Source organism: Convolutriloba macropyga, chromosome 1 (genome assembly GCF_964194025.1).
Source record: "Convolutriloba macropyga chromosome 1, txConMacr16.3, whole genome shotgun sequence".
NCBI lineage: Eukaryota > Metazoa > Xenacoelomorpha > Acoela > Convolutidae > Convolutriloba > Convolutriloba macropyga.
The window spans coordinates 380,136-524,314 of NC_134468.1; the positions used below are offsets into that span (position 1 = coordinate 380,136).

The window sequence follows — 144,179 nt, forward strand, 5'->3', positions numbered from 1 at the left end:
TTCAACCTGTTAGGTTGATACATGTTAGGTTAATGCCAGCGAGAATTTAGGTTAATACCTAAAACGATTTTCCAAGCCGAAAAAATAAACAACGAAAGCATGATATTTCAACTCGTTTTGAAATCAGATCTCCGATGGTTATGTCTTTTCAAGTAATATCTTTATAATTGTAACCTGGGAGACCTCTATTTAATTTTGGTTAGTTTTTGCGATGAAAAAAATGAACTACAATGAAAACATAGAGGACAGGTTTTGAATTGGGCAAGTTTAGCTTGCAACAGCTTGTTCAGTTAAGAAATTTTATATACGTACATATACGCAAAGTTGAAAAAAACAGAAAAATTTGCCGAAAAATCTCCCTTTTCTTTGAACATTATTGGCGTTTAGTAATGAAATCTATTTACAGCTGGTTGAAATATTTGAAACTACGCTTCTTTGAAAAGCCGGAGTTTGTGTTAATAAAACACGTAATCATATATTGAAATCGACAAAATCAACAAAACTGTTCGAAACGAACAGGTCTTTCAGTCAATAAAACTGAAACCACTCAATGAACAGGCTGATCAGGTTTGTTATGATTGGAACTAAAAGACAAGTCGACAAAAATCAATAAGTTAGAGCAAATCTGAGTTTTTTAAGAAAAGACAGCTAAAAAATAAATCTACTAAACATTTCCACGTTTGCTTCTCCTCTTAAAGAAATTAAAAAACGGGTCGACAAAAACATCAATGAGGAGCAAAGTTAATCCAAAGATCTAATATTTTTGAAAAGAAATAGTTTAAGTCAAGAAAATCGTTAGATATTACAGGCAGACACTTAAAAGTTTCACTTCTGCCTCCTAGAAAGGATCCTTGGCAATAATGAAATAAAGGGCATCAAAACCATAAATACGATTAGCTATCAACTGAAAACAAAATATAGTTAATTTATTACTCTTTTTTATGAAGGCCTTGGTGCCTATGACGGCTCTCATCATTGAGAATAATTTACAAGAAAACGAAAGTAACAACATGCGGGAGGAAATTTTATTTTTTACACAAACGGTGTAGAAGTCAATCATTAGCTATGAGCGCACAATTAGTAGCATATGAGACCTGTCCTTAAGCAGACTAGTTGTTCACACTAGGGAAAATCAGCAATTTTAGTAAAAATGACTAAAATATTAAGAAAAGAAAAAATTTCAAAAGTAAAAAAGCACAACTCACATCTAACATAAATATTTGGTCTTAACAAAAATAACTGTAAATTTACAATGTAGAGTATTTCTATCCATTGCCATTCCTATCCAATCCAACCATTTCTATTCAATCTAGCCATTTCAATTGCCATTCCAATTTGAAATGGCAATTGTAAAACTTAAAATTTGATGTTTCAAATTAACCACTCAATGGTTTTGCACCTTGACAAGTTCACCAGGAGAGAGAGAAAGAGAGAGACATGTCTTAATTTATGTACGCAAAGTAACAATATAGGAATTATAGCAAATGATGTTTCTTTCTGTCCAAATAGTCAAATTCTGCTTTCAATTTTAGAGAGCAAAAGCTTTTTAATTTGACCAAAATTTACTTATTTTTTGCTCGTCATTTGAAATATTTGACAGATAGGTTATTAAAGACGAAGGGTAAAGTTATGTAAAATTTTGACAAAGTGCTCTTGGTTTGTCTGTTTATGATTATTGTTATTAACTGCAGCTGTGCAACAATTTCTAAGTTACGACTCTGCGCTCATATTTGTGCTAGTTTTTCTAGGGAAACTATGGGAAACACTTCGCATTTAATAATTTTGATTGTCAAAACCGAATATTCAAAAAGGTTAAACAAAACACTCCGTAAAAGTTTGAAATGTTTTGTGAAAGGCTTCACTTGGAAAATAGCATTTTGCAATGAACCATCACTTCCTGGTGTAGACAACAAAAGGTTTATCAACGTTTTCGTAGATTGTTTTTTATTATCTAATTTTACGAGTGTGCAATCATCTTCTAATGCCTGATCAAGTTCTCATAGAGCAAGATGTCTTAATCAATGCTTCTTCCAGGTGGCTAAGGTTTTTTCGAATCCAATTATCGGAATTCATTACTCATTTTTTCCTGTTTTATTTTAAATAGAAATAAATGTTAGAATTGGTTTTTTCTATTTGCATAATTTTCAATAGGAGGGGAGTTGAATTTTTGTTTTATGTACTCAAAACGAGTAACTCCAAAACAAAGTTTTTGATTTGGACACCGTGTGAATTTTCGTTTTTATGTTGTTTGACTTTTTCGTTATTTAACCTATTCTCCCACTATAAATATGGAAAATGTATTTTCAACTATCTTAATCTACCATAAGGAGTTTGAATCATTAATTTGTTCCTTTTCGTTGTGATTATTTTCAAATAGTTATAGAATAGTTAAGTTTTTCGTTAAAGTCTTCGTTGTTCAACTATTGCTGTCAATTAGAATTACAGATTGTTTCGATATCGAGTGTCAAAAACAATCAAATTTTTATTTACAAATGACGGCTTCGAATCACTTTGTATTTAATCATTCACATTTTCTTTTTCGCATGTAATTTATAAAGTGTGCACACCAATTTTAAGGATCGAGGTCTGGAGAGAGACATATGTTTACGCATTTAAAGAAGCGGCTATTTCGCAGATTTCTTTTACAAGTGAAGAAATCTCGAATTTTTGAAAATTTCATTCATATGGTAGAAGCGAAATTTTTGTTGTAAATGGGTTCAAAGGGATAGCAAGGTCTATCATTGGCCTTCTCTTGGTCTTTTCGTTATTTCGTCTTCAAGATTTCAGCTGCAATCTTTGCTGTATTTTCAAATCTGCTTCTTTATTCATTGGGTTTCAGCTATTTTTTGTGACTTCATTCTCAATGGAGCGAGTTTTTTATTCATTGGTGTGATTGAGTTATTGGTCACACGTGACATACTGACTCCCAAAAATGAGTTTTTCTCTTTTTGAAAGTTAATTTTTCCACCTTAATTAAAGGCCATAAGGTCAAGTGATTGTATGTAACTGTAATCGGAGGATTTTCGACATCAGCTAATTGAAGCAGCAATTAGTTGTATAGATTTTTGATCAACACATCATTTCAGCAATTGATAAAAAGACGGTAGATTTCTTTTTCGTTTGTTTTTAATTTGTTTGTTGCTTGACTTTGTTGTTATTTAATCTATTCTCCTACTATAAATAGGGAAAATAAATGTATTTTCAACTCTCTTATTCTACCATAAGGTGTTTGAATCATTAATTGCTTCCTTTTCGTTGTGATTGTTTCCAAATAGTTATAGAATAGTTAAAATTTTCGTTAAAGTTTCTTCGTTGTTCAACTATTGCTGTCAAATAGAATTACAGATTGTTTCGATATCGAGTGTCAAAAACAATCAAATTTTTATTTACAAATGACGGCTGAGAACGACTTTGTATTTAATCATTCACATTTTCTTTTTCGCATGTAATTTAAAAAGTGTGCACACCAATTTTAAGGATCGAGGTCTGGAGAGAGACATATGTTGACGCATTTAAAGAAGCGGCTATTTCGCAGATTTATTTTACAAGTGAAGGAATCTCGAATTTTTGAAATTTTCATTCATATGGTGGAAGCGTAATTTTTGTTTTAAATAGGCACAAAGGCATAGCAAGGTCTATCATTGGCCCTCTCTTGGTCGTTTCGTTATTTCGTCTTCAAGATTTCAGCTGCAATCTTATATTCGCTGTATTTTCAAATCTGCTTCTTTCAAAAGTATATAGAGCAACTTAAAGGATCGAGTCCTGATGGGGGCATATGTTTATGGCATGTTGAAGAGCCTTTATTTCGGAGACTTTTTTGCAAGTGAAAAAATCTCTGTTATGTCAAAATTGTATGTTCGTTAATTATAGAAGCGCAGCGATAGATGGAGCTATTATTGGCGTTCTCTTGTTTTTTTTTGTTATTTCTTCAAGAGTTTGGTTGCGATCATAAGACCTCATGATCACTACATCTCTGCTTTTTGTTAATGTTTTCATGCAATTTTGTCTGAATTGCGCGCGTGACGTCCTTTTGCGGTCTTCTTGGAGCAAATTTTTCAGTCTTTCGCTTGATTAAAAATTGGGTAAAATGGTTGATATTTGTCACCCCTGGCTACGTAATTAAATTGTGTTTTTATATTAGAAATTTCTCTGTGCTGTGGTGATCTTCGCTTTTTATTTGATAAACTCTCGTTGCGGTAACATGCGCTGCTTGACTTCTCGATGAAATAACTTGTTAACGCACGAATACTACAATTTTCTGGAATAGAAAATATAGCCTGATGTGCTAAATGGTGGTGTGTTATGCGGTGTTGTAATCGCAACGAGAGTTGATTAAAACATTTCACACGTCTTTTTATCGCTCTCTCGATGTGATTCAACAGCTGGTCTTCGTCTCGGAGTTTGTTAAGGTCTTGATGTTCATAACAACTGTGTGGTCATAATCATTATTTGTTCCAATACTTGATGTAGGTCATTTTTTCTCATCCGAACTTTCAGAAACTTTTTACATAGAGCTCTAAGATAGCTATTTGAACGCACTGATATTTGAGCTGCCTAATTCAGCCTTGCGAACATATTATTTTTTTTTTCCGAAAGGTGGTTATCTTAATTGGATAGTTATGCTGGTCACAGTTCAGTTTATTTGAAAATGGAATCTCCAATATCCAAATTGGATGAAATTTTGCACTGGGCCTGCCACCCTCTCAAGCCCTAGATTTCTTGATTCTATGGTGCTCATAGAACTTTTATTAGCGAGACAACAATGACCTCTTATGTAATACTTAGCGTAGTTTTCGGCGAACGCTAAGCAATCCCAACCTTTTTTAAAACATAACCAGGGCTTCTCCATATCCCCGGGTCTCAAATATAACATTGACGTAACAAAACGTTGAGATAAAAATCTATATGTATTAATTATGTTGTTTTTTAATATGGAAACATCCGAAATAGCGATTATAAGCTGCTACGCAGAGTATGCTGCTATTGTGCGTGTTCGTATGAGCAGCCACAGAGTTGTGTACAACTCAATTTCTACCTAATTCAGATTGTTAAATGAAAACAGAAGCCAGAAGTGCTTCGGGTCAACCGCTTGTAAGTTCTCCCAGCTCTCGAATTGTACCTGCCCAGTTCCGAGAAAACCAAAAGGCACTTTGCTATGAGCCTGACAAGCGCAAACTGCATGCCATCTACGAGTGTCGGATCGAGAAAGTGCAGCATGTAGAAAACTCTCGAAGACGAATGGTGCCTCAGTACTATGTTAAGTTCTTGGACGTGGCAGAGAAGTATTCTCAATGGGTTGATGAAGATTACCTTTTAGCTGACAATTCAGACAATCGCAATTTGATGTTAAAGGTTGGATTTCTGGAAACAAAAAAAAGCACATTGAGTTCCCATTAAGTTATTAACAGCAAAATAACTAAATGGGCAATGTAGATCAGAGTATGAATTTAATAAATTAAATATATTACGGTTTAAATTGAGACAGTGGTACTAGAAAACTTAAAACTTTTCCATGATGCCTTGCCGTACGACGCATTATTCGAGTTTTGTTTAAATAAATGAAAGAAAAACATTTTAAGATGTTTCTTTAGAACTATTGGTCTTGCTTCAATTGTTTTTTTAAAAAAATTCACGTTAAGAAATTTATTATGAAGGATTGAGCCGATATTCAGGATAGTTTTCCAGTGCAGATGATTTTATTTTGTGATTGAAGCAGTATTTTTTGGTTCGTTGGCTGTAGCGTAGATTTGATGTTGGTAAATGTAGTTTTTCGAAAATCGGAAGCTGGTTACTGGTAAGTTTCATAAAACAACTTAGTACTTTGTATTCCAAGAAAAATTTTATTGGCAGAATTTGCTAATAGCAGTTTTAGTTTTAGATCAGAACTGTCGTATTTCTTGCGATTGAAGCACATCTTTACAGCCCAGCTTAATTGTTTCTCCAAAGTAATACAGCAATTGTTTTTTAGCTGGCCAGTAAAAGGCCTGAGTAGTGTACATCATTAAGTCGTTCAGAAGTAGTCTTGTCTTTTCAGGGAACGGGCGTGAAATAGGTTTTAATGTTTTTATCCCTGTAGCCATTTTGCGTAATACGTGTTTTAATTCTTCTTGAAAAATTAATATGCAATCAAGATATATACGGAGGTATTTACCGCAATTGACGTTTGGTATTTTGTAATTACCAATTAACAGATTGGTTCTTTTGGTTTCTTCTATTTTGGATTTTTTGAGAATGTAATAAATTCAGTTTTTGAGTGATTGAGCATTGGACAATGTTTTTCGTAATATTCAGATATATCTTTAAGGATTGTTCAAGATTATATGATGCTAAATTTTGGTCCGTATTGTATGTAAGAATGATAGTATCATCGGCGTACTGATTTATTTTTGTATTAGCAGGTATTTGTTTGTTCAAGTCATTAATGTACAGGTTAAAATGAAGGGGAACCAAAATTGTTCCCTGTGTGACACCTTGATATAACCCAATCCAATTGGATTCCACATGATTCACTTTGGTTTTTTGTAGCCTGTTTGATAAATAACTTTCTATTAGGTTTAACGCATTTTTGGAAAATCCTAAGTCATGCAGTTTATGAAGAAGGATCTTGTGATTTATCGAATCGAAAGCTTTAGGCAGATCTAGTAGAGCTGCAGTGATAAAAATATTTTTATTTACATGGTAGCTTATAGTTTCAGTACAGTAAACGAGGGCGTCAATCGTTGAGACTTTGTTACGAAATCCAAATTGAGTATTGGGAAAGCAGCCAAATTGGGAAAGCAGCCCAAAATTTTCAAGATATTCTTAAGTTTGCTCACGAAGCAAACGCTCAAAAGCTTTTGCTAGTGAGCTTGTAATTGATATTGGTCTGTAGTTCTCAGGCAAAGAGTTTTCTCTTTTTTTGAAATTTGGAGTAATAACAGCCTTTCTAAGATCTTCAGGAAATTTTCCTTCGGCTAAAAATTGGTTGAAGAGCAATTTAATTGGATCAGCTAAAAAGAAAACCCATCTTTAAAAGCCCATGATGGGATATCAGAAGGACCTGGTGGCTTGTTTGAGTTCAAATTTTTTAGAATCGGTAAGACTTCTTTTGTGGTTACGAATCTAAAATCAAAATTGTTTTGCTGTCCTATGGTTGGTGGGGAAAAAAGTTACAAGCGCTTCCAATGTAATCACCTAATTTAGAAAATTTATAATTAAATTGATCAATTGGGCCATTTTGTAGTTATCAGTAATAACATCATCAAGACAGTTTTTGAGGTAAAAGATATTTTGGGAGAACTTAGTAGAGTTTCTTGAGTCATTTATAATATTCCACTATGTGTTTTTCCGAATCTGCTTTTTTAAAGATGCTCTTTATGAAATCATTGCTCTCTAGTTTATATTTGGATTTTTCAGTCCGTATATAGACAGTTTTTAGAGGGACGTGATAGCGGATCACTTTAGTTAAAATTTTCTTAAAGATACGATACATGTCTTCAGCGTCAGATGCCGTGTAACGAACATCCCAATCAATTTGTTTCAGGTCTTGTAGGTATAAATTTTTACAATATTTTGATTTGTCGAAGATTAATTTTCTTCTTGGAGGCTGCTTTTTCTTTATGGTTACATTCGTTATCATTGCAATAGCTTTGTGGTCCGATGTAATGGGCGATTCAAAGGTAAAAACATTAGAATGAGGCAGCTCATCATCATTGATTACAAAATCAATCACATTTTTCCCATTGTAGGTGTTTTGTTGACCACTGATAGACCATAAGGTACAAGAATTGTGTCCATTTTATATCTTTCGTTGGGGTTAAGGTAATTTATATTGAAATCGCCAAGTAATAAAATTGTTTGCTTTTTTGTTATTCCATAATCTATTTACAATGCTAATTCTTTGAGAAAGATGTCAGTTCTAGATTTTACAGGACTATATGAAACATTCACAATTAGTGAAGGAATTTTTTTTGTAGGGCAGAGTGAGCTCAACCCAGAGTGTTTCGAAGTCTTTGCTCGTTTTTGGAAAATCGGGGATTAGCAGCATTACGTCACCCCCTTTGACTTTTCAGATATTCGGTTACATCTGAAGCAAGAATAGTAATTGCTGTCTATGCACCATAGATTAATATCATCTTCATTAATCAACCATGTTTTCGTAAGAGCAAATACAGTATTGTTTGAGCATTCTCTCAACATCTTTTTCAATTGTTCTCTTTTATTGACTAAACTCCGGCAATTTAATTGAAAGAAGCGTAATGGATCTTTAAGTTTTTTATTTTTGGAGAGGAAATTTTCGTAGGTTAGTGGTGGCCCAGGATTACGTTCAACATCACCACAATTTAACACGTAAATAAATAATCCAAATAGAACATAATTACTTAAAAATTTCTTAAACATAATCAAAGCGCTACCTCGTAGAGTAAGGCATTTAATTTTTAGTGAATAGAAAAACTTTTTACAATTTAGATATGCCGAAAGTGGTCACCCCACTGCTGATAGAGACGCGGGACGGAGAAAGGCCTCAAACAGCAGCAGCAAGGAAACCAAAATGAACAAATATTATTTATTGTTGATCATAAGGAGGGTTTCTCGTTTTTGTACTCATTTCTGACCTCAACATAGCTCACGTTAGTAAGGTGATTATCTATAGAAAGCATTGTTGTTGTATGGATATGCATATGAGGTGTTAGAGTACTGTCTGTTTACAGGAGGGTTTCCCAACGACATTTTTTTGTAGCATGAAGTGTTACGAGATTAAAGTGTGTCGTATTGGCATAAGTAGGATGTTTCTCTCGGTTTTTCGAGATCAGACCATCGGAGGTGTCCAATAGAATTAGCATTAGATGGTTTTTTAGAAAAGGAATCCCACTTCGATAATTTAGATGAACATTGTCGTGATACAGTTTATTGTACTCGCTGTTCTCGTTGTCCTTTAATTCAATTTCGCGACCAATATCTGTTTTTGCCCCTATCTCTTTCATCAATTTGTTGAAATCCAAAATATTGGTATCACGATCATTTTCGTAGTAAGTTTTAAGTCATTGAACTCATCATACATCCTATTTTTTGCTGAATTCGCGCTTGTATTTTTCATCGGGATTACTGTCATCAGGTAAAATTTGTCTGGATTGAATTTTTCCTGACATAATTTGACCAGCTGTTTGTATTGTTCAAATACATCTCTGGGTTTGCGTTCGAATTTGAGAAAACTGTTTGTCCCATCTTGCAATATTACTGTTTTCATTTTTGTCTCTGGGTACTTTTTCAGTAATTCCAATTTTTCTTTTGTCGTCGAGCACCTATATGCATGAACTGTTATATCGGTTGGAATAGTTTTGTCGGTTTCTAATTTTCCGATAATGCTACCCCCCAAAACAATATTTTTTGCCTCCGGGGGGTTTCTCTTGTTGGAAACGTTCTTACCATTTGTTCCTCTTTTGATACTTGCCTGGTGCTACTAGAGCTTGCCTCGTTACTCCCGAGGCTGGATAATTTTTGGTGGACAGAAGTAATGTAATCTTCAATTAACTTTTCTTTGTTCTAATTTTTCATAGACTTGCTTGTATAAATCATCCATTTGCTCTCGATTGAGCTTCATGAAGGCTTCTTGAGGGAGTTTCATTTTTGATGGGATTTGAATTTGATTATGGATAGAACAAAACGATGGTAGAATTTGAGAAATAAAATCAGAGAGAATAAATCAAATTGAGAATAAATCAGAGAGAAGCTATTTTTTAATCAGAGTATGAAAGTAGAAAAACAATGAAATTAGAAGGTCATTTTAGCTGTGAAGAGATCAACTGTTCAGTAGAAAAGCGCCACTGTCTGTGAACCTTTCCTGTGCAAACTTAAAATGGCTTCAAAATAGATATAATGAGTATTTCTTTTCCGGAATCTGATGTTCCTTGTCAGTTTTAAGAAAAGATGGAACTTGCTGAAAGCGTTATGGCTACATGTCTGAATAAAAGATAGATAAATGTGTCACTGACAGGACCGATATGAGGCCAAGCCGATTAAATTAGTTGAAGCCTAAATGGACCACCCAGATTTGACCCAAGGAATTGATTTCTCGATCAACCGGTTTTTGCAGTGACTTCACAATCAGCTATTTGAAAAAATTGTTTTCGGTGATCAAAGCTGTTGTTCAGATTAGCTTAGTGTTTGAGATGTCAGACTGACATCCTGGAGGTCCGGGTTTCTAACCCTTGTAGAGGGTTTCTTGAATTCCCAACATTCCTAAGCTGCGCCACATAAAAATTAAATTGCCCTTCCTATCTTTCGAGATTCATTCATATGGCGTTAGTCGGCTTGTTTGTTTATACCGAAAAATTGAAAACATTTTTTGGTCGAACGGATTTCGGGTAACTGTTGTCAGAGAACATTTCAAATATATTTTTAATGTCTTCAAAAATCATTGCAACGGATTGAAAATTACGCTGTTCGGTAATGATATGAAACTTTTTAAATTAATTCTTTTAGAACTATTAAGAATGAGCATGTAACTTTTTTCGGTAATCAGCTATCTTTAGTTTTTTGGCCTTCATTCTGCTGTGGTTGCCAAGCCAATCCTTCAAAATCAGTCTGGACAAGATGTAGCTCTGTATCTCAGCAAAAAAAAAATAGAGAAATATTGGAAAATTTTCTTTATCGTTTGTGTACAGTAATCATTGGTAAGATTTATTTAACCAGTACCAGAACGAGATATTACAGGTGTGAGTGGGCAAATCGAGTAAGAAAACTTGACTTCAATAGTTTCGATTTACTTTTTTTCTCTTTCCATAATTTTGTCGATAGTTGAAATTTTCTTAAGAGCAAATACAGTATTGTTTGAGCATTCTCTCAACATCTTTTTCAGTTGTTCTCTTTTATTGACTAAACTCCGGCAATTTAATTGAAAGAAGCGTAATGGATCTTTAAGTTTTTTATTTTTGGAGAGGAAATTTTCGTAGGTTAGCGGTGGCCTAGGATTACGTTCAACATCACCACAATTTAACACGTAAATAAATAATCCAAATATAACATAATTACTTAAAAATTTCTTAAACATAATCAAAGCGCTACCTCGTAGAGTAACGCATTTAATTTTTGGTGAATAGAAAATTTTTTTACAATTTAGATATGCCGAAAGTGGTCACCCCACTGCTGATAGAGACGCGGGACGGAGAAAGGCCTCAAACAGCAGCAGCAAGGAAACCAAAATGAACAAATATTATTTATTGTTGATCATAAGGAGGGTTTCTCGTTTTTGTACTCATTTCTGACCTCAACATAGCTCACGTTAGTAAGGTGATTATCTATAGAAAGCATTGTTGTTGTATGGATATGCATATGAGGTGTTAGAGTACTGTCTGTTTACAGGAGGGTTTCCCAACGACATTTTTTTGTAGCATGAAGTGTTACGAGATTAAAGTGTGTCGTATTGGCATAAGTAGGATGTTTCTCTCGGTTTTTCGAGATCAGACCATCGGAGGTGTCCAATAGAATTAGCATTAGATGGTTTTTTAGAAAAGGAATCCCACTTCGATAATTTAGATGAACATTGTCGTGATACAGTTTATTGTACTCGCTGTTCTCGTTGTCCTTTAATTCAATTTCGCGACCAATATCTGTTTTTGCCCCTATCTCTTTCATCAATTTGTTGAAATCCAAAATATTGGTATCACGATCATTTTCGTAGTAAGTTTTAAGTCATTGAACTCATCATACATCCTATTTTTTGCTGAATTCGCGCTTGTATTTTTCATCGGGATTACTGTCATCAGGTAAAATTTGTCTGGATTGAATTTTTCCTGACATAATTTGACCAGCTGTTTGTATTGTTCAAATACATCTCTGGGTTTGCGTTCGAATTTGAGAAAACTGTTTGTCCCATCTTGCAATATTACTGTTTTCATTTTTGTCTCTGGGTACTTTTTCAGTAATTCCAATTTTTCTTTTGTCGTCGAGCACCTATATGCATGAACTGTTATATCGGTTGGAATAGTTTTGTCGGTTTCTAATTTTCCGATAATGCTACCCCCCAAAACAATATTTTTTGCCTCCGGGGGGTTTCTCTTGTTGGAAACGTTCTTACCATTTGTTCCTCTTTTGATACTTGCCTGGTGCTACTAGAGCTTGCCTCGTTACTCCCGAGGCTGGATAATTTTTGGTGGACAGAAGTAATGTAATCTTCAATTAACTTTTCTTTGTTCTAATTTTTCATAGACTTGCTTGTATAAATCATCCATTTGCTCTCGATTGAGCTTCATTAAGGCTTCTTGAGGGAGTTTCATTTTTGATTGGATTTGAATTTGTTTATGGATAGAACAAAAGGATGGTAGAATTTGAGAAATAAAATCAGAGAGAATAAATCAAATTGAGAATAAATCAGAGAGAAGCTATTTTTTAATCAGAGTATGAAAGTAGAAAAAACAATGAAATTAGAAGGTCATTTTAGCTGTGAAGAGATCAACTGTTCAGTAGAAAAGCGCCACTGTCTGTGAACCTTTCCTGTGCAAACTTAAAATGGCTTCAAAATAGATATAATGAGTATTTCTTTTCCGGAATCTGATGTTCCTTGTCAGTTTTAAGAAAAGATGGAACTTGCTGAAAGCGTTATGGCTACATGTCTGAATAAAAGATAGATAAATGTGTCACTGACAGGACCGATATGAGGCCAAGCCGATTAAATTAGTGGAAGCCTAAATGGACCACCCAGATTTGACCCAAGGAATTGATTTCTCGATCAACCGGTTTTTGCAGTGACTTCACAATCAGCTATTTGAAAAAATTGTTTTCGGTGATCAAAGCTGTTGTTCAGATTAGCTTAGTGTTTGAGATGTCAGACTGACATCCTGGAGGTCCGGGTTTCTAACCCTTGTAGAGGGTTTCTTGAATTCCCAACATTCCTAAGCTGCGCCACATAAAAATTAAATTGCCCTTCCTATCTTTCGAGATTCATTCATATGGCGTTAGTCGGCTTGTTTGTTTATACCGAAAAATTGAAAACATTTTTTGGTCGAACGGATTTCGGGTAACTGTTGTCAGAGCACATTTCAAATATATTTTTAATGTCTTCAAAAATCATTGCAACGGATTGAAAATTACGCTGTTCGGAAACTTTTTAAATTAATTCTTTTAGAACTATTAAGAATGAGCATGTAACTTTTTTCGGTAATCAGCTATCTTTAGTTTTTTGGCCTTCATTCTGCTGTGGTTGCCAAGCCAATCCTTCAAAATCAGTCTGGACAAGATGTAGCTCTGTATCTCAGCAGAAAAAATAGAGAAATATAGGAAAATTTTCTTTATCGTTTGTGTACAGTAATCATTAGTAAGATTTATTTAACCAGTACCAGAACGAGATATTACAGGTGTGAGTGGGCAAATCGAGTAAGAAAACTTGACTTCAATAGTTTCGATTTACTTTTTTTCTCTTTCCATATTTTTGTCGATAGTTGAAATTTGACTCAATCAAAATTTTGCTTTTCTAGCCTAAAGTTAGTACCGATTTATCTATGTCTCTGTTAACCTTTGTAATAACATTTCCTTTAAACCAGTGTTCTGTTCAATTTTTTTGCTTATTCGGTATCACATTGTATTTAGGTGAACTCGAAAACAATCGCGTCGTCCCGTCTGGCCAAAACATCAAAGCTGTTATACGATCTTACTCCCAAAACTAAGAGGTCCAATATCATTGCAAGTGAACCAGTCATTCCTGATTTGGCCAATGAAGATTCTGGAAGCACAAGTACGGCAGTTGAAAACCAAAACGAATACTTGGAAGAATCGGATACAGAGCGTGGGTTGTATTCCGAAGTGTCTTTGATGGTCGGAGAATCAGATTCGAGAAGTTTTTCGTTGCGTCTACCTGACCGCGTTATGAGTTTCTTGGAGTGGGATTGCTATATGGTGACTGTGCAGAATAAATCTTACAAGTTGCCTCAAAAATTAACTGTGGCTAGGATTCTACAGGACTACTTAGTGTGGTTTGTGAAGAATGTGGCATTTAAGAAGAAATGCGACAATACCTACACCCTGCATACTGGCGAGGTCGTGGAGGTCTTCGATCCTCTGACGTCTGTTAGGTACTTTTAGTTTAGCTTTGTAGGTTTAGGGGTTAACTGCATGCAGCAGATCTACACACTCGTTGGAGCAATGAACAAAGCATAATTCGAACTTTTTTATGATGCTTCGTTATTCACTTGAATTGTATGCTCCCGCGTGAGGCTAGCCTCCCTTTGATTACGCTAGATACAAACAAAACCAACCCCTAGTCTTCTGTTCAAGAGCAATTTAACTGACAGTAGTTGGTTATGTTTTCAAAAAATTGATGTGCGATTCGTTATGTTTTTAATAGCCGCGCAGCGATAGCTGGGGCTATTATCGGCCTTCTCTTGGTTTTTTTTACAATTCAAAGAATTTGAATTGTATTGGGGCGCTGTCTTTTTTTAAGATCTGTTCACACATTTTCATATTTTTTGAAGTCAAATTGGAGTTGTGATTTTGGTCACGCCGAAACAGGAAGTGGAGCGAAAAAGCGAGTGGTTTTGCGGCGTGAAATTTTTCCACTCTAATTTTAAAGTAGAGTGAGAAAACGGTGTTTGAACGAAAATTCGCTTTCTCGCTAGTAGTTTTTTGTTCACATGCGGCAATTTCACTTTTATTTTTTTTTTCACTGTTTTTTTTTATTTTTGGGATCCGATTTTTTTAAAATGGTTTTCCTATTCCATTCATAGCTCATTTTAGGCCTGATTTTTTGTTTCAACCAAATTTCTTTTCCTCGCTAGTGGTTTTTTGTCCACATGCGGCATTTTGACATTGATTTTCTGTTTTTTTTTTTTGAATTTTTTGATCTGATTTTTTAAGAAATGGTTTTCCCAATTCACTCATAGTCAGTTCTAGATCTAGTTTTCTGTTTAGTCAATGAAAATTATTTGAATTGTACTTCAGCACTTGCAGGACTTGTCCTGCTATGGTTTTTTTATTTCGTCGTCGCGATTTTGTTTGACCATATGACGTCACAACCACTTCAAATCTGCTTTTTGTTCATGCGTTCTTGCAATTTCAACTGAAGTGCGTACGTGACGTCATTTTTCGCTCTTAGTGGAGCGAGTTTGTTTGCTCATTTGCGTGAGTAAAGTTTTGGTTACACTTGACTTACCTCACTCACAAAAATGACTTCCTCTTTTTGAAATTGACTTTTATTTACTGTAATTCGAAGAGATAAGATCAAATGGGTGTGTGTCACTCTAATTGAAGGTTATTAGAGAGCAGCTAATAGAGGCAGCAAAAACTTATACAGATTTTTAATCAAAATATAACATATCAGCCTTTTCAATGAAATGACGATTTGTTTATCTCTTTTTTTACTTTTTTTTGAGACTGCAGATCTACGAAGCTATTGCGGCTATCTTCTGGCAATCTGCCAGCTATGTTAAGAAATTTGTTTTTTTTTATTAATAGTGTTTTGTTGGTTAAATAGTACTCAAAAGCTGAATTAGTCGCCCTATGGTCATATTGATTTTTGGACCGTGAGCTAAAATGAGACACGCTCTAATGTTGATGTCACTTTTTTCATCTGACCTTCTGGTGCCTGGAATCTTTGAATAAGATCTAACGAACAAAAATTTGGCCCGAAGTTGATATTGGCCCATGTGATAAACTTTAAGATGTGCATCACAGTCAAATGTATCTTCAATTTTGTGCGTTGAATATAAACAACATTATTTTCGGAATTGTTTCCTCTTTGAAGCTCAAAAATAGAAGTCGAAGTTATAAGTGACAGATGTTGGTTGTGATTCTGTCGTTTTGTTCCCGACCCACTTTAGCGGAGGAGCAACTAGTAATGTGTATATGGTGACCTCCGCACCTTAGAGCCGAGCTACAGTCACCATATACACATTACTCTATTTCCCTTTGTTTTTTCCACTATATTTCCATTTTTCCGCACAAATAAAAATCTATCATTTTTTTGACAAAATTTACTTAATTTGCTAATATTTTGCGAATCACTCTTTAAGAGCGATTCACTCTTATTCGGAGTGATCCCCCAGTAGAAAGATCGCTCTTTTTCGCTCTTAAAGAGCGATTCCCTCTTGATATATTTTTTAATTTTTAAATACTTTTTATTTCAAATTATCTATACTCTTCAATAAATTTATATTTTTTTTACTTTTTCTATATTTATTCCGTTATTAATAAGAAATGATACAAAATTAAAGTTATTACATGAACAACTTTCCTCTGTTTGGACAATAACTAAAGGACTTACAGTTCTAGGATTAATTGTTTTCTCAGTTAAAATTCTACTAAATCCTCTAGTTAATTCTACATCTGGATGTTGTTTCTTTACATGAGCCCGTATCCCATCATATCTCACAACAGAAGTACAATAGGGACAATTAACTTTAGCTGAAGTACAACTTCTACATGTATATTTACTCTCATCAAAATCAGTTAGTGGTTTTACATAATTACTTTTATTACAACTTCTAATTAAGACTTCTGGGTTAAAGTTAAGGTTAAGGTTAGGGTTAATGTTAGGGTTAAGGTTAGGATCTGAGTTAGAGTCATAGATAGAACCAGAACTAGAACCAGAACCAGAACTAGAGCTAGAACTAGAACCAGAACTAGAGCTAGAACTAGAACCAGAACTAGAGCTAGAGCTAGAACTAGAACTATATTCATTTTTTAAAGAACAACCCCATGGAGAAAAATTATTAGCACAAATACCACTTGATATTATATTACCACACATACATTTATCAGTTTTATCTTTATGACATGATTCGTAATGATATTTTAAAACAGCAATGTTTCCATATTTATAGTTACACTCTAAACATTTTAAAAGCATTTATAGTAGGGCAAACTTTAATATTTACCTAATCATAGGACTTTGTCCATCAGTGGAACCGCTTCGCGGGGTAATATTTAACCATGATTTCAATTAAATCTTTAGTATTATCTTTAGATGTGATACACTCCGCTAAATATTTATTTCCTAACGTATTGAGTGTATTAGTTTTACATCTCTTATCTAAGATCAATTCAAGGTCTAATTCTTTTTTATCTCTAACAAAATTTATAATCTCTTCTCTAAATTCTTCATTATTTCCATATAGTCTGGTTAAAAACTTTCCTCCCTTTCTATTTAAAGTCCCATCCTCGTCGTTTATATATTCTTCTAGTATTGCATTTCGTAGATTAGTGAACGAGCTTTGCTCGTGGTTGGTGTAACAAGGCTTGCCTTTCTCCAACGAACTTTGTTCGTGGTTTACCAAACTGCTTCGCAGATCATTATCCAACTCTTCTCCATATCCAACGTTAACTAATGTATTTACTCTACTCAACATTGTGCTTGCTCCCATTGCTACACTCCCAGCATTTCTTGATATTATATCGGGATAAATTAACTAAATATAATTAAACATGAGCTTATAATTCCACCAATAGTTGATAAACTTTTTATACCCTTTCCCATAATCATTTCGTTAAAACATCATTCTGAATTTTAATATTATTTAATTTAAGAAGTTTATTAAAATAGAATATATAGTTATCGTGATTAATAACATTTCTATCTGTTGCATTTATCATGAGTAGTTTCATATATGCTGTAAGTTTATTTATATCTTCTCTTTCGAATTCATCTTTTAAACTAAGAGCCTTTAAATCAAGGAAACCAACTCTTGAATCATATATCATTGTTCTATTACTATTAATAATAATAAAAGTATTTTTCTTCTTATTATATTTAATTATACCATAACGAAGTTCATCTGACATTCCATCTGTACGATTATAATGGTTACTATTTAACTCACTAATTATTTTACTAAAGTCATGTTCACTTTTATATATCTCATTAAAGTTTTTAAATAGATCAGGTCCATTATAAGTTGTTAAATAAATAATATCACAACTCATTCTTGCTGTATTAATTATTTGAGCTGGTTTATGACACATTACAATCATTTGAATATTATAATGTCTACCTTCAGTAAAATAATAAGCTATATCCTTATTTAACCTATCACCCATATCATCAAGTACTATTACACAATTTTGAAATTTATGCATGTTATTTTTTGTGATCATATTTATATCACATTTATCAAACCCAGTATAAAACTTATTAGACTCAGGATCTATCCAGTCTCTGTCACCTTTACACACTATAACTATATTTTTAGCTTGATCAGTGAACGAGCTTTGCTCGTGGTTTACCAAACTGCTTCGCAGATCTTGGTTTTGGTCCTGGTTTTGGTTTTCGTCTTGGTCTTGGACTGAGTATAATTTTAAGTATTGTCTAATAAAATATGTTTTCCCTGTGTCAGTTCCACCATAAACAATAGTATGTAATGGTGACTTTTCATGTTCAAATCTAACTAGATTCCTGTTCATAAATCCGCCAAAGCTTTCTTCTAGTTTTGTATATTTACTTGGTATTGAATCATATAATAAATAACAAATTCCAATTATAATAATAAGAAAAAAAGTATACCGCCTTTATCAATTTTTATATATAAAAATTATATAAAAATGCTTATCCTAACTTTTGAGGAATTCAATAATAAATTTAATATTGATAATAGTGCTTTGCTAGAGAATATTGCTATGAGTGATATCAGAATAAATGATATAGGTAAAGATATAAGTCTAACACCAATTGAAATAGTAATGAGAGATGAAACTCCAGATCCACGAAGTGGTTACACCAATAACACAAGTGAACCTAACGTCAACATTATTGTCAATCTACATCCAACTGATGGTACACATTGGGTTTTAGTTATAAGAAGAGAAGGTGGTCCTGTGTATTACTTTGATTGTTTTGGTGTAGAAACCTCACCATTCTTTTTACAAGAATATGTTGATCTAGGCTCTAATGAGAGAATACAACAATATGATGAATCTTATTGTGGGGCTTATTGTTTATACATGATCTATTTTATTGATAGAGGATTTAGAATTAAAACTGCTTTGAATATTCCAGTTAATCAATGTAAATATCCGGGAATATATAATGAGTGTTTTTGTTTAGTTTGTAATGTTAATGATAATGTTAATCAGGGAACCTGCTTCGCAGATGATAAATATATTGTTAATGTTAATAATAATGATAATGAGCTACGAAGTAGCTTTACTAATAATGATAATGACAATGATAATGATAATGGTAATGATAATGATAATGACATTGATAATTACAATGATAATGATAATGTTGTTAATGATAATTGTTGTGTTCGAATCGCTCAACAATGAAAAGAGCAAGAGTTGATCTTGAATTTGACAACTATTCTCTGAACGTGTTAAGGCAGAACTGCAATCGAGTGCGTTCGCACTTGTTCGTCAAGACACAATACCAGTTGTATTGTGTGGTTAACAGTTAACAGAAATGTCAATCACAATCATCAATCTATGTACAATGAGTTGTCACCAATTGGTGAAGTGTTAGCATGTAGATAAGTACGCATGACAGCAAATGAGTTTGTTCTCCGGATGGAGATTATACCATAAGATAAATATGTATATAGTTTAAGAGTGTTTATATTAATACTTGATATACTTGGTTGCGATTTGTGGATTCCTCCACCACACTCCCCCTTCGTCGGATCTTTGGCTGACTAGTCAAAGAGTTTGTCAAGGGCGGCGATATCCTCTGTGTTGAGGGATGAGATGGAGCTTGATGCTAGGCTTTCGCCATTGTCCTCCTCCATGTGGATTAAATCAATAGGTTCGTTGGCGTTTTCTCTTTCCTCTGGTATGTCTGGTTGTGCTTCGATGTTGTGATGTTTTGTGTGTTTGATTGTTTTCTCGATTTGTTTTTGTTTCGGATGATCGTTTTGGGATCTTGTGTCGAGGTTGGTATCGGCTGTCCAAGTAGTATTTACCAGTTGGTTACTGTTTTTGTTCTCGCAAATGGTGGTTGTGGGTGCGTTGGTTTTTACCAATTGGTAATCATTTGTGCTGGTCCTCGCGGTATTCTGAGTTGTTGTCATTGCTTTGGTTATTGGGTCTACAGGGGTGGACTGGTGTGAAGGAGTAATTAGTGTTATGTCTTGGGTTAGTCCTGTGTGGTTAGTTGGGGTAATTGAGATTGGATTTTCGTCGTTGTTTTGTTGTTTCTTTGGTGAGTGGGTGATGCGGTGGATGATTTTATCTATCTTTTTGTTTACTTGTTCTTGGGACTTTTTCCTCGCTGGTGTTGACATGAAGGCTGTTGGGTCATCTGAGGTAAATATCTTTATCGGGCTGCCTTGTGAGGAGTCCGAGATTAGGTTAATAACTTCTATAGATTTGTTTTGTTCTAACTTTGAAGTATCCAGTTGGATTCTTGGAGAGTTGGAAATTCTTCGCTGGTGCTCCTTTGCCTTGTTTAATTTCGATTGAGCTATAGCCGCTTCTTTTGATTTTCTGTCAAAATCGCTTTTGGGTTTTGTTGATCTTTTTTGGGGCTGTTGTTTTTTTCGTTGAGATGGGTTTCGGTTGTTTGGTCCGGCGGTGTCGAAATGGTAGGATGGTCCAGGTTGCGAGTAGGATGGACCAGGTTGTGAGTAGAAGTGGGCTTCGTTTGTGTTGGTTTGTTCTTCTGGTCTGTCCAGTTGGTTTTTCTGCTTGGACTGTTTGAGTTGTTTCTTTTCTGTTAACAAAAATTGTTTTATTTTTTCCTGATTTCTATTATAGTCTCGTACTGTTTTACACGCTACGAAGTGCATTAGTCTTGGTTTTGTTTCGTTTATGATTGCCAAGTCATTTTTTCTGATTACTGTATTCTTTCTGGTGTTCGTGTCTAGAGTTATTGTTGTTGGTGAGTAGTTAGTGATAGTACCATCTGGTATTATGTTCCAAAGTGGTTTTAGTGTGCCGCGTGGTTCAGGTGCTTTGCGTGCTAATGTTTTTCGTGCTATTTGTTTTCGTGTGTTAGTTATTGATGTTGTTTTATCACCGAATGTTATCATTAGTTTGTCAGGTGTAATCTTAATTGGAGAAGTGTTCTTACGTTTGATGGCTTTCTTTTTAATGTTCTGTAGCGTAGATTGGTCCGAGGAGTCATCTCCCTCCATTGTTGGTTGGAATTGTATGTCCAGATGTGGTTCAGAATCTGACTCGAGATTCCATATTGTGTCGGCTTTCAGCATCGGTTGTTTTAGTCCTCTTCGTTTATCTAAATGGAATTTTGTTATTTCATTGTATGATAGATTTTTTGGTGATGTCCTGGATGTGATGTTTGATATTGGTGTGTTTGGTTTTCTGCCGAAATGAGCTGTGAATGGTGCGATTTTTGTAGTTGTGTTAGGTATGAGTTTTATTTCTTGTATTATTTCTGTGATTTTATCTGCAAGTGTGATTTTTGACCATTTGGGGTCGTTATTTAGGACTGAGAGTCGGCGTTTTATTGTTTGTATTAGACGTTCTATCATTCCGTTAGCTCTGTGGTCTTCAGCTGGAGCTAGTATTAGTTTCATATTGTGATTTGAATGCTTGGGCTTGGTCGCATCTTATATTTCTAGGTATTCCGTGAAATTTTGTGTATTTTTCTAAATATTTTATTGCTGTTTCAGTGTCGCAGTTGTGGTATACTTTTGCGTGTGGGTATCTTGAGAATCTATCTACCGATGCTAATATATATGAATCATTATTTTGTTCGTCTAGTATGGGGCCGGCAAAATCCATTTGGATTTCTTCGTTTGGTTCGTGTAGCGGTGGTAGGTTTGCTAATTGTGATTTTGGTATTATTGGTTTTAGGTTCTTACCTATTTTGATGCACGGTTGGCAATTCTGTGTGAGGGTTACTATCTCTCTGTGGATTCTTGGGAACCATATCATGTTTGCTAAGTGCATCATTCCTGATTGGCCTGGGTGATTGCGGTGGATGGAGTTCATGATTAGTTTACGCAGTTGTGTAGGTATATACATTTTTCCGTCATAGAGTATGCAGCCAGCTGGTGTTGTGCTCAGATCTCGTTTTAGGGAGTGCCAGTATCTGCTGAAGTGTTTGAGTAAGTCCCAGTTTTTATCTATGATTTGTAGTAAATTTTTGCTATGTGGGTCGTTTCGTGTAGCTTCGGCGATGAAATTTTCTCCGAATACTCGGTGTAGTTGTTTTAGGTAGTTGGGAGTGTTTTGGTAGTCTAGTTCTGGGATTGGATTGAATTCCTCTTTTTCTTCTAGTGGTTGGCGTCCTAGTCCGATGTTAGATGTTTCGTCTGTCTGTGTGGCAATTGTATTTGTCTCCAGTTGGTTTGTCATCATTTTTGTTTTCGTTGTGTTTGGTGCTCGGTATCGTTTTTTGATTGGGACCTGGAACGTTTCTACTTGTGGGTTGTTTCTTGTCGTGACGTGTATTTTGTTTCTAAATAAATGATTAATTGAATTGTAAGATCTACGAGATAAATGTGTTGATAAAGGGTCTGTAATAGGATTTGTAAACGGAATTGTACTGGGTCTACTAGGTAAAGGTGTTGGTAAAGGATTTGTAATAGGGTGAATATAAGATTTATATAAATAATTTCTGATGATTCGATTTGTATTTGTAGAGATTTGTGTTAATTTTGAATTATTTGAATTGTTTAACGTGTTAGGAGGCAACTGATTTAAAGCGTGTAAATGGCAAAAAGCGTTCTGCTTTTGTTTGCTTGGATTGCACTGGTGTGTGACGTCATTTAGTTCATTCTGTTTTCTAGCAATCTGATTGGTTAATTTTCTTTGTGTTGTCTGTAGCGTATAATGTATTGCCTCTATGGTGTTTATTATATGATTTTCGTCTAGGTTTTCACCAGTTGGTTGTGTTGTTGGATGGCGGCTTGAGTAGTCCGCGAATCCCATGTTTTTCCCCGCGATGTGTTCGACTTTAAAGTGGAATGGTAATAATCGGTCTACCCATCTAGTTAATCTGCTTTGGTATGTTTTGTTGCCTCTATTGTTTTTTAGCGCGGAGAGTAGGGCTTGGTGGTCCGTTTGGAGAGTGAAGTGTGCTCCATATAGATAGTACTTAAAGTGTTCGAGTGACCAAACTACGGCCAGTAGTTTTAGTTCGTTTATGCTATATCTTTGTTCATTTTTGTTGAGAAATCTGCTGGCGTATGCTATTGGTTGCCATATGTTGTTTTGTCTTTGTTCGAGGCACGCGCCTAAGCCTTCTTTGCTGGCATCGCATTTTATTCGTGATTGGCAGTTGATGTCGAAGTGTTTTTGTTCGACGATTGTTTTAATTGCTTGTTTTATTTTGTTAAATGCATTGGTATGTATTTCTTCCCATTCTAGTTTTTTGGGTGTTTTGTTTGTTGGTTTTGTTAGTAGTGGTCTTAGCGGTGCGCTTAATGTTGCTAGATTTGGTATGAATTTTACCAAGTGGTGTATGCTGCCCATAAATGATCTTAGTTGTTTCAGCGTTTTTGGGTTCTCCAGTTGGATGATTGCGTCTGTTTTTCTTTTCGTTGGGGTAATGCCTTCCGAATTTATTTTGTATCCTAGCCAGGTAATCTCTGTTAGGCCGAATTCGCATTTGTGAAGGCTTATTGCAAGATTTTCTTGGTCTAGTCTTTTTAGTGTTTTGTCTATTTCGTTTTCGTGTTTTTCTATTGTTCCTTTTGTTATTATTATTATGTCATCAAGGAATGAATTAGTTGAGTCTAATCCGTTTAGTGTCGTATCCATCATTTTCTGGAATGTTGCTTGTAGGTCTGTTAGGCCGGAGAAGCCATTTAGGAATCTGTAGGTTCCCGTAGCGTTGCCACCTAGTATATTGAAATTGCAGTGTTTTTGTGTTTCGGGGTGAAGGGGGAGTTGGCTATAAGCATATTTGAGATCTATTTTGCTAAAGTGTAGCGTCCCCTCTGTCGTTTTTAGTTCAGAAATTTTCATAGCTATTTTATCCAGTAGGTGGTCTATGCTTTGCATTTGATATTTGTTTTTGTGTATTGCGTCGTTGAGTATTTTTGAGTCTAGTGCGATTTTGATGGAGTGATCTGCTTTGACAGTTATTACTACTGGGCTTATGAAATATTCGTCTGAGCATGATGTTAGTTTTTTGATCTGTTTGTCTTCAATTAATTTTTTGAGTTCGTTTTTTACTTTTTCTACTAGGTGTAGTGGGATTCGTCTACCCTTGTGTTGTGTTGGCTTAATTTCGCTTTTGAATGTTGATTTTGCTACATGATTTTGTGATTTACCTAGTCTTGTGCAGAGGTGTGGGTACTTTTGGAATATCCATTTGGATATTCTTAAATGGGTGTTTGTTATGTTGAGTAATTTTCTCTCACCTTCTTTTTGTTGTGTTCCCATTGTGAGTCGGAGGCCTAGTTTGTTCATGATGTCTCTCCCCATGATATTTATTGTATTGGTGTCTACCAAAAGGATTGTGCAGTTTCTTGCAGTTGATGTTCCTGACGTTATGTCCACGTGGATTGTGCCGAGTATGTTTATTTTGTTGTTGTTGAAACATCTGAATTCGCCCAGTGATTTATCCGGATGTTGGATCTTTGTCTTGTTATCTACTAGTAGGTTTTTTGCCGTCTGGATGTTCATGAAACTCCTGGGGCTTCCTGTGTCGGCTAACCAGTAGGTTTGTCTTTTGTTTGTGTATGTTTTTAGCCAGAATTCCCCTCTTCTAGTCTTGTTGATGTCGCTGACTTTTTCATTTGTAAATTTAACTGAATGGATGAAGTTTGTTGTGTTTTGCCAGTCTTCCATCATTTCCCGAATGTAACAAGTTGCTTCTGGGTCGATTGTTTCCTCGGTTGAATTGTGTATGTCCTCCTGTTCTTCTTCGTTTATATTTCTCATTTTTTGTGATGTTTTTCTTTGAACCAATTGGTTATTCTTTTGTTGTTGTTGGTAGCCCGAGTATGTTTGTTGTCCCGTATAGTTTTGTTGTCTGCGTTGTTGTGGGTTGTATTGTGGACGTGGTGGCATCTCTGATTTGCATTGTTTTGCGAAGTGGCCTATTTTCCTACATATTCTGCAGATTTCGTTTTTTGCGGGGCAAACGTTTAAATGGCCAGGGAGAAATTTGTTGCCACAGCGTCGGCAGTCTTGGACTTGTCCTGATTGAGGGGTTGGGAGAATTGGGACTCTGTTTTGTCGTTTTATGTACTGAATTTTTTCGAACCATGGGTTTGCTTGTAATGTATTTGTATAGGTGTTTCTCATTTTCTGTTGACTTTCTTGTCCTCTTTCTCGTGCCAGTGCATATTGTAGTGTCTCTGCTGGTGTTCGTTCCTCTGATAGTAAATCCATTTGGATTTGCTGGTTGTTCATGCCTTGTATGAAGATGCTCTTGACAAGGTTTTCCTCCATGTGTTCCCAGTTGCAGACTGATGCGTGTTTTTTGATTCGTGAGTGGAATACTTCTAGAGATTCGCCTTCTTTTTGTCGGCATCGGAAGAATTGATATCTGTCAAATGTTTCGTTCCTGGTTTGCATGAATGATTCTCTGAGTTGTTCTACTAGTGCATCCGTGGTGCATTTTTGAATGTCTGTGTGAGGGAATCTTTGGTGGAAAATGTTTGTTGCTTGTGTTCCTAGTGAGAGGTATATGTGGCTTTTTGTTTTGTTATCTGCTTCTTCCCATGGTGTGTTATCTACTTGTGGTCCCCTATCTTCTATGTCTTTGCATGAGTTTTGCCAATCGGTACGTCTTTTGACGTTTCTTTGTTCCCTTTGCCTTCTTTCGGCAGTTGTTTCATCGGGTAGTGCTGGTTCGTAGTGTGGCTCTGTTGGATAATCAAGGTCTTCATTTTCTGGTCTTGGTTGTAGTAGCTTGTCAACTTGTATATTTTCTTTTACCATGATTGCTAGTTTTACTGTAGCTAGCCATTTTTCCCATTCTATTTCGGGTTGGTGACCTTTGTCCCAAAAGAAATTTACTCCTAATGGAGAGCGAGCCATAGTTGACTGCGCCATGTTGTGTTCGAATCGCTCAACAATGAAAAGAGCAAGAGTTAATCTTGAATTTGACAACTATTCTCTGAACGCGTTAAGGCAGAACTGCAATCGAGTGCGTTCGCACTTGTTGGTCAAGACACAATACCAGTTGTACTGTGTGGTTAACAGTTAACAGAAATGTCAATCACAATCATCAATCTATGTACAATGAGTTGTCACCAATTGGTGAAGTGTTAGCATGTAGATAATTACGTATGACAGCAAATGAGTTTGTTCTCCGGATGGAGATTATACCATAAGATAAATATGTATATAGTTTAAGAGTGTTTATATTAATACTTGATATACTTGGTTGCGATTTGTGGATTCCTCCACCACAATAATGATAATGATAATTTTAATAATAATGATAATGTTAAAGATAATGTGATATATCAATTTGGTGAAAAACATCAATAGGGTAAACCTAATAACATTAGTCCTACTAACACTATCCGTGAAGCGGTTCAACAGAGTTGTTTTGCAAATTCACCGATCTCTGTAAGTATAAATGAAGATCTACAATCATGGCTAAGTGATGATGATATAATTTTTGAAGCCACATTCCCAGATAACTTTAGATGTATAATATCTGGTCCTAGTGAATGTGGTAAGACAATCTTATTAAAAAAACTAATTCTGGCTAGTATATATTTTGATAAGCTATACATCATTGGACCTACTGGTGATCAATACAATGGATTAGAAAGAATAAACCCAAAAGCAATTATAGAATTTATTAAAGATATAAAAGATTTACCATCTCCTGATAAACTACCCAAAGACTTAAAGAAACTAATGATATTCGATGATGTTAGAGCCAAAGAACCAGTTATTAATGAATACTTTTGTAGAGGTAGACATAATAATTGCAATATGATATATCTTAATCAAAACCTATTCTCTCTGGATAGACAGAGTGTTAGAGAGAATTGTAATCTATTTATTTTATTTGAACAAAGAGGTAAAGTCCTTATATCTATATATCAAGATTTCTTTAATAATGTTGAACTTAGTTATAATGATTTTGCTAATATATGTAATAAGGTATGGAAAGAGCCTTATAATTATATTGTCATTGATATAAATAAAAATAAAAATATTAATGGTAAACTAAGAATTAATTGGGATCGGAGAGTTTTGTAGTTTAGTTTAAGTTTAAGTTTATATCTACACCAGATGGGGCTTCGCCCAGCTAGTTACACTAGATCAACGAAGTTGCTAACTATGTCAGATCAACGAAGTTACACCAGATGCAAAGTAAAACTTAATACATCACCATTAAAGTCTATAGGTCTTCCATGCTCATATGAAACTCTATATATTCTATTCTATCTTTAGTTACATTTTGATACAAGGTATTAGTTGGTATAACATTTATCAAGTAACCTGGTGGTTCTGTTAGAGTAAAAGTATATAGTATGTCTTGTGTTATTCCCATTATCTTTAACACCAGACATCACATTACAATGAATGTTAATAGTACTAAAACCCATAATATCAACAATTTTCTGAGATGTATATTTACCTTGTTCATATACTATTTTTCTAAAGCCCAGTAATGGGGCTATTGAATTTTCTATGTCAAAGTTAATTGCACCTTGTTTTACTTCCATTAAGCTTTTCATTGTATTCTTATCAGATTCTACTATAACATTACCATTAGTTTCTTCTTTTATTAATTCTGCTATTTCAAATAATTCATATGCTCCTGGTATGATAGCTAAAATACGGGTATCTGACCATGTTTCACCCTTGATATCATATATGAATTGATTGTTCCTTCTTATATGAATTGAGTTAAGTATAGGTTCACTAAAGTTGAACTTTTCTGTTGGCTTTATCATTCTAAAGTTAAGTGTATGCTCTTCTTTAGTTTTAGTTAAAGCTTCTAGTATATTTTGTAGTTCCCTTAAGATCAACGGAGTTGCACCTCCGGTGATTAAATTGTCTGTCATTTTTTATCTAATAAAAATGGATTTTAATTTGGACACAACTTATGGTTACAATAATGATATACACAAAAGTAAGATTATAAAATATAAACCAAATAATCTGGCAACAATGAATACAATCAATACCAATATTAATATCATTCTCAATAGAGAAGAGAATCATTTAAATTTGCATGATTCATATCTAGAGATAGAGTTTGTTGTATCAGATGATGCTGGTGGTGTATTTGCTAATGATGCTAATATCAGATTAGTTAATTATGGTATGATGGCCTTGTTTAGTTCAATTAAGCTTGAAACTATTGGTGGTAGGACTATTGAATATATAGATCATTGTCATCCTAATCTATTGATGTATAAGTTATTAACTAGTACTGATGATGAATATGAGAGTGGTTTTGTTAGAAATCAAGGCAATAGAGATAGTCAATTTAAAGGTGACAATATCGCTGCACAACGAGGTCATATGTATATGATGATTAAGATGAGTGATCTATTTGGTTTTGTAAATGATTTAGAAAAGATTATATATGGTTTAGGATTTAAACTAATATTAAAAAGAAATATTAATAATAGACCTCTATATAGAGTTAATGCTAATCATGGTGCAGTTGCTAATGATGGTAATACAGAAATTAGAGATGTATCATGGTGTGTACCTAGCATTGATCCTAGTAATGATAATAGAATTATTGTGCAAAAGGGTTAAAGTAAAAAGAATAATGTAGACTTTAGTTATTATGAAAAAAAGACATTTTATAAGAATGTACCCAATGCTACTAACTTCTTGTTTGATCTAGGTATGGAAAGTGGGATGGAAAGACCACAATATATAATAGTTGGTTTTAAAAATAATGTTAATGAACAAGCTCATGATGCAAGTACATTTGATGTAATGAATGTTACTGAATGTTATTGTAAGATTGGTAGTGAGTTTTATCCTGAGGATAGAATGAATATAAATTATGGTACCAATATTTAAATTGAGGCTTTTAAAGAGATTGTTAATTTTAATTAAGATTATAATGGATTACCTCATAATATTAATCCGTATATAAATCATAGAACATTCAAAAGTAGTTATAGAATATATTTATTTGATACTAGATATCAAAGTGATCATATAGGTCCACAACCAATACAACTTAATTTTAAATTTAGTGCTGCAGTTGCAGATGTTATATGTCATGCATTAGTATTAACTAGAAAGGTTATTAGTGTGAATAGTGATGGTAATAAGATGGTTGATATAGTGTCGTAGACACTAATAGCCGGGGGCTTATAATCTCATAGACATAGTCTTAGTTATAATTAAGTCAGTTATAATTATAACTATAGTCCTTGTCAATATTTCCTACTAGTCTTAACAAAACCCTTAGCATAAATAATATCTAATTTCTTTTTATTCTCTAGAGATAGACCCTTAGCTTCAAGCTTAATCTTAGACTTGGGCGTAACCTTGGGCTTGGGCTTAGGCTTAATAACAACAAAAGGATTATACTTTTTAACTTCCATTATTTTTTATATATAGAAATGAGTCTTTTAAATAAGTTCAAAACTAATTCATATTGTGTTGGAGGTAGACATTATAGTGGTACTAATAATATTCATGGGTTTATCTCAGCTAAAAGAACTAAGATGTTAAAGGGTAATTGTGTTAAGTGTAGAAGGAATAAATCAATGACAGTATCTGATGCAACAATAGAAGCAGAGGGATTGAAAGATTTCTTTAAAAGTGTTGGTAGGGCTACGGTTAACTTTGGAAAGAAAGTTGCTAATAATCCAGTAAGAGCATTAGAAATAGCAAGTGAAATAGGAAGTGCAGCTGCATCTAGAAACCCTAGAGCTGCTTTATCAGCCACACCTGATTTAATTAAATTTGCAACTACTGGTGAAGGTATAAAGGTAGTACAAAAAGGAAGAGGGTTATACTTAGGTACTAAGAAGAGATAATTAATTGATTATAATCAGGATTAAATTTATGATTATATTATATTTTTGATTATGATTATGATTATATTTATATTATGTTTATGATTATCGATAAATATTAATACTAATATTATTATTACTAAATACATTTTTATAACTAAACACTAACAACTTTAGTTTAAAAAAAACACTCAGCTTGTTTTGTTCTTATAATCCTCATATGCCTCAACTAATTCATTATACTCATCATTATCTATTTTATTATCATTCATTGATTTAGTATATAGTCTATTAAACTTGTCGCTTAACTGTTTACTTAAAATATGCATTTGTGAATACTTTATAATTTTGTTTCTTAATTTATATTTAATTAATTTTATATATTTAATTTTATATTTAATTAATTTTAGTATTAATTGTTTTTGATAATGAACCACAAACAGTTGCTGTAGCAAAAGCTGTTGGTATAGAATAAGGTAATCCTATACCTGTTAATGCAACTGATGTTGATGTTGCAGTTGTTGCTATAGATGATAATACTATTTCTGTTATCTCGGCTACGTTAATATAGTTTTTATATCTACTTAACTTCTTATTATAGTTATTAGTTTCAGTTTCATAATTTCTAATATCTTTTACAATGTTAATATTGTTTTTAAAATTATTATTAGCTTGAATCTTTTCGTCTATTAATCGCTCTGATTCTGAAGACAGATCTGGATATAGTAATCTCTCACTCGGTGCTGTTGGTTGACTCATTTTCAGGAGTAAAATAACTCTCAATATCTTTCATTATATCTTCTTGCTTAAAATCATAATGCATCTCTAGTCTTGCTCGCTCTTTATTATCAACTAACGTACTTCGTAAAAGTATAGCAATTATATATTGTACTATTGTCCTTTCATTCTTTAAAAGGGCTTCATCTATAATAGAATTAGTCTTTTTATTAACTTCTTTAAATTCTTTAAGCCCAGTAGTAAACATTTCATCTAGTTGTATGTTAGTGATATTCTGATTAAAATTATTATTATCAAGTTCTTGTTTTAATTGATTATATTTAGAGATAGTATCAGCAGCAACTTTCACAAAACTTAACAGTATTTGTGACTTCATTTGCTAATTCAATAAACGCATTAATTTGTTCATCATTAACTTGTGTTTCATTTAGTTGTAATGTTTTAGTTGTAACTTTATCAAATTCACCCTTTCTTAGCTCAGTTATGTTTCTACGTAAAATGTCTATTTTATTATTAGAAGATAATAAGTCATTGTCACAATACTCTTTATTAACAACATCTTTTTCATCTATTGGAGGATGAACATTTGTAATTTTATAGGTATCTTTCATATCAATTTTATCATTATTTTCTAGGAATAACCCACGAGCCTTACTTAGTGTTAAGTTGTTGGTTGATGTTGATGTTGATCCGAGAAGCGGGTTCCCCGATTTATGTTTCGCTTGGTTAAATCTATTTCTTGTCATCTTTGTATTTACATATAGTTAGAATAATAATTAGTCTTGTAATTAGACTTATAATTAGTCTTACAATTAGACTTAGAATTATAATTAGACTTAGGACCGCAGGTCAATCTGCGGAGCAGGTTCCCTGATATTTAATGATTCCAAACCTTATTATTAGATTCAAAGTCAAACTCGGATTTTAATAATTCCTGTTCGTAATATTTACTTTCTATTATCTCACCATTAATATCCTCTATTTTATATGTTGGTGGTTATGTTTTTAGAACTTCATTAGCTTTAAACAATTCTCTATTCCAATTAGAAGTGTAACCTTTAGAGAAGATATTACGTTTATCTGCATTTCTAACATAATCACCAACTTTAAGTTTAGGTTGGGCGTAGCCAGGTGTACCCTTAATATTCTTAAAACTAAAAGTGTATTTAACTTTATCAGGATTATTAGAAGCGTCAACTGGTGTCATATTAATTGATGAATGTTATTGTTATATGTTATGACTGCATCATTTAATATATTTCCCAATTACCATCGCCATTGATGAACATAGGTTTATTTATTATGTGTAATAATGTTCTATTAAATCTCTATGAATACAGCCTTTAAATCACTATAAGTAGAATATAGCTCTATCCCTGAAGCGACTTTGCCGGTTCCATATTCTTTAAGTAAAGATTTAAATGTTTTAATGTGAAACTCACTACCTCTATCTACCCATAACTTTTCTGGTTTTCTAGGTTCAGAGCCACCTTGTGGATGTTCACTTAATACTATTTTAAAACCATTAGTTATAGATAAACCAGATTTATTCTTCAATGGAATAGCCCATGCATATTTTATGAATATATCTATAACATTTAATATAAACTTATAATTATTATTGTATTTACTTAGAGATGATTTGTCTATCAAATCAGCTGACCATGTTTCATCTTTATATAATGGTATTATTCTTTCTCTTCTAAACTTTGTTATTTGAGGGCTAAATACTTCTTTAGCTAGTTGTTGTTGTTGTTGTTTTTCCATCATTATCTATTTACCATAGTTAAAAACAAAATTATCGAGTTGCCCTTGATTAATAATATTCATAGATAATAGTTGCTTAGATATATCTAGCATTTCATCATATAATCCATCATGACCAGCTTTTGTTTCTAGTATTAATAATTCTAGTCTTTCAACTAAATTATTTGGATCTGCAAAGCAGGTTCCCTGATCCACGTAGTGGTGGCAACTTAGTTGGTTAGGGTTGCTATTTAAACCCCTGCCAAATACATCATCTTTTACCCCCATTATACGTTCTATTGTTCTATATCTAGCGCTTTTCTTATCCCCTTTTCCTAAATCAAATCTAATATCCTTTAAAAACTTTTTAATTTTGTTTTCATCTTCCTCAATATTATCATCATATGTTACATTTGATTTAGTAAGAAAGTTAATAATTCCATCTGAAAATTCATATAAATTATCTTTAACTAGAAATGCACCCTGTTCTAGGGTTATATCAACATCATTCATTTTATATCTTCTAGTTGGCAAATCTACAAGATTTAATTTCAATTGAGGATTAGTTTGAGCCCCCATGTCATGAAGAAGTTTGGCTGTTTTTGTATCAACATAAACTGGTGCTATATCTTGAGTTTCCTCCACGGCTTCATTGGACAAATCGGGCTTCATTAATGCCCTGTTTCTAGTTTGCTCTATCATTTTAGTTTGTTTATCTAACTCTTGATTTTGCCAATCAATTGCTCTTAATGTTTGTTCACTTAATGCTAGGTTGTTCATTGTTTGCATTTAGTGTTTTAGTTAAAGGATCAAATAACTCTTCTATTTCACCATAATATTCTTGTTGTTTTAATTATCTTCTAATCTATTCTTTCTGTTTTGTTTTTCTAGATTGTTTAATTCTATGAGTGTTTCAAGTTTAGTCATTTTATGAAAATAATTATCACAATTCATTATATAATTTAATAGCGGCTTCAATAAATTTTCTATCATCATTAATTGTTAATTCTTTAATAAACTTATAATTAGTTATAGCTTTACTTCAATCTGGGAACCAGCTTCGCTGATTGGTGAAAGCACTTCGTGGATATTATATTTCTTTGCATGTTCTAAGAATCTTTCTTTTGTATGATGAAACCTATATCTATGGAGATATATGCATAACCTACAATAGAAATGTTTAAATCTATACTGAGAGATGTGTTTATTTACTTTACACATTCTGCATACTAAATATTGATTGGGATTATTAAAGTGCACTTGCAAATGATTATGTCTGTCTCTATATGTTATAATCTTATTACATAGAAAACATTGGAATGGTTTACTTTGACACTCATCACAACTCCAACACCAGGTCTTATTTTTTACATTTATCACATTTGGTACTAATCATTTTTATAGTATTGAAAAGCTATATAAATAATATTATTTCAAAATTTTGCATATAAAAATGAATCAACAAGATTATACCGGTTACATTCTTTCCATGAGTGAACAAGCTCAATCTCATGGACAAGTCCAATCTGGAAGTGAGCGAGCTCAATCTCATGGACAAGTCCAATCTGGAAGTGAGCGATCTCAATTTGGAAGTGGACAAGTCCAATCTGGAAGTGAGAAAGCTCAATCTAATTCTAGTAGCATGGCGGTCCAAATGTTAAAAAATAAAAACAAACCAAGGGAAGAAATCAAACCATTAGATAAGGAAAGACAAATGATAGAATTGGAAAAATCAGAAGGTTTAATCGTGTAAATGAAGAAATAAAGGAGTCGTATGATAAACAGGATGCAGAATTAAAACAAAGAGAAGAAGATTTGCGTGAGTCATTGCGAAAGGCAGAAGGAAAATACTTTACAGATTTAGATCTGCGAAGCAGTTTCACTGATCAATCTAAAGCCTCAGATCAATCTAAAAACTTAGATCAATCTAATGACTTAGATCAATCTAAAGATTCAGATTTAGACTCAGATAGAGAATCATCTTCATCTGATGATTTTGTCTGTCCAAAAGCCTAAAACAAATAAGATTAAATGTGAAGAATGTGATGAAGAAATAACTCGAAAGAATTATAACAGACACATTCAATCACTGAAACATAAAAAGAATGGGCGATTATATAATAGAAGTAAAATTATTGAGAGTGCTAATGAGGATGGAATAAAATTTACTAATGAAGATATAGAACAAAAGTTGGATGAGCAGTATACACGAAGTGGTTACACCAATCCTGAACTAGATGGATTAAAGTTCTGTGATAGTTGTGATATGTATCTCGATAATAATACTGCTTATAATAAACATGTAACAACATTAAAACATAGGAACAATGTAAGACTAGTTAATGGGGAAATAATAAAGGGGAGAAAGTTTGACTGTGTAATATGTAAGACTACTGTGAGTCAATACAGTGTGGATCAACATTTAAAAACAAAGATGCATCTGGATAATGTTAATCCGCGAAGTGGTTTCACCGATGGTAAAGATAAGGATATAGATAAGGATATAACTAAGGGTCTGCAAACCAGTTTCACTGATAAAATAACTGAAGGATATTGCAATATATGTAATACTAGATATAACAATAAAAATGAACACAGTGGATCAGATGAACATAAAGAAAATGTTAAACAGAGAAAACTTGTTGATAAGAAGTGGAGAGATAAAGTTAGTGAGTTAGGATTATATCATAACATGAAGCATAATCAAATAATAATAAGTAGTAGTAATTATGAAGATCCTAAATTCTTGAATATACTGGAGTCATTGCGTAACATACATCCCCATATTAAGTTTAACACCTTCGATGTAGTTAAGTATACAAAACTACGGATGATAAGTTGGAAGAAAACGAATTCACCTTAAGGTTAATGACTAGGCAATATAATGGTGCACATGACTTGGATTTATTGAATGGGGAACTAGAGACAAGAATGCAGGAACAGGAAATGAATCAAATTGGATGGAGTATGCAAAGATTTATCAAAAGAGCAATGTATATACATAGGTTTTATCCTAGTGGTGAATGTGATACTGAGTTACCTTTCACATCTAGATATATACTTAATATACATAATAATGATAATAAATGTTTACTATGGTGTCTAATTGCTTATCTACATCCTGCGCCACATAATACCAGTAGAGTTAGTAATTATAATAAACCAGAATATATTAATGAGATAAAATTACCAATAGGAGTTACACCCCCCATATGATTATTATCACTTAAAGAAAATACAAGAACTAAATAAAGATAGAGTATTATTTAATGTATTCAATCTGAATAAAAATAAAACTATTAATCCTGTATTAATTAATCATAATGACCCAGTTGGGTGCAATATATTATATTGGGATAATCATTACTTCCTATGTAAAAATGTATCATTCCTATTATGAACATCAGCTAAACATAAATGTTATCCATGTCTAAAATGTTGTGTATCATTTAGAACAGAAGATGCATTAGATAAACATTTGGATTTATGTAATACACAGAAACATGTAGGAAGAAGAACATTCCATAAAGATGATTACCTAAAGTTTGATAAGTTCCATTATAAGAATAGAGTACCATTTGCTATATATTCTGATTTTGAATGTATAATAAAAGATGGTAAACACTTACCTATTGCATGTGGTTTATATATAAAAAGTGACTATCCTGATATATTAGAAGATAAGAATGAATGAAACTGTGGTGATAAAGTAGTTGATTGGTTTGTGGATAGAGTAGATCATTATAATAAATTATTTAAAGATATATTTAGTATAAATATTCCATTGAAAGAAGAGACTATTACTCCGTTATTTAGTAGATGTTATTATTGTAATGAGAACTTGGGTGAAGACATCGTTAGAGACCATGATCATCTAAATGGTAAGTTTAGAGGATATGCTCACAATAAATATAACCTCCAAGCTAAGAATACATTCGTACCAATATATGCATTAAATTCTTCTAGTTTTGATAATCAGCTATTTATAACTAAACTAGCAAAGAAGATGGGTGAGAAACACCATGGACAGAGTCCCATTAGACTTAAAGTATTAAATAAAACTGATGAGAATTATATTAGTATTGATATGGGTTATGCTAAAGCATTAGATATGTTTAGGTTCTTCCATCCACTTAGCTTAGATGCTATAAGTAAGGCATTGAGTAATGAAGATTGTATAACATTAAATAAATGTGGCTTAGAAAGACTTAAATGTATATTCCCAAATGAATGGTTTGATAGTATAGATAAACTACATGAAACAACATTACCACCTAAGGAAGCATTCTATTCTAAGTTGAAACAAAGTGGTATTACAGATAAAGAATATAAGCAAGCAATTGATTGTTGGAAAGATACTAAATGTGAGACAATAAAGGATTATATGATGTTGTATCTTAAAACAGATGTATTGTTATCAGTTGATGTATTTGAGAAATTTAGAGCTATGTGTTTAGAATACTATGAAATAGATCCATGTTACACATATTCTACTCCTGGGTTAACCTGGTTGTGTGGGTTGAAATATACTAATGCTAGACTTAATTATTATAAAGAAAATACAGTTAAGATTTATGATACAATACAACATGGTATTAGAGGTGGGTTAGCTTCAGTATTAGGTGATTGTCATGTAAAATGTATGAATAAAGGTATAGATCCTGAGTATACTGGGAAAGAGAATTATCTAAAATATTTAGACTTCAACTCATTATATGCTTCTGCTATGGTTCAAGCTTTACCTACTGGTGAGATTAAAGTATGTGATCTGGTATATACTAGCTCTAGCTCTACTAAGGGTTATATCTACACTATTGATATAAAGTATAATGATGACTTGAAACAGAAAACAAACAAGTATCCATTCTTTCCTGAAAAGACTAGGGCAAACATTGGACAGTTTACAGATTATCAAAGTGTAAATAAAAAGAAAGGATATAAACCTAATGAGAAGTTAATGTTAAAGTTAACGGATAAGGTAGATTATGTAATTGATGGTGAGATGTTAGATTGGTATTTAGCTAGTGGTTTGAAGTTGGAAGATATTACAATTAAGCAAAAGTTAGTAAGAGTGAGTGGTTAAAGCCTTATATTGAGTTTAATATTAAGAAAAGAAAGGAGGCTAAAGCTAAGGGTGATAAATTTGGGGATGTTTTCTTTAAGTTAATGAATAATGCCTTCTATGGAAAAACAATAGAGAATGTATATAATAGACAAGATGTAGAGTTAGTTAATGATGTAGATAGATATATTAAATTAGTAGAAAATATTGGTTTTAAATATTCTGTAGAGTTTGATGATGATCTAGTAGCCGTACATAAAACAAGAGGTTATGTTAAATTAGATAAGTTTAATTATATTGGATTTGTTATATTAGAAAAAGCTAAACTATTCATGTATAAAGCTATATATGATTACTTTGAGAAAGAGTTAGATTGTAGTTATCATTACACAGATACAGATAGTATATTTATAAACATAAATATTCCTTTAGATAGTAATATAGAAACTGAAATGAATAAGATAAAAGATATTTTACATAATAATGAGTTGGGTAAGATGAAGGATGAATTACCCAATGATACTATTATAGAAGCCTGCTTCCTTAAAGCTAAAGCATTTTGTTATAATACAGTTAAAGGAGAAGATGAGAAAAAGTTAAAAGGTATAACTAAAGCTACTATTAAAAACCAAATTATTTTGGAAGATTATACTAGTGTTATATATGAAAGTAAAAGTAAATGTAACTAATTATACTATTGATAGCAATAGACATCATTTAGAAACTAAGGAACAATTTAAAATAGCTATTGATCCATTTGATGATAAAGGTATTAGAGATAGTAATGGTGAATTTAGGTTTTACAATTAATAATAGCAAATTTAGTAAATTTAGTAAAAAAAATGATAGATTTTTATTTGTGCGGAAAAATGGAAATATAGTGGAAAAAACAAAGGGAAATAGAGTAATGTGTATATGGTGACTGTAGCTCGGCTCTAAGGTGCGGAGGTCACCATATACACATTACTAGTTGCTCCTCCGCTAAAGTGGGTCGGGAACAAAACGACAGGATCACAACCAACATCTGTCACTTTCAACTTCGACTTCTATTTTTGAGCTTCAAAGAGGAAACAATTCCGAAAATAATGTTGTTTATATTCAACGCACAAAATTGAAGATACATTTGACTGTGATGCACATCTTAAAGTTTATCACATGGGCCAATATCAACTTCGGGCCAAATTTTTGTTCGTTAGATCTTATTCAAAGATTCCAGGCACCAGAAGGTCAGATGAAAAAAGTGACATCAACATTAGAGCGTGTCTCATTTTAGCTCACGGTCCAAAAATCAATATGACCATAGGGCGACTAATTCAGCTTTTGAGTACTATTTAACCAACAAAACACTATTAATAAAAAAAAACAAATTTCTTAACATAGCTGGCAGATTGCCAGAAGATAGCCGCAATAGCTTCGTAGATCTGCATTCTCAAAAAAAAGTAAAAAAAGAGATAAACAAATCGTCATTTCATTGAAAAGGCTGATATGTTATATTTTGATTAAAAATCTGTATAAGTTTTTGCTGCCTCTATTAGCTGCTCTCTAATAACCTTCAATTAGAGTGACACACACCAATTTGGGGCGCTGTCTTTCTTTTACGACTCGAAAAGGAGTATTGGTTTTCTTGAAGTTTTTTTTACCGGAAGTACTATTCGTTCAGATGCTGTTTTGACCTAAAAACGAAAGTGAGAAAAATTGCCATGTGACCTAATTTTTTCTGAGCGAGTAAAGTTTTCTGGTCATGCGCTGCGTTTAGTGAATGACTTTGACTGTGAAAAGTAGTTTTTGACTAAATGGCACATATAGATAACCGTTTTGTTGTCTAAGTGGCCCAGTTTTCTTGCTTGTAATTTGGTTTTTTTGTAGAAATGACTTATTTGATTCTATATTGAACTGTAAACCTCGGAAATTGATACCACAGTGTTTTGCAGAGCCTGAAAATGCGTTTCATGTTTTAAATTGGCAAAAATTCCTTGATTTTTTTTGTTAATTTTTGGCTTTTTTTCTATTTATTTCTTAGTTTTTGGATCAATCAGCCGTTTTGTCAAAAATCAGTTAATATGTCAACTTCCCTTTCATAATTGATATACACAACGCCCCTTTCTACCTCGATGTAATTTTGTTTTAATAAAATTTTAGTAGTATAAGACTTCATTTACCTTCTGAGGGTATAAACAAGGATGATGATAAAAATGGTAGCACAAAGATAAAAATTGATATAATTTATGTAACAGCTAGAAAAAAATAATTATTAATTGAACAGAAAGTCATGCTATACAGAAACTACATCTACACCTAAGGTACCACGTGCAAGATAAGTCAAAATCAAATTCATCATTTCTCATTGCCATTAGTAGATTTCAAGTTGCAGTTTTGGATATGCAAGTATCCTTGAAAAAACTGATGCTGACAATAAGTATATCCGCGGCGTCATTTATAATACGTACATATGCTAATCCGATTTCGGTACCTTTTTTCCTATTTTTCTCAGTTTTTTTGTTTAATTTTGCTTTTATTTACTAGAAAGTCTTTTTGTGCAACATGAGCTACTTTATTTTCGTTTTAAAAAATCAATCATTTGTTGGCGTTAAATTTTTTAAAAAAAGTTACAATTTTTTTCATAAATGCTGTCTTTAAAATTGGAACAGCATTCCAATTGAGTTCTGCTTTTTCTTTTTTGTTCTGCTCAGGAGGATGGATCATTGTCTCGGTTGACACGTTGTCTTCTATATCTCGAATGCTGAACAATGAAATGTATTTGTTTTTCTTGATTTTTTCAATTTAATTTTTAGCTTTCAAAAATCAAGAATTAGTCTTTGTTACGGCGTTCCTTACATTGTGTCCACAGTCTTGACATTCTAGTTTATATCAGTCTAGATTTGTCCCGGCACCTCTTTTTATACTGGTTATATTGATTTTTTCAGTTGTTAAAAAATCGAATGATTTCAGCTTTTCCTCATTTCTTTGGTTTGCTATTAATTTCATTCAAAATAAGGCAGTACCAAAAGTTTGCTAGAAATCCTTAGCAAAATTTCCACCTATTTCTATTTTTTATATTTTTTGCGGCCTTGGAAATGTTTTTAAACTAAGTACCTTTGAATATTATTCTGCTGCTTATGACTTTTCTTTGATTATTTTAATTTTTGAATAAGTATGAAATCATGATGTCTAGCATATATACATTTAGGAAGAAGTGTATGATATGTTCTTCTCAATTGCAGTGATTAGAAATCTAATTGTAGTGGTTTTCTGATTCTTAAATTTGAGCATTCCTTTTGTGAAAAATTTAACTTAGTTAAGTTGTTATTATTGTTTTCCGTTTGCTTTCGCGATCATTGAGATTAGAATCACAAATTATTTGAGGGCAATTGATAGCCCTGTCAGATCTTTCAGCCTATCAGTATTTTGACCATCTCAATTATTTCGGACTCTCTTATTTTTAGCAAACGTTTTCAATAATTTAAAATTTTGCATTTTGATTCTCTTGGTGACTGGTTCAAATTTCACCAATTTTTAGATCAGACCCCGGGGAGGTAATAATTTATGGTTGAATACAAAAGGTAATGGCCCCAGCTGCAATTACGGTTTTTTTGTGAAGTTTTGACGCTTCGAGTTGCTTCCGGAATTCTTCCGGCTATGGTTTCAAGATCTGATCACACATTTTCCTGTCATTTTTGAAGTCAAATTGGAGTAGCGATTTTGGTCACGCCGAAACAGGAAATGGAGCGAAACAGCGAGTGGTTTTGCAGTGTGATTTTTTTCGCTCTAATTTTAATGTAGAGTGAGAAAACGGTGTTTGAACGAAAATTCGCTTTCTCGCTAGTAGTTTGTTCACATGCGGCAATTTCACTTTTATTTTTACTGTTTTTTTTCGATTTTTGGGATCCGATTTTTTTAAAATGGTTTTCCTATTCCATTCATAGCTCATTTTAGGCCTGGTTTTTTGTTTCAAACAAATTTCTTTTCCTCGCTAGTGGTTTTTTGTCCACATGCGGCATTTTGACATTGATTTTCTGGTTTTTTTTTAAAATTTTTTGATCTGATTTTTTAAGAAATGTTTTCCCAATTCACTCATAGTCAGTTCTAGATCTAGTTTTCGGTTTAGTCAATTTTTTGAGTAGAGTGAGAAGACGGTGTTTCGGTTTCTCGCTAGTGGTTTTTTTTCGTAATCGGCATTTGACGTGGATTTTCTGTTTTTTTTTTATCTGATTTTTTATATTTAGAAGTGGTTTTATGAATTCACTCAGTCCGTTTTTGGTCTGGTTTTTACGTCAGGACTTGTCCTGCTATGTTTTTTACTTCGTCTAACAGATTTTTATTTTGTCCTAACGTGACGTCATTTCTGCTTTTAGATCAATTGCGTGACCTACCTCACTAAAAAAAAATGATTTGTGAACTCACTTGTGGAACTTAGTGAAAGAATAGTGTGCATCTCAGTGGTGCCAAACTTTGATGCCCTAATTCTTGAGTATTAGTCTTGCGTTTTTGATTTCCAATATCATTTTTGAGAAAGCTCTTTTAGGGCTTTTTCCTCATTGACCGTATGTGTCATAAAATTGACAGTACGTATCTAACCCAAAAAATCAACTGGTCTACTAAAGGACTTTTGGTCAATCTGCCTATCTTGTTTCTTTAGTTGTTTCATTTCATGGAAGGCCACAAGCGTCTATCGCGGCTATTTTCCGGCAATCTGCCGGCCTTTTTCATAGACAATTGTTGATGAATTTTTCTAAATAAAAATTGCAATTGAAACGATCGTAAGACAAAAGAAACGATCGAAGTTTTTATAACAAGTATTTCATATAAAAAGTTCAATGTTTATTGGGAGCAAAACAAATATTGTATCCGAACTTGTGTTGTGGCTCTGTCCAAATCATTGACTATTCATGAAATGCTGAAAAGTTTAGTTGCTCCAAAAAATTTTTCTAGCCTATGCAAGGAAGTTCTGGATGGCTTGCGAGTATACTTTGATATTGCTTTATCAAACAACCTTCTCTACAAAAATGAAGCCCAAGCTTATTTGGATGCTCAGGTGACTCTTTCTGCCAATCGTCTGCTTCAAAGGGGCAGAGACAGGAGATCAAAATCACCCGCAACGCAGAAACCTAGAAAGCGCTCTGCGACTTTTGAAGACTTGGAACACAAACAAAGCCTTAGTCGTAAACTAAGTGCTGGTTCGAACAATGCCAAAGTCCGATCTGTGTCGTTGAGAAGTACAAGAGGTTTGCAAACGCGAAGAAGCGAGCCGTCGGCTTCAAGAGGTGTGCAATCGGACCAGGAATCATCGGGAATTGTTGAAGATTCGCCTTCTAAACGTATAAGACTTTTAAATCAAATCAAACACATGCGAAGTTGCATAAATGCAGTTCCTCCTGTGTCTGACACTGTTGATATGAAACCTACTTCTTCAAACTCTAGAAAAGTAGTCTCAAATAGTGATTCGGAATGTAGTAGAAAAATCAACGAAGTGTCCGGGGAGTTGCAGCGAGCATTAAATGATGCTCAATGTTGGCAAGCTGTTCCTGTTTCAGAACTGAATGAAAGTGACCCAATTCCGCCCTGTTTGATTTTTGGTGCTCCTTTTTTGTTCAGATTTCTTGTCAAATTTCCACAGATGATAACAGAGAGCGAAGTTCCTGACAGTAGAGTTAAGATTATCTTGAAACATGTTAGTTTGTTTTTGGACAAATATGTCAGCAGTCGAAATGATTTGTTTAATGTTAATGTTTTCTTATGATGCGTTTTTTGTCCCAATAGTTTTAATTCAAATAGTTATCTGTCTTCATGCTTTGTTAATCACTCTCAAAGGGAGTCCAATTTGTGATATTTCCAACTTTCCAGTCCTCGTGTGCGTGCCTGTTCCCCTTTAAAGTATTTCCCAGTATATTCAAAGTAGTTACGCTTGAGTTCTTGGTTGCAGCGGAAAATAAATTTGAGAAGTCACACATGAGGAGTCAGGTGTTTCTCATTCAGAGTTAGGTAATTCTCAAGACTTATTCTGAATGTACGAATTGATTAGTTGAGACGAGGCAATGTCGAGGCATTATGAGTTATTAATTGCTCTAAAGCGAATTTTATAGCAGTTATATTAGTCCTGTTGGTCTCTTTTTTTATGCGATTTTTTTGCATGACCGATTTTTCGTCTGACCCATTTGACCTTTCGTCCTTAAAAACGGGATAAACAGGTAGCGCCCAGTAGGCATTAAGTTTCATTAGAGGCTCCTGGCTGCGTTTAGTAGTCTTTCAAGTGCTAAGTGTGATGAAGCTACCAGGAAGGCCGTAGTTAAAGGTTAAAAGGTCCTTTTTAGGAGTTTTTGAGCCCAAAATGTTGCAATTTTTCGTGTTTTTTTCGTCATTTTTTGAATTTTCTGTTGGACCAGTCTAAAGTTGAGGCCGGTTAAAGTCTTTTGCTTTTTTATGACCATTTTAAGAGCTATATGTTTTGGTAATCCAAACAAAAACACGCAAATTTATGCTAATTTTCACAACTTTTGAAGCTTTTTGAAAATTTTTGTCATTTTTGAGTTTTATCAGCCCTAGCTGTCAAGCAACCTCCTCTAATAGATTACTGTGCAGTTTCTAGTGGTAGTGGAATGGTTTTCAACATTTAACATTACGAATTTTAGCGTTTTTTGAAAACTTGCAATTTTTTCATTTTTTTGACATTTATTGACATTATTCAAGTTGTTCCGGACCCAGGGGCCATAACACCTCCTTATGGGTTTGATAATTAATTTCTGAAAAATTTTTGTTGGCCGTGAAACGGTTTTCAACTTTAATATCCCAATTTTAGCATTATTTTGACAAAACTTGCAATTTTTTTGTGACATTTATTGTCATTATTCAGTTTCCTTAGCCTTGGGGTCAGAGAACTTCCGTTATGGTTTCATAATAACTTACTGGAAAATCTTTTTTGGCCAAGGAAAAGTTTTCAACTATTCAATATCACAAATGTTAGCAATTTTTTTAAATAAATTTTGCAACTTTTTTCAAGTTTTTTAAAAAAAAATTGTCATTTTTCATGTTTCTCGAGCCAAAAAGCCAAGGAATCTCCTCTTGAATTTAATAATAATTTACTGCATGGTTTCTAGATGTAATAGAATGTTTTTCAATATTTCAATTTCACAAACGTTTGCAATTTTTTACAGTTTTGAATATTTTTGATTTTTTTTCAGCACCAGGGACCTCCTCCGAGGTTTGACAATAAGCTGATGTATAGTTTCGAGAGTTAATGGAATGGTTATCAATATTTTAATTACTCGAGTTTTCGAAATATTTTGATAAAATTTAAGTTTTTTCAATTTTTCGAAAAATTATTATGTTCCAAGTTTAATGAACCAGTGAATCTATTAAAGGCTTGAAATTGGGATACTGGATAGTCTCCTGAGATGATGAAATGGTTCTGAAGATTTAAATATCACGAATTTTGCTAGATTTTAAAGTTTGCAATTGATTTTAAAATTTTTGATGATTTTTGTCATTTTCTGAGTTTAACGATCATTACTTGCCCACAAAACTTGCAGATGGGTTACACGACAGAACTCCAGAGACAAAAAATGGTTTTGAATTTTTTTTCACTGCGAAATGTGGAATCTTTTCATTTAAATTTTGCTCTTTCAGTTTTTCTTTATGATTTCATTTCTAACAAGGCTCGAAAACTAAAGTTACAGAGTCGAATCTCATTATGGAAAATATTCCTGGCTCTGTCTCTCTCTATCTCTTTCTCTCTCTCTCTATCTCTGTGTGTGTGTGTTTCGGTTGGTTGGTTGTTGAGGTTTCTTTCCTTCTCTTTCTCGTTGACGTTTTATCTCGCACACTATCTCTCTCTCCTTTACTCTTTTGTTAATGCCGCACTTCAGCTGCTGTTTTGTGATGTCATTGTCTTTTACCCTCACCTCACGGCACGTCAATTAGGCTAAAACCAGCTTCACTAAACCGTGGCTAGCTACTGACGAAGCCAACCGTTCGCCGGTCGTTTGAGAGCATTTCACCCGACGTTAGTCGGTTATGTTTAAAACCCTGATCAATGAAGCATTAAAAGTAGGCCTCAGTTTTGTAGACCACCTATCTATATAATCAAAACGAAGTGAATCCTGAAAAAATTCCATTTTATGGTAACTTCTGAGACAAACAATTGAACAAAACTGCTCTACTAAAACTGCAAAGACGTTCAAATTTTTCATTGCAAGACGGCAAACAAAGCATTGCAGAATCCCTACTTTCATCAGAGGAGATGAATTGGAGGATGGCCACGTTACAATCAATTCACCAAACTGAAAAAGCAACTAAGTTTGATCACTACAAAATTTTTTACAGTCTGCTTGTTAACAGCATCATTAAAATATTACAATATTGTCTCAAAAGTAAAGGAGTTACAATTCTCTGAAATAACACTTAAATTAGGCTTTGTTTGATTAAAAAATGGAGCCATCTAAATCTCAAAAAAAATTTCGATTTTGTCATGTACTACTGTACTATTTCAAAAATCTGCGGTGAATAGAAATGTTTTTGTGTGCTAAACTTAGTGTGGAGCTCCACAAAAGACTCAAAACTTGCTTTTGCTTTTTGAAGTTTCTTGAAAATCTTGAAATTTGCGACTTAAGTTTGCAACAAAAGTAAATTTATGGAAATGTTCAGTCATCACAGAATTATGCAGATCTACTTCGATTTGGATCTGTCCAGGAGTTAGAGTTTGGAAGCTCAATTGCTGTGAAAAGATAAATTAATTTACGCAGTCAATTTCCTGATGCTAGAAATTTGCAAATTAGTCAGAATTTTTTTTTCAGTAACCGAGCTTTGATATGAAAATGTTCTATCTTTTCTGTACGCTTCTTAGAGGGCGACAAAGTCATTAGAGTACAATTTTGTCTATGTACTGTTAAATTGCTCTCAAACGAAGTTTGAAATTATTGTGAACGTGTGTTTTATGCGCAAAATTTTTGCTTGACCGTTCTGTTCTAGATTTCTTCGATTTCACTTCCCGAATGACCTGTACGCTTGACTTCTTGATTTTTGCGTGACATAACTTGCACTTATTCAGAAATTAATTCTAGGTACGAGAAAGCGACTGCAAGATTAGCTAGCTAGCATAAGGAACTGATTGCCTAAAGCGTATTGATCTAGTCTATTACGCTGGAGGGCGGGGTATGGAGCCTCTCCCTGGATTGCATTGCAACCATCTGGGCTACAGCCCACTCTGAATTATTTTGCCCTGCTTGTCGTTCTTGAGCTATTTTATGTTTTGTTAGTGTACTGATGATCCATGTACACAGGTGGTCTAAATTAATCTAGTTCATAATTTCTAAGCAGACATGGGCTCTCGTAAGTATTTCTTTGTTAATAGCCCCACAGCGATAGCTGGGGCCTTTATTGGCCTCTTGTTTTTTACGACTCGAAAGGGAGTATTGGTTTTCTTAAGGTTTTTTTACCGGAAGTACTTTGATTAGATAGCGTTTTGACTTAAAAGCGAAAGAGAGTAAAATTACCGTGTGAACTATTTTTTTCTGAATGAGAGAAGGTTTCTGATCATGCGCTTGGAACAATGAATGACTTTTCAACTTTGAAAAGTGTTTTTTTACAGAATGCCGCAATTAGATAACCTTTTTAAGCCGTTTTTTTGTACAATTGGCCCAATTGTTTTGCTTGTAATTTATTTTTAAATTTTTATGTGAACCTGTATTATTATGTTAACCTCTGAAATTGATACCACAGTGTTTCTAAGAGTCTGATAATCCGTTTCAAATTCTAAATGAGCACATTTTTCCCAATTTTTAATTTGATATTTCATGCATTGAATGCATCTTTATAACGTGAAGTATTTTTGTCTGCCCGATTTTGTCAGTTTTTTTTCCAATTTTTCTCAATTTTTTTCTGTTTTTTGATTGTTTTTTGTTTACTAGAAAAACTCTCGGTGTACACTGTCAGTGATCCTAATTTTGTTTTACTTTATAATCGCATAATTTTGTGGCATTTAGTATTTGAAATTCTGCAAGATTTTTTTCATAAGTGCTATATTGAAAAATTTTTTTTACAATTTTAATGCAAAATAATTTATTGTTCCCAATCTTTGAACTCTGTTTCTACATTTTGATCTATACAGGAGTATGGCTGCATAATTTTTTTTTAATTAAGGAACCATAACTGTTTTTCTCCTTCAAATTTTTTTTTTCAATTTGATTTTTCGCTTTCAAAAATAAAGAACAGGTCTTTTTAGTTTTTGTTTCTTTCATTATTCTGCGCATTCTAGCGTGTATCAGTCTATCATTTTCGCGAAACCTCTATTTCTAATCAGCTCTGATTTTATCAGTTGTTAAAAAAGTGAGGATTTTAGACTTTCTTAGATTTTTGTTGTTTGCAATTCATTTCATTTGACATAAGGCGGCACTGAGAATTTGCTTGAGATGCCGTTTAAAAATTTTGACTGGCATTTACTTACTACGAATAATAGGGTCTTAGTTTTTGTTTTCAACGTTATTCGGCCTGTATATCCTGTTTTTTTTTTGTCTTTTTGGTTATTAATTTGTAAATTTTTCAACTACTTTGCTGATTTTGAAGTATTTTCGCGGCGCTTTTGGACCATTATCGTTTTATTGAATTTATTGTCATTTGAATTAAAGCCTGATGACTGTTGGCCTTTTTTACTACAAAGGATGGATAACTTGTTCTCATAGCTTTAAACAACGGTTTTCTTTTGTATGAGTACTTGTACTACATAATAAATACTAAATTTTGTTTACCTATTTTGCCGAAATTTTCTTTCGTTGCTTGACTCGGGATTGCTCTTTTCTCTGCATTGATGCTTTCTGTATAGAGACATTAGCTCTCTGAAAAAGCAGTTCTTGCGGTGGATACGGCTTTGTGTCGTTTCCGGAATTCTTCCGACTATGTTTTTTATTTCGTCGTCAAGATTTTTGTTACGACCATATGACGTCACATGCACTTCTAATCTGCTTTTTGTTCATTCGTTCATGCAATTTCAACTGAAGTGCGTGCGTAACGTCATTGCTCATTCTTATTGGAGCGAGTTTTTTGTTTTTTGCTTGATTACGTTTTTAGTCACTCGTGACTTACCTCACTCTCAAAAATGACTTCCTCAATTTGACATTGACTTTTCTTTACTTTAATTCAAAGAGATAAGGTTGAGTGAAAAAGTGTCACTCTAAATTAAGCTTATTTGAGAGCAGCTAATAGAGGCAGTAAGAAGTTATACAGATTCTTAATCAAAATATATCATCTCATCCTTCAATGAAAAGTAATTTTTTTGGTCTGTTTTTTTAAATGTTTTTTTAGACGGCAGATCTATGGAGCTATTGCGGCTATTTTCTGTCAATCTGCCAGCTATGTTTCAAATTTATTCGCATATATGTTCTAACGGCTTGCTTTTTTCACCAATTGTATATGACTAAATAATCAAAATGGTCTTTTAGCGGAAGAGAAAACTAATTTAGCATATAAAAGGACGATGATGGTGATCGATTATACCCTTAAAAATTGTAACCAATGTTTCAGAGTGAAATGTGATGTCAAAGTTTTCGACGAAGGGCAATTTTTGGCACACTATTGGTATTTAAATAAATTCGCGACTGTTTGTGAAGAAAGGTGAATGTAAATGCAAACACGGCCAGAATGTCAATAAAAATGAGCAATTGTCCTCATGTAGTATCAATTGATCTGAGCAATCTTGCGGAGATATTTACAACAGATCAGTCAAGTGCGAGAGGTGGGAATGGTGGCAGAAGTAACCACCGTTTTACACACTGTTTAGAGTGTGGGAAGCAGACTGTGAATCTGTGGAAGTGTCTTCAAACGGGATGTGAGTTTGTAGGATGTGGAGAAAAGTACAAGGATCACAGTCAGTCCCATGCACAGGTGTGTTAAAACAATTTAAATTTTGTATGATATGGCTCATCTGAAGAAAGATATAAACAATATAGTGCAAAATACCCAATGCTTCAATAAGCAAAGTTGAAAATCCAATTAAAATTAAAAACAATGATTAAAATATAGAAACGTTCAACACTTTCAAATTGTTTTTTTTGAAACATGTAAATTACTCGGAATATAACCCTAGGTTTATATATCTTTAAAATGTTTGATAAATTAATCAGTATTGTTATTAATATAGTAATCTTAAAATTGTTGTTGTTCGTTCTCATAAGTATAAAAAGGATTTAAAGGCTCCTATTTGTCTATTAGCGGGTACTTTTTTGTGCTGATCGAGCCAAAACTCGGTTAAATCATTTGTAAATCAAGTTTTACTGTTAAAAGTTCTATTGAAGAGGGCAATTTGTTCCATTTTTGAACGTTTTTCAAGATCAAAGATTTGTTACTCCACTTCCCTTTCGTTCTCTTTTTTATAATAATTTGATTTGTTCTCTTGTTCTGTCGAGCGTTATGGCGACTAGTAAACAGTTTAAAATTTTCGGATGTTTCCCAGTTTCATATCTGTTTGTAGCTTCATTAGGCTAACTTTAGAGATAAACAATTCGACTGACAGGATACCATCATTAATGAGAAGATCAATGGAGTGGTCAGACTTTTGTCGAAAATAACAAACGTTTATTCCCCAGTTAATTTGTTTGTTTATGCGGTTTATGTTTTTAGCTGTAAGAGTTTAAAGGAGTACTGCACTGAAAGAAAGATGAGTACAACTGACTTGAAAACATCAATTCTTATTTTCAAAGGAATTTGATTTCTTACAAGATACAAAGAACGAATTCCATCAGTCATTTTGCTTAACACTGAGTTCAGGTGATTTTCAAAAGTTGGGTTTGAATCAATTTGTACTCCCATATAACGACAAACATGAGCTGGTTTGATAACTTCACCTTTGAAAGTAAACTCTGGATCCGAATTAGTATGATTTGTAAAGAATAAAATCTGTTTTATCGGCATTTAAAGTGAATTGATTATCTGTCTATTTGTCTGTTTGTTCTTATATCTTTTAAATTTTTAGTGGAAGATTTTCATCACTTTCAAATTTGCATATAAAACTAGTGTCATCCGCAAATTGAACAACATCATTTTCACCTTCCAGTTTTTCAGAAAAATCGTTGACATATAAAAAAAAAAGAAATCCTAACACAATTCCTTGTGGAACACCATAATTAATAGATATTTTATCTGATAAGTTAGTACCCAATTTTACGCATTGTGTTCGATTTGCTAGAAAAGATTTGAGAAGTAAAATTGTTGGAGAGGGATTGAAATTTTCAGCTTCCTTGAGAAAGATCGCATGTGAATTTGAATTGAAAGCTTTTACAGGATCTAAGAACACAGCTCCTGTGTAGTTGTTATCTTCCAAATTTTCTACCATTTTTTCAATAAAGTAAAGCACAGCATCAGTGGACGACTTTTTAGATTGGAAACTGAATTGTTTTTTTTTTTTCAAAGCGCATATTTTTCAAGATATTCTAACTGATTAAGTAAGTCTTTCAAAATTTTTTGCAAAAGTTAGTGTTGCGGAAATTGGACGATAATTTTTTAAAACAGAAATATGTCTTTTTTTGAATATTGGTGTGATGTGTGCATCCTTATGAATTGTTGGCAAATTTTCCCTTGAATACAATTGTAAAATATAATCTGAAGATGTGTTCCAATAGCATTTTTTCCGGATTTCAATGCCCAAGCATTGATGTATCCCAGCCCTGGTGCTTTGTTGTTGTCTAGATTGTCAATAACTTTATAGATTTCCCTCAAAGTAAAAGGTTAAACTCTTGACATTTCCGCTCTTTTTGTTGACGTTCAATGGAACAATCTGCCATCTGTAGATGCCCATTTCTCTAAAAACTCTGTTAGAAGCGTTACAGATTTATTTTTTGTCTTTCATTTTTTGACCTTTTTCATGAAGTTCAGTGATGTTTGGACTGTTATTTTTCTTTCCAATTTTTCCAATGAATTGCCATTTCTCTTTTGCGGTTTAAATTTTCTTAAAAAATCCTTCTTAAAAAATAGCTCCGAAGTTATGACGAATCTAAGCAATTTCTTAAAATAAATATTTTAAATGAATTTTTGTTGTTTTTGTAGCTGGAGGGACCAATGCGGCCTTTTTGAAAGATTTTTTGTGTTTTAATGGGTGTATATCCGTGGTATAAGTTTGGTTTTCATGACTTGAGTTTCTGCAAATTATCAGAAATTTTGTCTGATTTCAAAGTTTGAACCTCTTTTCTGCCTCTGATTAACCAGCGTTTATCTAATATGCCAGGGTTTTTGTTCCTGCTGTTTTACATTTTAAAATTTTAATGATGGAGCACTTTGGTATTGAATACGTTCATCCTGAAATATTTGTAGTATTATCTTAGTGTGTTTTGATGAGAATTGTTAGTTGTTCTGCTGGTCCCGCAATTTTAAATTTGCACTCATTGAATTACGCAATGTAGTGAATACGGTCAAGGTCAAAAGAACAAAATCTAAAGAAACGGGATAATGGCCTGGCACCAAGACTTAACGGTTAAGGACTTAGTAGATGAAGCTAAAGTTACGAAATGTAGTGAATGTGGTTAAGGGCAAGAAACCACATAGACCGATAAGGACTGATCGTTAATTAATAGTGTGTTTGGTTATCAGTGTTCATTACAGCAATTCGGAGCTCGCATTAGTGTTTAGCATAACAGCCCTCAGTAGATAAGCCGATTAAAAGTAAACTTATGTGAACTAATTTAAACTGCTCGCCGAATGGGACTATTTTCCAATAATCTGCCTGTCTGGCTATGTGTAATTAAATCATTTGTTTTAGGGAAGTGGGCACCCTCTGATGATTAATCTAGGAACTCGTCGCTGCTGGTGTATCTTCTGTCAGACGGAAGTACACTTGCGAAATAACAATCCTCCAATTCCCCTTCCAAGACCAGCGAGTGCAACAGATGGGATCATCGGTGATGCTGCGGGTTCTGCCAAAGGTACCGCCTCTATGGCTGCCTCCACTCAGACGCTCAATGCCAGCATGACATCTTTGAGTTCTCTAGCGAGAGAAAATGTGAATTCATTCGCCCAAAGTAAGGAAAAATAAATAGTAGTGGCTTAAAACTTGGAAGTTGATTGTCAGATATATTGAGGTTAACTTTTTACGCGAATTTTTTGTTGGTGGAAATGAAATTATCTATAGAAAAGAGGTTGCCAATGTCAAGAAATTATTAGTTGCGCTTGTTATCTTGGATGTTAAAATAAATTTGCAGGTCGGATTAAATGTGTTTAATAGCCGCCCTCATCTTAGCCGGCTATTATAGCTCTCCTATTTTTTTACGACTTGAAGAGGAGTATTGGATTTCTCTCGGTTTTTTACGACTCGAAGAGGAGTATTGGTTTTCTCTCGGTTTTTTTTACAGGAAGTAGATTTGTTCACGCAGCATTTTGACCTAAAAGCAAAAGTGGAAAAGCTGTCTTGGTGAACAGATTTTCGCTAAGCGAGAGAATTTTTTTGATCATGCGCTGCGCTTCGTTTAGTGAATGCCTTTTTGACTTTGAAAAGTAGTTTTTGACTGAATGGCACATATAGATAACCGTTTTTAGCTGTTTTTTGAACTAAGTTGCCCAATTTTTTTTGCTTTTAATTTGGTTTCTTCGAAATAAAGTTTATTCGATACTATATTGAAATGTCAACCTCGGAAATTGATTCCACAGTGTTTTGCAGAGCCTGAAAATGCGTTTCAAGTTGAAAATTGGCATATTTCTTGATTTTTTAGTTAATTCTTGGCTTTTTCTATTAATTTCTTCGTTTTTGGATATTTTAACCGTCTTTTTGTCAAAAATCAGTTAATATCGCAACTTATCTTCGATAATTCATATACTCAACGCCTCTTTCTACCTCGATGTAATTTTGTTTTATAAAATTTACATATACTAATCCGATTTTGGTAGTTTTTTTTCAATTTTCGTCAGTTTTTTTGTTTGTAAATTGGTTGTAATTGCTAGAAATAACCTTTTTGTGCAACATGAGGGACTTTAATTTCTTTTCAATAAAAATTGAATGATTTTTTGGCGTTAGGTTTTTGGAAAACAGTTAAAACTTTTTTCATAAATGCAGTCTTAAAAATTTTTTGACCATTTTTTTTGCAAAATGTCTCAATTTTTCGTACTCATGAATTCTGCTTTTTCCTATTTTTGTTCTCTTCAAGAGAATAGACCTTTGTATCGGATGATTAGTTATCTTTTATATGTCTTGAATGCTGAACTATGAAATGTATTCGTTTTTCTTGAATTTTTTATTGATTTTTAACTTGTGTTTTTGTTACGGTGTTCCTTATATTATGCCCATATTCTTCACATTCTAGTTAGTATCATTCTATTTTTGTCCTGGCACCTACATTTATTTTCGGTATATTGATTTTTTCAGTTGTTAAAAATGAATGATTTCAGCTTTTTCTCAGATTTTCGTCATTTCTTTGGTTTGCATTCGATTTCATTCAACATAAGGCAGTACTGAGAGCTTGATAGCAAGCCTTTTCCACAAATTTCACTTAAGACTTTACTGCAACTTTCTTCCGGCCTTGGTATTAATTTAAACGATTTTTTGCCTTTGAATATTCTTCTGCTTATGTCTTTTCTATGATCAATTTAATTTTTGAATTAGTATGCAATCATGTTGTCTAGCATATGTACAGCAAGGAACAAGTGTGTGTTGTTTTTTGTCTTAATTGCAATGATTAGAAGTGTAATTATAGGTGTTTTCTGATTCTTAAATTTGAGCTTTGTTTTGAAAAGATTTAACTTAGTTTCTAAGATTATTATCTGCCGTTTGCGTTCGCGATTCTTTCAGATAGGAATCATGAATTATTTGAGGGCAATTGATAAAAATGCAGCAAAAACTATTACCGAAAACATTTTGCTTCATTTTGTTTCTCTTGGTTACAGTGGTTTGAATTTCACCAATTTTTAGATCAGACCCGGGGAGGTAATAAGTTATGGTTTAATACAAAAAGTAATGGCTTCAGCTGCTTTTGCACATCAGTTGCTCAGCAAAGCAATTCAAAATGAACAGAGTCAGTATAAAAAATTGAAGTCAGGAATAGAAACGAGATGAACCCATAAAGCCCAATTTTAGATGCCAGCTATTTGAACGTCGTTCCTAGAAGTATTAGTTACCATCTCTAATGCTTATTGGTTTTGATAGTAGCCCATGTAGCCTCTCTCTGAGAAACAGAAGTATGTTCAACTACGAAATGCCATCAATATAAATCAGACTTAAAAAATGTTTTTGTACAAAAATCTTTTTTTCAATATCTTCTATGCTTTCAATCCCAATCATGCTTATTGGAATCAACGGCGGCTATTTTCCGACCATCTGCCGGGTATGTTTATTTGTTGGGTGAGACAAAAGTTAATTGACGTTTCAAAGTAAGTTAAAGGTACTGGTGTAAGTAATCGGCGGCATTGATAGAAGACACGATTAATATAATGAATTCTCTGTGCAAAATTTCAGACGTGAGTGGCATGGACGAGGAGTCAGCAGGATCTGCAGATGACAATTCGAGTGACACAAGCAGTACATATAAGAGTTTCCCCATTTCCAATCCAGTGGGACTGGTCGGACTGAAGAATTTGGGAAACACGTGCTACCTCAACTCTGCTGTTCAAGTTGGTAGCTTCAATCTAGTTCTTAAATTTAGAGCTGCTTTTACCGACATTAGTCGTCGCAACTTAATCGGCTCTATTTACTCGATAGAAGTGTACAAATTTTTTCTCTGAGTTGGAATTGGTTTTCTGCTGTTTTTTTAACGTGATTTTATTTTTCACGCGGTGCTTCGACATAAAATCGAAATGCGTTTTGGGTTTTCTCCGAAAAAGAGTGCATGAGGAACCATTTTTTCTGAATGTTTCCAGCTGATTTTTGGTTTGAAACTGGAAGAATAAAAGTTACGGATATCCCTTGGATGTAATTCGGCAGTACAAATGATAATTTTCAATTGCTCTCAAACGAAGTTTATTTCATTTATATTACTCCCGGGGATAACGACCTCCAACCCTCCCACTCCTTCTCCCTCTAATGCATGCCCTAATTGTTGAATGGATTTCAAATTCTTTCACTCATTGATTAACGCAATGTAGTGAATGCAGTCAAGGTCAAAAGAGCAACATCAAATGAACCGGGATAAACCGATAAAGCCCGGTCATTAGGTCTTAGAGCATTAAGTTGTCAATGTTCAATAGAACAATTGCTAGCTTGCATTATTATTGAGCTTAATAGCCTTCAGTTTAGAAGCTAAATCATTTAAATTTTTGAATCTAACTATAACCGCACAAAAAAAATTAGAACACTTTCTGAAACATTATCTGACATTTTTCTCTCTTTTTTGTTTCAATCAAGATGATCGTCTATTTTGGGAAATTTGTCGGCTATATTTTATTTTAAGTTTGTTTTTGTTTAATAGCCGCCCTCATCTTCTCAGCCGGCTATTATAGCGCTCCTATTTTTTTACTTCGTCGAACTTTTTTTCGCTTTACCCATTTTGCCGCTTTTTCGACATTTTGCGTGAAATCTTTGTTTTTTCTAGGCTAGTTTCACTCTTCTGTCATTCTGCTCAAAGTCCTTTTAAACAGCAGCTGCTCAGCAAAGCAATTCAAAATGAAGAGAGTCAGTATAAAAAATCAAAGTCAGAAATAGAAACGGGATAAACCCATAAAGCCCATTTTTAGATGCGCGGTACTTGAAATTTGTTCTCATAAGTTTTATTTGCTATCTATAATGCTTATTGGTATTGATACTAGAGCCTGTAGCGTCTCACTGAGAGACAGGAGTATGTTCAATCACAAAATGACATCAATATAAATCGCACTTAAAAATGTTTTTATGCAAAAATTAATTTTTGTTGATATTTTCTTTTCTTTCAATCACAATAGAGTTATGGGAATCAACGGCGGCTATTTTCCGGCAATCTGCCGGGTATGTTTAACTTTTTTTGTTATTTGCTTCAGATTTATTGTAGTGATCTTGTGTTGTTCTAGTATTTGCGTTATTCCGATGGGTGGTTTTTGGAGGAAGGAGACTTCTTATCGTTTCCAGAATTCTTCCAGCTCTTTTTTACAATTTAATGAGTTTGATTTGTATTGGTGCGCTATCTTTTAAAGATCTGTTCACACTATTTTCTGCCCTTTTCTTTTCAATGTTAAGTCAAATTTGAGAAGTGCTTTTAGTCACGCTGGAGTATTAAGAGAAAAGGCAAAAATTTTTAAAGCGTGACATTTTCAGAATTCTCTTTCGAGTGTGTTGAGAAAATGGTAGTTAAACAGATTTTTTGTTTCCGATAGTACTTTTTTCACGTGCACCAATTTGATCGCTGTTTTCGCTGTCTTTTTTTCATTTTCAGTACAAATAATTTTAAAAGTACGTATGTTACAAAAAAGCATAGTTGCTTTTAAACCCGTCAAAAGGCAACGAATAGTTGCCAAAGACTTTGACGCTATTTGTTTTCATGAAATAGGTAATTTTTTGGATTTAAAAGTTTACGATTGATTAACGATTTTAACAACTTTGCAATTAACTGTTTCCGGAGCGATTTACTGGATTTTTTTATGTTTTGTAATTCCTTTTTCTGTTCTGTTACTTAATCTCAATATGGTTTGCTCTAATTGGCTCTCTTTTGAGGCACATGTTGATCAACACAAAGGGTTGATAAACATGTGTTCATATGAAAGTTTAGTTATTTTGACACCACTTGCTTTCAAAAAATATTGTTTTTGTTTAAAAGCCGCCTCATCATCTCATCCGGCTATTATAGCGCTCCTAATTTTTTTACAATTCAAAGATCTGTTCGCACATTTTCATGATTTTTGAAGGCAAATTGGAGTAGTGATTTTGGTCACGCCGAAGCAGGAAGTGGAGCGAAAAAGCGAGTGGTTTTGCGGCGTTAATTTTTTTCGCTCTAATTTTAATGTAGAGTGAGAAAACGGTGTTTGAACAAAAATTCGGTTTCTCGGTAGCGGTTTTTTGTTCACATGCGGCAATTTCACTCTGATTTTTACTGTTTTTTTTAACTTTTTGGATCGGATTTTTTCTAAATGGTTTTCCCAATCCATTCACAGCTCATTCTAGGCCTAGTTTTTTTGTTTGAAATAAAATTTCATTTCTCGCTAGTGGTTTTTTTGTTCACATGTGGCATTTTGACATTGATTTTCTGTTTTTTTCTTGTTTTTTTGATCTGATTTTTTTAAAATTTTTTATTCAATTCACTCATAGTCCAATCTAGGTTGGACTATGAGTGAATGAAAATTCTTTGAATTGTACGTCAGGACTTGACCTGCTATGTTTTTTATTTCGTCGAACAAAATTTTTTTGCTTTACCTTAGTTCACAGCTTGTTCAACATTTTCCGTGAAATCTTTTTCACTTCTCTAGGCTAGTTTCTTTCTTCTCTCATTCTGCTTAAAGTGTTTTTAGACAGCAGTTGCTCAGCAAAGCAATTCAAAATGAACAGAGTCAGTATCAAAAAACAAAATCAGAGATAGAAACGGGATAAACCCATAAAGCCCAATTTTAGATGCCCGTTACTCGAACTTTGTTCTTAGTTACTATCTCTAATGCTTATTGGTATTGATACTAGCCCCTGTGTGGTCTCACTAGGAAACAGGAGTACGTTCAGCTCTAAAATAGTTCGCACTTTTGTTTGTACAAAAATCGTTTTCTCACTAGTTTTTTGTCTTCTTTCAATCACAATCTTAGTTATGGGAATCAATGGGGGCTATTTTCCGGCAACCTATCAGGTATTTTTGATAGGTTACGAAAGAAATATGAAACTGCTTTGATATTTATCGCTTGATTTTTCTTGCAGTATCGTTCTATATAACCTTAGACTAGGGCAATGTATAAAGCTATGTTTTTGTTACAGGCGTTGTCAGCATGTGTTCCCCTTACTAACTACTTTCTGAGTGCATATGCGAAGACGGGAGATGAGAAGCCCCCTATATCCAAGTACTACAACCAACTGCTGAGAGATATTTGGAGTGAACAAAAGTTAGTGTACAGTTCCTTGGCCCAGCATTTCAGAGCTTTTCTCAAACGAAGCAGACCAGAAAGTTGTTTGTGAATATATTTAACGAGTGAGTTGATAGCTTGGTAAGAGCCTTAGTACATAAATGATTGACAAGGTTTTTGTTAATTGAACTTTGTTGGTCTTGTTTCAGGCCGAGCTTTGTGATACCCAGTACATTTGTGCAAGGATTCAAGACGGTGAATCCAGCATTCAGAGGCTATAACCAGCAAGACACCCAGGAGTTCCTCAGATGTTTCATGGATAGACTACACGAGGAGCTCAAAAAACCAATCACATACCCGGTAAGTCATTTTTAACTTATTTATTTAAGATATTTATTGTTCGCAAGTAGGGAACTGTTTCCTTTTGGTTGAATATGACCATACTTAATTTATAAAACAATGGTTTATTCCGGCTTCTAATAGACTGTACAAGTTGTGATCAGTTCAATACTTGTTATAGTTTACACGAGCTATGAAAACATTGTTTTATTCACGCTGGGAAAGGAAAAAGTTCCCCGAATTGTGGCGTGAAAATTTTGAATTTTGCAATTAGTGATGATTATTTAACAGCCGCGAAGAGATAGCGAGGCTATTACTGATCTCATCCTAGTTTCGTAACGGATCAAAGAGGAAGTATGGTGATCTTCTGTTTTTAACCTGTTAATTTTCACTGAAATGGGATGTAAAAGTCGCACATGCAAACAAGTCTTTGGGAACAATCTGCTGCATAAACGTAAAAAGAAAAGACAACAAGACTGGTTTTTATTCAAATCATTCCCGGGTTGACAAAAAGTTTTTTTCAAAGAACTTTCATATTATGGACCATTGACTTCATAAATCAAAAAAGTTTTAAAAGATTGGTAAAACTATAACTTTCCCATAAATGAAAGTTCTATGACTAAAACTTTTCCATAAATGGAAGTTTCATGACTACAACTTCTCCATAATATGGAAGTTCTATGGATACTACTTCTCCATAACAACAGAAAGGAGGTATTTAAAGAGTCTTGGTTTTTTCGTGAGTCCTCATGAGCTTCTTAAACTACAAGGGAAAACAGTTTTGACTGTTTTTCTTGGAGAATAAGCAAAAATAGAGGCTCTTTTTTTCCAAGACATGATATATAGCTCAACTCTAAAATCCCGGATAAACCAGGAACATTATAGCACATCATAGAAGAAAGAAACAATGCACAATTAAAATACAGCACATGGGATAAGGTGCCTGTAAAGGCACAAAGGGATGGACATTTAACAAAAAATCGACTTTTTTTTTTTAAAAAAAAAGCATTTTACCCCCCCCCCCCCCCCCAAAAAAAAGTTAAACCAAGACATCAAACCAAAAAAACCTGGTGCCTTACAGTCCTTATGGATAGAAGGCACTGCCAAAACAGTATGGGAAACATTGAACAACTAATTGACGCAGAAGGTCTTATTACATTTTTTAAATACGATTGACTTTTTGAGAAACATTTGACGAAATCACTTTTTACATAAAAAACGTTAGAAAAATTAGCGTTTCCGACCTTCACCTGTTTTATGTAACAATTTTTGAAGTTTTGACCCAAAAGAGAAATCTTGGGTAGCTATAACATCTCTATGGATAGGAGAAACTACCAAAACAGTATGGGTAACATTGAACAACTAATTGACCCAGAAGTTCCTATTACATTTTTTTAAATACGATTGACTTTTTGAGAAACATTTGACGAAATCGCAAAACTTGACTCTATATATAAATAATGCAAAATTTTCCTGATTCATGACCAACGTTAGCCTAACGGACGCTTGTTATATCAATTTGAATAGCCTAGACTCAGTAGTAAAGAAATTAGACTACTTTTTACATAAAAAACGTTAGAAAAATTAGCGTCTCCGACCTTCACCTGTTTTATGTAACAATTTTGAACTATTGACCCAAAAGAATAATCTCGGGTAACTATAACATCTCTATGGATAGGAGGAACTACCAAAACAGTATGGGTAACTTTGAACAACTAATTGACCCAGAAGTTCCTATTACATTTTTTGAATACGATTGACTTTTTGAGAAACATTTGACGAAATCGCAAAACGACTTTATATATCAATTATCAAAATTTTCGTAATTAATGGCCTACGATAACCTAACGCACGCTTGTTATATCAATTTGAATAGCCTAGACTCAGTAGTAAAGAAATGAGACTAATTTTTACATAAAATATGTTAGAAAAATTAGCATTTCCGACCTTCCCCTTTTTTATGTAACAATTTTTGAAGTATTGACCCAAAAGAAAAATCTCGGGTAGTTATAACATCTCTATAGATAGGAGGAACTACTAAAACAGTATGGGTAACATTGAACAACTAATTGACCCAGAAGCTCCTATTACGTTTTTTAAATACGATTGGCTTTTTGAGAAACATTTGACGAAATCGCAAAACTTGACTTTATATATCAATTATGCAAAATTTTCTTGATTCATGGCCAAAGTTAGCCTAACGCACGCTTGTTATATCAATATGAATAGCCTAGACTCAGTAGTAAAGAAATGAGACTACTTTTTACATAAAAAACGTTAGAAAAATTAGCGTCTCCGACCTTCACCTGTTTTATGTAACAATTTTTGAACTATTGACCCAAAAGAATAATCTCGGGTAACTATAACATCTCTATGGATAGGAGGAACTACCAAAACAGTATGGGTAACTTTGAACAACTCCTTGACCAAGGAGCCCCTATTACTTTTTTTAAATACGATTGGCTTTTTGAGAAACTTGACGAAATCACAAAACTTGACTTTTTATATCACTCATGCAAAATTTTCTTAATCCATGGCCAACGTTATACTAACGCACGCTTGCTTTATCAATTTGAACAACCTACACTTAGTGGTAAAGAAATGAGACTTATTTTTACATGAAAAACAATAGAAAATTTAGCGTTTCTGACCTACACCTGTTTTATGTAACAACTTTTTAAGCATTCAGCCACAAGAAAAATTTCGGGTTGTAATACCATCCTCATGGAAAGGATGCGTTACCAAAACAATATGGGTAACATTGCAAAACTCCTTGACACAGAAGGTCTTATAACATTTTTGAAATACGATTAACTTTTTGAGAAATATTTGACGAAACCACAAAACGACGTTATATATCCCTCATGGGAATTTTTGTATTAATGGCCAACATTATCCTAACGCACGCTAGTCATATCCCTTTGACCAGCTTAGACACAGTAGTAAAGAAGGAGTCGCATTTTTACATAAAAAACAATCGAAAAATTAGCGTATCAGACCTATAACTTTTTTTTAATCTTTTTTACCTGTGTTAACATTTTTTATGCATTGAGCCAACAGAAAAATCTCTTGTTGTTATACCAAGCCATCCTTATGGATAGGATGCAGTGCCAAAATAGTGTGGCTCACATTGCACAACAACTTGACGTAGAAGCTCCTATTATATTTTTTAAATACGGTTGACTTTTAGAGAAGAATCTGACGAAAACGCAAAATTTGACGTTATATATCTCTTATGGAAAAATTCCCCCTCTTCATGGCCAACTTTAGCTTAACGCAAGCTTGTTATACAAGTTTGGCAAGCATAGACTTAGAAGTGAAGAAATGAGACTAATTTTTACTTTAAAACTAAATAAATTCGCGTTTCCGATCTTTACCTGTATTATAAAACAATTTTAAAAGCATTGAACCTATAAATTTTCGCGGTTTTTGCCATCCTTTTCGATAGAACGCACTACCATAGGTTGAGTCGCTTTGAACAATAAATTGATCAGAAAGCCCATATTTTTTTAAAAAATAATTGACTTTTGAGAAACAATTGACGAAATTGCAAAACCTGACGTCATTTATCATTTATGGGGAAAATTAATATTCTATAGCCAACGTTAGCCTAAAACGCGCTTTATTAATCACTTTAAGCAGCCTAGACCTATCAGTAAAAAAAGAATAACTTTTACATAAAAGACTGGCAAAAAAAGTAATGGATAAGAGATAATAAAAAACCAGAATGTGTTACATTCAACAATTCCCTCAGCCAGAGGGCCACATCAGATTTTATATACGATACAAATTTGAGAAAAATTTTTAGGAAATTGCAAAACATGACGTTATATATCACTTTTTGTAATTTTTTTCTATCATAACCAACTTTAGCCTAACGTACGTTTGTGTTATCGCTTTAAACCGCCTAGACTCAATGATAAATAAATGAGAAGGGCTTCTAGACAAAATTTGCGTTTCCGAACTACACTGTTCTCATTTACCTTTTAAGAGTAGTGACCCCAAATCAAAACTTTCCGGTGTTTTAACAAAAATTGTGGATATTAGAAACTACGAAAACAGTGTGGGTAACAATAAACAACTCCTTCAACCAGAGGGTCACATTTTATTTTTCAAATACGACACGAATTTTGAGGAACATTTGTTGAAATTGCAAAGTTAGACGTTACGTATCCAATTCTTTCTGTTATAGCCCACGATAACCTAAAGCACGCTTCCTTTATCACTTTGACCCGCCTAAACTCAATAATACAGAAATGAGAAACGCTTCTACATACAAAACCGACGAAAAGTTTGCGTTTCTGACATACACTTTTTCTCATTTACCACTTTCAAGTATTGACCTCAAAGCAAAAATTTTCAGTGATTTGCAAATCATATGGATAGAAGGTACTACTAAAACAGCAGGGTCAACATTGAACAACTTTGTTCTGCATCAACCAATACTGAATACAAAAAAATGATATTTTTTGCGTTTACTAACAAAAAAGCGCACAACTAGCTATAATATAGCCTCAATTATTCTAGACTGAAAACTCAGGGGAAAATTTTTCTTTAGAATAATCAATTTCTGAAATTTCATCACAGAAAATTTTAGTTATTCGCCACAGTCACAAAAAAGTTGTCAATCACTCATGACTTCTACCAAATCTTCGCAATCACAACACAATGACTTTTCACCTCTGATGAAAAACTTGCGGACATGACTTCGACATACAGAACACATTGCGAAAACGTTAACTGACAACATTTCGTCATTATTCTGACGGCAAATAGGGCATGACGGTGTCTGATTGAACAGAAACTGAGTGAAATTTTCGAGCCACTCCTTTATACATCTCTTGCAGGCAGCATGCTCAATAAGAATATCTTTGTGTAGAGAAAAAAGCTCAGCTCCAAGTTCATCCAAACAGAAATGGCAGTGGGTGTTACTTGGTGGCATTCTGTTTTTCATTGGAGCATATGATAGTTTCAGTAGTCTGAAAAAATGTGAACGCTGTTTTCACTAGCGTTTAGGATTTTTTGCATTTTTTTTCGAGACAGTAGTAGAGTAGTGGTTCTAAGATAACAGATCTTCCATAAACACTTTGTAGATAATGAACAAGTCTTGAAGTAATCATGAAAGCCCTTTGCCTTCTCAAATCTCAAGAAAAACGGTTTGCACAGCTGTGTAACAGGACATGAGAGAAAAATTTATCATACTTTACAAGGAGAACAATTCCTTTTAAAAAGTTCTAAATTTTACAAATTCCGAATTTTTTCAATATCTCAAAAATTCAACTGAAGGGTTCCAATGTCCATTGTAAGACCTCATGCCACGCCAAACAGACTGCGATTTGAGTACGCAGAGCACATCAAGAATCTCTAACATTGACGAAAGCACATACTACAACAGCTGCTTTTTGAAAAATTGCACTTTATCCAAAAGAAGAATGAGCTCATAGGTATTTTAATTGTAGATATCTCAAAGTACATTAAACAAAGATAACACCTATAGCTTGAATATATTTAATCAACTGAACATAGAGAACACCAATTTGCAGTATTTTCGTTTATACATTCGTCGCATAGTAGTTCACAACAACGGTTGCAGAACGAAAAACCCATATCTCTCGAATGCGGGTAGCGCAATTTCCACAAGCCACTGTGAGACAGGGTTTTGGGGCATTAGAATTTGCTGCCAGAAAATGAGGTATAAACCATTTCTTTTTAATTAATCCGAGCCACCAATCATTCCCAGCAGCTTTGTTCTCTCTCCAAGATTCAGGCATTAGTATTCCGGACTTTACAGCAACTGTGCGCAGCTTCTCTGACTTCTCGAGAAGTTTTCGCGTACAGAACAGCAGCAATTATCACCTTGTTTAGTAGGCCGGCAGACAGCACGCACGGTTTCCCCTGTTCTACGTCTGACAAAACATGACGTCTTAAAGTGGATCATGGAACCCCATACTTTTTAAATGCCCGTTATATTGCAACGTTCTTGCATCTTACGTCGCGGACAGCCAATTTTGAATCCTTGCATGAATATTTTGCGTGTGTCTTACGAAGGTAATCTCGCGGCATTCGAAACTGAAAAAATGACTGTTTGACAAATTATATACTAGTCCTATATTCTATGAACCAGAGAAACATTATTATGAAGACTAAGAAAATAAAATCTCAACAGGAAATTTTTTGGCTATAACAGAATCACTATTTCAATTAATCACAAGCACACTAGTCGTGTTCGAAGATAGTCAAAAGAGGTACAAAGAAAAGTTTTTCATCTAATTGAATCGGAAGAATTTTTTCAGACACAGTCTTGCGGAATATTTAAGATATTCCTTGATTTCTTGACTTCATAAAAGCTGCATTGAGGAGGTTTAAAACTCTTTATCACATCGAAGACATACAGAAACAAAATACTGCTTATCGAGTGAATAGAACACGCGAACTTGACCGAAGCATTTTTTTCTATTGGAGATAAAAGAAAAAAAGGAGTTCTTAGAGGAGACGCAGTACGCGGAGTCAACTGTGAAAAATTCAAACTTTTGGCTTGAGCAAAACTCTGCAGGAACATTTGAAGATCTGTCGGAACTTCATGTACTGGGACTTTGCGTTGCTTGAACGTTTTTTTTTTCGAAATTGTCGACAGAGGTCATATAACCTGTCTCTTTGAGGGCTCATTTGAGATGAGTTTTTACTTCTGATATCGAACATGATAGCCGACGTACACCGTAATGGACCATAGCATTTGACTTGCCTAGCTAAATGATTAAGAGAGTGAATGTTGGCAGAAAATACCTTATGTGTAGGCCTCACATGTAGGAAAATGGAACTGTTTTATCAACTCATCAGCCAAATTGCAATTTTCCGAGGACAGCAACAGCAAACGAGTGGCATAACTCAATAGTTGAAACCTTTTAAACAAATTTTCTTCAATGCTTGCATAAAGAACAACTGGTCCAACGTATAAAAGTCAAACGTTTAACTCATTAGCTTTGAAAAACTCCAAATCGTCTAGACTGCGAAGCGCTCGTTTGAAATCCAAAGTCAACTGAATTGACGAAACGAAATCGCGGACTTCAACTAGTCCCGATCTGCATGTGTTGTTCGTTACAACCAACAAGGGAGCACGGGTAACACCAAGCAAAATGTGGTGCATATAATCAATTGGGGCCGTTAGGGGTATATCTTCCAACAGATCTGATACTGCACAAGGTCCTTTTATTCCTCTAAATGATTCTAGCCCATCTTCTTCTATCAAATCCAAATAAGATTTATATTGTGAAGACGTACGCATTTTAATTCGTATAATAACGCCCCTTTTTGCCGTCTCCGATTTGTTTAGTCCCTATCAAACATAAAGTACAGCCAAAGTACGCATTGAATTGGTTCATGTTTAGTATCGTCGCTTTTGCGGGCAAGTCGACAACTAGAAGCTTGATCTCAAAATTAACCTGCCAAAAACAATTATTCCATTCAAATGTTGAGGTTTTACAGAAACTTTCCTTGATTTGACCAAAAAAATCTCCCAATTAGGTTTTCATCGTCCTAGCCACAATTTTGCCAAAACGATATTCACTAATTTGCAGCGCAAAATCGGTGGTAGATTGAGAACACTGAACCAGAGCGGCCATAGCGAACGCTTTTGGGAGTTTATTATTCTCACGCCGTCTGCATTCATTGCTAAAGCTATTGTAATGACATTGCTTTCACCAAAAGTGGGTGCAATCTTTATGTCTTTGTGAGGATTTCGGGTATTGGGGTATTCTATAATTGCACTCATATTGTTTTTGAGGACCGCTAACAAATCTGATACATAATCCAACGTTAAGACCTCGCCTTCCCCACATGAAGCAGCCGTTTTAAAAATAGGTGCTACCTTATTAGTTGTCTCTTGTTTGATCGATTTAAATGAGGGAAGTTTGTATTCTGGAAACGCTTTTTGCATAAACTTAAGCCAGTGTGCAAAAGCTGCATCTGACTCGCCATGTTGAGCAGCTATTTCATTGACGCAGATAACAAAATTATCGTGTGACAAAGTGCAGCTTGCTGCAGCAGGAGCATCCAAGTTTTGTTCCGACGACGAATCATCAACACGATCAGCAATTGTGCTCTGACAGAAACACGGAGGTACGTGATTCAGCTCCCGAACGGGAGAAAACACCAGATTTGGCTCTTGAATATCTTCCGAAAAGCCTGTTTCTCCTGAACTACTGGCATCATCTGAGGTGTTATCTCCAGAGCTGCTATTGGCAGCAAAGCTACGCATCTCAATGTTGCGCTTTGGTGAATTCTTTCTTCGCTTTACTCGGAGAAACGACTGCCGCCTTCGGCGAAAACTTGAAAAATTCAAAATAATTCGTTGTCTGAAAACCTCAGTTGGACGCGAAGAGTAAACGTTAATTTGGTGACTATCTACATGCAAACAAAGGCAATCCTGGTTACCTTCACCGAAGAAGTGAGACCCATAGCTTACAGTTATCTCATCATTTTTGTTGATAGGTTCTAGTATTTCCAACTGAATGCAACGTCGTGAATTAATTTCTTTCACAGAATACCGACAGTTAGGACGACAGCAATGATTTGCCGAGTGAGTGGGGCCCAGCATAACACGATCAAACTTGCAAGCGTCCGTTTTCTTAAATATTGAGATATCTTTGAAGCTTGACGTTGCATCAGGTGGTATTTTTTCGACAAACCCAACCACTGATGGAAGAAATTTTATTGGATGACATATCCGAGCATTAATTTTCTCCCACGTAAAAAAAAGACCATAACCAACGAATAAATCGCGTTTTACTTCAAATTTGTTTTCAATGGCAACGCGATATGATTCCCGTAACAGAGAATCGAACTCCATAAGACAAGAGTCAGTCGATATTGCATCGCAATATTCAGCAGAGGGTAACATTTCCACCACAGGCTCAACAGGATAGCCATCGATTTCAATAATTTCCTTTGTAACTTTTGCATCGGCTTGGGCCAGACTAAAGCATTTCAACATTTCTAAAAAAAATGATATGAGTAAAGCAACTGCTCTAAAACAAAAATAACCATTTTTTGTCCCACTGACTAGGGCAAAGCACTACACATTTTCAAACATCGCGAATACATCATCATCCATAAACAGATGTGACAACACTTAAAACCAATGAACGTTTTTAACCAAAACGGACACCTTCCATCACTGACGCATCATTATTTGGAAAGAAAAATCAGCATAAGACTGAATTGCATGAAAACAGAGTCGCCATTGTTCAGATAAACCCAAATCCAAATTTATTGAACAAATTGTATAACTTTAAGCTATAGTTAATAAAAAAGATTGAGGGCGTATCGACCAAATAATAGCAAAGTTGTCACTGCATCGCATTTCCCTTCAAAACTTTCAGCTTTATATCAGGGCGCATCTGATTCGCAGCATGCCGTGCATCTTTGTACGCAGCTTCCTGGAATTTAGGGTACTTCCGCCGAACTACCAACTCAAATTTAGCTCTCTCCTCTTCGGGAACTGGATTCCGGGTATGCTTACGCCGACGATGCGAACCAATCAACAAATTTTGCAGCATGCACTGGTCGCCTTTCCCATACATAGCGCAACCAAGATGTCGCCCAAATTTAGCCGCACTGTGTCCTGCAGGTATCTGCATCAGATTGATTCCCTCGTGAATTACGGGCAGATAAACTGTGGTGTTGTCAGCAGAAGACAGCTCCCCTGTCTTCTGATAAGTAACCAGAGCAAAGAACTCCTCGTTGTTCGCTCTCTCCTCTTGTCTTAACTTGTTCAGGCTTGACTTATGTTCAGCGACCATTCCTGACAACTTCTCTTCAAAGGCTTCAAAGCAACTCTTTCCCAAATGGCGTGCCGTCTGAACAGATGAACTTGATGAAGAAGGCACAAGAATGCATTCAGCTTCGCAGCTTGGATCTGACTCAACTTCCGGTTCTGTCTCACTATCGGAGGGCCAATTGTTAAATTTTTGCAGACAACTTCCTCGTCACCATCCGAGGAAGAAAGACTCGTATTAGCAGACATTGCTTACATGAAAAACGCCAATTACGAATAGAAATAGGATTTTGAGAAAACAAATCACAAACTAAGGTCTTGCTGCTCAAACTCGTGCGTGCTAAATTCGCAAAGAAGAACAATTTGAGCGCTAGGTACAATTAGTATTCAACTTAAGACATCAAAACGCTCACGGATGAAACGCAGAAGTAATTATTAGAACACAAAGAGATGCATTAGGATAAGAAGCACAAAATTTAAGAGCTGAAGCACAGAAGGGAAATTCTGTTTTGTAAGAAAACAATATTGAACAATGGCATTAGAAGAAACAGAATAAGTGAACGCAACATTAAAATAGCAACTTCAAGTGTCTGACAAGGAATAGATTTAACACTAAAGGAGACAGCATATGGAAAACAGCAAGTTCAAACAGCCTCAGGAAAATGCTTTTGTTTCATTTCAGTGCCAAACTGGTTGGCCCCAGCTATCGCTCGACCCAAAGCTTCGAAAATCTCTGCAGCTATGGTCCTTCCGAAAACAGATGGTCCTTCATCCGTCGGTATGAAACGCATCAAATCCTTCCCATCAAACATAAGTGGTTCGGGGTCCGCGAGATTCGCCTTTATGGCTTTCTTCAATTTTTTCAATGAACCTCCAGCAGCCCTTTTCTCAACATCGTATTTTCTTTCATTATTTTCCGCATATTTTCCTCTTGAGCGTCCATAACGTCCGTTATCGTGTAGGTCTCAATGCCTTTGTTCTCATTGGCTGTTCCGATAACATTGCGCGGTGTTGAGCATCTTGATTTTGCGAGGTCGATATGCGGGCTTTGGTAGTCATCTCCGGCCTCCTCGATGTCATTGGCGAACTGGATCTTCCTCTTTGCAGCCTTCTGACCTACCCGTTGTTTGGTGTGGGCAGTTGGGTCCTCGTTCTCTTTGTCCCTGATAAACAATCGTCATCGAAACCGATGCAATTTTGTCAGTTTATTTTAAATTTTAGCAAACAAATTTTGAATACACATGTGCAAAAAAGACTCAGAACGATTTCAAAACCTGCATTTATTGTTTTTTAAAAAAATATATATTTAACAACTCACGCAGCAGATTTGGATGCCAACTTTGGCGCATGTTGAACGTCTCCGAGTTCCACGTTGTTAGAGCTTGTTTCACTAAAGAGAAAACAGACCTGCTGCAATTCAGTTAAGGACCGTTAAACATTTGAAGCCCTCCCTAAGATTGACATTAAATACTGATTAGTTGGTTTCCACTTGGAAGCAAATTAAAGGTACAAACAGGCAATCAGACAATAACTTCAGCCCTAATGCTACAGCCTATTTTTTGCTTCGTAATAGATAAGTTGGGAGCAAATTAAAGGTAGAAACAGCCAGTTGGACAATAAGTTTATCCCTAATGCTACAGATCAATTTGGAAAATTTGGACTAACACTATTGAGCTAATGTCTGACAGGCTCTTGTTTGAATTCGCGATTTTCAAAGAGACATCTGCAACAAACTGTTGAACTTCTGCTGTGGGAAACATCTTGACGAAGGAAGCCCTGAACATTCCTGTGTCAGTCGATTTGAAATTAATTTTATGGCCTTTGATCATCGACAGCTTATCGGCAATAGAAATCTCTCTCAAAGGAGAGTATGAACTATTATGAGCGAGCAAGAAGGGATTCGGGTCATCTTTGTGATAGAAAATCCACCGCAGACGCTGTGCTTTCTTTAAAGCACTCGGCGATTCTATAAAATTTCTGATGGGCCTGCAGCCTTCTGTGGAGCGCGGTCCCTCAACAATTAGATTGGCGTTGGTCTTAGAAAGAGACATTATTCCTCTAAAAACGAAAATTGATGAAGCAAGAGGTACATCTGGTTGAAAATCTGACTATCGAGACTATCTACAATTTATCTACTTTCAGATGATACTTTTTCATGTTAGTTTTACCTGTCAGTAGAGACAGATGCCAACTCTAAAAACACAAATGCTGTCACTTTGACGAACGATTAACCCTTCAACTACATCACTTTTTTATTTATTTCTCAACTCAGACCAACAACTGTTTATCAAAAAAACTTTCAACACTTTGAATATCAATCAGATAAGACTAACCCGAGGAATCAAATCGAAATAGCCAACAACCGTTTAGCCAAAGTTCTAAGTCGGTTGAATAACAATCGGATAAGATTTCCCCGAAGAGTCAAATTGAAATCGCTTGCAATTAATTAGAAAACACTGCTATGGATTATAGAGTCGAACTAGTGATTTGAACCCCCAACTATCGGATGGAACAAATAAAGAATTAATTATAACCTTTGGATAATTTTAAATTGGTGTCATTTCGAAAGGTATATTATACGGACGGAGCGATACAAGTTTTTGTTTGTTTATACTTCTCTCCAGCTATCGGATGAGACATTATTACTAAGTATTTGAACCTCCAACTATCGGATGGAACAAATAGAGTGCTAAACTTAACCTTTGAGAGAATTTTAAATCGGAGTGTTATTTCTAAAGTCAGTCGCAATATTATCTATGAACGGAGCCATACAAGTTTTTGCTTGCTTATACTTCTCTCCAGCTATCGGATGGGACAGTATTACTAATGATTTGAACCTCCAACTATCGGATGGAACAAATAAAGAATTAAACTTAACCTTCGGATAATTTTAAATTGGTGTCATTTCTAAAGTTAGTCGCAATGTTTTTCATGGACGGAGCGATACACGTTTTTGTTTGTTTATACTTCTCTCCAGCTATCGGATGAGACAGTATTACTAATGATTTGAGCCTCCAACTATCGGATGGAACAAATAAAGAATTAAACTTAACCTTCGGATAATTTTAAATTGGTGTCATTTCTAAAGTTAGTCGCAATATTTTCCATGGACGGAGCGATACACGTTTTTGTTTGTTTATACTTCTCTCCCGCTATCAGATGAGACAGTATTACTAATTATTTGAACCTCCAACTATCGGATGGAACAAATAGAGTGTTAAACTTAACCTTTGGAGAATTTTAAATCGGATAGTCATTTCTAAAATCCTGTCGGAACATTATCTATGAATGGAGCAATACAAGCTTTTGTTTGTACATACGGCTCTCCGGCTATCCAATGAGACAGTATTTCTACTGATTTTAACCAAAAAAAGGGATGGAACAAATAAAGAATTAAATTTAAACTTTCGATAATTTTAATTTAGAGAACCCTTTCTAAAAGCCAAATTTTCAATGAACGCAGCGAAACATGAGTTTTTTGCACAAACGTCTCATCAAATACCGAAAGAGACCATTAGTTGACTGATATAAACTACTTGTTAAAGGAAACATCTTGATTGAAAACAGTAAATAAGAATACATCAAAATGAATTAACTTCAATCATAGGAGTAAAATTAAGTAACATTTTGCAAATCATATTTAACCAGATCAGGTCTAGCAAATGGAGAAGTATCGTAATTATTTACAAGGTCGTTTGAAGCTTCTTGGTACCACCATTCTTTCATATGCACACCATCACTAATAAAATCTTCACTATAAGAGAATGTCCGAAAATGCAGTTTGAGTTTATTGTCAGCAAGACGTTTGTTTAGAGCTCGGATAACATCGAAACCAGCATCTATTGAGGCAACACGGTTAATCACTTGCCAGATAATTAGGCGTATGGAATGCTGGTTACAGAAATTCCTCAACTGTGTAAGCTGGCCTAAGACATTTTTGATCTCCTCCTTTTACGCAATGGGGTCACCAGGCTTGGGCAACAGATTGTTCCCCCCAACATTACCATGAAGATGTTTAAGTTTTTGAGCTCCTCTTTTCTTTCAGTCCACAATCGCACATGCGCGCCACCTTGCGCCAGAATAGTGAAGTTTTGGGGAAATACGAAAACGTCCTCCATTCGGCTTAGGTGTGAATCTCCAATAACAATCACTTTCGACATCTTAAAGAAAAAGTTTTATCCTAAAAAGTTCTGGCCTACCTAATTTAGAGCCCGAAGGCGCCACCACGACCAGTGTGGCTGGGACCTTGCTAAGCTCTAAAAATTTACAAATAAAACATACATCAATGTTACATAAAACATCATTGGGGCGTCATCTGCAGACCCAAAATAGACCCCGTGAAACCCTAAAAACCCTATATAAACTATACATGGGGAGCTTTACCATTACAAAAGGAGTTCAACACGCCTAATAAGGCACTCAAAATTAGCAATTTTCATCATTTTACAACTAGAAACGCGAAACGTGCCGATCACAAAACAAAGTTCAAAATGACCGTATGTTTCGTGGCCAATTTCTCGAAAACGACTGAAAGAAACAAAACGCCGTTTACATGGATAAAAGTACAGCTCATGCTGAGTTCAAATCAACAAACAGATATAATATCGGTTTACTCTGCGAGGAGATATTTCAAAATTAAGGTACCGTACCAATGACCGAAATTGACCTAGTACGACTGACTAATAGTACTTTATCTACTACTAGTGCAACTGAACTATGCAACAAATATATATGGGGATACTCCCCTTTAACTGCGGAATCTGAAACACTAAGATTAACTGACAAATACTGGCATATGGAAGTTTAAAATGGTCATCAATGTAGTGTTCCTCTCCTCAGGTCAATCTGGGGTCAACTTTCCTGGGCAATTTCTCAAAAACGGCCGAACAAAAACAAACGCCCTTAGTATCGTTTGTAGCACTGCTTGCGATACGGATCTTGTTAAAAAATGAGCCCAATCGGTGTACTCTTCAAAGAGTTATAGCAAAATTAAGGACCATATCAAATGACCCAGCAAGAGAGATACACCACTTTCAAAGCTAAAATTGACCACCTAAATCTCAAAAAACGCCATATAAAGTATACATATTCGAAATCTACATTAGACGAGCTGTTCAAGTACTAATTTGTACACGAACAGTTTTGAAATTCAGAGTTCAGAGCGCTTAGAATCGTTTGTAGCACTGCTTGAGATACAAATCATATTAAAAAATGAGACCAATCGGTGAGCTCCTCGAGGAGTTATAGCAAAATTAAGGTACCGTACCAAATGACCCCAGAAGAGAGATACGCCACATTCAGATCTAAAATTGACCTTCTGAACTACATAAAATGACCTGTAAAATGTATATGGGGTCAATCCCCATTATTAAACGAATCTAACGAACTAAATATCCAGTCTAAAATAGCCAGTTTTGATGTACCGAAATTTGGATCACCCAGAACGACTTGATAATTGAACTTTTTTTCGCGCAAACGTCTCATCAAATACCGAAAGAGACCATTAGTCGACTAAACTCTAAACTACTTGTTAAAGGAAACATCTTGATTGAAAACAGTAAATAAGAAAATGGTCACAAAAGGAGAAATACCTCAAAATGAATTAACTTCAATCATAGGAGTAAAATTAATTAAAATTTTGCAATTCATAAATAACCAAATCAGTTCTAGCAACTGGAGCAGTATCGTAATTATTTACAAGGTCGTTTGAAGCTTCTTGGTACCACCATTCTTTCATATGCACACCATCACTAATAAAATCTTCACTATAAGAGAATGTCCGAAAATGCAATGGGGTCACCAGGCTTGGGCAACAGATTGTTCCCCCAACATTACCATGCAGATGTTTAAGTTTTTGAGCTCCTCCTTTCTTTCAGTCCACAATCGAAAACGTCCTCCATTCGCCTTAGGTGTGAATCTCCAATAACAATCACTTTCGACATCTTAAAGAAAAAGTTTTATCCTAAAAAGTTCTAGCCTACCTAATTTAGAGCCCGAAGGCGCCACCACGACCAGTGTGGCTGGGACCTTGCTAAGCTCTAAAAATTTACAAATAAAACATACATCAATGTTACATAAAACATCATTGGGGCGTCATCTGCAGACCCAAAATAGACCCCGTGAAACCCTAAAAACCCTATATAAACTATACATGGCGAGCTTTACCATTACAAAAGGAGTTCAACACGCCTAATAAGGCACTCAAAATCAGCAATTTTCATCATTTTACAAGTAGAAACGCGAAACGTGCCGATCACAAAAAGGTCAAAATGACCGTATGTTTCGAGGCCAATTTCTCGAAAACGACTGAAAGAAACAAAACGCTGTTTACATGGATAAAAGTACAGCTCATTATAAGTTCAAATCAACAAACATCTAATATCGGTTCACTCTGCGAGGAGATATTTCAAAATTAAGGTACTGTACCAATGACCGAAATTGACCTAGTACGACTGACTAATAGTACTTTATCTACTACTCATGCAACTGAACTATGCAACAAATATATATGGGGATACTCCCCTTTAACTGCGAAATCTGAAACACTAAGATTAACTTACAAATACTGGCATATGGAAGTTTAAAATGGTCATCATTGTAGTGTTCCTCTCCTCAGGAGGTCAATCTGGGGTCAACTTTCCTGGCCAATTTCTCAAAAACGGCCGAACAAAAACAAAAGCCCTTAGTATCGTTTGTAGCACTGCTTGCGATACGGATCATATTAAAAAATGAGCCCAATCGGTGTACTCTTCAAAGAGTTATAGCAAAATTAAGGACCATATCAAATGACCCAGGAGGAGAGATACACCACTTTCAAAGCTAAAATTGACCACCTAAATCTCAAAAAACGCCATAAAAAGTATACATATTCGAAATCTACATTAGACGAGCTGTTCAAATACTAATTTGTACACGAACAGTTTTGAAATTCAGAGTTCAGAGCGCTTAGAATCGTTTGTAGCACTGCTTGAGATACAAATCATATTAAAAAATGAGACCAATCGGTGAGCTCCTCGAGGAGTTATAGCAAAATTAAGGTACCGTACCAAATGACCCCAGAAGAGAGATACGCCACATTCAGATCTAAAATTGACCTTCTGAACTACATAAAATGACCTGTAAAATGTATATGGGGTCAATCCCCATTATTAAACGAATCTAACGAACTAAATATCCAGTCTAAAATAGCCAGTTTTGATGTACCGAAATTTGGATCACCCAGAACGACTTGATAATTGAACTTTTTTTCGCGCAAACGTCTCATCAAATACCGAAAGAGACCATTAGTCGACTAAACTCTAAACTACTTGTTAAAGGAAACATCTTGATTGAAAACAGTAAATAAGAAAATGGTCACAAAAGGAGAAATACCTCAAAATGAATTAACTTCAATCATAGGAGTAAAATTAATTAAAATTTTGCAATTCATAAATAACCAAATCAGTTCTAGCAACTGGAGCAGTATCGTAATTATTTACAAGGTCGTTTGAAGCTTCTTGGTACCACCATTCTTTCATATGCACACCATCACTAATAAAATCTTCACTATAAGAGAATGTCCGAAAATGCAATGGGGTCACCAGGCTTGGGCAACAGATTGTTCCCCCAACATTACCATGCAGATGTTTAAGTTTTTGAGCTCCTCCTTTCTTTCAGTCCACAATCGAAAACGTCCTCCATTCGCCTTAGGTGTGAATCTCCAATAACAATCACTTTCGACATCTTAAAGAAAAAGTTTTATCCTAAAAAGTTCTAGCCTACCTAATTTAGAGCCCGAAGGCGCCACCACGACCAGTGTGGCTGGGACCTTGCTAAGCTCTAAAAATTTACAAATAAAACATACATCAATGTTACATAAAACATCATTGGGGCGTCATCTGCAGACCCAAAATAGACCCCGTGAAACCCTAAAAACCCTATATAAACTATACATGGCGAGCTTTACCATTACAAAAGGAGTTCAACACGCCTAATAAGGCACTCAAAATCAGCAATTTTCATCATTTTACAAGTAGAAACGCGAAACGTGCCGATCACAAAAAGGTCAAAATGACCGTATGTTTCGAGGCCAATTTCTCGAAAACGACTGAAAGAAACAAAACGCTGTTTACATGGATAAAAGTACAGCTCATTATAAGTTCAAATCAACAAACATCTAATATCGGTTCACTCTGCGAGGAGATATTTCAAAATTAAGGTACTGTACCAATGACCGAAATTGACCTAGTACGACTGACTAATAGTACTTTATCTACTACTCATGCAACTGAACTATGCAACAAATATATATGGGGATACTCCCCTTTAACTGCGAAATCTGAAACACTAAGATTAACTTACAAATACTGGCATATGGAAGTTTAAAATGGTCATCATTGTAGTGTTCCTCTCCTCAGGAGGTCAATCTGGGGTCAACTTTCCTGGCCAATTTCTCAAAAACGGCCGAACAAAAACAAAAGCCCTTAGTATCGTTTGTAGCACTGCTTGCGATACGGATCATATTAAAAAATGAGCCCAATCGGTGTACTCTTCAAAGAGTTATAGCAAAATTAAGGACCATATCAAATGACCCAGGAGGAGAGATACACCACTTTCAAAGCTAAAATTGACCACCTAAATCTCAAAAAACGCCATAAAAAGTATACATATTCGAAATCTACATTAGACGAGCTGTTCAAATACTAATTTGTACACGAACAATTTTGAAATTCAGAGTTCAGAAAGTCATCAGACCTGGCAGTCATCCGCTTCTGGGGTCCAAATGGGGTCAAGTTTATAGGGTAATTTCTCGAAAACAACTGAACAAAAACAAACGCGCTTGGAATCGTTTGTAGCACTGCTTGAGATACGAATCATATTAAAAAATGAGACCAATCGGTGAGCTCCTCGAGGAGTTATAGCAAAGTTAAGGTACCGTACCAAATGACCCCAGAAGAGAGATACGCCACATTCAGATCTAAAATTGACCTTCTGAACTACATAAAATGACCTGTAAAATGTATATGGGGTCAATCCCCATTATTAAACGAATCTAACGAACTAAATATCCAGTCTAAAATAGCCAGTTTTGATGGTGAAACATGTACATACACGAAATGTACCGGACACGAATTGGTCAAAATGGAGGTATGTGTCCTGGCAAATTTCTCAAAAACGGCTGAAGGAAACAAAACGCCATTTACAGGGATTCAAGTACGGCTCAAGCTGAGTTCAAATCAACAAACAGATCAAAAGTCGGTTGACTCTACGAGGAGATATTTCAACGTAAAGGTACCGTACCAAATGACAAAATAGGACAAGTATGGGTCACGTTTCGCTAAAATTCACCACCTGAACTACGTAAAACTACATTAAAAATGTATATGGGGAGACTAAGACACTAACATTTGTTGGGTAAATCGCGCGTTTTGTTGTACCGAAATTTGGATCACCCAGAACGACTTGATAATTGAACTTTTTTCGAATAACTTTTTTGACCAGGCCGATTTAAGAAAACAACTAAATACTGGGTGCAAGAAGGGTTCAGTGTCGAAAGAATGCGACCATGCCCGTTCAATTTGGTACACTACATTTAGAGTAATCATCAAAAATATATAGTGTACCCCTAGTTTTAGGCTATCAGGAGAGCCAATTTTCTCGAAATGCGCAAAACGAACGAAAACAGCTGCTGGAACGTGTTTCTAGACTCAAATCATGTCGACGAGGCAGTTACTGAACACCGATGACCTTTACCGGGATGTGGAAAAAAATTCCCACATCCCCATAAAGGCCAGGGAGTTTTGTGTGTTTTCATTAAAAAAAAATCAACACAAGAAATTCTTAAATTGACCAAAAAAAAAGAAAATTGTAGAATTGCTTGAAACTGTTGGTTCAGATAGCTTCAAGGGTTCCCTAGGAGACTGAATAGCAGCATTTTTATGCATCTGTAGCACCATGAATTAGTAAAACATCAGAAATGCTTCAAAATCTGTCGGATGACATTTTTTTTTGAAAGCTAAAAGTCGAACTAAACAATTTGTCGGCGCTATAAGTAACGCAAACCAATAGCCTCTGTAAAGATCTTCACACGTGTTTTTGACGGTTAATTAGATGCATTGTTAGGCGAAGTAGACACCCCAGCGTTTAAAATGATTTGGATGGCCACTTTTCACTTCGACAGAAGTGTCAGACTATTTGCAAGGAAAAAAATATACATAAAATTTCCGAATTTCATAATGAGAAAAATTGATGAAAATCCAAATTAAGGAAAGAAAAAAAGAAAGAAGATGAAGAGTATTTAACGAGCTTCGTGATGAACTCCATAAAGCAGTTTTTACTTCCCGGAAACTCTCAGAAACAAAGAAAAATCAAATTCTCTACGAAAAATAGACGAAATATTTTTTTTGCATTTTGAAGTTGAATAAAGTTTTTTCCTCAGCCTAATAGATAAAATTTCTAATTTCTTTTAAACTAGTGAACTTAGGTTGTTTTACATGGAGTTATGACGACCATTTTGAATCCGTAGTTGAGAAAAAATCATTACAGAATTAAAAAAAGATCCTTTTTTTCCATTGTTTTGGACCCGTTCTCGTACAAATTCATTTGAAATAGAATCCGAAAAAACTTTCAGATGTATTCCTGAATGTTAATTGGATGTGGTTCGAGGAGAGGCACTCAACAATGTTTTTAATTTAAATGGGTGTACTTTTCTTACATCGACACAACTGTCAGACCACTTGCAGTCAAACGCAAAAAATTACATAATTTTTTTTGTGCTATGAGCTAGTTGTACACTCCTGGAGACGAACCAGAGTGGAGGATCACAACTTAAGCGTTTTTGATAGTGACAAAAAATAAATAATTTTATATGGAAAAATTTTGTACGCCAAAGCAATGAGATGGAGTGGTTCAATTCTCGATGAGGTAAAACTTTGCTTGATATCAACTGAAAGACACAAAATGAGCTTCAAAGAAGTAGGTTCCTCGAAACAACTCATTGGCAATAGCAATTGGTCTTTTTAAAAAAATTTATCTACATTAACCAAAATTTTGGGTGTCCGATTTACCCCAAAAATTCTTTTTGGGAGGAAACTTATTCTAAATTCTATCGAGTTCTCTTTTTTCCCAAATTTTTTTGTGCTTTGAGCTAGTTGTACACTCCTGGAGATGAACCAAAGTGGAGGATCACAACTAAAGCGTTTTTGATAGTGACATAAAATAATTAATCTTATATTGATAAATTTTGTAGGCCAAAACATTTAGATGGGGTGGTTCAATTCTCGATGAGGTAAAACTTTGCTTAATATCAGCTGAAAAACACAAATTGTGCTTCAAAAGAGTTTGATTCACCGAAACAACCCAAGTCGAACTAAACAATTTGTCGGCGCTATAAGTAACGCAAACCAATAGCCTCTGTAAAGATCTTCACACGTGTTTTTGACGGTTAATTAGATGCATTGTTAGGCGAAGTAGACACTCCAGCGTTTAAAATGATTTGGATGGCCACTTTTCACTTCGACAGAAGTGTCAGACTATTTGCAAGGAAAAAAATATACATAAAATTTCCGAATTTCATAATGAGAAAAATTGATGAAAATCCAAATTAAGGAAAGAAAAAAAGAAAGAAGATGAAGAGTATTTAACGAGCTTCGTGATGAACTCCATAAAGCAGTTTTTACTTCCCGGAAACTCTCAGAAACAAAGAAAAATCAAATTCTCTACGAAAAATAGACGAAATATTTTTTTTTGCATTTTGAAGTTGAATAAAGTTTTTTCCTCAGCCTAATAGACAAAATTTCTAATTTCTTTTAAACTAGTGAACTTAGGTTGTTTTACATGGAGTTATGACGACCATTTTGAATCCGTAGTTGAGAAAAAATCATTACAGAATTAAAAAAAGATCCTTTTTTTTCCATTGTTTTGGACCCGTTCTCGTACAAATTCATTTGAAATAGAATCCGAAAAAACTTTCAGATGTATTCCTGAATGTTAATTGGATGTGGTTCGAGGAGAGGCACTCAACAATGTTTTTAATTTAAATGGGTGTACTTTTCTTACATCGACACAACTGTCAGACCACTTGCAGTCAAACGCAAAAAAATACATAATTTTTTTTGTGCTATGAGCTAGTTGTACACTCCTGGAGATGAACCAGAGTGGAGGATCACAACTTAAGCGTTTTTGATAGTGACAAAAAATAAATAATTTTATATGGAAAAATTTTGTACGCCAAAGCAATGAGATGGAGTGGTTCAATTCTCGATGAGGTAAAACTTTGCTTGATATCAACTGAAAGACACAAAATGAGCTTCAAAGAAGTAGGTTCCTCGAAACAACTCATTGGCAATAGCAATTGGTCTTTTTAAAAAAATTTATCTACATTAACCAAAATTTTGGGTGTCCGATTTACCCCAAAAATTCTTTTTGGGAGGAAACTTATTCTAAATTCTATCGAGTTTTCTTTTTTCCCAAATTTTTTTGTGCTTTAAGCTAGTTGTACACTCCTGGAGATGAACCAAAGTGGAGGATCACAACTAAAGCGTTTTTGATAGTGACATAAAATAATTAATCTTATATTGATAAATTTTGTAGGCCAAAACATTTAGATGGGGTGGTTCAATTCTCGATGAGGTAAAACTTTGCTTAATATCAGCTGAAAAACACAAATTGTGCTTCAAAAGAGTTTGATTCACCGAAACAACCCATTGGCAATAGCAATTGGTCTTTTCAAAAAAATTATCTACATTAACCAAAATTTTGGGTGTCCGATTTACCCCAAGAATTCTTTTTGGGAGGAAACTTATTCTATATTCTATCGAGTTTTCTTTTTCCCATAATTTTTTGTGCTATGAGCTAGTTGTACACTCCTGGAGATGAACTTGAGTGGAGAATCACAACTAAAGCGTTTGTGGTAGTGACATAAAATAATTAATCATATATTGTTAAATTTTGTAGGCCAAAACATTTAGATGTGGTGGTTCAATTCCCGATGAGGTAAAACTTTGCTTGATATCAACTGAAAAACACAAAATGAGCTTCAAAGAAGTAGGTTCCTCGGAACAACTCATTGGCAATAGCAATTGGTCTTTTTAGAAAAATTTATCTACATTAACCAAAATTTTGGGTGTCCGATTTACCCCAAGAATTCTTTTTGGGAGGAAACTTATTCTATCGAGTTGTCTTTTTCCCATAATTTTTTGTGCTTTGAGCTAGTTGTACACTCCTGGAGATGAACTTGAGTGGAGGATCACAACTAAAGCGTTTGTGGTAGTGACATAAAATAATTAATCATATATTGTTAAATTTTGTAGGCCAAAACATTTAGATGTGGTGGTTCAATTCTCGATGAGGTAAAACTTTGCTTGATATCAGCTGAAAAACACAAATTTTGCTTCACAGAGTTTGATTCCCCGGAACAACTCATTGGCAATAGCAATTGGGTTTTTCAAAAAGAATTAGCTACATTAAACAAAATTTTGGGTGTCCGGTTTACCCCAAAAATTCTTTTTGGGAGGAAACTTATTCTATATTCTATCGAGTTTTCTTTTTCCCATAATTTTTTTGTGCTATGAGCTAGTTGTACACTCCTGGAGATGAACTTAAGTGGAGGGTCACAACTAAAGCGTTTTTGATAGTGACAAAGATAATTAATCTTATATGGATAAATTTTGTAGGCCAAAACATTTAGATGGGGTGGTTCAATTCTCGATGAGTAAAACTTTGCTTGATATCAGCTGAAAAACACAAATTGTGCTTCAAAGGAGTTTGATTCCCCGAAACAACTCATTGGCAATAGCAATTGGTCTTTTAAAAAAAATTATCTACATTAACCAAACTTTTGGGTTTATGATGTACCCCAAGAATTCTTTTGGAGGAAACTTATTCTATATTCTATCGAGTTTTCTTTTTCCCACATTTTTTTGTGATATGAGCTAGTTGTACACTCCTGGAGATGAACTTAAGTGGAGGGTCACAACTAAAGCGTTTTTGATAGTGACAAAAAATAATTAATATTATATGGGTAAGTTTTGTAGGCCAAAACAATGACATGGGGTGGTTCAATTCTCGTTGAGGTAAAACTTTGCTTGATATCAGCTGAAAAACACAAAATGTGCTTCAAAGAAGTTTGTTTCCTCGAAACAACTCATTGGCAATAGCAATTGGGTTTTTCAAAAAGAATTAGCTACATTAACCAAAAATTTTGGGTGTCCGGTTTACCCCAAAAATTCTTTTTGGGAGGAAACTTATTCTATATTCTATCGAATTTTTCCCAAATTTTTTTTTTGTGATTTGAGCTAGGTGTACACTCCTGGAGATAAACCTGAGTGGAGGATCACAACTAAAGCGTTTTTGATGGTGACAAAGAATAAATAATCTTATATGGAAAAATTTTGTTGGCCAAAACAATGAGATGGGGTGGTTCAATTCTCGTTGAGGTAAAAGTTTGCTTGATATCAGCTTGAAAACACAAAATGTGCTTCAAAGAAGTTTGTTTCCTCGAAACAACTCATCGGCAATAGCAATTGGTATTTTCAAAAAAATAGCTACATTAACCAAAATTTTGGGTGTCCGATTTACCCCAAAAATTCTTTTTGGGAGGAAACTTATTCTATATTCTATCGAGTTTTCTTTTTCCCAATTTTTTTTTGTGATATGAGCTAGTTTTACACTCCTGGAGATGAACTTGAGTGGAGAATCACAACTAAAGCGTTTGTGGTAGTGACATAAAATAATTAATCATGTATTGTTAAATTTTGTAGGCCAAAACATTTAGATGGGGTGGTTCAATTCTCGATGAGTAAAACTTTGCTTGATATCAGCTGAAAAACACAAATTGTGCTTCAAAGGAGTTTGATTCCCCGAAACAACTCATTGGCAATAGCAATTGGTCTTTTAAAAAAATTATCTACATTAACCAAAATTTTGGGTTTATGATGTACCCCAAGAATTCTTTTGGAGGAAACTTATTCTATATTCTATCGAGTTTTCTTTTTCCCACATTTTTTTGTGATATGAGCTAGTTGTACACTCCTGGAGATGAACTTAAGTGGAGGGTCACAACTAAAGCGTTTTTGATAGTGACAAAAAATAATTAATCTTATATGGGTAGGTTTTGTAGGCCAAAACAATGACATGGGGTGGTTCAATTCTCGTTGAGGTAAAACTTTGCTTGATATCAGCTGAAAAACACAAAATGTGCTTCAAAGAAGTTTGTTTCCTCGAAACAACTCATTGGCAATAGCAATTGGGTTTTTCAAAAAGAATTAGCTACATTAACCAAAAATTTTGGGTGTCCGGTTTACCCCAAAAATTCTTTTTGGGAGGAAACTTATTCTATATTCTATCGAATTTTTCCCAAATTTTTTTTTGTGATTTGAGCTAGGTGTACACTCCTGGAGATAAACCTGAGTGGAGGATCACAACTAAAGCGTTTTTGATGGTGACAAAGAATAAATAATCTTATATGGAAAAATTTTGTTGGCCAAAACAATGAGAGGGGGTGGTTCAATTCTCGTTGAGGTAAAAGTTTGCTTGATATCAGCTTGAAAACACAAAATGTGCTTCAAAGAAGTTTGTTTCCTCGAAACAACTCATCGGCAATAGCAATTGGTATTTTCAAAAAAAATAGCTACATTAACCAAAATTTTGGGTGTCCGATTTACCCCAAAAATTCTTATTGGGAGGAAACTTATTCTATATTCTATCGAGTTTTCTTTTTCCCAATTTTTTTTGTGATATGAGCTAGTTTTACACTCCTGGAGATGAACCAGAGTGGAGGATCACAACTAAAGCGTTTTTGATAGTGACATAAAATATATAATCTTATATGGGTAAATTTTGTAGGCCAAAGCAATGACATGGGGTGGTTCAATTCTCGTTGAGGTAAAACTTTGCTTGATATCAGCTTGAAAACACAAAATGTGCTTCAAAGAAGTTTGTTTCCTCGAAACAACTCATTGGCAATAGCAATTGGTCTTTTCAAAAAAAAATAGCTACATTAACCAACATTTTGGGTGTCCGATTTACCCCTAACATTCTTTTTGGGAGGAAACTTATTCTATATTCTATCGAGTTTTCTTTTTCCCAATTTTTTCGTGCTATGAGCTAGTTGTAGACTCCTGGAGATGAACCAGAGTGGAGGATCACAACTTAAGCGTTTTTGATAGTGACAAAAAATAAGTAATATATGGAAAAATTTTGTACGCCAAAACAATGAGATGGAGTGGTTCAATTCTCGATGAGGTAAAACTTTGCTTGATATCAACTGAAAAACACAAAATGAGCTTCAAAGAAGTTTGGTTCCTCGAAACAACTCATTGGCAATAGTAATTGGTCTTTTCAAAACTTATCTACATTAACCAAAATTTTAGGTGTCCGATTTACCCCCAAAAATTCTTTTTGGGAGGAAACTTATTCTATATTCTATCGAGTTTTCTTTTTCCCAATTTCTTTGTGCTATGAGCTAGTTGTAGAATCCTGGAGATGAACCAGAGTGGAGGATCACAACTTAAGCGTTTTTGATATTGACAAAAAATAAATAATCTTATATGGAAAAATTTTGTACGCCAAAACAATGAGATGGAGTTGTTCAATTCTCGATGAGGTAAAACTTTGCTTGATATCAACTGAAAAACAAAAAATGAGCTTCAAAGAAGTTTGGTTCCTCGAAACAACCCATTGGCAATAGCAATTGGTCTTTTCAAAACTTATCTACCTTAACCAAAATTTTAGGTGTCTGGTTTACCCCCAAAATTCTTTATGGGAGGAAACTTATTCTATATTCTATCGAGTTTTTTTCCCAAATTTTTTTGTGATATGAGCTAGTTGTACACTCCTGGAGATGAACCAGAGTGGAGGATCACAACTAAAGCGTTTTTGATAGTGACATAAAATATATAATCTTATATGGATAAATTTTGTAGGCCAAAACATTTAGATGGGGTGGTTCAATTCTCGATGAGTAAAACTTTGCTTGATATCAGCTGAAAAACACAAATTGTGCTTCAATGAAGTTTGATTCCCCGAAACAACTCATTGGCAATAGCAATTGCTCTTTTCAAAAAAAATTATCTACTTTAACCAAAATTTTGGTTGTCCGATTTACCCCAAGAATTCTTTTTGGAAGGAAACTTATTCTATATTCTATCGAGTTTTCTTTTTCCCACTTTTTTTTGTGCTATCAGCTAGTTGTACACTCCTGGAGATGAACCTGAGTGGAGGATCACAAGTAAAGTGTTTTTGATGGTGACAAAAAATAATTAATCTTATATAGGTAGGCCAAAACAATGAGATGGGGTGGTTCAATTCTCGATGAGGTAAACCTTTGCTTGATATCAGCTGAAAAACACAAAATGTGCTTCAAAGAAGTTTTGTTCCTCGAAACAACTCATTGGCAATAGCAATTGGTCTTTTCGAAAGAAAATTAGCTACATTAATCAAAATTTTAGGTGTCCGATTTACCCCAAAATTTTTTTTGGAAGAACACTGAAACCATGTTCTATCGAATTTTCATTGTCCCATACTTTTTTGTGCTCTACGCTAATTTTACACCAGTGCACATGAACTTAAAACGCGAACCACAGATAAAACGTTTTATATGGTGCCAGGTATTGATAATATGAGAAGGAGTAACATCGAAAGACAAAACAGTTATATTTTGCTTTCAGTTCGTTATAATGTGAGTGTTTGCTTGTTATCAATTCAAAAACACAAGATACGCTTGAAAAGTGGTCTGTTTTGCACCAAAAATTTAAATGGCAAGAAAACATTCATACTTAAGGAAGAAATTAGTTCTTTTACGGAAAAAACTGTTCTATGAAGTTCTATGACTACAACTTTCTCATTGTTGATTGCTAGTTGCTATCTCACTTGATGCGATGGCTTTTCATTGAATAATTCAGGGCGTGCAATGAGTTATTGAACTTGAAAAATGTTTTTCACTTTTCTCCAAATTTTTTTCTTTTTCTATGAAGTTCTATGACTACAACTTTTCATAGACGCCATAATATGAAGGTGTAATTTTATAACTTTTTGAATTATGGGGTCAACCCGGGTTCTGAGAGAGAGCCAGAAAAGTGGTTGTGAAAAATATTTTGTGGCATTTTAAAAAAAGTCTTTTTTTTCAGTTTTAGCTCTTTGCTCAAAGTGGTGTTATCAATTGTGTTAACTAGTAAATGCACGTTAAGTAGAGTTTATGACCATTTATGTGACCGTTTCTGAAGCGAATATTAAAACTTCAGACGCATTTTTGTACTCATTTTGTCATTTCGCTTTTGATGGACGCATTTCTTTGCGGTTTTTGTATCCTTCAGCAGTTAGTTTTTCTAGTGGCTATGGTGGCCTTATGATTTTATTGAAACTAAAATTGAGCTGTTGTTATTGATAGATAAATGTCTAAAAAGTCGAATTTTGGCCAATTTGTGTCTGACTTTGAAGTTTTTCGATCATGTCTTCTGTTTTTGGACTTCTTGCATTTTTTTCTGTCTTTTATTCAGAGCTTTTCTATCGGCGTTTGTACTAAGAAAGGACAATTGAAATATAAATAGTGCAGGTTTTATCGAAATAATTAAAACAATATATATTTGTGTTTGGCTTGTTTGGTTCCTTACTGTCTATCAAAGTAGAACACTTTTTGAGACAGAAAAAATTGGGCAGTCACTTTTTCTCCAACTTTTTTCTGCCGGCTATATTTTTTTTCCAATTGAGCGTTAGGGAATTCTATCTCGGCTATTTTCCGTCGATGTGCCCATTTTGTTTGATTTTTTAATTTCTCTCGAACGAAGTTTAAGCAATTATTTTAAACGAATATGTCTGTCTTTTTTATGCAAAATGTTTGCGTGACGGTTTTCTTTAAAACATTCTTTTGATTTCACTTCTCGTGTGACTTTTTCACGTTTGTCTATTTAATTTTTTAGTGATTTGAAATTAAGTCTGTTGCTCTACAAAAACCGGGAGATGACCTTACATAGAGAGGTGAAAATATATTGCCCTTATAGCGTAGAGTTTAATGTCCGCGACTCTCATCAGAGGTAGCAGATTCGAACACCTCCCTAGTCAAGTTTTTGCAGCATAAACGTTTTTTTTAGCCTATGCCACCTTGAAATTGTTTGCCTTGCCAGTCATTCGAAAGCAATTCGTGTGACGTTAATCTGTTCATGTTTCAATATTGCAAACAAGCTATGAAAATAGTTGTGAAGCGTTTGTAATATATCAAAAGTAGGGATACGCATGGTATGTAAAGAGTTCAGTGGGTCGTTTCAATAATCGTGTACGCTTTGCATAAGGTAAGGTGATGAGATGAAGGGATGGGATGAGATCTTTTCTGTTGTTTTTCCCGCCGAGTGCGTTATGAAACCCCCAGTTAAATAGCACGTGCAATTACATAGTGAATCGTCAAGTTAAAAATGGCACGTGAGCTTGGGGTTTCGAAATAAAATGCTCCAACAAAGCGGGGGGGGGGGGGGGAATGGAAAAGATGCGAAAAATGAAACAACTCAAAATAATAAATGTTGTCATAATTTGGTTTCAGGTGTGTATCTCATGTAATGCAATAATCCAAATGGTCAGTTCTGAGGTCGGAGGAGAGTTAACTATTGGGGGCAATAGCACTCAGATGCTATTTTGCGAAAACTGTTTGCACTCTCTGTCCAATGTACAAAGAGACGATCTGATATACGAGTAAGTTTGTGTTTTTTCTCTGCAATTTTGGTTAGGTCGTTTAATATTCATAGCTCATCTCTATCTTTATATTTTTCTCACAAATTAAATTAAGAACATCAATTCACTGAGAATGGAAGATACTGTTATAAAAATTGTGAGGAAGCACGGCGCTGTTTGTTCACCTCATAATATAATAAGGTTCCCGTGAGGCAGTTTTTTGGTTATATTTTTTTAATAGCGATAGCTGAGTTGAGCTATAATAAGCTTTTTTCAAATGGAAAATGAAATCAATTGCCGCACAAGAAACAAAATTTTTTAGAAGTTAAACTATCTTAATTCTTCTGCTGTCAAATTCATGTCAAGTGAGGCTGACTCTATTGTGAAGTATATTTAGGTCAACAATGAACACAGAAGAGCATATGGATGTGGGAGCCAGTTACATGGGAGGAGGTGCCAATGGCTTCTCAATGAGCACTTCGACTGGTGACTCTGGATTCTCAGACCAGTCATCATTCCTCTCCTCTTCAGCTGCGGCAGCCCTGCCTATGAGAAGAAGTCCCGACCTGTATCAACAACAATCCCATCTCACACCAGGTGATCCCAGTGGAGGAGGGCGCAGATCATCGGACAGAAGGCGAACCATATCGGCCTCATCCTCACTGTCCTCTACTTTGGCCCCCTCTTCAATGGCCAACAGACTGAGTAAGCACCACAAGCTGCGGTTCAGTTTAAACAACTACAATAAGTCGAAGAATTTGCCACTAAAAGTGAACAATTTGTAGAGCTATATTTAATCAACAAAATTTTGTGATAGATGGTCAACAAAATATCATATTTTTTCGTTCTCTGTATAGTTTTAACTTTACAGAATGGTCTGATCTGTAAAGAGAGCCAATTATTGTGTTAAAACTGTGTTTTCTTTGGCAGTGAGGCAACGACACCCAGCCTTTGCGGTGATATATTCAAGCATCATATCTGAAGTGTTTAATGGCAGAATTCTCAGCTCAGTCCAGTGCCTTCACTGCCATCAAACGAGTGAGAATTCGGAGACTTTCCAAGACCTCTCTCTCCCCATCCCAAACAAGGAGGATCTCTACTTCATACACCACCAGCCCCAGCTAGCCCCTCCCCCTGGTGTCATTGGACCACCTGTTGGAGTAAATTTGGCGAGCGTTAATGCCGCCTACAATGCTCAAGGATGGTTTTCTTGGATTTATGACTGGATCAAGAGGTTAGAAATGTGGTTCCTCTCATGGACATTTGAGAATGCAAAATTGCTATTTATGCGGCGGAGCTATGATAAGCTGAATGGATATTTGTGTTCGAGATGTATCGAAATTTCAAATGCAAATGGTTACCCACCTTTGTAAGACCGTTTTGTTGATCGATCGAGAGACGTACTCTGTTTCAGTATGTTCTGGGGTCCAGTGATCACCTTGAATGACTGCCTGGCTGCCTTTTTCTCTGCCGATGAGCTCAAAGGGGAGAACATGTATAGTTGTGAGAAGTGTCAAAAGTAAGTGTCGTTCGTTACTACTGCTCGCTTATTGGGAGAGCACAACAGTCCCCTTATATGGAGCCCAGAAGTGCGGACTGTACAATAGGAAACTTCATATTTTGTATGTAACGTGCTTCTCCTCCTATTGCGAGAAGACATTTGAATCAAAAAGCAAATAAGTGCAACCTAACTGTGCTATTTGCAGTGGGAAAGTTGAAAACCATTCAAGAGCAATCAGACTTCTCTTCGTTTTTGTCTCCCATTCTGTGATAGTCTCAGACTATCTGACTCTTCTTTTAATTTGTGTGAGCTTTTAATTTTTCAGTGTGAGCTGTCATTAAGGCAGAGCATTCAAAATGCTTAGCAGGTAATTATTTTCTATGAACTATTGATCACAAACTATTATTGACTTGATTTTAGACTGCGGAATGGTTTGAAAGTGTCGAAGATGCAAGAGCTACCGGAGATCCTGTGCATCCACCTGAAGAGATTCAGACATGAGTACCTGCTTAGTTCCAAAGTGTCCACCTACGTGTCTTTTCCTCTCCACGGACTCAATCTCGCGCCCTTTCTCTCCGATCAGAACGAACCTGCTCTCTATGATCTGGTAGCCACCATATGTCATTATGGATATGCATCTGGTTAGCTCGCAAAAAGTAACCCTTAACTTCTAAATTCCACAACGTAACAACAGCGTTTGAATGAAATAAAACTATTAAAGAAATTGCTGTCAAGCAAGTTTGAAGCAATTAATCAAAACATTTGTTTAATTGCTCTTGAACGAAGTTCATAGCAATTATTGCAAACGTGTGTGTCTTTTTATGCAAAATTTTTGCTTGACGGTTTTGACTTTTCGAGTGATTTTTATGCGCCCTTGACTTTTTGCGTTTCGAGTGATTTAAAATTCTCTCTCAATCACAATTTCAAGCAGCTGAACTCAATTAGCGGCAATTTAATACAAAAAGTCAAATGAAAAGTGCGTCGAAACTGGTGCCATTTTTCACATTAAATCTTAATAGTGGTATATCTTAACCTCTAATGTTATTATTTGAAGCCCACTATTGAACTTCTTAGTCCCATTTAGGCTCCCCTCCCCTCCTCGCCCCCACCCCCGACTGAAGCAGGTTGCATACAGCTCCCACTAGTCGTTCGAGAGCAATTCTTCCGACGTTTAGTGGGTTATGTTTTGCATAAAAATTTTTGCTAGGGCGTTTTTACTTTCCGAGTGATTTTACGCGCTTGACTTTTTGCGTTATGCGTGATCCAAAATTCTCTCTCACTATATTAAGCAGCTCAACTCAATTGGTGGTAGTTTACTACTAAAAGGGTAAATGAAAAGGGCGCCAAAGTTGGTGTCATTTTTGCCTTTCAAATCTTAACAGTTATAAATAATAACCTCTAATGATGTTATTTGAAGAGCTGTAGTGAACTTCTTGGTCCCCCAAACTACCTCTCCCCTCCCGACCGAAGAAGGCTGCAATAGATTTGAGCTCCCACTAGTCGTTTGAGGTAGTCGTTCGTTGTTTGTTCCAACGTCAATTCCGCCGACGCTGTTCAGTTATTGTCGTGTAGGAAACAGTAGCATGAGTTTTTAATTGCTCTATTGCTCAAACGAAGTGCGTCTGACTTTTTGGATTCCTCGTCCTCAAAAACAGGATAAACAGGTGGCGCCGGGAGGGTGTTAAAGTCACTAGTCTCTTAGTATGTGATTGACCGAAACTGTTTTTAAAGACTCCATGGTGTGAAAGCGGTTCTTAATCTTCAAATTTTGACACCACCCCTCACCCCCACTAACCCCCCCCCCCCCCACCTGAATCTGAACCAATCCGGTGCAAATCTGTTTAATGTAACACAGTGAAACCTATCGCTAAGAAAACTTTAAATAATTGTTTTGATATGAAGCGTATAAGATTTCATGGTCTATCGAATCGACGGTTTTGATAAATCAGAAAATCGCATCTATATGCTCTTTTTTATCAAGCTTGTTTCTTTTGGTTTCTATTAAATACACATTTTGTTGTAGATATTTGCTTTGGAGAAATTTTTCAGTTCTTTAAGTAGTTCTCAAAAGCTCCTATGTTGAGATTGGTCTACACTTTGAAGCCTTGTCAATGTCATTTTTGAACCGCGTTGTGATGTGAGAAACATCAATTTACGCATTTTCCCATTCTTTTAACTATTCATATTAAAAAATCTTAATGGTTTATCTTCAAGCTTGCATGTTGGAAGAAACCAGGGTTTTAATCTTAGGGCTAGTTACAAATCTGAACAAAAGTTTAAAATGTACGTAGTGGTGGTTTTCAACTGAATGCTTAACCACTTGTTAAACTTAAAAAAACTAACTGATTAGACTCGTACGGAAGATGATACGCGATCTCATATATTAGTTAGTATTTTACAAAAATTTTATTACACAGTCATTATTAGCTGCTCTTTTGCAAGTTCTAGTTTCGTTGATAACAGTCAATTATTTTCCACTGCAATTGATATTATCTATCAACTATTTAAGAAATTTTTTTGAGAACTTGCATTAAGTAATTTTTCAAAAAATTTTCATCGGCATCTGGATGTCTTAATTTGTAGTTGTCTAGTTCAGCTGACAATATTTGTTCTAATGAAAAGGGGTTTATTGTTGTGAATATAAACTTTTTCCAAACGTGCATGAATTACAGCTTTGAGAGTCATGTTTTCGCAACTTATATGGGTTTCTCTATCATCTATTGAGTAAAGGAACTTCCAATCTGAATCTTCAATCCTTTTTTCTGAATGAGGGTATTTTGAAGTTTGTCTCTCTCGAAATCAAATTTTGTGCTAAATGTCTATTTTCTCGAGATCGTACAGTTTAATAGTTGAATTGAAAGCGTTGCCATGTAGTCATTCTTGATCAAAGTATTAAAAACTTAGGTTTTATTATCTCTCAGTGATCTATCTGTTATGGTGTAATCAATTAATGTTCTTTTTTTCTCACTGATGACGTGTGACACTTTATTGATAATATGATCGTAAGAAAATTTGGTTGTATGAATTTTTACCGATGTGGTGGGTACCTGCAACTCAAATTAAGTCTCACATTAATATAACCGGCTTTTTTTTGGCAAACCGCCCTACCATTCCTCTAGCGAAATGTTCTAGGAGTTCTTTGTCATTTTTTGTGCTGGGACAGTGTGAAAGTGACTATAAATCACTTCCTGCTTTTGTTTGATTCAATGAACCTGCATGCTCTGACATGTTTCAAGTTGATTTCAAAGTCAGTGCGTAACTTTCAGAGCATAAAACCGCCTTTCTTTGCATCGCTTCTCATTTCTTAACAGGTGATTTCTTTCTTCTGTGTTTCGAATTGCGTTTAATTCGACAAATTTTTCAACCATGTTTCATTAAATCATAAATTCAATAAGTCCAACATCATTGACTAAGGGTGTCAGTTGGAAAGATTTAGTATTTAGCTGGCTTTATTTAGATATTGCACTTGTATCTGTTTGTTATAGTCTTTTGAATGCATTTGGAAAGTATCACCGTATTTTCAGCATGGGGCGTGGTTTTATTTCCTTCGCCCGAGTCGAGAAGTAATAAAAATCAACTGATGAAGATTGAGAAAACAATTGAATAAAACAATAACACATTTAATGCGTAGTTGAGTTCTTGCCCTGCAATTGATTCTGGTATTGAAATCAGGTGGTGCAGAAGAGAGAAGGTTCAGATAGTATGTTCAAATTTAGCATTTTTTTGTAACACGTTTTGTCAAAACATAAGCATGGCGATGTTTATAGAAACTGCGTCTGTTGAAAGTTGTTAGATTATTGCTCAAGGGCTGAACTTGACTGTTATTTGTTTGTGAAATGTTATATACAGCATTGTTGTACCTTTTATTGCTAGCATTTACTAAACCAGTTGAAGTTCTCCGAAGGTTGCTGAGAAGGTTTTCGTAAAATTGGCACACCATGCGATTTTTTTTGGTAAACTTTATCGTGTAAGAGTTAGTTTAAGTCCCGCACGTTTCACTATTTCAAGGAGTATTGCGATTTATTTCGTTAAATTTAAGCACTTGAAAACCACTGGAGTCATTGTTTTCCAGCAATACTTCATTGCATATATAAATAACTTTCTTTTTAATAGCCGCCCTCATCTTCTCAGCCGGCTATTATAGCGCTCCTATTTTTTTTACAATTCAAAGAATTTGAATTGTATTGGGGCGCTGTCTTTTTTTTACGACTCGAAGAGGAGTATTGGTTTTCTCTCGGTTTTTTTTTACAGGAAGTAGATTTGTTCACGCGGCATTTTGACCTAAAAGCGAAAATGAGAAAAGCTGTCTTGGTGAACAGATTTTCGCTAAGCGAGAGAAGTTTTTTGATCATGCGCTGCGTTTAGTGAATGATTTTTTGACTTTGAAAAGTAGTTTTTGACTGAATTGCACATATAGATAACCGTTTTTAGCCGTTTTTTCGTCTAAGTGGCCCAATTTTTTTGCTTTTAATTTGGTTTCTTGTTGCTTTTAATTTGGTTGCTTTTAATTTTGTTGCTTTTAATTTGGTAGAAATAAATTTTATTCGATACTATATTAAAATGTCAACCTCGGAAATTGATACCACAGTGTTTTGCAGAGCCTGAAAATGCGTTTCAAGTTGAAAATTGACACATAATTCTTGATTTTTTAGTTAATTTTTAGCTTTTTTAATATTAATTTCTTCGTTTTTGGATCTTTTAACCGTCTTTTTGTCGAAAATCAGTTAATATTGCAACTTCTCTTTGATAATTCCTATACTCAACGCCTCTTTCTACCTCGATGTAATTTTGTTTCATAAAATTTACTTATGCTAATCCGATTTTGGTAGTTTTTTTCCGATTTTCGTCAGTTTTTCGTTTTGTATTTTGGTTGTAATTGCTTGAAATAGTTTTTTTGTGCAACATGAGGGACTTTAATTTCGTTTCAATATAAATTCATTCATTTTTTGGCGTTAAGTTTTGAAAAAACAGTTAAAACTTTTTCATAAATGCAGTCTTAACTTAAAAGTTCTTTGACCATTTTTTTTGCAAAATGTTTCAATGTTTCGTATTCATGAATTCTGCTTTTTGTTCTCTTCAGGAGGATAGATCTTTGTATCGGATGACTAGTTATCTTTTCTATGTCTTGAATGCTGAACAATGAAATGTATTCGTTTTTCTTGTTTTTTAAATTGACTTTCAACTTTCAAAAATCAAGAATGACTTTTTGTTACGGTGTTCAGTACATTGTGCCCATATTATTATTCTAGTTAGTATCATTCTAGCTTTGTCCTGGCACCTACATTTATTTTCTGTATATTGATTTTTTCAGTTGTAAAAAATCAATGATTTCAGCTTTTTCTTAGATTTTCGTCATTTCTTTGGTTTGCAATTGATTTCATTCAACATAAGGCAGTACTGAGAGTTTGATAGCACGCTTTTTCCAAAGTTGCCACTTCTGACTAATTACTATAGCTTTCTTTCGGCCTTGGTATTAATTAAAACGATTTTTTGCCTTTGAATATTCTGCTGCTTATGTCTTTTCTATGATCAATTTTATTTTTGATTTAGTATAAAATCATGTTGTCTAGCTTATGTACAAGAAGGAACAGGTGTATGTTGTTTTTTGTCTTAATCGCAGTGATTAGAAGTGTAATTATAGGTGTTTTCTGATTCTTAAATTTGAGCTTTCTTTTTTGAAAATATTAAAATTAGTTTCTAAGATTATTATCTGCCGTTTGCTTTCACGATCTTTTTCAGATTAGAATATTGAATTATTTGAGGGCTATTGATAACCTTGTCAGCTTTTTCAGACTATCAGGTTCTCGACCACCTTAATTATTTTGGATTTTTTAACGTTACCAAACGTTTTCAATAATATAAAATTTTGCTGCATTTTGTTTCTCTTGTTGACAGTGGTTTAAGTTTCACCAATTTTTAGAGCAGACCTGGGGAGGTAGTGAGTTAATGGTTTAATACAAAAGGTAGTGGCTTCCGTTGCAATTACGGTTTTGTTAGTGAAGTTCTGACGCTTCGAGTCGCTTCCGTAATTCTTCCGGCTATGTTTTTAAGATCTGTTCACACATTTTCATGATTTTTGAAGTCAAATTGGAGTGGTGATTTTGGTCACGCCGAAACAGGAAATTGAGCGAAAAAGCGAGTGGTTTTGCGGCTTGAATTTTTTTCGCTCTAATTTTAAAGTAGAGTGAGAAAACGATGTTTGAACAAAAATTCGGTTTCTCGGTAGTGGTTTTTTGTTCACATGCGGCAATTTCACTCTGATTTTTACTGTTTTTTCAATTTTTTGTATCGGATTTTTTTTTAATTGGTTCTCCCAATCCATTCAGAGCTCATTCTAGGCCTAGCTTTTTGTTTGAATTAAATTTTCATTTCTCGCTAGTGGTTTTGTTCACATGCGGCATTTTGACATTGATTTTCTGTTTATTTCTTAGTTTTTTGTTCTGATTTTTTTTTAAAATGTTTTTTTTTAATTCAATTATAGTCCATTCTAGGTCTAGTTTTTCTGTTTAGTCAATGAAAATTCTTTGAATTGTACGTCAGGACTTGTCCTGCTATGTTTTTTTACTTGTCGAATAAAAAAATGTTTCGCTTTACCTCATTTTGCCGCCTTTTCAACATTTTGCGTGAAATCTTTTTGACTTCTCTAGGCTAGTTTCTCTCTTCTCTCATTCTGCTAAAAGTGATTTTGAACATCAGTTGCTCAGCAAAGCAATTCAAAATGAACAGAGTCAGTATAAAAATTGAAGTCAGAAATAGAAACGGGATAAACCCATAAAGCCCAATTTTAGATGCCCGCTATTTGAACGTCGGTCCTATAAGTATTAGTTACCTCTCTCTAATGCTTATTGTTATTGATAGTAGCCCCTGTAGCCTCTCTCTAAGAAACAGAAGTATGTTCAACTACGAAATGCCATCAAAATAAATCAGACTTAAAAAAATGTTTTTGTACACAAAAATCTTTTTTTTTTTCAATATCTTCTGTTATTTCAATCCCAATCATGCTTATTGGAATCAACGGCGGCTATTTTCCGGCAATCTGCCGGGCATGTTTTACCATTAGCAGGCCGATCGTTCAAACACGGAACATCGCCGAACACAAACACATCCGGTTCAACTTCATTTTTCTTTTTATAATCAGCTCGATGAATTCTGTAAGGATATTACTATCAGATTTGTTAATAGTCCCGTCCTAAACGATGAAAGTTTCCAGCTTTTGTGGAGTAGTCATTGAGTATTTTGAGAGTTTCCTTTGTGGTGGATCCTCTATATACATGAACTATTTAATCTTAGGGAAAAACTTTTTTCTTCAAGTTTGCAACAATACTGTTGACAGACTATATTTCATTTTTTTAGATGGGGTAGCGCTGACCACACTTTCACCACTCAAGCACTTACGTGTATGAAGAAACCCCCGCAAGCACCTCACTTTCTAAACCATCTGGAGTTGTTTTGTCCTTATGGCCTCGTTTTATGGCATCGCTATTGAATTCATTTTCGCAACAAGTTTTTACGTATAATTGAACATACAACTTCCTTTTTTCTTTTATAGAAATATTTTTTTTCAATCATTTTTACGTCCATTTTATTTTGATTACAAAATTAATCTGTTCTCACGGAGAGAAAGACAATATGCTCGTAATAAAATTTGAGAGTCACTATCTGATGATGCCGATGACATTGAATTCAATTGCCATCTTCGATTGCTATTATGATGAAGTTCCTGTTTTCAAAAATATTTGCTGTACGTTTTTTAGTTTGGAAAATAATTTATACTTTTCTATTTTGCTGGTCCTTCTTATGTTGTCTTAATTTGAAGGTAACCATTAATATATAATTACCTATGATTGCCAAATTGGCCATATCATCATCATCCTCAGTTCTTGGTTGTTCAGGTGGTCATTACACTGCTTATGCTCTGAATGACGTGAATAAGTGCTGGTACGAGTACGATGACCAGATTGTGAGCCAAGTGCCTGCATCCCAAATCCAGAAGGCAGAAGTATATGTCCTTTTCTACAGGTGCTTCCGTCATCTCATTACGACTGTGTTAATCTTACCGTAAACTGTATCAAGTTCCAACAGTGTAATTGTAACGTGACATCAAATACTTACACAATTGTAATGGAGCAGATTTGAGTTTATTGGAATTAATCATTAACAGGTCGTTTGATCAAAATTTATTGATTGTTCTATTAGGTCGATGCAATATTATAGTTCTTCATTTATACTCAGACGAAGGAGTAGAAGTTGCTGGTTTGCAACTTTGAATTTTTGTTAATACCGGCTGAACAAAGATTTTGTCGAAAGAGTAAAATAGTAAGTGATATAAACGCATTGACGTTTAATGGGTTGAACTATCTTGAGGTTCATTTTTTTCTTTTACGTTTAGGAAAAGAGCTGGAGCTGATATGGAAGTTCACAGAAAACACGTTAAAATGCAATCGCGATCCGCACGAAGTGAGAGAATCCTCAAAAATGTCAACGAGACGAAAATATCAAACCTGTCGTCTTTCGGTTACGCTCGTAGTATGGAGAACATCTCGGAGGGTTATCGAAGTGCATCTCCTAGTGAACTGAGTACGCCGACTATCATGAGACCCGTTTCGCACAGGACGCGAAGCCAAGCTAGAAGTCGTTCGAGAAATTCCAAGTCTGTTTCAGTTGGTGTGGATGCTAACCAATTTGAACTGATGCAGTATTTCATATCGAAGCAGTGGCTGAACAGGTTCTTGACGTTTGCAGATCCTGGGCCTATAACAAATACCGATTTCCTGTGTCAACATAATAGTAAAGGATATTTTAGAAAATATTTTCCCAACGGCGAATTTGACAATTCCAAATTGAGGTTTATCCCACCTAACATTAGGCTGAAGAAACTATCAATGGTTTTAAAATGGGTTTGCACACAAAACATGGAAAATATGAAATAATAATAATATGCTCACCTCATTTACTCCAACGTTTGCAAAACTCCGAGAGTCTACTGCTTAACTCCGAAAAAAATCCTAATAATACTGAATTTGGGACTGAAGTCACTGATGGTATTTTGTAGTTATTAATTGCTCTCAAGGAAGTTTTTAGCAGGTATATTAGTCATGCTGTCTTTTCTATGCGATTTTTCGCTTGACCGATATTTACGTCTGACCTTTTTGACCCCCCTCCTCAGCCGCCCAACCAAAAATACGTCTTAAGATTTAAATTGGTGGTTTTTATGCTTTCTGAATGATGTCTTTGCTCAAATCTTTATAAGTATGACGGGTAAAAATTTTTTACCAAATGATAATGGTTTCGGCTGCAGTTTAGGTTTTCGCTTGTGAAGTTTTGAACTTTTGTGTAGTTCAAAACTTTTGTTTGTGAAGTTCCCAAACTTCGAGTTGCTCCTAGAATTCTTCCGGCGATGTTTTTTAATTTGCTGTACTTTTCAATCACGTTCTTCATTTTACCCTCGCTCACTGCTACCAGTCACACCACTCTGACAATTTGAACGCCCCCCTCGTCCAGGCCTCCCAGCCTTGTCCCCATCGCTGGAACCCCCCCCCCCCCACCACCACCACCCCCAGACCATATTTCTAGCGTCCCTAAGCCCCAGGTGATTTTTACCAAAGCCAACCGCTCGCCTATCGTTTGAGAGCAGTTTGCGTGACGTTAGTTGGTTGATTGTTTTTTGTCTTTACTTAATCTCACAAGTCCGATTGTCTCTTTTGATACACAATTGAATCTTTTTAATCTTTTCAATCAATTGTTAAATATTGTTATAACTTTGTCGCTATAGTTTTGTAAAAATGATTTTGCCTTTTTCAATTATGTCAAAAGTTGAGTAAAAAATTGTGTAATGACTTAGATACATTGTTTCAATAAATTGAGTTCTGTCCTTTTTTGTTGACTTATCAATTAGTCTTCCTTCCGCAAAACAATTTGATGTGTTTTTTTTCAATTTTTGTCAACTAGTTTTTAATGCATGACACTTTGTTATTGAACAGCTACAATGAAAAATTTGTAATACCGTTGTTTGTTGGTATTTTATTCACAGTTTGCTTCTTTAGAACGACTTGCTTCTCAAAAACATTAGTTCTTTATTTTGCCGCCTTTTGGTTGGTTTTCGTTATTGTGTCGCTTAGTCTCATTAATGGTGCGTCTCATTTGCCCTTTTATTATGCATTTTTGAGCTGGCACAATGATTTCAATTGAAAACTAAAGATTTTTATGGCTTTTGACACGACTTGTTTTTAGAAACTGTAGTGATTTTTTTAACTTGGCGACTTATCGTAGTTGTTTTGTTTTCCGTCGTTTAGTCTGACTAATGACAGGTTTCTTGGCTCTCCAATGAGTATTGTTTGAAACTGTTTAATCGTTGTTATTCACAGCTTGTATTTTGCCTCTTTTTGCAATTATTTTGTATTATTTCGCTTAGCATTAATTTGTTTTCCGAAAATTGAAAGTTGATTGCTGTCTTTATTTGTTGCTACTTTTGTTGAATGGACAACGAATTGTTTTCATAAAAGTTCATATATGCGTTCTGATAATGGATATTAAGATAGATGTTGAAGAGTTCACGTTTTAATTACGTGTTTTAATGGCTTTGATGCTACTCATTTCCAACGACAGCTTAAAAACAGGTTTTTGTCAAATGTTGTGTTTTTGTCCTTTTACTTTGTCTACCATTGGTTTTCTACAAACTTGGTGCCTGTTGTCTGAACTCTCATTTTGTGAAAAACTTTTGAAGTTGACATTGTTGGAAATAATAACGTTGATAACCCTATTTTTCTAAAAAAGCAAATGAAATAAACTTTCTTTTTATTTTTGCATTTTTCTGTTTCCTTTCGTGGACTTTTTGGTATCTGACTTCCTTATTATCGGAGCCTGTTCTGTTAAGGAGGCTGATAGTGCTGTTTTCAGGTTATTCAATTCTTTAAATTGTAATCCAGGACTGGTCCTGCTATGTTTTAGAATTCTCTTAACCTTTTTTTTCCGTTCGGTATCCGTTTAATAAATTTACGCAACGCAACTTGGGGAATGTCGGGTCAAAGTTGACAACGCGGTCAAAGTCAGAAAAGTAGGATAGAAACAGGATAAACATATAAAACCCGATCATGAAGTAAAAGTGCAATTAGTTAGGTTATCAAGCTTCTATAGAGCGAATTCCAATTGGTATTGGGTTACTGTTGCGCTGAATAGCCTTCAGCTTAGATACTCAATTCAGCTGAATAATTTAATCTAACTAAGACTTCGCACCAAATTAGAACACTTTCTGACACTTAGAAATTAGAATGTCAATTTATATTTTTATTGTCCTGTTTCAATCCTCTTCCTCAATCCTCTTTTTTGTCCTCTTCCTGTTTCAATCCCATTGGTGATCGTTTTTTTGTCTAAGTTCTTAGCATTTCTTAATTTTCTCTCTAGCCTCTTAGTATGAGGTTCACCATAACAAAGTAGACATAACTCCACCCCCACCCCCTTCGGCTTTATCCTGTAACCGTCAAAGTTATGTAACCAATCAGCTGCTTGAGACGCATTAAAATCATCGAATCATTTTACTGAGATATTTTTTGTGTAGGAATTCCGCCTGAGTACGTGAGTGCTGTGGAGAGTATGGCAGAGGAGGTGCCTGGTCTGGTGTGGGACTACCTCTACTCACACTTCAGAGGAGGGCCAGTGGTGAACCAGTTGCACGTGTGTGCTATCTGTCAGCAGGAGCAGCAGGCATTGGAGAATAAACGCACCCAGGAGAGAGAGGCCTTCCAAAAAGTACACTTCATTACATTAAATTAAGCTAAACTACATATCTGACTCACTGATTACTTTCTATTATCATTTTTTATTTAACGCCATCACCCACTGCTGCTTCCCATCACACCACCACCCCCCCCCCCCGTTGCGCTCACCTCACGCCCCTTCAATTAAGCTAAAGCTAGCCTCACTATACCGTGGCTAGCTACTGACGATGCCAACCGCTCGGCGGTCGTTTGAGAGCAATTCCCTGACGTTAGTCGGTTATGTTTAACGAAATGTTGCTGTTTGTATAGTACTCCAAGAGAAATGAGTGGCCGAAATGAAAAATGAAAGCTTATAAAAGTGCTCTGAGTTAAAATTTTTTGAAACTCTGCTCACTTGCGAAATAAGACATTACATTGAGTACTTTTTAGCTGCTCACATTTTAAATCTCAGAATAAAGTATTTGACGTCACTTTATCGTGTCCACTTCCTACTTGGATTCATTTCCCAATTCTATGTTTCTCTTCAGACTATGTTTAATGCTCTCGAATAAAGTTTGAAGCAATTACTGTTAACGTGTCTTTGCAATTATTGTAAACATGTTTTTATGCAAAATTGTTTTCTTCTAGAACAGTTTTTGATTTCAATTCTCACGCTAGACACGAATGAAATGTCACGCTAGACATTTAATTTTTCTTGAGTGATTTGAATTGCGCGCATTCGGAAATTTAACCTCAGAATTTTGCTAAGTAAAACCGATTGTCATCGTTTGAGAGCAGAGCAATTCGTCTGACGTTAGTCGTTTATGTTTTTAAATTTACATAACCAGGGACACTTTCTTTATGGACGCTGGTACATTAAGGGCATGTCGTGTTGTGTTGGGCATGAGAGCTACAGTTTGAAAATTTCAGACGTACTTTTTGATGAATTTTCATATCGTCTAGGTAACTTCAACACAATTCTGTATCTATTGCTGTCTATTTGCTAACGGTACCAAGTACTTGCAGCTTTTTTCATAGCCTATCAGCTGTTTGCTGGGGAGATATGGTTTTAAAGAATCGCTATCGTTTTAGAGGATTGTGGGAAATAAAGAAAAACACCTCTGGAACGCGATGAAAGCCGATTGCATCTTAACAACAAACTCTTTTTTACAATCCGCGAATAGGGTTATAATGGTGCTTCTTTTTTCGTAAGATGTGTTCACACATTTTTGGATGACTTTGAGCTTTCAAAACGGGCTAAACATGTCAAGCCCATGGTGCACCAATTTCCATTGGATTCACTTGGTTGGCTATTCCTTAAAAGATATTTAAATATTTAAATTAGTCTTTAAAATACTAGTCTTTAAAATCTAGTCTTTAAAATATTTAAAAAATATTTAGCTAGTCGATAATTAACTGAAGATTTGTAGTTTTAGTCACATGAGTTTTTGATGTCGGTCATTGTTTATATGCTATAAGAAATGTATTTTATTGTTAATTCTATATAGCTGTTTTTGCCGATTTTACCATTAAAAAAAGTTATTGAAGCTAATTTAACTGTTTTTGAAAATTTTGGCAACGTTTTTCAAGTTTCAGTTTTTATGATTCAATGAAAATTTTTGAAATTTGCAGATGGGTTATTGATTAGATTTCAGCAACACAGAAAATGTGGCATTAATTTTAGCTAATTTATTCAATTTTTTTCACGTTTTTGTCGATTTTGCGTCCTTGTCACTTCCATGTCCAGCCCTGGTTCTGCTAGCCGTGAATTTGGTTGTTTTGTAGATATGGATGATAACGATTTGGTTTTTGACAAGATTATTACCAGCAAATTTAGTACTGAATGTTTCGACCTTTTCCAACTTTTTTCCATTAGTTTTTAGTTACTTTTGTTTTTTACTGAGTTCGAGGGGCAATTTTTTTATTTTGAATCTACCTTATTTCACATTTGTATCAATATTGCATTTTGAGAACATTAGCTTTAAGAAGCCTACGGAAATTTTTGGATAATTTTATGCGCTGGGCAGCCATTTAAACATCACCATACTTAATTTTATTCTTTCTCGTAACTGTTCAGACTTCCAGAAATAGGATCAACGGCGGCTATTTTCCGCCGACTTTGTTTCAAATGACTGTCCTCAAGATTGAGAATAATTTTTAAAAAAAGTTATCCAAAAAAAGACTTTATTCTATCTTTTTTTAAAAAAAAATTAACAGTGACTTATTTCATAGACTTGCTCGCAGTTGTAACTTGTACTTGCTGTGAACATTTTAATCGTAGGCGTGCTTAAAATTAAAAGTTCATACGTTGCTTTACGTTTCTTTACGTTATCATCTTCGTGTCAACCTATTTTATTTCTTCATGCTAGCGTTAAACATAAGTTCGCCCTAAGGAAACTTGTTTCAATCAATTCTAACCGCTTTATTGCAATTTCTTATTGAGACAAACAATTTAAAAATTTTAACGTGTACAAATCAAAGTCAGTTTCTCCATTTGATCTATAGTTTTTCGCTAAAATTAACGCTGACAAATAGTTACATCAACATTTTCATTCTTTCAACCTTTTATCGATAGGTCGCAAGTTGCTGTGAGAACGCACAGGACATGCAATCCTGATTAGTCTGAATACGCCTTTATCAGTTCAAAGAACTAATTAGGTTGTTGTTCTCAACGGTCCAATGAAAGCAAAATTGGATTTGTCCTCCCCACGTGTTTTTATGCCCCCCCCCCACACTTACAAGTTATATATTATAGCTGCGAAGCTGTAAGCTGAGCAAGCTATATTGCGGTGCTCTTGGTTTTTTACATTTCAAAGAATTTGAATTGTATTGGGGCGCTGTCTTTTTTTAAGATCTGTTCACACATTGCAGCGAAAAAGCGAGTGCTTTTGCGGAGTGAAAATTTTTCGCTCTAAATTTAAAGTAGAGTTGAGAAAACTATGTTTGAACAAAAATTCGCTTTCTCGCTAGTGGTTTTTTGTTCACATGCGGCAATTTCACTTTGATTTTTACTGTTTTTTCGATTTTTGGATCGGTTTTTTTTCTAAATGGTTTTCCCAGTCCATTCATAGTCCGTTCTAGGTCTAGTTTTTTGTTTAGTCAATGAAAATTCTTTGAATTGTACGTCAGAACTTGTCATGCTATGTTTTTTTATTTCGTCGTCTGACGCTCTTTTTCGTTTTACATTTGTTCACACAGCAAAGCTGAAACAGTCAATTTTTCTGAATGACTTCTTCCTCTCACTAACGGTTTTTGCGCGCGCGACGGTTTTTGTTCCTTGTATAAATAAATAAAATGACTTTTTGCACTTAAATTTAATTTGAATTTGTTTAAGGTCAAAGGAACGCATATGTGCAGTAAAGGTCCCTAGTAAGAGGTTTCTGCGGGATGAATTTTAACAAGCTTTATTAATTTATCGCTGAATGTTTTTTACCTAGCTTTTTTGAGCGGCGTCGATTTTTTTTCATTTTAGATCTGTCTCTGGTTCTATCTCTATTATACGAGTCTGTTCTTTCGCAGCTATTCCGGCAATCTGCCGGCTATGTTTTTTATATAACCCATTATGTAAAAAAATAACACGTGTGCCTGTTGGGCGTAAAAGAAATATGCCAACTAAGATGGGGGCCGAAACAGAATAGATCCACAAAACTGTTTCAGAGAAGAGCTGTAATTCTAATTTTTGTTAAATTATGATATTCTAGCAGTTGGTTTGTATTTAGATGAACAGTGAATTCCGCAGCCAGAAGTGCCCTACTGAGTCTTATTTGATTGACATGCGGTGGTACAAACAGTGGGAGGCTTTCATCAGAGGCAAAACAGGTCAGGTTTTTACTGCCTCTAATGTAGCACTGCACTTAATTCTTTTAAATCATAATAGTGACGTCTAATTGTGGAGCGGTTGTTTCAGATCCGCCCGGTCCGATCGACAATCACGCCATTCAGCCTAGAGGGGGACGCTTTTCAGTGTCAGGTAACCTAAACATTCATATTCTAAATGCTATTAGTGGGACTGTTTCATAGAAAATCTGCATCTATGAGTTATCAGTGCGCTTCTGGTCGTTTTTAATAGCTACAAAGCGATACCTTGGGCAATTACTGGTCTTCTCTTTTTGTTTTACGACTCGAAGATTAGTATTGGTTTTCTTGAGATTGTTTTTTTACCGGAAGTGCTATTCCTTCAGACAGTGTTCTGACTTAAAAGGGAAAGTAAAATTGCCGTGTGAACTAAATTTTTCTGAGGGAGAGAATTTTTTTGTTCATGCGCTGCGTTCAGTGAATGAATTTTCAACTTTGAAAAGTCTGTTTGACAGAATGGCGCACATAGATAACCGTTTTGTCATCCAATTGGCCAGGTTTTTTGTTTAGTTTTTTTGAGTAATTTTAAATCGATGATGTATTAATATTTAACCCTCTTTTTTCGGGAGCCTAACAATGCGTTTCAAGTGTAAAATTTCTTTTTTTTTCTCAATTTTTCAGTTAATTTTTGGCTTTTTTCACTATTTTTGTCATTTTTGGATCTTTTAAGCAGACTTCTTTTAAACAAGATCTTTCAAAAATCAATGCATATGGCAACTTCCTTCTACTAATTCACGCAATAATTTCCTCTTTATAACTTGGGTATTATATAAAACTGTACACCTGCTAATCCGATTTCTGCATTTTTTGTCCAATTTTTCTGTTTTTTGTTCTTTGGTTTTATTTACTAGAAAAAGTAATTTTGTACACCGTCAAGGATTTTAATTTCGTTTTATTAAAAATTGAATTATTTTTGGTTTAAGCCTTTGAATTTCAGTAAAAAATTTTTCATAAGTGCAATTTTAAAAATATTGATTTTTGCGAAATATTTTAATGTTTCGAAAATCGCTATTTAATTACTCTCAAACAATGTTTGTAGCAATTAGATCAGTCCTCTGGTCTTTTCTATACGATTTTGTGCTTGACCGATTTTTCGTTTCGTCTGACCTATTTGACTTTTTGTCCTCAAAAACGGGATGAACAGGTAGCGCTCGGAGGGCATTAAGTTCTTTTTAGAGCCCTAAGCCTTTTATGCTCTAAGAATGCAACCCCCCCCCCCCCCCCAACTGTCCCATTGTCCACCCTCATGCACCTGTCGATTTGAACACCCCTCGCATCTAGCCTTCGTAACTCTACCCCCATCGCCTGAACCAACCGATCACCGGCGAGCAATTCACGCGATGTTGGCTGGTTATGTTTAATTATTCTAAGCCTCAAATGCTAAATTTATTTGTTTTTGTGCTCCAATTTTTTCCATTTTGTTTTTAAATATCCAGTTTTTCTTTGTTTTGTACAATGTGTCCATTTTTTACACATTCTAGCTTCTATCATTCTAGCATTCTCCTTAGACTTTTAGTTTTATTCGCACTGCTTTTTATCAGTTCTTGAAAAATATTAATTAGCCTTTTTAATAGCCGCCCTCATCTTCTCAGCCGGCTATTATTGCGCTCGTATTTTTTTTTACTTCGTCAAACTTTTTTTTTGATTTACCATTTTGCCGCTTTTTCGACATTTTGCGTGAAATCTTTTTGACTTCTCTAGGCTAGTTTCTCTCTTCTCTCATTCTGCTAAAAGTGAATTTGAACATCAGTTGCTAAGCAAAGCAATTCAAAATGAACAGAGTCGGTATAAAAAATTGAAGTCAGAAATAGAAACGGGATAAACCCATAAAGCCCAATTTTAGATGCCCGCTATTTGAACGTCGTTCCTATAAGTCTTAGTTACCACCTCTAATGCTTATTGGTGTTGATAGTAGCCCCTGTAGCCTCTCTCTAAGAAACAGAAGTATGTTCAACTACGAAATGCCATCAAAATAAATCGGACTTAAAAAATATTTTTGTACAAAAATCTTTTTTTTCAATATATTCTATTCGTTCAATCCCAATCATGCTTATTGGAATCAACGGCGGCTATTTTCCGGCAATCTGCCGGGTATGTTTGATTTTTTTCTTTCTTGATTTGCATTTAATATAATGCACACTGAGATTTTGCATTAATTCCGTTTGACCGGCTATTATTTTCTGCGAATGTTCTTGGGGCTTGGATTTTGGTTTTGAATGACCGAAATCCAATGACCTTTGAATGACCTTGTTAGGATATGACCATTTATAAGTAACATTTACCATTTATAGCCTAATAATCAAATTATATTGTTGTATTAATGTATAATTTGGTTACTGGATTTACGCTATAATTGAGGGGATAAAAACATAGCGTTTTATAGGACATTTTTGCATATCATTTTCCTCAAAATGTAGTCGTCAACTCTGGGCTTTTAATTGCCAGCATGGTTTAGGTGGACAAATAATTGAAATTATTCATGTGTTTTTGAGAGGCGCGTCATTTGCACAAACGGTGAACAGACGAAACAATTCCAGATAAAATATTCCCAAATAGAAGAACATTTCTAGACAAAATAGTCCGAAGAAAGCAGACAAAACGGTGCCAGACATAATGGTCCCGTTTAAGCGTCGGATTAAGCACGTACTCACTTATTAACAAACAAACTTCCTGTGATGCATATGATTTCATGATGTCAGGACAAAATATCCAATGCCAAAATACCCTTTTTGAAGAATACCCGAATTATGCCTAATTAATTGCTCTCGAACGAAGTTTGAAGCAAGTGATGTAAACGTGTTCGTCTTTGTTTTTATGCAAAATTTTTGCTGGACCGTTTTTGCGCTTTCCTTCTATAACATTTGTGAATTCGCAAGTGACTTTTTTTAAGCCTTACTTCTGCATTTTGAGTGATTTCAATCTATATCTATATCTATATATTAATTCTAACTCGAATGCTATACCACAATGTTTAAGGCTCCTATCTTCACCTGTTTTAGTGTCCCTTAAACATGCAGCCTAGCGTAATGCATGAGTTTTGAGAAGAGCTATGTTGACATATTTAAGCTCCTAATTCGCTCTCTTTTTGCACTCATAAAGCATGCCGCATAGCAAAAACACGCGAGCCAATTAGCCACTAACCAAAAAATTGCTCATTAGAAAGGTCAATAGGCGTAAGCAATAGACATCGGTAGCGTAGATGATAAGGCCAATGACTATTAAGCGAGAGTCAGCGTTCGAGTCTAATCAAGGACGGCAAAAGACGCATAATTTCCTGGACCTCAAATTTGAGAAGTTGGTTTTCTTTTTCTTTCGTTCTTTTTATCGTTCCTTTCCGTTTTTCTTTTTTCTTTTCAGTTTTTCTCTTTGTCATGCTTTGACTCCTATTCTGCACAACCTGCCAAAACAGATTTGTCAAAGCAGGCGAGCCGTTAAAGCCACTAACTAAAGTTTCGCTGATTCAGAAAGAGCAATATAAAAATCCAATACGCATCGGTGGTGTAAGGGATAAGACCTATGGCTGGGGATATGGGTTCGCACCCGAGTTGATGCAAAAAATGGCTCTTGTTTTCTTGACCCAAAAAATGGGTAGGGTAATTGTTATTTTTCATCCACTTCTGTCTTTCTTTTTGGCTTTCTTCTTCTTCCCATTTAATTCTTTCTTAACTTTCTTTGCTAAAGAATGTTTTTCTTTCTATATTCTATTAAATTAAATCTCACTCTAGCGCAATGGTTATCCGCTTTACCTTCACATACTTTATCTGTCCTTAGAGCTACAGTCGAGCGGAACGCATACGCTTTGAGACGCGCTTTACAGCCATATTTAGGCTCCTAATGTGCACATAGTTTTGCGCCCTTTGAGCAAGCCGCATACCAAAATTACGCGAGCCAAATGGCCACTACCAGAAATTTGCATATTAAAAAGAGTAATAGACGTAAAAAATAGGCATCGGTAGCGTAAGGGATAAAAGCACTGGCTGTTAAACGAGGGACAAGGGTTTGAGTTGGGCGGACAAACACGAATAGTTTCACTTCGATTTTTACTGTTTTCCATTTTTTGGATTGGATTGTTTTCTAAATGGTTTTCTCAATCCATTCTTAGTCCCTTCTAGGCCTAGTTTTCTGTTTAGTCAATGAAAATTCTTTGAATTGTGCGTCAGGACTTGTCCTGCTATGTTTTTTAATTCGTCGTCTCCATCGATGATTCTTACGACTTGACTTCTTGGAATTGACTTTTTCAATGACTTCAGTGACTTCTACTGCTTTGCAGTTAAAATTTATGTAAGTGACGTCATTTCTGCTTTTAGGTCAATTGCGTGACTTACCTCACTCAAAAAATGACGTCTGAACTCCCTTATGGAACAATTACTATTTACAATTATTATGAACAATTACTAGTTAAAAGATCAATAGTGTGCATCTAAGTAGTGCCAAACTTATATGCCCTAATTCTTGAGTATTAGCCTTGAGTTTTTGATGTCGACTATCAATTTTGAAAATGCACTTTTAGGGGGTTTTTTTCCTTATAGACCTATGTGTCTCGTAAGAATGACAGTCCGAATATAACCCAAAAAGTCTTGTGGTCTATTAAAAGACTGTTGGTCAATCTGTCTATATTTTTTAAATTTTTTTGCAATTGATGGAAGGCCACAAGCGTCTACCGCGGTTATTTTCCGGCAATCTGCCGGCTATGTTTAATTGTTTGAGACATATGTTGAATTGTTTCGATGTATATTTCGGACTCTTTTGTCTGCTTTTTTTTGTACTATTTTGTGTGGGAATGTTTCCCAATTTGGGATTCTTTTGTCCGGACACGGCACAGACAGCTGTTGCGGGAAGCCAGACTTTTTGACAAGGAAATCTCTTTTGCTAGTTGTTTTGGGATGGAGCGTAACTTTTTTAGATCTTCGTAAACCTAACGAAGCATTAAATCAGCCGATATCTGTTCGTTGCTGCAGTTAATGTTTTTTTTGTAATTTTGAGAACCAGTTTTCTTGACTGTAAAAGGTTAGGCGCTACAGTTTTGATCCTTTTTGTTTTTTGTACTTTTGTTCGAACAATTAGCCAATTCAAGTAATTTTTGTCTGCGTGCGGATTTAGCCACGAAACATGAACTTATCGGAGAACCGCGCAAAATATTTGACTACCTGAATGAGGGGTCGTGAAAGCACCCTTCAAGAAGACCTAGAAAGAAATGCGTGGTGAAATTTAATGGTTTTGTGTTCAGATTTTGACGTAGGGCAAATATCTCTGGAGACGTGGCGCTACTTGGTGTCTATTTATGGGGGTGGACCTGAACTCGTTCACAGAAGTGACGGAACAGTGTCTCCTCCAGCATCTGCAGCCCCAGCAACCCCCTCAACCCCGTGAAATAATGCGACTGTAGAATTATAATTGCTTAAATTGTTAAACCATGGGAGGCTTTGACAGCAACCAAGAGAACTTATAGATGTAATCCTATGACTCAGCTTTCTCATTTTACCTTTCCTGTAAACTGTTTAATCGTTGATTTAATTTAATAGTACATATATTGGACAACGAGAAAGGAAAAGCTTAATTAGATTATTAGAACAACCTATTTTTTTTTCATGAGATCTTTTATTAGAAAGCCAGAAGTGTTTTTGAAAATTCTAAAGTACTGTAAGAATGTATTGCGGTTGCCTTGGGTTTTTCTTTTTTACAACTCTTTAGATGGAATACTTGGCCTTCGGATTTTCAGAGATAATAATACTTCTATGGAAATTTAGAAAATGGTGGGTGGTTTTTACTACCGCCCTCTTGTTTCCTATTCCGCAAGTCTGTGGTTGGACCAAAAAATGGCAATTATGGACTTTGTTTTTGCAAACTTCTGTTTAAACTGCTATTTTTTACTCGCTTCTTCACTTTCTAAATGCGCTGAGAGAATCAATCCGATAGATGAAACGAACCATTTAATAAAAAGGGAGTAGAATGAGAAAGGAGATCTGTAAAAAAACTATTGATCCGAATTTGTATTTTTTGAAATGTTTTTTTTTGTGGTCGACAGATGACTTTGTACTGCTGCTAGTTTGTTTGAATTGTGATTAAGTGATTAATTTCAGTTAATTTTCAAATCAAGTTCCCTTGCGGTTCGCATATCACTTCCTAATTAATTAAGAGAACATTTTTCAAACATTGAATGTGAACTGCTTTCAAATTGGAGTTGCAAATAAAGTTCTGTAGCATTACTTTAAAGGTTTGTTTTCAAAATATTTCCTTATGCTTAATAGCCGCCCTCATCTTCTCAGCCGGCTATTATAGCGCTCCTATTTTTTTTACAATTCAAAGAATTTGAATTGTATTGGGGCGCTGTCTTTTTTTTTAAGATCTGTTCACACATTTTAGTGATTTTTGAAGTCAAATTGGAGTAGTGATTTTGGTCACGCCGAAACAGGAAATGGAGCGAAAAAGCGAGTGGCTTTGCGGCGTGAATTTTTTTCACTCTAAATTTAAAGCGGAGTGAGAAAACGGTGTTTGAACAAAAATTCGGTTTCTCGGTAGTGGTTTTTTGTTCACATGCGGCAATTTCACTCTGATTTTTGCTGTTTTTCGATTTTTTGGACCGGATTTTTTTCTAAGTGGTTTTCCCAATCCATTCACAGCTCTTTCTTTGCCTAGTTTTTTGTTTGAATTAAATTTTCATTTCTCGCTAGTGGTTTTTTTGTTCACATGCGGCATTTTGACATTTTTTGTTTTTTTTTCTTATTTTTTGATCTGATTTTTTTAAAATGGTTTTCTCAATTAACTCATAGTCCATTCGAGTTCTAGTTTTTCTTTTTAGTCAATGAAAATTCTTTGAATTGTACGTCAGGACGTCTTTTTACTTCGTCGAATAAAAAAATGTTTCGCTTTACCTCATTTTGCCGCTTTTTCAAACTTCTCTAGGCTAGTTTCTCTCTTCTCTCATTCTGCTAAAAGTAATTTTGAACATCAGTTGCTCAGCAAAGCAATTCAAAATGAACAGCGTCAAAATAAAAAATTGAAGTCAGAAGTAGAAACTGGATAAACCCATAAAGCCCAATTTTAGATGCCCGCTATTTGAACGTCGTTCCTATAAATCTTAGCTACCATCTCTAATGCTTATTGGTATTGATAGTAGCCCCTGTAGCCTCTCTCTAAGAAACAGAAGTACGTTATGTTCAACTGTGAAATGCCATCAAAATAGATCGGACTTCAAAAATGTTTTGGTACAAAAATCTTTTTTTTTTTCAATATCTTCTATTCTTTCAATCCCAATCATGCTTATTGGAATCAACGGCGGCTATTTTCCGGCAATCTGCCGGGTATGTTGAATAGCCGCCCTCATCTTCTCAGCGGGCTTTTATAGCGCTCCTATTTTTACGACTCGAAGAGGAGTATTGGAAAAGTCCTTTTTTTAAATCAAATCTAATGGAGTGATTTTTGAAGCGGGAAATGAAACGCGTGAAAAAATTTGGAGTGATTTTGGCGCCGAACAAAATTGAAGAGCGGAGCGAAAAGAGAGTGGTTTTTGTTCATACCGCTGTTTTTGAGAGAGCGAGAAATTGATGTGTGAAAAAATTTTCTCTAAGCGAGCGAAATTTTTTTGTTCACGTGCGGCATTTTAGAGCAGTTTTTTTCTTTTATTTTGGTTAAGAGCTTTTGTTATGATTTTGTTTTAATTTTGGGCTAGTTTTGGTAGTGGTTTGAAGGTTTCTGGAAACTCATATGACTATGATAATTCGGAGGTTTTTAATATATTTTGCTGATTTTCGGGCTAATTTTTGGGTTTTTTTGACGATTATTGTGTTTTACTGGCTCAAATGGGAATTGAAGAAACCCCTTCTACTTGAGCAATTTTATGATAACAATTGGTTACAATTTTGTGGGTAAGAATCATTTTTTTGTTGAGAAATATGACAAAAAAATGGAGAAAATTGGAACTACTTTTCTTAATTTTTTGCAGTTTTCGTTTTTTCTGTTTTTAGCTAAGTTTCTTTGCCTAATATGACTTGCCTATTGTTCTGCGAGCATCTGGATACCCTATTGGCTGAAGGAAATTTTTCTTTGGATTTATATATTTTTGAAATATTAAAAAATGTAACTTATTCCAGTTTTTTAGTGAAAGTTGTTTTTAAGAGCTTTTTTTTTCATAATTTTAGCCTAAAGTATTTTTTTCAAAATTCACATAAGTGGTTTTTGTAAGTACTAGTTGTTTTGATGAAGTTATTTTGGCAGATATAGTTTTTTCGGGATCTCAATTTATAACAAAATATGATCAGATTTTTTATCATATTTCAACAGATTTGATGTTATTGTTTTTACTTTCTTGTTTCATGACTTTGTTTCAAGATAATCATAAATTATCAAAGGCACGTTTTGTTTGATGAGTAGTTGGATAGAGTTTAAATGGATTTTCACTTCGAGTCGTTTCCGGAATCCTTCCGGCTATGTTTTTTTTTACTTCGTCGAATAAAAAAATGTTTCGCTTTACTTCACTTTGCCGCTTTTTCAACATTTTGCGTGATATCTTTTTGACTTCTCTAGGCTAGTTTCTCTCTTCGCTCATTCTGCTAAAAGTGATTTTGAACATCAGTTGCTCAGCAAAGCAATTCAAAATGAACAGCGTCAGTATAAAAAACTGAAGTCAGAAGTAGAAACGGGATAAACCCATAGAGCTCAATTTTAGATGCCAGCTATTTGAACGTCGTTCCTATAAATCTTAGTTACCATCTCTAATGCTTATTGGTATTGGTAGTAGCCCCTGTAGCCTCTCTCTAAGAAACAGAAGTACGTTATGTTCAACTATGAAATGCTATCAAAATAAATCGGACTTCAAAAATGTTTTGGTACAAAAATCTTTTTTTTTCAATATCTTCTATTCTTTCAATCCCAATTATGCTTATTGGAATCAACGGCGGCTATTTTCCGGCAATCTGCCGGGTATGTTTGACATTTGAGGCAAACTAAAGGCAAAGAAAGTTTTGTTGTTGGCCTCTTCTATTAGCGTACATAATTCTGTTCGATTACTTTTGGCCCGTTTCGCTTTTCTGAAGTTTTCAGTAAGAATTAATTGTTATACTCAATTCCTGGTACTGAAATATAGAATGTATCCTGGTTGTTTATAACGCGAGTGGTATTTACTTCAAGTCTTACTATGCCTTTGTTGATGCGTACAGTAACTGTTTTTTGTGATCGTATGTTTTAGTTTCGTTGGCAACGATTGATAACATTAGCAATTGTTGAAAAAGATTTAAGGTAGACTGTAGCAATTAAGGTAAGAAAAATGAACACTTTTCTGGGGTCTCTTTGAAACAATTATTCGTTCTTCAGGCTAATCTAAGCGTTCATCTGAAATAGGCAAAATTATCGCATGCAATTTGCAAAGGTTTATGTTTTGTTCATATAGCTGGCGGAGTCTAAATGACCCGTATTTGGATTAAGAAACAATTTTTTCGAAACCATTTTAGAAACCAAATTTCTATAGCTTTTTGTTTTTTGGTTATCTTGTTCTATCACTTATAGTTTTCAAAATCCTTAGATTGTAATAGAGGACCAATCTTGACTCAAGTTAACTCGCATTACCTTCCGTTCACGTAATTTATTTTACCTGAGTGAGGAACTAAAATCGAATAATAGCCGCGAAGCGATAGCGGCCATTATTGGGGACATCGCGGTTTTTTAAATTCGTCGTCTCCATCGATGATTCTTGCGACCACCAACTTTTTTCAATTTCAGTGACTTCTAAAGCTTTGCAGTTACAATTTGTGTACGTGACGTCAATTGTTCTGCTTTAGGTCAATTGCGTGACTTACCTCACTCAAAAAATGCCTTCTGAACTCGCTTAATGAAAGTAGTGGATAAAATTTCTATACAAAAAGAAACTCAACCCTAACGTGTACTCGTTTCTGCTTGGATAATCACCTTTTATCCACTACTACACCCGTTTTTTGCTTGGATAAGCACCTTTTCCACCACGACATACTCATTTTTGCATGGATAATCACCTTTTATCCACTACTTACATTACCACTAAATATACTCAAACATTAAACCTAAACAAAGCACTCATTTTTGCTTGGATAATCACCTTTTATCCACTGTTACGCACTCGTTTTTGCTGGATAATCATCTTTATACACCACTACATCCATAACCTAAACAGGCATTGATATCAGAGTAAAAACTCACTACTAAATATACACGTCATTCTACCATCTTCTTCCGTATGAAAAAATTGGTGTGACCACTTCATGGATAAAAAAACCAGCTTAACTCTACACTTTTATATTAAATCTTTCAGCATATTCCTTGAGTCTATTTTTAGTTTGTGTATATCTATATCTGTGTAGATAAATACACAATCTACACTTTTAACTAAATATTTTTACATCTAAATCCACTGATATGTTGATTTACATTACACATTATACAAGTTAAGTATAGATTTGGATCATTATAATGCATATTCATATGATTAGTATAATCTCTATTCTTTAATTAACATTTACAGATATAGTATTCAAATGAACTATCTAAAAATTTGTTTCAACATTTTCGCCACGATTTATCTTTACAACCATCACATTTTGCTGATGTAGACATTTTTAATTTTTATATTTTCAAAAATGAATTTTGGCCTTTAAAAAATGAAGATATCTAAAGTAGAAAGCGTAAACTTTTGTAATATTTGTGATTTGGCCTTTGAAACAAGAAAACAATTTATCAAGCACAATTTAAGTGATGAACACTTAAACAGAGCGTGAAAGGAAATGGGAGATGAGGTAGAAGATGAAACTATGGAGAGGGTGTATGATTCAGATCAAGATGAATACTTTCTCACCCCTAAAACTAAAACTAAAACTGAATCCTCAGATAAAACTATGAAGGTGGTGTATGATCCAGATAAAGATGATCACATTCTCAAACCTAAAGACAATAATGGGCCCAAAGCTGTAGTACCATGTTGGGCCTGTGGTAAAACGTTTAAAAATGATAGAGCTCTAAAAACTCATGAATAAACACTGGTGAGAGAACATAGCTACAACTAATGGTTATGTTATTAAATCAAGTTTTAATCAGAAACAGATATATATTACTAAATTAAATAATGAACTTATCGAAAATATCAAATTACTAAATGAAATAATGAACTTATCGAAAATATCAATGAGTCAGTAGATTATATATTAGATGAATTTATCCCATTTAATTCATATAAATATAAAGTCACTGTTAGTCGTTTATATAAGAAGAGAAAGTTAGATGGAGACCCAAAGTCTATTATAATAAACTTTAGAACAGAACAGTATATGGCTAAAGACTTCGGCTAGATCTAAATCAATGGCTTGATTATTCTAGAGAAACATATGAAGATTATGGTTATGGCTGCCAGCTTATTGGTGTGACAGATATACAACTAATTTCAGATAAAACTAAACTATCACTAGGGTCTTCTACTGATTTACCAACTGATTTAAGAAGTAAAACAAAAGCATTATTAAATATTAAAATTAATTAATTTAATTGTCTTCGTTTATGTATTACAGCAGCCTTATAAACCGTAACTGCAGATGCAACTAGAGAAAATAAATATATTAAGAATCTAGTTGAGGACTGGGAAGACGATGAATATGTATATGATTATTTAATAAAAAGGCAGAATAAATATAATATTAATATATGGTTTTACTGGCCTTCAACGTATGATAATTGGTCTAGGAACGTTAATAATTCAAAAGTAGAACGATTAGATAAATGTACAAACTTATGAGGTTAGATCGTAATAAGGTTAGAATACTAGTCAGGGATGAACACTGTGCTTTAATTAAAAATATAGAAGTACTATTAGAAGGACCTAATACTAAAAAAACAAAGTATTAGTTTTGTGATAATAGTAATTATTGGTTTCCCACTCAACAAAAATATGAAACTCACGAATGCTGCATACAAACCAAACCAAAAATTGTGTGCCCTAAATTAGAACAAATCAAGTTCAAGAACTATCACAAACAACAGAAAGTGAAGAATGTTATCTATAGTGATATTGAATGTTATATGGAAGGTGCTAATAAAAAGATTGGTAATAATACATATAAAATTTATTACCATATACCTATTGCTTTTGGCTTTAGTTTTATTGGTAATTATGAATCATATTTTGGTCGGGGCTGTATCAAATATTATGTCAAAGATCTGTTAGAAATAGAAACTGAGAATGATTTCAAGTTCAACAAAACAATATTTAATAAAGAAGATAAATTATATCATTAAGCCAATAACACTTGCCAAATATGTAGTAAAACATGTGTGAATAAAGTTAGAGATCACTGTCGTGAAGCAGGTAAATGTAGAGGTCCATTTATTATTTGTAATTTAAACTAAAGACAACAAAGTTTCATTTCTGTTATATTTCATAAAGGTAAAGAATATGACTTCAATCTATTATTCGATGAGCTATTTAAACATAATAATGATAAGAGAGGAGTAGATGTATTAATGGAAAAGCTAGAATGTTTAGAGTAGGTATACTAAAGTTTATGGATAGTTACAGTTTTTTGACAATGTCTCTTGATAAAATGGGTAATGTCTACGGTATTAGAAGTGAAACATTATATCCTTATGAATACTTTAAAGATGAAAATGGCTACAATAATATATTCGGTAATCAATCAATAGAAGATTTTAGATCATCACTGACAAATAAGTTTTGACTCCAATCCGAAGTTGATGAGTTTATTAGAAGCTATAGTAAGAAAACAGGTAAAGTATTAACACGAGAGTATATGGAGAATGATGGTAGAATATTGGAATACTGTTTCAATTCATTTGTTAAGTTAAACATAGACACATATAAACTCAATTCTCTACATTATATTGGTCTACCTGGTTACAGTTTTAATTGCTTTCTAAAACTAAGTAAAGTTGAATTAGAATCTTTACACGATGAACAAATTCTAAAAAATTTCATTAGTCCTATAAGAGGTGGTATATGTGGTGTTATGGGTAATAGAAAAATAAAGATGATGGTAGAAAGTTTTGGTATATTGATGCTAATAACTTATACGCTTATGCAATGATGCAAAAGCTACCATATAAAGACTTTAGCTTCACTGACATAATTTTAGATGAGTTGTTAGACATTGATGATGATAGTGATTATGGCTATTTGGTTATCTGTGATTTGGAATAAACAAATGAATGTAAAGATTGAACTGGTAAATTCCCAGTACTAGTTCTTAGAAGAAAAGTAGAGAATAATGAATTAGGTTATAAACAACGACCGTCAAAGTCTTTAAAAAGTGAGAAACTAATATTAGATCAAAAAGATGAATATGAATTTCCAATACACTATTGATCGCTAAAGTTTGTTATTAAGATGGGAATAAAGGTTAATAAAGTTCATAGAATAATTAAATACAAGCAAGACTATATTTTTATAGAGTATATTGAACTTATCACTTAGATGAGAGTCGACGCTAAAACTGAGGCCGAGAAAGATATATTAAGTTAACGAATTGTTCTCAATTAGGCAAAAGTTGTGAAATTCCATTAAAATATTTAGAAGCTAAGATTCTAACAGATGATTATGAAATACATAAAGCTGTTAGTAAACCAACATGTAAAGATGTAATTAGATTTGATAGTTATACTCCAATAGAATATTTTGATAGGGAGAAAAGATATGATAAACTGATATACTTAGGCTCAACGGTATTAGAATTCAGTAAAAATCATTTTTTGATTTCTTTTGTATTATATTACAACCATCTCTCAAAGATCTAATATTGCATTATATGGATACTGATAGTTTTGTATTAAATTTTACTGAAGGTAATGTTTCTGACAAATACATGGATCTGAGCAATCTAGATACACCAATCAAAACTAATAATAAAGTACCAGGTAAATTCAAACATGAACTAGATAGTAAAGACATAGAAGGATTTATAGTACTAAAATCAACAACACACAGCTTTAAAAATGGTACAGCAAAAGAGAAAGGAATAAAGAAAGAAAACAATAGTAAACTTGAAGACTCTTATAATGCATTAATATATAACACAGAGAGAACTGTAGAAGAATTTATAATACAAAAAGTAGAAGATAAAACGACTACTATTAAAACTAGTAAGAGAAGTCAAAGTAACTTTGATGATAAAAGATTTTATGTAAATAATATTACAAGCTATCCACATGATGAGAATCTATATCTATTCAAACGAAATCGAGTAAATAAACATAATGATGCATCATTGGAACAATTAATAGATTTAATGTTATTATATGGATATTATGGTGAAATAGAAGAGTTATTTGATCCTTTAAAAAAGCTTAAGAAAAACTAATAGTGAAGCATGGCTAGCCCATAATGAACAGAATATAGCATTAGGTGAACAAACTTTAAGAGCAATTGGTTGGCAAAATCAAGAGTTAGATAAACAAACTAGAGCTATTAAATAAACTGTTTCAGGGATCAGTGAAGCCGGTTCTCAGATCGATGAAGCATGGAGGAAGTACCAAGAAACTAACCCATGAAATGAACTAGAAGGTCAAGAAGAACCACCAGTTATAATTGATACAGACACAGCCACGGTTCTTCATTTAATGGGTGCTCAATCTAACTCTCAATTACAGTTAAAGCTCAAACATTTACGGAATAGGAAATATACAATGAATGATGTTGATATAACGCTAGAGCAGAATGCATTGTTAGTTAGGGATAATATATATAAATTTTCAGATGGGTTTATTAACTTTTTTACTAAAACATGTTTAACATATAGTGTCATCGAGGAATATGAAACAAAAATAAAAAAACCTTTCGCGGAATTTCAGATATGGTAGAGGAAAAGGTGCTAAGAGAAGCAGTAGATGTAGAATACTAAATTGCATATTAGAGGATAGAGGGGATTACTATGGTAGGGGTTGAATTGAAGACAATTCAACTATCAGCGAAGTTGCCATGTGAAAAGTTTTGAAGAACGATTAGAATTACTAATACTAGAAAAAGAGGCCGGTCATGATAGATTATGTGATGAGTTGTTAAAGATATCTAATCAACTATTACCAATAATTATTATTAATAAGAACAACCAGATAATTTTGTTTTTAAATATGGTAATTGATTAAAGCTATGAATACGTCCTTAATGAAACAACAAGGCACAACTAAAACAAAACAACAACTTCTAGCTAAAGAGGTATTCAGACCTGAATTATCAAAGTTTAGAAGAGAAAGAATAATACTCTTCTATACAGAATAAACATTGTCATCTGATTTAATTGATAACTCTTCATTAAGTAAATATAACAATCATTATAAGTTTAATTTAACTTTTATAGATATTTTCAAAAAATATGCACGGGCTATTCCATTAAAGACTAAATCCGTTATATCTGTAACTAATGGTTTTAAATAGTTTTAGGTGAAGGTAGAAAGCCAGAAAAGTTATGGGTAGATAGAGGTAACGAGTTTTACAATAAAACATTTAAAACTTTACTTAAAGAGTATGAAACCGGCAAAGACGGTTCCGGGATTGAACTATATTCTACTTATAGTGATCATAAAGCTGTTTTTATGGAGAGATTTAATAGAACGTTTTTACACATAATTATTAAACCAATGTTCATCAGCGGTGATGGTAAATTCGTAAATATTTTAAATGACGTTGTTGTAACATATATTGATAACATTCAATCAACAATTAATATGACACCCGTTGATGCTTCTAATAATCCTGCTAAAGTTAGATATAATATATCTACTTCTATTAATATTAAAGCTAAACTTAAAATTGGTGATTATGCCAGGAAGGCTGACAAACGTAACATTTTCTCAGAAGAAAACACTTCTAAATAGAATAGAGAATTGAAATTAATGAAGTTCAAAAAACCCAACATCAATCATATCAAAAAGAGAAGATATTAGTGGCCAGATAATGGAAGGTAAACACTATGAACATGAATTATTAAAATCCGAGTTTAATTTTGAATCTAATAATAAAGTTTTAGAATCTTTAAATTTTGACCTCCGGGCATAAGCCACCAAACTGTATAGACCTCCGGTCAGCTACAATGTTGATAGTTTTTTATTTAAACAAATACAAAGATGACAAGAAATAGATTTAACAAGGCTAAACAAGCATCCGCAAATATTAGTCAATCAGCAAATAAGGCCCACCAATTATTCTTAGAAGATAAGAAAAATATTTACATGGAGGATACCTATAAAGTTACAAATGTGCACCCACCCATGAATGAAAAAGATGTTTTTAATAAAGAGTTTTGTGACAATAACTTATTATCATCTAATAATACACTAAATTTTTTAAGTAAGAACATAACTGAACTAAGAAAAAGTGAATTTGAAGAAGTTACAAATGGCCAACTAAATGCAACCATTATTGGTTTATCATCATCTGCAAACATTGGGGATTTTATATGGATTGATGATAAGACAGTTGAACTAATTTTTCTTATCGCACCTAATATATTGACCTTAGCCAACAAGTTGACTGCAATTAAAATATATATTGTTCGTTTTGGTAATAAAGTTTCTGCTGATACCATTCCTATATATAATGAATTAACATTAGAGTTTGATAACAATAAGTTTTATCAGACTATTACTAATATTCAGTTAGGTGATGCATGTGTTGATAGATGGAGAGGCTTAGGAGAAAACCACGCTAATGATAAAGATGGTTATAAAATATATAATTGCTATATTATTTGAAAATAAACCTTTTGATAACAAAGAACAAGCAAGACTTGAGATGCATTTTGATTTTAATCCAGAAGATATAATGAAAGAAACTGATAGTTACTTTACTACTGAAAATCAGTCAACCAACAGCACCAAGAGAAAAATTTCTACATCCAAATTTATGGACGGAGTGACCGCTTCGCGGATCAACCGTTAACTAACAATACATAAACGATAAAATCCTAACTAATTTTAAATTGATTAATACTGTAACCATTATGGAAGATATTAGAAATCATTATGAAAGTGAAACCAATAACTATAATAAGAAGTTAGGTAGATATAAAAATTATATTAAAACAGCTGAGATAACACGAATACTTTTATCTGTAATAGCAACAACAGCAACAACAACATTGGTTGCATCACCAGGTATTGGATTATCTTATTCTATACCAACAGCTTCTGCTACAGCAACTGTTTGTGGTTTGTTATCAAAAACAATTAATACTAAAATAAAACAAAATTATAAAGTTTTCACAAATTTTTATTTAAAGTAAACAGTTTGGTGACAAGTTTAATAAACTATATACTAAATCAATGAATGATAATAAAATAGATAATGACGAATATAATGAATTAGTTAAATTTTATGAAGAATATAAGAACAACAAGAAAAAAAAATAGAGTCTTTTTTTAAACTGAAGTTATTAATTAAAAATAAAAAATTTGGTAAAAATAATATATTTAGTAATAATGTTATTAATATTCATATAAATAGATAAGTTTCGATCTATATCTATGTCTATATCTATATCTAGAATTAGGTATCTTTTCTTAGTACCTAAGTAAAACCCCCTTCCCTTTTGTACTACTTTTATACCTTCACCATTAGTTGCAAATTTAATTAAATCAGGTGTGGCTGATAAAGCTGCTCTAGGGTTTGTACTCGCGGCTGCACTTCCTATTTTAATTGCTATTTTTAATGCTCTTATTGGATTAACTTTCTTTCCAACTTTCTTTCCAAAGTGAACTGTTGCTTTACCAACACTTTAAAAGAAATCTCTCAAACATTCCGCTTCTATTGTTGAATCACTTACGGTCATTGAGTTTTATCAGTTACAATTAACACAATTAACCTTTATCATATTAATTCCTTCAACTGTAAAAAGTCCTCTTATGTTATTATTATCACAATAATGTTTACCACCAACACAATATGAAATAGTTTTAAATTTCGGTAGAAGACTCATATTTACATATGAAAAAAATGGAATGTAAAAAGAATAACCCCTTTGTTGTAAAGCCTAAGACTAAACCTAAACCTAAGATAAAACCTAAGATTAATAAACCTGAAGCTAGAGGTCTATCTCTAGAGAATAAAAAGAAATTAGATATTATTTATCCTAAGGGGTTTGTTAAGACAAGTAAGAAATAGTTTATGGTTATAACTAAATAGATATAACTATAACTATAACTAACCATACCATTAGATATAACTATAACTATACTATTATATATAACTATAACTATATTATTAGATAAAACTATAACTATTCTATGATATAACAATACCACTAGATATACCTATAGTGTTAGATATAGCTATTAGATATAACTATAACTATACTATTAAAAATAACTATTAGATATAACTATTACTAAAGTATTAGATAGAGCTATAACTAAACCGTTAACAAAAAACTAAGATGCAATATCAACCATCGTACTACCACCACTATTAACAGTAAAAATTCTTCTAGTTAATACTATTGCATGCCATATAATTTGAGCAACACCACGAGCAAATTCAAAATTAGATTCTATTGCTCGTGCGCCTATATGATCTCTTTGATATCTAGTATCAAATATGTTTATTCTATAACTACGTTTAAATGATCTATGATTTATGTATGGTTCAATACTATCTATTAACCCATTATAATTTCTATTAAAACTTAGAATTTTTTTATATGCAAAATTATAATTATTAGCACCATAATTAATAATCATTCTATCTTCAGGATATTTTACACTACCAATTTAACAAAAACATTCAGTAACATCCATTTCATTGAATAAACTAGAATCTATAGTTTGATTATTAACATTATTATTTTCAAAGGTTACTATAAAATATTGAGGTTTCTCAAACCACTCTCTACACCCATTTCAAACAAGATGTAACATCTGGTACATTCTTGTAAATTGTTTGTCTTTCACAGAAGCTGAAATCTATATTAATCTTTTTACTCAATCTTTTCTATTAGAATAATTTTATTCCGTAAAAATTATTCTATTATCATTTCTAGGATCAATACAATGTACACACCAAGCTGTATCTCTAATTTCTATATTACAATCCTTGGCTACTGCACCAGCTCTTGCATCAACCCTAAATAATGCTCTATCATTACTATTTCTTTTTAGTATTCACTTAAAGCCTGTGCCATATATAATCTTTTCTAAATCATATATAAATCCAATTAGAAATTTCATTTTAATCATCATATACATATGACCCTTTTTGTGCAGCAGCATGATCATCTTTTAATTGACCATCTCTTTCTCTTAGATCGCTAAGAATACCACTTTCATATTCATCAGTCACTAGTGCTAGTGAGTAATTTAGACATTAATATATTAGGATGACAATGGTCTATATATTCTATTGTTTTTGCCAGTAATAGTTTCTAGTTTGATAGAACTAAATAGTGCCATTACACCACAGTTCAGTAATCTAACAATAGCATCATTAGCTATTATAACACCGCCATTACCTGAAACCAAAAAGTCTATCTCTAATTAGTATTCGTGTATGTTTAAATGATTCTCTTCCCTACTAATTAAAATATTAATTTTGTTAATTGTATTCATTGTTGTCAGATTGTTTGGTTTATAACTTATTATCTTGCTTTTGTGTATGTCATTGTTTTACAAATACTGTCTATTTATTTCAAAGTCTCTTTTTATGAGCTATAACTTTAGATATAACTATAATTATATCATTATTTGAATAAAATATGACGGAAAACTTAATCCTATATCAACTACAAAAGATACATGAAGCTTTAACTAAAACTAAAGAAGAACACACACTTTAATTTAGAATGATAAAATAAACAGAACAGGTTTTATTAGATTATCAGTTTATAACTCGGTGATTAATGTGAATAGAAGAAATAATCAATTTTTATATGAAGATAACTTTTTAGCTGTTATACCAGGTGCATATGAATTAACTGAAATTGCAGAATTAAAAAAAGAGGAAACTGAATGTAATGTTATTATAGAACCTGATAAGAATGCAATGAAATGTTTAATGGAAGTAAAACGGGGTTCGCTTAACTTTGATGTAGATAAATTAATAGCCCCATTAGTAGGATTTAAAAAAATAGTATATGAACAAGGTATGTATGCATCGCAAAAGATTATAGATAATATGGGTTTTAGTACTATTAACATTCACTATAATGTTATATCAGGTGTTAAAGATAATGGTAATAACACAGACACACTATAAACTTTTACTCTAACAAAACCACCAGGCTACTTGACAAATTTTTTACCAACTAATGTCTTATATCAAAATGTAACAAAAGACAGAAATGAATATTTTGAATTTCATATTAAAGATGAGCATGGAAGACCATTGATGATGTGTTGAGTTTTACTTTACACCTCTTGTAACTAGTTGGTTGAAGACCCATCTGACATAGTCAGCAGGCCAAAGGTCTGTTTGATTTAATCTCTAACTATCATAATAGTTTTAATTATAGATATAGCTACATATAGATAAAGATATAGAAATAAACATAGTCATGCTCATAGACATAGACTTAGACATAGACTTAGTCATAGTCATACTTATAGTCATAGACTTAGTCATAGACTGAGGCCAACTCATAAACATAATTGATATACAAAACTCTCCAATCCCACTTAATTCCGGATTTACCATTAATATAATTTTTAGATATCAATAACAAGATAGTCATGAGGCTCTCTCCATACTTTATTACTTTTTTAAATAAATCTTTATAATCAATTCCAGTTTCATTGAAGAAATCATGATATATAGATGTGAGGGCTTACCTATTTGTTTAAATAGAATAAATAGATTACTATTCCCTCTAACATTCTGTTATCCAAAGAGAACAGATTTTGATTTAGATATATCATATTACTTTTTCTATGTCTCCCTTTATAAAGTATTCATTAGTAATTGGTTCTTTTGCTTTAACATCATCAAATATCATAAGTTTCTTTAAGTCTTTTGGTTGTTGATCAGGAGAGGGTAAATCTTTTACATCTTTGAAAACTCAATACTTGCCCTATCGTTATAACTCTCTACACCTTCGTATTGATTCACCAGTAGGACCAATGATGTATAGTTTATCTAAATATATATTACTTATAATCAATTCTCTTAATAAGAATGCTTAATCACATTCACTAGGACCTGATACTATACATCTAAAATCCTCAGGGAATGCAAAAAAATCTTCATCACTTAACCATGATTGTAGACTTCCATTAACATCAATATAAATACTGATACTAGGATTTTCTTTGCTGTTAGGTTTACTCTTTTGATGTTTTTCACCAAATAGGTATATAAATTTATCTCTATCATTTTGTTTATATTTATCTTTATCTTTAACATTGATATTGACATTGTCATTGACATTGTCTCTGACATTATCGTTTTCTTTATGTTTAATATTGACATTGTCTTTGCCATTGTCATCGGCATTATCATTATAATTGTTATTAACATTGTCATTGTCATTGACATTGTCATTGTCATTGACATTGTCATTATCATTATCTTTATTATTGATATAATCATCAACTTGACCTTTACAGTTTAAACATAAATACTCATCATACTTCCCTGGAAATTTAACATGATTAATTAGAATATCAAGAGCACTCTTTGTTCTAAGTCCTCCTTCAAAAACATAGATCTTGGTTTGACAATATGCACCACAATAAGATTCATCATAGTCTTGTATTCTCTCATCTGACCCTAAATCAACATATTCTTCATGAGTACCATCATTTGATGTAAATTAACAATATTATTAAAGTTGTTGTCATTAATGTTATCTGCTTTTTGATCTCTCATTACTATTTCTATCGGTATTAAATATATCTCTTTGGTCGAATTTGTAGATAGATATATGGCAATTTTGGTCGATTTGGTCGATTTGTAGATAGATATATGGCAAGATTCGAAAATTCGCCATTGCTGGAACAGGAAGTCTTTTTTTGTTAGACAATATTTAAAACTATATAGAGATCAAACTTCAACTGAGGGATTAAGTCTTTGTGTAATTAGAGAAAATAAGAATATGATAGGAACTATGGCTAGAACTGAAACTGGATCTATAGTTAAAACTATAACTAAACCCTTTGATGTAGTTCTTGAACGAATTACTGATCCTATCTGGGATGAAATCAGTTCACGGTTACAGAGTGATAAAGATAGTGTCAAAGACCAAGTCAAATACGTTAAAGACCAAGTCAAAGACCAAAGGTCTATGGTGGAACATGACCAGAAGTCTATAATTATAATATGCAAAGATGAAAGGGATTGAATAGATCCAGAAACTAATAGAGTTTATACTGATTTGAATATGTGTGATATAAATATAATGACAAAAGAAAATACGTCAAGTTTCAAAAATAGAGTAATTGTTCTTGATGATATGGGGCATAAATTTAATAGCTTTATAAAATATTCTTTCACAGAAGGAAGATATTATAATGTTCAAATGATTGTAATGTGTCATAAACCAGCTCAAATAAATAATTTAGCAAGACTGAACTGTGATACTATTTATATAACAACTTATAATGGTGCTGATCTATTTAGCAATTTCAATACAAACTATGGTTGTAATCATAACTTCCATAAAATAATTCGTGACCTAAATAGTAGCCAATATAATTTTACAAATTGATTAGATCCAAAAATTCGTTATGGCATAATTAAATATAATAAGAAAGAGGGTACTTTTTTATTATTGATAGTGATTGAACTATGATATATGAATCAAGACTTGGTTTATTAGATATAGAAGCTCTTAGTATAAAAGGAGATCTGGAAAAAGAGGAGAAAGATAAAGTTATTGCATATATGAAACCACTAATGAAAATTGCTACAGATAGAATTATTATTAACCGTGATAGTTATGAGTTCTATTTTAATAAACTTCTTAAATCAAAAAATATTAAAACACAGAATGAAGTTTTAACAAAAGAAGTAGTTATAGCTAATTGGTTAGTTTCCATCAGAATTTATCGGATTTATTAGTTAAGGTTTTATGATGTATAATTACATGAGTCCTGATACTACAATCAGAAGAACTGCTCCTCAGATGAGAACTGCTGGTCTTGTAGCAGCAGGTGCTAGTACTATGTCAAATAGAACAAATACATTGGTTAATGGTTATAGCTATGGTTGGGGTAATAGGACTTCGTCCAAGTTTCACCATGATAAAGACAATGTTAACGGGACTGCGTCCATCAGGGAACCTGCTTCACACATGTTTCACCATGACAATGTTAATGATGGTGAAGCATGGTCGAAGAATCATAATGACAATGTTAATGATAATGACAGTGTTAATGATAATGTTAATGATATAAGAACAGAATCAATTGGTATAGAACACTTAAATGAAGACAAAACTAAATGTGTTATATGAAACATAAATAAATAAAACCAAAAAGGTTTTATATAAGAAAGGTAGAGAATGAAGATTTGATCTATTTAAAAGGAATGAAGATTTTAATGAAGATCTCGTTTAAAATATCAGAGATAAATTGGCCCAGAGCAAGAACAGATTTTAGATAAAAGATATAGCTGTTTTATTTTTAATATTTTGGGTTAAGAATATTTAACTGAGTGTTTCCAGTCCCGGGATCACTCTCAAAATTTAATTGAAATTTTAGCCTATTATAAATGAGAACCTTTGAATGTTCAACGAATAGTTGTAAATATATATGTGGCACTTTTGCAAATCTAGTTTTTCATTATCAATTATTTCAAAAAGATAAAATAGATAAATGTGTATGTGGCTGTAAATCAATCAATGGTGTTTGAGCTGATATTGAATGCCCTTTGGAAAAGTCTAGTGAGGATAATATTAACAGTAATACACGTAGTGTCAACTCTGTTGATCCTATCATTGATCCACGGAGTGGCAACACTGTTGATCCACGAAGTGGCAACTCTGTTGATCCTATCATTTATGATTCAAATTCCTTAGGAGATCTGCTAAGCAGGTTCCCTGATGCTGAAACGTGGGTGAAACCCAATCCAGGAAATAGTTACACCAATCCACATAGTTGCAACTTTGTTGATGAGTCAAGCTCCTACGGTGATTTACGAAGTGGTTTCACCAATCCCCGCAGTGGCAACTTTGTTTATCCTGAACAGGTTGCACCTGTGGATTTTAGCCAGCCAGTAGATAATTTTCTTATTTCTAAAGAAGAGATGATAAAAATGCTTAAAGATTTAAAAGAAGAGATTAAAAAACAGTTAAAAGAAGAGATAAAAGAAGAGATTAAAAAAACAAATAGAAATAATATAGCTAATAATATAACTGTTAATAAAACTAATAAGAAAACAACTATAAAATGTTGTTTTTGTAAAAATGAAAGAAATATAGATTGCTTCCATAAAACCAGTAATGTATATAAAGATTGTTGTTCAGAAAAAGGTTCATTTTCTATATGTTATGCTAAATTAAATGGATCTTCTCTTAAGAAACATATAAGGATGGTACATAATAAATAAAACATTTATAGTCTTTTTCTTATTATTATTTTTATTCTTATTATTTTATTATTGTTATTATTATTATTATTATTCTTATTTTTCTTATTCCTATTCTTATTCTTCTTTTTTATTCCTATTTTTATTCTTATTCTTAATCTTATTATCATTTTTATTCTTATTCTTATTCTTTTTATTCTTATTTTTATTTTTATTCTTAATTTTATTCTTTCTCTCATTCTTGTTCTGATTCTTGTTCTTATTCTTATTTTTGTTGTTATTCTTATATTTATTTTTTTTCCTGTTCTCATTTCAGTTCTTATTATTATCATTTTTCATTCTTATTCTTATTCTTATTATTCTTATTATAGTTTTTATTCTTCTTCTTATTTTTAATCTTATTCTTGTTCATGTACTCATTCTTATCCTTATTATTAATTTATTATTATATAAAAAAGACTAAATTTTATTATATTTTCTATAAAAAATAAAATATTTTGTATGGGATTACAAGATTATAGATTATGGATAATGGGTATTTAGGTAGGGGTCGGATTATGAATTATGGATTATAGATTATGATTTATACTAAAAATATTGAGATTTAAATTAAAAGTGTAGAGGTGAGCTGGTTTTTATTGCACTAAGTGAGACAAGAAATTGTTGTTTTTTATTGTATATGAATAGGAAAAAATAATGTGTATACGTGTTGGTGGATATATCCAATACTGTAGTTGTGGATAAAAGTTGATTATCCATGCAAAAAAGAGTGCTTTGTTTAGGTTAAGTGTTTAGATGTATATTTAGTGGTAATGTAGTAGTGGATAAAAGATGTTTATCCGAGCAAAAATGAGTATGTTCTGGTGGAAGAGGTGGTTATCCAAGCAAAAAACGGGTATGCATTGGTGGATAAAAGGTGATTATCCAAGCAGAAACGAGTTTCCGTTAAGATTGGGTTTCTACTTGGATAGAACTTTTTATCCACTAATAATGAACTTCAAATATTATGAACTTTTACTTGTGAAAGATCAATAGTGTGCCTCTAAGTAGTGCCAAAGGGTATATGCCCTAATTCGTGAGTTTAAGAGTCTTGAGTTTATGATTTTGAGTATTAATTTCGAAAAAACTCAATTAGTGTTTTTTCATTATAGAGCGTGTGTGTCTCATAAAAATGACAGTCTCAAAAAGGCTGACCCAAAAAAGCTAGCGGTCTATTAAAGGACTGGTGGTCAATCTGTCTGTCTTATTTCTTTAGTTGCCTCCATTCCATGGAAGGCCACAAGCGTCTATCGCGGCTATTTTCCGGGAACCTGCCGACTTTGTTTTAAAATCAAACGCTTTTGTGATATTTGTAATGTTTTTGGATGAATCATTTTTGTGGCAGTGGATCACAACATAGGCAATTGCGATAAGTTTTAAATACAAAGTATTTCATTTAAATTAAATTTTGATGCAGTCTTTGTTAGTTAGCACAGGTGAGCAATTTAGCACTTGTGTTGCTGCTTCCAAGCTTCAATTGAACTTTCAAGGTTTGATTTTTGTTGTGTTGTTTTTGGTGACATAGTTGATTAATGTCACGTTTCGACAAATCTGCAATGATTTCAAATTAATAACTTAGCTTATCAGACAAACTTCTTAAGGTAAGTCGCATTGGCTTTCTAAACGAACATTTGTGAATGGAATGAATGAATTTAGTCCATAGTTACTGCTCTTTATGAAGTTGCCTTTGTCTCTTTTCTCAAAACTAAATGATTTTCCCAAGTTTTCGCCACTGACACATAGCCAAAAATTTTTTGTTAGTAGCCTTGAACTTAACTAGAAATGTTCCCTCATTCCTAGGTCCTATTGTTTTGAATTTTTTCTGTAAAAATTTTGGGATCTTATTGATTGTGCTATTACTTTAGTCAATTTTGTGGAATTTCTACTTTGAATCGTTGAACTTACATGACATTTACAACTTTCATATTGGGTGGTTAATTAGTTTGCAGAGATAAGGAGCTAATCTTGAGCATATTGACTATGTAGACAAAAGGAACGAACTCGAGCGATGTAGGTTGGAGCGAATTGATTAATTGTTTGTTAAGTAAACAAAAGGGAGACTAGCTTTGCAAAGTGATCAATTTGTTAGAAATAGCCAGAATGAAACACAGAGGTCATTCAACGAAAGAAACCAAATATCATTACACAAGAAAAAACGAATGGAAGCTTGGGAAATGCAATGATATTTTTTTAAATGAATCCCTCCAAAACCCAAAATTCCCTCTAAAAGCCATTTTAGTGTAATAAAAGTGAGTACTTATTCACTATAAGCAGCTACAAGTTTAGGGTAACCATTTAGTGTCTCCTGCAAGGATATGATGACTATTCTAACTAGAAAAAATTACTGCTTAAAGAAGGTAGAAAAACAAAAAAATTGCTTTGAATGATTTGTCGGCCAAATATATTGATTTTTTCTCAGAAAAAGGACGTTTTTTTTGCCCCTAAAGATCAACCGTACCATGGAAAAAAAAACAAAGAAAACCAGATAAAAGTTTTGGTCACTAATTTTTTTGTGTGAAAAAGTAAAGCGTAATGTATGGTAAAAATTACACATATCATTTGTTTTTATTTTGCAAATGGTAGGAAAAAAAGAATTTTGGTAACTAAAAATGACTCTTTTATGGTGTAATTCAGCAGGTGATTCGCTTCTTTGTAGAATAACTAGACAGGTTTGGTAACAAAACGCAAATAAAAAGATCAGAAGGTCGGTTGAAAGGAAAAGACTGAAGAATTGAAACTGAAAAATGCAACTGTAGCAAACTTTTGTTTGTTTGTTTACATAGTTGTAGTTTCGGATGAAATGTTGTTAGGCAACCATAAGGAACATCCAGTGGAATGATTTTTTCAAAGCGAGTTTGTGATTAAGAGGCACACTTGGAACAAATCTGTGTAATTAAGGCAAAAAACTGTTGGTGTTCTGATTTTCAAAATGTCATACAGTTGAGTATATCAGATGAAATTTGGGAAATCACAGAACCCAATTGATACCGGAGCTAGGAAAAAGCGAAAATACTATAATTTTGGTGATTATACATTGGAGGAAATCATTATTGTCAAGAAAAAGCGGTAACTTAAGTATTGGAGGTTCCAAAGGTCAAAAAGTTTGCAAAAGAGAACTTCTGGAGGAAATAACGAGCTATGAAGTGAGTTCGACGTTTGGGATAAAACTAATTTTTGCTTCCGAGTATTTTTGAGAATAGATTGATGAGTCCAAAAGAGCACAAGGGCTTTTTGGAGGAAATTCGGATAGAGAGAAACTCAAACGCTAGAAAATCAAGCGTCCATAATTTCACCACCCTCCCGCAAGTCCTGAAAATCCTACTTCCTCAAGCTTGATTGTCCTGAAATTTTGACTGGTTGTTCCTGGGACAACTTCTTAGGCATTGGGAAACACAACGGGTTTTTTGCGGTACCTGAAACCGTTCAGTTTGGGTGTTAAAAAACAAAAAGGCGATAACCGACTTTTTTGTGCTTCTATGAAAGAAACAACACTCTTGCCCGAATCGAAATATCTACCAAAAACCACATTCAAACGTGAAGAACGCAAATTAGTTATCGTTCAGTTTCAACGCTAACGAAATTTCTACAAAGATAATTGCAGAAATATCTTAGTTTTCCCTGCCTTTTTTGTTCATTTTTTCATCATTATGATTATAGGAAAATAGTTAAAAGTTGGTTAAAACAAACATTGCTAGATCCACAAGGGGAGCAAACATATTCTTGGGCTAAATCAGAGAAGTATCAGTAACATGGAGAAGGATATAAACAGAATGCATGTTATTTATAAGAACCGTTGAACATGAAATAAAAATTTTGTTCGATCCTGAACTTATCAAAGCGAGTTGTCCAAGAATTTCCGGTGAAATTGGGCAAACATTTAGATAAGACAAATTGCAGCGCGTGACCCACTTTCTACGCCCACGATTGCACTTATACGTTAGGTCAAATGTTCGAAAAGGAACGCCACGTTACGTTTTACTGATAAAAACTGATAAGGTTGAGCACACTTAAGCACAAGAAAAACCATCAGACGCGAGAGAGCAAGTCTGAGAAAAAGACTTACGAGGCTGAAAAGCAGCGGTTTGTCAGTCAAAATTGACAGATAGAAAGCTCAATTGGAGCAGTTAGTTCTCAGAGTGAGAAATTTGTAGATGACTAGTGAGTTCTTTGCGAAAGAACATAGTTTCGCAGTTGCAGTAAGTGAAACTGCAAAGTTATTCAAAATTGTTGGTTGCGAGAATATAAGTTTCTGGCAATTAAAATAGCTACTGGGAGGCAGAACTTATTTTAGTTATCAGGGATAGGAAGTAAAGTGACGGATTTGTGGAAACCTGCGGAAAGAGTGATTGAATTGATTTGATTTAATATGGACCATTAATTAGTTTTGATAGAAAAATTCCTTTTCGTTGTTGAATTCACTCAATTAACTGTCTCTAGCTATTAAATTACTTGTTGCTGGTATTACATATTTTGATTATTAATTCAATTATCCAAGGTGAAGTTTTCAAGCAGCCGAGAGTGCAACAATTTTTGGGGACAACAAAATACACTCCCTACAACAAGAGGAACCACCAAACAAATCTTTCGGAATTTTGATAGAGTTTTGGGCGCTAGTCAGTCCCCAGCTAGAAGCCTTTTAACGGCAAAAATACAAAATTCTACAAATTTGTCCCCCTGTAAATGTTACAGAAATTTTCCTTATTGGTTATCAAAGTGGAGTTATTTGAGGTTTGAAAATAGATTTTTGAGTTGTACGTTTTCTAAATCGATTTGAAGTTTTGCGTTTCATAGATATCTTAGATGGTGGCTCTATGTCAAATTCCTTCTTGCGACCTTACTATTTTCTCCCGCAAAGTCTTTCTACAATTTGGTTTGTGTTTTCTAAAACCTCAATTAATGGTTATTTTTCTCTTTGCTATTTTTTATCTCTAAGAAAACAATATTTGAAAAAAAGATAGGGGTCATTTTATGTTTTGTTTAGTACGTGTGAGCTGATAAACTTAGTTAACAAGGAAACGCTGTGATTATAATGAAGTTAATGGTCTAAGTCTTAATTGTATACAAGTCCCTGATTGAAATGAAAGATTCTCATGTTTGTCTCATTTTTGCCACTTTTAATTTAGTAACGATCTCCACCGTTGCATTCTGATTTTCCCTACCGTTCTTCAACACAATAGCGATCTGAATTAACACAATAATTTATTGAAGACAGTGGAACCTGTCATTGTTCGAAGAGGAAATTACAAGGGAATGAGTTTATGCAAAACCGAAATGAAGTCATTAGGTTACTGCTTTTGGCAACTGATGTTTATTATCGCGTAAGAAACCTGAGTCTTATTAAAAAGATTGGTAGATCTCAGCTTTAAAGTTGAATTCTGTATAATTGACTAATCCTCCTGAATTAGCTAAAATATAATTTGTCTTCGTTTTTTTCGTATCAACCCCGAAGTACATAATGATGGTCAACAGGTGAATAGTTTTTAGTTGGTCTTTTTCACATCTGTGATGAAGTACTTAATTTTCATCAATGGTGCAGTTAGAACAGTTTTGAAGAATCAGTTGTGAACGTCTGAAATACATCAAACTGAATAGCTCAAAAAGTGTTAATAAAGTACTTTTGATATTATAATTTTCGTTGTACCATTAACCGATAAGAAGATTTCGTAACACCTTTGTTTGCTGGCAATATATATATATATATATATATATATATATATATATATATATATATATACAATGGTGTTTGTTTCTTTCCTACAGATTAGTTGTGAATTGTTTTGATCATTTTTGTAGGCAATGGATGATAAAATGGGCAGTGTCTACACTTGGTGAGAAAATTGTTAATACAACAAATCAAATTCTGGGGTAGTTCATAAATAGCAGATGGGATAAGAGCAAAATGCATTTTTTCAAATGCATTTTTCAATTTTTAAGGCAATTTATATAAAGCTGTATTCAAATATTTTTCCACGGATTGTTGTCACGTTATTCAAATCAAATACAACAGATCAAAAATCAATGCTCAATTTATTTTTTTGTTTTGGCGAGAAAGTTTTGACTCATCAGGTGTAGCGGCTCTTTTAAAACTATTGTAATGTTCGTATCATAAATTATAAAATTTTCTGTCAAAAATATTTTTGCATTATATTTGGTTTCCACCGTATTCTTTTTACCTCCAATGCTTTCTTCACAATATTCACTTTTTCTGCTGTAACTTTCGCAAACTCTTTTGCTCGGATAAAACCGAAACGTGAAGAAATGATGTAAAAGGTTGAAGAAAAGTAATTTTTCGTGTTTTGTCAATTCGTTTTCAAGTTAAGACAATTGGTAGGGAAACTTGAGTACTTTGTAGCTTCCAGTGGATTGCAAGTGGATTAAGCTTTTTAATTGGTTTTCCTCCAATTTCCACAAAAAGTTTGCTGAAAATTTCCACCTAGCGATTACAAAATGTAGCTTCTCCTAATCGAGCGTTCGCCTAATATCCCATCTCGCTGATTAGTTTTGATAAATTGTTTAGCGTATGATACGTTTGAACCTGATGGGTGAACGCACAATACCAATATTCTCTGTTTCTGTCTTAACCATCCAGCCCTTTTTGCCTTTTTGTAACGTGTTACGTAATACCATGAGTTAGTGTGCGTAGAATGCTTTTTTATAAAATGTATGTCTCTCAAGGTTAGAGACTTACTAATGATGTTCCGTTCTGATTTTGTGCAGCTATAGCCTGATTGCGATGGTTATCTAATTCCAGTGTAGGTGAGCAGTTTTGACAGATGTAGTTTCTGACCATTTACAAAAATAAACATTTTATGTTGCAACAAAACGCATCGAAATCAAACGGATTTTGAATATTTTCTACATAATATTTAGGCAGGTATAGTCAAAAGGAACAAATTTTTAAGCTTAATTGAGATCAAGTTAACAAAAAAGGAAATAATTGCATCCTAGAAGAGGTAACGATTTCTTTAAGCCTAATTTGGCTAATAGTAAGAAAGCAGGGACAAATTAAACGTTGGTACAAGCAACACACAAAAATCTAGTGAAAAACGGTTTTTTAAAGATTTTTTGGCATTATGTTCAAAACCAATACGCAATAGTTATCATTCCGTCTTATTATAATTTTTCTTTTGTTTTCTTTCTAAGGTATTTTAAGAACACTTTTCGAGCTAATTATGGCTCGGGTTATCCTCATAATTAGTAAGAGATTAGGATTTGCTAATAAATAGGGACCTGCGATTACGATAAAAACGTTCCACCCACGCGGTTTTTACCACCTGCGTTATCCACCAGTCGAGTTCCAAAATTATCAAGGTTTTGAAAATATTTGAATGGCGGCCAATGAAGATGATTCAGCTCAATTTGCAACCGAAATGACCAACTGCCACTGGGTGGATTTGAGTCTGAGCATAATGAGAATGGGAGTGTTTCCTTTTGTGGCTCTGATGGCATTTGCAAGTAACTACTTCGTCATCTTCACAGTCATTACTCTCCGACTGGACAGAGCATCCAAAGTGTTCATGACCATGATTGCTGTCACTGACTTGCTTCAAGTCTTGTCTCTGATCGGGTGAGAAAACATTTTCCGTCATCATTGGTCACGTGACTAATTGAGAGGTTTCAAAAAGTTGACCCGTATGTGACATGTTTTGCAGAAAATGGTAAATAAAACCAATTCCCGGGTTGATGATAGTACAACAATCCCGGAAACGAATTGAGCGGGAATGATTTTTATGATTTCCTGGTGAAGAAAAAAAACAAAAGAAAATTTTCGTTGTTGGTTAGAAAACAACAAACGCCACAATCATCTGCCCTAGAAGTGATTTAGTCATAGTTTTGCCCTTTGCTGTTAATGATACAATGTGACATATGAATGTATGATGTCCTATTATTCATACAAGGATCTTTTATTTAGAGTATAAATTTTACAGAGACTAATGATTTTCAGTTTATCAGAAAGTACTTAGCAATATTAGCCCGTTTCTTTACTCAAAAATTATTGCATGTACTTCACCGTGAAAAAAATCAGACCTAAGTTTTCACACTTTCTTAGTATAATAATTTTCATCGTAAACATGGATACGTAAAATGCTTTTTTTGATATATTGACCACTTTTATTGATTCAAGAAAAAATTTATAGAAAATGCAAATTACGGAAACTTACTGTCAGCAATTTTTCTTTATTGTATGTAAACTATAATGCAAGAAAACTCATTAAAAGATTTCCCAAATCATGCTCAAAGGAGAGAACACAAAAACCTCGGAAAAGAATCAAAATTAGCAAACCAGATTTTAATTTATTGAGTGGATTTTTTTGTTTGTTTCAAGTTTGTGTTCAATTAATTCCCATTGTTCCAACGAACGGATCGAAAATCATTTTATCTCCATTTCAGTCAAGTTTTTGCAAATGACTATAGATGGCCATTATAACAGAAAAATTATGCCCCCTTGAGTCTGTTCGTAAGCATAGACAATTCCGACATTCGTATTGAAAATTCTTTATTTGAAAAAAAAGCTAATGCAGAATTGGTAGTTTTTTGTATTGAAACTAAACCAGAACAAACGTCTTAACCTTAAATATCTGAGGATTTTTTCAAACAGCAGGTCAGAAGGCACCAAAGCAGGTCAAAAGACTTACCTGTCCCGTCAACTAAAACAGAATTTTGCGACCAACAAAAAATTCAAACTGCTGAAAGATTTGACATTTCCGTTTCTCAAATACTCTATTTTTACAGCAAATACCCAGAACTCCGATCATTCATTTGAAAGAGTTTCGTAACTATCTTATTTGATGGGGTACACAGAAACTGATTTGTATCAACTATGTCTCGAGCTTGTTAAAAATTTCCTTTGTTTTGAAAGAAAAAGCTCTTTCTACTAACAGTTGTTAGTGCACAAATTGAAATTAACTTTCTGAAGCAGTGTCGATTAAAACTTTTTATAAATATGAAAACTGAAAAAATCAGAACCCTCATTTTAAAATGATTATAACAGATTTTAATTCAGAAGCATTGTCAAATATCTTGCATCTGAAAACCGCTCGTCGGAAAACTATTTTTTACGAGAATACTCATTCACTCAAATATTAATTTAAAAGAAACAGATAGTTTAATGCAAAAAATGCAGCAATCAGTTTACATGCTTGAAATGGCGAACAAACAAATAAAGGAAAGATAATTGGTTGCTAAGTGAAATATGTCCAACTGCAGAAATCTTTGCCAATTAGTTGGACTGATGATTCTGTAAAAAATTTCAACAAATGTCAACGAACATCAAGATCAATCATCGGAAATTACAGTTTCTGATTACGTCTCGATTTGTACTTTTGGTAAAAACTCTCTTTGTAGTTAATTTCAATAAAATTATCTTTTTATTGTGAAGCTTCTAATTTCAATTAATTTTAATTGAATAAAACAATTTTGTTCGTTATTTTATTGAAGCGACAAATCTATTACAAATCATGAAGAATTAAATGGTTTTTAAATATTTTTTCTTGATTTTGGATTACTGTCGTTTTTTGCATTTTTGATTAAATCAATCTGTTGTACTCTTTAATTTGATGTGTTTTCTCGAATTGACCTAACTGGAGAAAGTATGTTTCAAGGGCAATCAAGTATAAATTGAGGGTAGCAGTGTTGACAAAGATAGCATTCTTTATCAGTTTTTGCTTAACAGCTTTTTTGGAGCTGTTCTGTTAAAAATTCGCCATATGGGAGCAATTTGGCTGACCACAGTCAAATACGGCCCCTAAACAACTAGAAGAGTTGCTTTTGATAAGTAGTTTAAGAAAAGTTTGCTACCTCAATAAAAATAACTTGTTTTTAGTATTCAAAGGAAAAACATAAACAGGCCTCTTTTTGGTTTTTGTTTTAAATTGGAATTCTAATTAATGAGGACCATTCCAACAGCATGAGAATCAAAATTAATTTAAGCCTGGATTAGGGAGTTCGAAAAAACTTTTTCTTGCTTTCCAGAACTAGTCGCCTTTCCAGTTATAATGTTTTTTGAAGAACCAGTTTCTTTATTTTATGCCCATATAAGAACTAAATTAACGGCAAATTACAATAAGAAGTGTGTAGAGAGAATAGGATAGCACTGGCGTAAAAATTTGACAGAGGACTGTACTTTTCTTTCTTCCAAACACTTTTTTGAGTTCTTTTGTTTGAAGCAAAAAATTGTTTTTCATCTCTTTTTTTTATCTTTTTAGAACAACTGTTCTTATTGGTCAAATGGGGGCCAACTGGTAGTGTAATTTTGAAAATCACCTGTAGTTTGAAGAGCAGTCAGCTTTCTTTCTCACCAAGTTAGTTTATTTGTTTTTCCTATCTCAAATAACCCAATTTTTGTTAACTCTGTGAAATGTCAAATAAGTTAATTTTCAGATGAATTTGAGGAGGTGGTTTTGAGATTAGCGTAGGCTCCTAAAACATTTGTTGAAGTTAAGCTGTTCTCTTCCAGAAAAATTATGGAACTTTCTCCTTAAAAATACAATAAGGAACTCATACGTTTAATGTTGAGTCAAATTTTCTAAAATTTAGAGGCACTAACTTGCACAAAAATTAGTTTTTTGGGAGGCCAGAAAGGGATTAACAAAGTTTTTTTTATCTCCCTTTACCGTTCTCTTTTTCTAGAAAGAATGGTTTCTGTAGTATTCTTTTACATAAGAAGTATCACAGATGTTAATTTGGAAACGGTTTTGGTTAAAAGAAATTAAAAACATTAACTGTAAAGCAATTCATTGTTTGAATAAATTATTTAAGAATTTTTGAGAAAAGAAAAATATTGTTCATTGCTTTTTTTATTTTATCAAAAAGTAGCATCTGTTTAACTCTTAAATTCCCATGACCTAGAAAATTTGTCTGTTTTGATTAAATCGAAAATCTATTGGACTACAAAAATTTCAAAACTGAATATGGGTAGGAGTAAGAGTTTGCGAATTTTGGAAAATTTTTCAGTTTTTGTCTTTTAAATAAATAATTTGAAAACTTTCGGATCTTTTCTCTTTGCGCCCCCAGCTTAGTGTCTGCATTTTATTTGCAGACCCCAGACGCACTTGCCTTACTTTCATATAATGGTTTACGTGCTCTGTTGTTAGGATGTGTAGCGTGCTGTGGGTACAAACGAAAGAGATCTTTTTTCGCTTCGTTTTGTTTCCACAAATTTGTATCACTGAAAACAATTATTTCATCATAATTTAATCAAAAATTTTCTGGCAATTTTATAATAAATTTAATTTAAAATACTACTCCGCAGTCGGGACCTCGTAACCTTCCACACAAATTTTGTTTTCCTTTTATTTTGCTTACTTTTCCTTGTTTTCCTTTCAGAGCTACCAAATAATGATTCTCTTTTTCTCTACGACGTGTAAGCAAAAAGTGAAAACATGACTGGAGAAAAAAGTTTATTCCATCACATCACCAGCGTCTACTAGTTCCAAACAAACCTTCTTATAAAAATTGTGGCTGGCGCTTTCCGCCTCCGATTTATGTTCAATGCTGAAAGCGTTTAAATTTTGTGAAAGTGATTTTCACAAAGCAATGGAAAGCCTTAAAATGAAGATTAGGATCATATCATTGTAAAAAGCAGTTAGTTTCAGCTGAAATTGAATTTCACAAAGTTTTCATTCTTTTTGAAAGGAAAAAAATGTTAGAAAACAAAGATAATCCTACCAAAAATTTATGGCAATTATTTTTCGCAAAACAAATTATAATTGATATAACATTCTGGTACATATTGTTATACCAATAAGTGAAAGTTTTCGACCTTTTTGTTAACAATTTTTGCAAACTCTTCCTGGAACTCATCAAAAAAACAAAATCGAAAAATTCTCTTTTAAATGCTGTTAAAAGAAGCCCCTTTCGCTTTTAAGTGAATAGGTCTAAAATAACCCCAAAATTTGTTGCTAGATGTGACATAGTAGCGCCAAATATTTAAACGAACAAGGGAAGCAATAGAAAATAGTTTTCACTTTTCAACTTCCAGTTTAAAAGGGAAAAACACTGACTGGAATTTCTATATAGGGCACCACATTTTGATCCGTGAAGTTTGTAGGTATGTTTTACACGCACAATGTATTATCATAAGAATAGTGAAATCTTGTAATGAAAACGGGTAAATTTACTCAAAAATGTGGCACCAGTAAACGCTCAGAAAGCATTTTGTAAAGTGTTGGGACAATAAGTGAGAGCAGAAGTCAATTTTCGTTAAAATAAATTTTGATTGTTAAAAAAATGTTGTAGAGTTTAGTCCATGCGTGGTTGCTTTAGTTAGTTGACGGTTTTCTTTAATCACAATTTTATCTTTCACACCAATTACTTTTGCGGGTAAAATAATTAGCTCCGATTTTTGACAGGTCTCAAATACAAATATGCGTCCAAAAACTAGGGCTAATGAAACAAACACGTAGGACTCAAATACCTTATTCTAACAAAAACAAGACTGAATTAGCACACAAATGACCAACAACACCAAAATTTGTGTTGTGCAAGGCAAATAACGCCTGATAAGAGGCACACAAAAGTGTGGCGCAATTTAGGCAAGGCAAACAAGACCAATAGTATTCGAGTTGGAAAATCTCGAAGTCATTCACGTTAAAACTTAGCCCGTGGAAACTACGAACAAAGCAAATCATCTGGTAGCCCTTAATTTTTTCAGTTAAAACTGAACTTAGTTAATTGGCCTTGCTCCACACTCCCCTTATTCGTCGGAAATTTTATTAAATTGTAGCACTCCCCAACACTCCTCAAAATTTTATTAAATTGTAGCACTCGCTTTATAGACAACAAAATTGTAAAAGCGCGACCCGGAAAAGCTCCAATAAAGCTACATCCGGTTGCTGGGAAAACGCCACGTGCAGAGCACGTTTGGGCCTCCAAGACAAAAACAAAGAAACGAGCAAAGAGCAGCAGATCCAACAAGGGACAAAGTCCCTCGCTGCGAAGCAAAGTGCGCAACAACACCAGCAAAGCGATCCAACAAAGTCCCTCGCTGCGAAGCAAAGTGCGCAACAACACCAGCAAAGCGAGCAACAAAAGAAGCAAAGCGCGCAACAACAGAAGCAAAGCGATTAACAACAGCAGCAAAGCGAGCAACTGCATCAACCAATTTATGATAGCGATATGTCAGAAGATGGAAAAGCAGAGCAACAAGCGCTGATAGAAATAAGGAAGAGAGTACAAAGTGGGCGTCCATTTGCTGAGTAAAAGCTAACTCTAATTTTATTTTTATAATTGTCATGTGTGTGCTAGTCCGGTTCAATAAATTATGATATCAAAATTGAACAACTTACCCCTCGTTTTTTTTGGCTTAACATGAGTAACAATAAAACAATGCATTGTTCCACCGCTTATGCCGGCCTTTAAGTAAATTCCTCTTCTATTGGGGTCCATTTTGTTTCCAGTATAACAATTCCAGTGGGCTTGCTTTAACTCATTGTTCTCATAAAACATGTAAATTTTATTTCTAGAGGTTCGGGCTAGTAATCTCAAATCTGTTGTTGTAACGATGTTAAGATCATCTGGGCCTAATAAGATTGGCAGCGCCCATCAGTTTTAAAGGGTGGCGGTCCGGGCTTTCATTTCGTAAAGAACAAATTCTTCAATTTTTCCGCCTTGATTGTGTTTTCCGGTCAAAATTGTGCTAAGCGCAACACACTTGCAATTAAAATCGGGATCAATAATGTCCACGGTTCTAGGGATAAAGGATGTAGGATCTAACGAAGGGGCGCTCTTCAAGCAATTGTTTTTCAGTAACGGCCTTTCGTGAATAATTAGGCTTAATTCGTTAAAAATCCCATCAAGTAAAAGACGAGTAGCATGAATCAAAGGGCCGGTAAAACGCCGATGGATAATTTTATCATTGCAACGATCACAGTTGCGTACTAATTCCCGAACAATAAACGGTGCTCCCGGAACATCGTAACAGCGTTTAACAAGCAGTTCCAGCATAACTGTTTTTTAGTATGCTCGTTGTCCCGATGTAATTTTTGGACAATGAAATTTGCATTCCTGGATTGTAATACTTTGAGTCCAGTCTTTTTGCTAAATAGAGTTAGTTTTGGTTTGTTGTAGCGACTACATGAACTCATCAAAAAAACAAAATCGAAAAATTCTCTTTTAAATGCTGTTAAAAGAAGCCCCTTTCGCTTTTAAGTGAATAGGTCTAAAATAACCCCAAAATTTGTTGCTAGATGTGACATAGTAGCGCCAAATATTTAAACGAACAAGGGAAGCAATAGAAAATAGTTTTCACTTTTCAACTTCCAGTTTAAAAGGGAAAAACGCTGACTGGAATTTCTATATAGGGCACCACATTTTGATCCGTGAAGTTTGTAGGTATGTTTTACACGCACAATGTATTATCATAAGAATAGTGAAATCTTGTAATGAAAACGGGTAAATTTACTCAAAAATGTGGCACCAGTAAACGCTCAGAAAGCATTTTGTAAAGTGTTGGGACAATAAGTGAGAGCAGAAATCAATTTTCGTTAAAATTTTGATTGTTAAAAAAATGTTGTAGAGTTTAGTCCATGCGTGGTTGCTTTAGTTAGTTGACGGTTTTCTTTAATCACAATTTTATCTTTCACACCAATTACTTTTGCGGGTAAAATAATTAGCTCCGATTTTTGACAGGTCTCAAATACAAAT

At 33.9% G+C, this 144,179-nt stretch overlaps 2 protein-coding genes across 2 annotated transcripts; both read left to right on the top strand.

Annotated features, from left to right (window-relative positions):
• Nucleotides 1-5,023: 5,023 nt before the first annotated feature.
• LOC142344568 (MSL complex subunit 3-like) lies at nt 5,024-43,111 on the top strand. The gene is made up of 3 exons (XM_075396346.1): nt 5,024-5,352; nt 13,564-14,045; nt 42,256-43,111. Exons 1-3 carry the CDS (start codon nt 5,053-5,055, stop codon nt 43,061-43,063), a joined length of 1,590 nt encoding a protein of 529 aa, XP_075252461.1. The 5' UTR covers nt 5,024-5,052; the 3' UTR covers nt 43,064-43,111.
• A 5,680-nt stretch (nt 43,112-48,791) lies between these two features.
• Nucleotides 48,792-110,599, top strand: LOC142354532 (ubiquitin carboxyl-terminal hydrolase 33-like). The gene is made up of 16 exons (XM_075406886.1): nt 48,792-49,194; nt 52,061-52,319; nt 54,743-54,897; nt 58,145-58,269; nt 58,440-58,590; nt 87,849-87,997; nt 88,374-88,681; nt 88,907-89,210; nt 89,391-89,495; nt 89,898-90,118; nt 97,370-97,496; nt 97,867-98,264; nt 101,032-101,222; nt 104,890-104,989; nt 105,078-105,140; nt 110,253-110,599. Exons 1-16 carry the CDS (start codon nt 48,952-48,954, stop codon nt 110,393-110,395), a joined length of 3,042 nt encoding a protein of 1,013 aa, XP_075263001.1. The 5' UTR covers nt 48,792-48,951; the 3' UTR covers nt 110,396-110,599.
• The last annotated feature ends 33,580 nt before the right edge of the window (nt 110,600-144,179 follow it).

Excerpts from the sequence above, each read along its gene's own strand:
- LOC142344568 (XM_075396346.1), top strand. The coding sequence starts at position 5,053 with ATGAAAACAGAAGCCAGAAGTGCTTCGGGTCAACCGCTTGTAAGTTCT. Across the intron at positions 5,353-13,563 it reads ATCGCAATTTGATGTTAAAG|GTGAACTCGAAAACAATCGC; the intron begins GTTGGATTTCTG and ends CATTGTATTTAG. Across the intron at positions 14,046-42,255 it reads GATCCTCTGACGTCTGTTAG|CCTATGCAAGGAAGTTCTGG; the intron begins GTACTTTTAGTT and ends AAATTTTTCTAG.
- LOC142354532 (XM_075406886.1), top strand. The coding sequence starts at position 48,952 with ATGTCAATAAAAATGAGCAATTGTCCTCATGTAGTATCAATTGATCTG. Across the intron at positions 90,119-97,369 it reads TCATTATGGATATGCATCTG|GTGGTCATTACACTGCTTAT; the intron begins GTTAGCTCGCAA and ends TTGGTTGTTCAG. Across the intron at positions 104,990-105,077 it reads TTTCATCAGAGGCAAAACAG|ATCCGCCCGGTCCGATCGAC; the intron begins GTCAGGTTTTTA and ends CGGTTGTTTCAG.